The sequence below is a fragment of the Paroedura picta genome, chromosome 2, assembly GCF_049243985.1.
Source record: "Paroedura picta isolate Pp20150507F chromosome 2, Ppicta_v3.0, whole genome shotgun sequence".
In the NCBI taxonomy this organism is placed as follows: domain Eukaryota; kingdom Metazoa; phylum Chordata; class Lepidosauria; order Squamata; family Gekkonidae; genus Paroedura; species Paroedura picta.
Window position 1 is genome coordinate 167,504,932 of NC_135370.1, and position 141,328 is coordinate 167,646,259.

At 46.7% G+C, this 141,328-nt stretch overlaps 5 protein-coding genes across 15 annotated transcripts in view; 2 read left to right on the forward strand and 3 right to left on the reverse strand.

Annotated features, from left to right (window-relative positions):
- Positions 1–1,255: 1,255 nt before the first annotated feature.
- Positions 1,256–21,860, reverse strand: MOK (MOK protein kinase). 8 transcript variants are annotated; one of them, XM_077323727.1, is made up of 13 exons: positions 21,708–21,860; positions 14,344–14,458; positions 12,537–12,626; positions 10,677–10,747; positions 9,007–9,085; positions 8,653–8,701; positions 7,410–7,585; positions 7,205–7,306; positions 5,369–5,542; positions 4,968–5,079; positions 2,120–2,323; positions 1,917–2,033; positions 1,256–1,562 (listed from the first exon to the last, which is right to left on the reverse strand). In XM_077323727.1, exons 1-12 carry the CDS (start codon positions 21,778–21,780, stop codon positions 1,953–1,955), a joined length of 1,326 nt encoding a protein of 441 aa, XP_077179842.1. In that variant the 5' UTR covers positions 21,781–21,860; the 3' UTR covers positions 1,256–1,562; positions 1,917–1,952. The 8 variants fall into 8 exon arrangements, 6 of the variants coding, with proteins under 6 accessions (XP_077179842.1, XP_077179841.1, XP_077179840.1 ...); XM_077323726.1 differs by having other exon boundaries at positions 1,256–1,356; positions 7,410–7,588; positions 21,708–21,859; XM_077323725.1 differs by having other exon boundaries at positions 7,410–7,588; positions 21,708–21,859.
- A 1,367-nt stretch (positions 21,861–23,227) lies between these two features.
- Positions 23,228–37,870, forward strand: ZNF839 (zinc finger protein 839). 2 transcript variants are annotated; one of them, XM_077323736.1, is made up of 8 exons: positions 23,228–23,693; positions 24,845–25,699; positions 26,401–26,634; positions 30,625–30,717; positions 33,020–33,163; positions 33,613–33,747; positions 34,801–34,915; positions 36,574–37,870. In XM_077323736.1, the coding sequence occupies exons 1-8, from the start codon at positions 23,241–23,243 to the stop codon at positions 37,056–37,058; spliced, it is 2,514 nt and encodes an 837-aa protein (XP_077179851.1). In that variant the 5' UTR covers positions 23,228–23,240; the 3' UTR covers positions 37,059–37,870. The 2 variants fall into 2 exon arrangements, with proteins under 2 accessions (XP_077179851.1, XP_077179852.1); XM_077323737.1 differs by lacking the exon at positions 26,401–26,634.
- Positions 36,511–44,544, reverse strand: CINP (cyclin dependent kinase 2 interacting protein). The gene is made up of 5 exons (XM_077323739.1): positions 44,370–44,544; positions 42,429–42,588; positions 41,058–41,181; positions 40,227–40,350; positions 36,511–39,823 (listed from the first exon to the last, which is right to left on the reverse strand). The coding sequence occupies exons 1-5, from the start codon at positions 44,542–44,544 to the stop codon at positions 39,618–39,620; spliced, it is 789 nt and encodes a 262-aa protein (XP_077179854.1). The 3' UTR covers positions 36,511–39,617.
- Positions 44,445–115,415, forward strand: TECPR2 (tectonin beta-propeller repeat containing 2). 2 transcript variants are annotated; one of them, XM_077323734.1, is made up of 20 exons: positions 44,445–44,585; positions 49,702–49,949; positions 52,536–52,664; positions 52,994–53,125; positions 56,482–56,639; positions 57,379–57,691; positions 60,755–60,887; positions 62,315–62,788; positions 64,387–65,357; positions 67,499–67,682; positions 68,690–68,863; positions 72,289–72,469; positions 73,596–73,737; positions 75,065–75,305; positions 81,358–81,447; positions 83,205–83,438; positions 93,611–93,759; positions 108,309–108,450; positions 109,661–109,810; positions 113,096–115,415. In XM_077323734.1, exons 2-20 carry the CDS (start codon positions 49,731–49,733, stop codon positions 113,251–113,253), a joined length of 4,374 nt encoding a protein of 1,457 aa, XP_077179849.1. In that variant the 5' UTR covers positions 44,445–44,585; positions 49,702–49,730; the 3' UTR covers positions 113,254–115,415. The 2 variants fall into 2 exon arrangements, with proteins under 2 accessions (XP_077179849.1, XP_077179850.1); XM_077323735.1 differs by having other exon boundaries at positions 44,469–44,585; positions 49,709–49,949.
- A 21,089-nt stretch (positions 115,416–136,504) lies between these two features.
- The window catches only part of ANKRD9 (ankyrin repeat domain 9), a 7,751-nt gene continuing 2,927 nt past the window's right edge, over positions 136,505–141,328 (reverse strand). For both annotated transcript variants that reach the window (XM_077323731.1, XM_077323732.1), the window contains exon 2: positions 136,505–137,647. In XM_077323731.1, coding sequence (XP_077179846.1) covers positions 136,680–137,567 — 888 coding nt within the window. In that variant the 5' untranslated portion in view covers positions 137,568–137,647 and the 3' untranslated portion in view covers positions 136,505–136,679. The remainder of the gene's footprint in view (positions 137,648–141,328) is intronic.

Sequence of the window (141,328 nt, forward strand, 5' to 3'; positions counted from 1 at the left end):
ACAGTCAAAGTTGTGGAAGGCAGCCAGTGTTTAATATTCAGTGTCCTTCTGGCTCTCACAGAAAGTCAGAGATGCTTTGGCCCCCTGGGTTTTCCCCCCTCGTGTATTTTGCTGTGTGCCCCCCACCCCCACCCCTGTCCAAACAGCCGGGGTTAGCTCCCAAGAGGTAAATGGAAAGAGGTAAGCAGCCTACTGCCGGCTGCCCCAGGATGATTCCAAGGCTGGCCCCTGAAGCTTAACTCTGGCTTGTGTGTAGGGGAAGAGACTCGGAAATGGTCAGAACCTGGACGCTTTTCACAGGGGAAATACAACATCGTCAAGCTCTTAAGGACGGCGGTCCTCAAGGATTTAAACTTCAGCTGGAGGTGACTTTCCTCCCAAAGCTCAGCATGCAAGGGTGAGGCTAGTGAAAATGTCTAGGACCTTCTCCTTTTGCCGTTTCATTGGGATTCTCTTTTTGGTGGGATGTGTGTATGTGTGCTTGGCTTAGACACTTCTGTCCAGAACAAAATCAAAGTTTGTAAAAAATACGAATAGTCCCAAGGTTATCGATTCCCCCGCAGCCTAAGAATATTTTTCACGCTACGAAATTTGGGCATTTTACACGAATGCCTCTGACAGCGATTTCACCCCAGTGGAAAATGTACAGTGCTTCAGAGGCAGATGCACCCGGGCACCTTTGCTTTACGCCCTCTGGAGCCTGGCTTTTCTGGACAGGCACCACAGCAGCCTCGCGGCCAGGCTCTAAAAGGTAAGGCAGCAGCTAATCTGCCCGGCTGGTAATTATCCGCGTGGCGTTATTGATTTCCGGAATTAATTTTTTGCCGGTGTCTGTGATTCCTCCTGGTTCTGTGAAAGGTTTTAACTTATTTCATTGGGGAGGTCAGCGCGCGTGTCGATGGGTATTGACGTGGACGCACTACGAGGCTGGTGGATCACGACTGACGGCAAGAGCCATTAATGCTCGATGAAGAGAGAGTAGTGCCCGTAAAAGAGACCATTTCCCCTGCTTACAGAACGACTCTGGATGGAAGCAGAGTTCTCCCCCCCCTTTCAAAAAGGGACAACCGTGACAACATTTGATCAAACACCATTTTCATGGTCATGAACGGATCGTGTTTTAAAAAAAACAGAATCTGTTTACGTGGAGTGATTCCGAAGTGCTAACGGTTATGTCGACGGAGAAGGAGAAAAAAAATCCCCCAATAGTACTACTCAATACAACTGTCTCCTCTAGCACAGACAGACAAAAGACTCTTTGAAATTAGTCTGTATTGAACTATGTTGATAAGATACATCGCAGTCCACCTGACACGGCTGGTTTAGACGATTCATGCTTTCCGACGGCAGGATAACCTTTTGGAAGACAGCGACGTTTAAAACGGACGATCCTCTCATGAACATTTTCATGCAGTAAACACCTGCCTATTATATAGTTATTTTCGGGAGGCAGGCTGACTGCATTCGAATCAGGTGTCGTGACATAATCCAGAAGGTACTTTTAACAAGACTCAAGTCCTGAAACTACCGAACGACTGTCGGAGAGGTTGACTGAGATCTCTCTAGAGAGCACATGTACAAAAATACACAGATTCGGTCTTAACATCATAAATTAACATGTTTGAGCATTTTAATATAAAACTTGTTAACAATTTCGTTCCTACCAGTCCAGCACAGTTGAACAAGTATATGATCCACTTAAGGAGGGAAAGGAGGGTGTTTTTTTGTTTGTTTGTTTGTGGTGGTTGTTTATAAAGAACTTAAAAAAAAACATAAAGTGCATTCTGAGCTACGAAAATGGCGCTTACGGAGACAACCAAGTTTTTCTTAAAAAAAAAAAAGTACCAAAAGAACCGCTTGTTGTAACATCTTGCTGCAGCATTTGCAAAGATAAGGCACTACTGCTGATGTTGTACCTTTGAGAGCACGGAGCGCGCGGGGGATCCGGCCCGTCAGTAGCCGCCGCCTCTTCTCTCCAGAGCAGGCAAGTGGAACTGTTTCATGGGAGATTTAAACTCCTTCTGCTTTTCAGACTGTTGACGAGACAACAGAAGTTACAACCGGCTGTAATCTAGCTGCGTGCAATTGTAGCGTTAAGATAAGCAAGGCAGCGTTTTACCTTGCTGTCCGTCCCGAAACAGGTGATGGGCTGCAACACCTGGACAGGTCTGTTGGTTGCTGGTAAGGTAAAAATGGGCTGAAATGGAGGACTAGGGTAAGAAGCCAAGTGGTTTACTGCAGGAACGGTCAGTTTTGGCAACTCTACTGCAAAGGGAGGTCCGTGATGTCCCAGCGGATTCTCCTGAGCATTCCTCAGAAAATTCTTTTAAAACGAAAAAATAGAAAATTCAGCGTCTCAAAGTCGTATCTTTCGGTAGGTTAAATGTAGGTTTATGAAACGAAAAAAACCATCTGGCCCTGATCTGTGTTGATCTGGATATTCCCACATCTGCACTCCTGCGCTGACTCTCAAGACTTCTGCCTAATAGCGCTTTCGTATCGGTGGCCTTCGTAAGTGAGCGTGCCATGCGGAAGAACCATCCTGGCGGAAGTCATTAGACCAGTCCAGACACAACCGCAGAGGTGAGGAAAACTCTGCCCTAACTGGCATGTGGTGGAAAAGGGGGGGGGCTCTCAGTGCAAAGCAGTTGAGAATGATTGGCTGGCCTTAAAAAATGGGGTGCGTGATGGTAAGGTGGACACTTCTTGAGAAAATAGACTTGTATTCTTTTGTTTTGCTAACTGGAAAATGAATCCACTATTTCATCTAAGGCTTAGAGGTCCATCTAATTTTCTTAATGTGCTCCATTGCTGGGAGGGAATTACAAAGAAGCTAAGAGCTAAAGGGCCTTCCTGCAGCTGTCATTGAAACAGCATGAAGGAACAAAGAGTGCAGGTATATTACAAGCAGAACGGGGCAAACTGAAGGAGTGGACTGTCGGAGTGCCAAGAGGGAAATTTAAGTGCCAAGAGGGAAATTTCACTTTCCTCTCAGTTTGGGAAGTTTTAGCTAATCCTGGAGAGGTTACAATGTGTGCAGCTTGGGACATACTAAGGCTCAGATCCACTAGAACAGCGTTTTTCAACCCTCCTGCTGTTGTGACCCCTGCCATTGCGGTGGTGACCCAAAGAGGGTCATAGGATTGCATGCTGGCATGCCAGCCAGCACCCCTCCCTGCCACTGGCTGCCTCAGCTTTCCAAGATTTCCAGCGCATGCGCAACTCTATGACCCCCTTTGGGTTGCTGCCACCCTTTGGGTTGCCACCGCCAGCGGTTCTCAACCCCTTCCGCTTTGGGTCACCGAGGCCACCACCACCCCTCTGAAAGGGTGGATCCGACCGCCCTGGGAGTCGTAACCCCAGGTTGAGAACCATTGCACTAGAAGATTTCCGCATGTGCTAGGGTCCTTGTGCAAGCAAAAGTGTGGCGCAGCCCTGACATTGGCCCTGCGTGCTAAGGTCAACACAGTGTATCCTGATCTGTCTTCCCACTTGCAAGTACCAACTTTCTAGGCACTCTTGAGATTCAGGAAGGAAAACATTGGGTGCTGCACAAGATCTTGCGGAAGCAGAATTGCACCAAGTCCACTTCCCCTGATCCATCTCTGGATTCAAGGCTGTTCTGAATGGCATGGAGTCCTCTGACAGTAAAGAAGAGCCATGCCTAGTGCAGTGGCCTCTAATCTGGAGAACTGGGCTTGATTCCCTACTCCTCCACATGCAGTCAGGTGGGTGACCTCAGGGCTCTCTCAGCCTCACTTCACAGGGTGTCTGTTGTGGGGATAGGAAAGGGAAGGACATGGGAAGCTACTTTGAGACTCCTTTGGGTAGAGAAAAGCGACATATAGAGACCAGCTCTTCTTCTTCAGTAATATCAGGGCTCTCTCAGCCTCACCCACCCCACAGGGTGTCTGTTGTGGGGAGAGGAAGGGAAGGTGACTGTAAGCCGCTTTGAGACTCCTTCGGGTAGTGAAAAGCAGGGTCCAAAAATCAGCTTCTCTAAACAGATGCTGAATGGAAGCTGTTGCCAGTGTTGTTTCTGCAGCTGGGTCAGATGGCATTTGCTCTTCCTAACATGCCAACACTAGAATCCATTTAGCCCCGCCTGACCTGCCTGGCCCAGTCTCCTGGGGTCTTGGAAGCTAAGCAGGGTTGACCCTTCTTCTGTGAAGATTCAAGGGGTGGCAGGTCCCAGTGGCTGAGCGATAGGGTTGTGAGTGTCCTGCATAGTGCAGGGGGTTGGACTAGATGACCCAGGAGGTCCCGTCCAACTCTACGATTCTATGACTCTGGCTAGTATTTGGAAGGGGGACCTCCAAGGACTACCAGGGTCATGATGTGGAGGCAGGCAGTGCAAACCGCTTCCAAACCTTGCCTTGAAATCCCTACGGTGTTGCCATAAATCTGCCATGACTTGACAGCAGAAAAGAGATCCATGTAAATGGTCTGGAAAGGACGCTTTCTGGAGAAGCCTCCATGCTTGTTGGATCCCGTACCCAGAATCATTCTCCAGAAGTTACAAGAACAACCTGTTCACCTGAGCCCCAGACATTGTGCCTAAAGCTGGCCCAACGTCCTCTTGTGCAGGGGTAGTCAACCTGTGGTCCTGCAGATGTCAATGGACTACAATTCCCATGAGCCCCTGCTAGCTAATGCTGACGGGCTCATGGGAATTGTAGTCCATGGACATCTGGAGGACCACAGGTTGACTCCCCCTGCTCTTGTGTACTGCTCCCGTCTGTGTCATAATATGCCGAATACATGCAAAGCCTATCAGAACTGACAGCATCTGGATACAGCACAAATCCACCCCTGACACTCCCTCCCCCCAAAAAATGCCAAAGCCTTTGCAGCACATCCAGGCCGCTGATCAGATCACCCAGCTCAACAGACAAATGTTTTCCCAGTAAGGCAGAATGACACTGTTTTAAATAAGCTTATTAGTTATTCTTTGATTTAAAAATTACCTGCCTTTGATCCTCCTTTGAAATACGCCGCAAGCCGATGCAATCCCTTTCTAAGGGGCTTTCTGCTAATCTCATTTTTCTGTGCAAAGTCAGAGCTTGCTTCTCTGCAATCCTGTTTGGGGCAAAGCCAGACAGACCCCCACGTTTCAGTTTGACCGGCACAGACCGGAGAGTCGACTGTCACAGAGGTGTGATTGTTCCGTTATGCTAAGCGGCGATTAAAAAATGAAACGGTTAGCGGCCTTAATCCTTGTCAGGTAAGAGTCCGGGTTTTGATTGGCACCCCAGAGATTTAACAGGTTAAATACGGCCACGGGGCAGACAGCCTGCGGACGAACCCCGATCTCTGCATCTGCTGTGCGGCTCTGAGCCCGCCTGCGTGGAGAGTCTGCTCTGCTTACCTCAGTTCTCTGAAGTAAGGATGCTGCAGCGCTTCGCGGGCATCGATTCTGTCCTCGGGATCATACTGGATCATGGCATACATGAGCGCCAGGCTCCTCCTGGACAAGTTAGGCATAAGTGGAGAGATTCCTTTCCCTTTTCTGATGGGGAAGTCAAAGCTCATCACTCTTGACCTGCATTAAACCCAGGGAAATAGAGGGCAGTTCTGTCAAGTGACTCTCAGTATCATTGGGGGTCGGTGGGGGAAAGAACCTATGAAAGAGGGCTAACAAAACACAGACGTTAAAGTTCCCTTCTTGCTGAGCTCAGCTAAGCCCTGATTGATCATTGACTTGGTCCGACTGTGCTGCAACCTCTGCAAAATAGCCACATCTGCATGCCTGGTATGGTGGGCCATATTCTTCTAGGGAAGAGAGGGGAGGACCCAGGTCTCATGAGAGTCCTGCTCTTCCCTCCACATGGTCTCTGACCACTCTAGGAGCCAATCTGGCTGGCTGCCCAGGTTCATAACAGCCTGCCCTCATCAAGGAGGTCTCCTGAGGCTACCTGTCTTCATCTTGCCTCGAGGTTCTCAAAAATGCTGCCAAGGGCTGCTGGGCCAGCTACTATGCCAGGGTAGAGTGTTCAAAGCAGTCTGCCTCTTTTATTCTCTTTATATCTTTACAACAGCCCTGTCAATATTGTGGGTGAAGAGAATTGAGGCTGAGAGAAGCTCGCTGAAGGCTCCCCAGTGAGTTCATGGGAGAGAGGAGGTCTGAATTTCTCGGCTTCACAATTTGAATAAGTGTATCTAGCGCACAAGGTATTTCTAGAACGCCTACAGCTGCCTTATTTTGAGTTGGGCTACTGGTCTATTAAGGTGAGCATTGTCTATCCTGACTGACGGCAGCTCTCGGGTGCCTCATGTCCCGGGCTTTCACATCACCCACTGCCTGATTCTTTTAGCTGGAGATGGCAGGGATTGAACCTGGGACCCTCAACATGCAGAGCAGATGTTCTCTCACTGAGCCATGGTCCCTCCCTTAGCCACTCTCTACCACAGCTGGTGCATCATCTGTGCTCACCGGGGTGCTGTCTGATCAACTTTTAATACAAACAAAACAGAAAGGAAAAGGTGAATGTGACTTGCGGCTTGTCTTGGACCGTTTATGCACTGGAGGTTTCATGCCAGGCTGCAGGCTGGAGTTTTAGTCATGGCAGGTTGCCCCACCTCTTCCTGCGCCCACATGGGGGATCACTTGGCCTGGTGCACCTCATCCGCCCTCTATCTGTGCTCCTGATAGGGGGGTGGGGCAGTGAAGTTCCCAGTGCATAAATGGTCTTGGTGGGGGCTGGGAATCAAGCGGAGAGAAAAGGTGCGAAAACTCTGAAAACCTGTCAGGCACCTAGGAGCCATTTCTTGACCCTCTCCAGTCTTGCAGCCTTTAGACGATGCTTCTGCCATGCTTTGCCCTTCTGCACCAAGAATAACGCTTGGTTTTTTGAAAGCAAAAGTAGATGCTGAACAATCTGATGATGAGTTCAAGAGCTGCCATGATTTGTAAAGAAATCAGTGGAGTGATCATAGCTCAGGTCACGGTTCATGCCTACAGAAGCCCATGCCATGACAAATGAATTAGCTCAGCTATTCTAAATCAGGGCTGGCCAAACAGCGGCTCTCCAGATGTCCATGCACTACAATCACCGTGTGCTGGAAGGGGCTCATGGGAATTGTAGTCCATGGACACCTGGAGAGCGACAGTTTGCCCCCCTGACTTTGCTCTAAAAACTATAATTTTGTTACTAGCTTAAGAAAGATCTGGGCAAGTTTTAATTACAGCTGGTGCATTACTTACTGTTTGAACTTATTAAGAGTTTTCTTGGGAGGAGTACCTATAATTTCATGGATTTTTGAGATCTGGTCCAGTTCATTTGATCCAGGAAAGAGCGGGTGGAAACTGTAAACAAAAGGGAGGAACAGAACTGGCAGTGCTGATGAAAATGAAACTTTCTCCGTGGTCAGGAAGCCGGGCCTCTGACCCTCTCTGATTCAAGACGTACCTTGCAATTTCGTAGAACACGCAGCCAGCGCTCCACATGTCCATTTTGTAGCCATAGTAGCCGTCGGTGAGAAGGCATTCTGGTGCTCTGTACCAACGCGTAGAGATGTATTCTGTAAAGGGCTGTTTGGAATGTATGCTCCTGCAGGATCCAAAATCCCCTAATTTCAGAAGATCCTGCTGCAATGAAACAGTTGTGCATTTCAAATGAGAAGGATTATTTTTTTTTTAAGGAGGGTTTCTTGTTAGCCGGGACATCCGTCTGCTTAGGCAGTCTCCAGGGTTGGGTGTACAAATGAGTCTGTGACCCAGGAATGGGGGGGGGGGGAGGGAGCAAGCTTGGTCATTGCTTCGGGGATGGTGGGGATTTTTAAGTCTTTTATTAGGTTTTGTATGAGGATTTTAGAATGTGACCCGCCACAAGTCACTTTGTGAGAGTGGTGGGATATACATTGAAACAGGAAGGAAGGAAGGAAGGAAGGAAGGAAGGAAGGAAGGAAGGAAGGAAGGAAGGAAGGAAGGAAGGAAGGAAGGAAGGAAGGAAGGAAGGAAGGAAGGAAGGAAGGAAGGAAGGAAGGAAGGAAGGAAGGAAGGAAGGAAGGAAGGAAGGAAGATTTTGAGCCTAAGTTCTTATTAGTGTCCCTTACAGGAAATGGTACCCATCCCCCATTTTAATTAATATTGTGGGCTAGTAGTAGCTTGTTGAGGTCTGCAGTAATTGTGTACAATATATGGGCCCAGGGGAGATATGTGAAAATGTACAGCCTTGAGTGTTAACATTTCAGGGACCCTTGCAGAAGATGCAACAGAAACCAGATTGGCTGCTCTGAAATGAGAAAATTCCGTAACAAAAAAATAGACTGGCTATTTTTATCAACCGTGACAGAAAATACATGGCCTGTCAAAAACTGGAAAAGGAGTGGGGACAATACTATCGGGTTTCTAAAAGGAACCTCAAACATGACTGCTGGGACAGCGTGGTCCTATGCAGAGTTACACCCTTATGAGTCTCCTGAAGTTAGTGGGTTTAGAAAGGGTGTGTCTACTTAGGATGGCACTGCATGTTCCCTTAGGAGTGCCTTTTTCTCCACACTGGAGCATGATACATTTTGAAATCCCAGCTCTGGAGCAAGAACACATCGTTCCAACGATTTTGGTGAAGATTCAATGCAACTATTCATAAGAGAGGTTTTGGCCGGAAGCCATATCTTGTTTATACTAAAACATTACCCAGCACGACCTACCTTTATTAATATGTTTTCTGGTTTCACGTCTCTGTGGAATATTCCGTTCCTATATCAAGAGAAGAACTGAGAGACAGCTAAGCAAGTACTCGTACACCAAAGCCAGTCCAAATAGACACCCCACCCCCCTGATTTTCAGGATACGTGCACCCCCCTACCCCCATCTAACCTCTTGTACCTCTTCTGGAAAACTGGAGCAGTGCCCAGGGTGGTGCAAGAGCAGCAAAAGGCTGCAGCGAGGACAAATCAACAACCCTATGCGCATGCACAGAAATGCACCTTAGGAACGCAGATCCCAGCCCACTTCAGTAGGCAGACAGTACTTTTTGCAACAACAAAAAAATGCAAGCCTACCTATGCATGTGATCAAGAGACTTGCATAGCTGATACATGTAACTCATGATTCTTCGTTCAGGCAATGGCTTTTTCCTCCCTAGATTTTGAATGAGTGAAATTAAAGAGTGGACGCTTCATAGTTTTACACAAAGATCACTTTCAGCTGTTACAGTTTACTATCATTTTAAGTTACGCTGGTGGTGTTAAGCTGCACTTTCCTATGATCTGCAACATTTTAAACCCACTTCTTCTCCAAGAAGGCTTGCGGTGGCCTATGCAATACTTGCACCATCCACTGAATGATCCTTATGATGATCCTATGAGGAGATCATTTTCTCATCCCTGCCAATTTGAATGGAAAAGCCCTGTTTGGATTTTGCTTCTCCCCTGTGAGACTTGAACACAATGCTGGAGAAAACCCTGCGGACCACACAGGACTTTACCTCCTAGTCATTCTGTCTTGATGAGAAGGAGATTGTAAAGGAGGAGTCTATGGCTTCCTATGTAGACAGAGGGAAGGCAAGCCACACTGTCATGTTTCTCTTTCCACAGCTTCCTTATTACAGAACAAGAAAGCATCGTAGCCTTGAAAACAGAACAGGTGCTCACTACCAGAAGGGCCCTGGCAGGGATACCATATATTTGTCACTATGATTCCTGTTCCCTGTTTGCTGCCTCTTTCTCATTGCTACCTGCCCCCTACTTTCCAGCACGCAACCTCTGCAGTTGGATCGGAGGTGTTTGCTCCGTATTGCAGAACTCTTTGCTGTCGCATACTGGGAAGGAAACACCATGTATGGTGTAGGCAAAGGGTTGGATCCAAAGGTCATTTTCCTACCAGCAGAAAGCAAAGGCAATTTTTACCAAATCCCCTTCCCAATTTGCTCCTTGCACTGTTCCTGATCGTCCCCCTGTCTCTTCCCTGCCAAGAGCAATTTGTTTGCAAGGTAAGTGGGCTACAGTAGAAGAGGAAGATGAATGACAATCCCTCCCCATCACCACCACCCCTGGCAAAAATGTCATATGCTGGAGAAAGTGACCTTTGGATCCAACCCAAAGCAGGTGCCTCCATAAAGTTTTTAAAAGAGTACAGTTGATGACCAGCGTTTTAATAATGTTGAGTTGGCTTCAACCAGCTTTTTCGCTGATGAAAAATGTGTGTGTGTGTGTGTGTGGTGGGGTGGGGCGGTCCTTGAGTAACTACCAAAACAGGGATCTTCACTTACAAAAGCCACAGGAGATGGAAGATGTTGTAGAAGAAGAGCTGATTCTTATATGCCGCTTTTCTCTACCTGAGGGAGCCTCAAAGTGGCTTACAGTCACCTTCCCTTTCCTCCCCCCCACAATAGACACCCTGTGAGGGTGGTGAGGCTGAGAGAGCCCTGATATTCCTGCTCGGTCAGAACAGCTTTATCAGGTCTGCATGTGGAGGAAGAGCAGGGAATCAAACCCGGCTGCCAGATTAGAAATCTGCACTCCTAACCAAGGTCACCCAGCTGGCTGCATGTGGAGGAAGAGCAGGGAATCAAACCCGGCTGCCAGATTAGAAATCTGCACTCCTAACCACTACACCAAGGTGGATGGGAATTAGGTAAGACTGAAAGGGAAAGCTGGTTGAATCCCATCCATCCTGCTCATTTAACTAAATGCGAACAATATTTTTAGCTGTCATAGCGCAGCCCACCTACCTTTTATCAGTTCATATATGTTCATGTCCATAAGTTCACAGATTAATGCAACAGCACCAGCTTTCTTGTCACTAAAAGGGGGAAAAAAACAGTTTTAATGTTAACGACATGAAAACAGGAGGTTTCTCTTACTTCTTTGGGTTTGCTTTTTTTCCCCTCCTTTGCAAAAAGGCCAGCCTTGCCACCATGGCATTTATTGGTGGCAAGAGAGGGAAAGCGGCATGGCATAGCCTGGTCTTGTTAGATCTCGGAAGCTAAGCAGAGTCGATACTTGGAAGGGACACCTCAGCTTAATCACTCGCCTTGAAAGCTCCTTGCAGGGACGTCATACACACATTTATTTATGGCAGGGCTTCTTAATGGCCCTGGAAGTTTCCTGCATGGATGGGAGTTAAGGAACTTTCTAAAATTTGTTAAACATTTCTTGGGTGATATGACCGTAGATGGTCATGTTGACCCCCACAATGGTTAATGATGGGCTTGAAAGGGGCGGGGAGGGGAAGGGTCCCAGGTAGGCGTGTACACAGCTATGCTTCCCAACCCTATTCTGCACTATCATACCACTTCTGAGGTTTCTTGAAAAGGTGAGAAAGGCTGATTTATGGTGATGATTTTCGGCTTAATTTTTAAACATCTGCCTGAATATCCAGTAACAGGTTCTGTCCTGCTAGAGCAGGGATGGCTAAACTGTGGCTCTCCAGGTGTCCGTGGACTACAATTCTACATGCTGGCAGGGGCTCATGGGACTTGTAGTCCATGGCCATCTGGAGAGCTACTTTGGCCACCCCTGTACTAGAGTCCCTTGGCCCCAGATCATCCTTGTTGCTCTCCTCTGTACCCTTTCAATTTTATCTACGTCCTTCTTGAAGTGAGGCCTCCAGAACTGCACACAGTACTCCAGGTGTGGTCTGACCAGTGCCGTATACAATGGGACTATGACATCTTGTGATTTTGATGTGATGCCCCTGTTGATACAGCCCAAAATGGCATTCGCCTTTTTTACCGCTGCATCACACTGCCTGCTCATGTTTAGTTTACAATCCACAAGTACTCCAAGGTCTCGTTCACACACAGTGTTACCTAGAAGCATATCCCCCATCCAGTAGGCATGCTTTTCATTTTTCTGACCCAGATGCAGAACTTTACACTTATCTTTATTAAATTGCACTTAAGAATCAGGGTAGTTGCCTCAAATATTAATCGGATTGGTGTTGCTGAAATGAACATCTGGAAGACTTTCCTGACAGTTAGAGCGGTTTCTCAGTGGAACAGGCTTCCTTGGGAGGTGGTGGGTTCTCCATCTTTGGAAATTTTAAAACAGAGGCTTGATAGCCATCTGACAGAGAGGCTGATACTGTGAATGTTCAAGGGGGTGGCAGATGACAGTAGATGAGGGAGAGGGTTGTGAGTGTCCTCCATAGTGCAGGGGTTGGACTAGATGAGGTCCCTTCCAACTCTATTATTCTATGATTCTATGAACACAGGAAGCTGCCTGATCCTGAATCAGATCCTTGGCCCATCAAAGCCAGAATTATCTATTCAAGTCACCAGCAGCTCTCCAAGGTCTGAGGCTGAGGTCTTTCACATCACCTCCTTCCTCATCCTTTAAAAATAATTGGAATTACTGGGGATTGAACCTGGGACCTTCTGTATGCCAAGCAGATGCTCTGCCAGTGAACCACAGCTCCTCATTAAGTAATGATCAAGCCCCCTCCACAATTTATTTTAAAGGCAGTCCTGAGCCTCTGGGGGAAGGGCGGGGTATAAATGTAAAAATAAATCCATTTCTTTAAAAGCAAAATCACCAGTGAAGCATAAACAAGATATAGGAAGGGGTAAAAAAACACATACAGTACTTACAATATCACTTCATGCAACGTTAGAATGTTTTGATGTGGATTCAGTCGTCTCAGCGCTTGTATTTCTCTCAGGTTGTTCACATGTTCGAGACTAAATACAGTTTAAAATCAGAAAATCGGGCTAGACAGTCCTCTTGTACGAAAGAATAATACTGTTTTCTTTATGGTAGTCTCTGCATTTCTTGGGTCAGATCATGTAGATATAAGCTCAAGATGGGTAGCTGTGCTAGTATGTCTGTGATAGGGAGGCCCAAGGGAGGTGTGTCTGGCCTCGACCAGGGCCAGGGCCTTTATGGTCCTGGACCTGACCTAGTAGAATGAGCTCCTGGAAGAGCTGAGGGCCCTGCAGGAACTTTCCCAGTTCTGCAGGGCCTGCAAGACGGAGCTCTTCCACCAGGTATTTGGTTGAGCGATTATGATCTAAGGGCCCTCATAGCTGTAACATCTATCTCCCGATTTATCTGCTCAAGGCACAAGGGGTCTCTTGAATTTGGATAGTGGGTGGGGGGTCTGGGGGGACTGGATTGCTGCCACTATTGTTTTAAGGGCTGGGTTTTTTTATGTTTTATTGTGGGGATCTTTTATTGTAATCCACCATGAGCTGGTTAGTCCAGGAATAGTAGTAAGTAAGTAAGTAAATAAAGAGCACCTTAAAAACTAACAAAATCTGTGGCAGGGTATTGAGCAAAGAAATGCTTCTGAATCATAAGAACATAAGAGAAGAGATCCATGTTGGATCAGGCCAATGGCCCATCTAGTCCAACTCTCTGTGTCAAACATTGGTCAAAACCTAGGTGCCATTAGAAAGTTCACCAGCAGGGTCAGAATTCCAGAAGCCCTCCCAGTGTTGCCCCAAACACCAAGAATACAGAGCACCACTGCCCCAGACATAGAGTTCCATCCATACTTTGTGGCATATAGCCACTGATGGACCTCTGCTCCGTATAGTGGTCCAATCCCCTATTGAATGCTTATAGCCACCACCACTTCCTGTAGCAGTCAGTGAGTCATTTAGACCAGGGGTAGTCAACCTGTGGTCCTCCAGATGTCCATGGACTACAATTCCGCAAACGCTGGCAGGGGCTCATGGGAATTGTAGTTCATGGACATCTGGAGGACCACAGGTTGACTACCCGATTTAGACCGTTTACGCACTGGGAACTTCACTGCCCCAGCTCCCATGTAGGAGCACAAATCAGGGCGGATGCAGCCCAGCATGAAACCTCCAGTGTGCAGCGGACTCACAAAATTCTGATAGTCTTTAAGGTGCTCTTGGGCTCTTGCTCTTTTCTACTAGATATAAGCAGAATTAAACAAAAAAACACACACACAACGCAATGTTGGCTGCACACAATTGTTGGCCTGTGCTGGGATTTGATGGTTTGTTTTTTTATCCTGGCAACAGCTTGCATCAGAACCCCCTTGAGATGTTCCCCTGCAGTCCGAAAGCCACTGATGTTGATCTCTGGAAGACAGGCTGTGCAATCTGAGCTCTATAGATGGTCCTCTTATTCTGTTTCCATCAGGCATATTTTACACGCAGGGTGAGCCCTGTCCTGCTGGCACATTTAGACCGCCTCTGCAACTACCCTGATTTCTCAACCACGTGAAGAGGGAGAAGTCTGGATATTCATATTGATAACCCTTGAAGCAAGTAAGATGACAGCGTTACTCACCCACAGGGATTTTGTGCTGCATTTTTAAATATTCAGAATCCACTTTAAAACCATTTTTATAAGGATGGTGAAAGGAATTTTATGAAATTTGAGGCTAATATTTAAAAAATTGAAAATACTGTTTGTGCTTACCTTTCAAAATGCTGTTTCATTTGCTTACAAGCGTAATATTTTCCATCTCTCAGACACTGTATCTTCAGAACATCGGAAAAAGTTCCCTCACCAATTTTACCAATTGTTTTGTATTCTAAAAAGAGCAGCAAGACTAGGTTTTAGTGCAGACTGCGAGCTTATTGCCTTTAAAATAGCTTAAGAACATTCTGCTTTAGAAAACAATTGCTGCTGTGGTTTACTGATGGGATACTCATTTTCGGTCTAGAGATTCAGCAAAGTGAGTCCTTTGAACCCAACTCTCCATGATTGCTATCACTGTCAAAAGCTAAAGTTACATCTTTCATTAATGCATAACAATTCTGAGAAGTACAGCACTCACTACGGTATGTGACGTGGAAATATCATGTCCAGTGATGAATTAATTCCCCGGATCCTAAGTGCACCTTAAATTCCTATTAAGCCAAGCATGGATAGTCATTTTCTTCCACAGTAGTTCACAGAATTAAAATGCTAATCAGATACGTGCCTAGTTGGTATTCAGAAGTTCAGATTCGATGTGAATTCATGCCAGAGACAAGTTACAGACCTGCAAAAAACTTGACAATTATAGGGTTTTATTAAGTGGGCATTTATTGGGCTGATTTTGTCCTCTTGGGAATTTCTATAACATCTGTATCAGTTCACAGCTTGAGTAAGATTTTGTGATCTCCCACTGAACTAAAATAATTTTTTCTTACCTCTTATGTTTGGCTAGCCCAGGGGCAGTCAAACTGTGGCCCTCCAGATGTCCATGGACTACAATTCCCATGAGCCCCTGCCAGGCTCACGGGAATTGTAGTCCATGGACATCTGGAGGGCCACAGTTTGACTGCCCCTGAGCTAGACTCTAGTTTATTTTATCACTATTCTTTATCCATTTTACAATAAGTACTTGCAGAGCCATACTTTCTGCCCAATGATCTTCTGAATTAGAAAGCAGAAGGGAATCTCTAGTGTTCTTCTGTGCATCGGTTCTACAGCAACTGCTTCTAAAACAATAGTAGTCACTCCATGGCTCACAAGTACCCTCAACCTGAAGAGCCATGTGACTACTATTGCAGGTCAGACTTGTGAAACGGAACAGAGTGCAAGCATTTGAGTTCTCCACAACTCTTTATAAGGCTGGATGTTAAATCCTTCCTCATGTTGAGGCTACCCTTCCAGTTGGACTCTAGCATTCCAAGGAACAGGATGGCTAGGACCTCTCTCTAAGAAGGAAGTCACTAGCCAGCCACTACCCTCACCAGGCAAAGGTCTGGCCCATTTCCCTGAAGCATGGAGCAGATGCCTGTTGGGGAATGGTGCTCAGAAGAGCTGGGTGATGTTGGGCTTGCCACAGCACTGATAAAGCTTGTTCTGACTGAGCAGGAATATCAGGGCTCTCTCAGCCTCACCTCCCTCACATGGTGTCTGTTGTGGGGAGAAAAAGGGAAAACAAAATGCCTGTATATTTGTACTATACCACAGCAACACAATTTGCATAGTTGCGCTAAATGAAACTCAAATACTTTGGCCACCTCATGAGAAGGAAGGACTCCCTGGAGAAGAGCCTAATGCTGGGAGCGATTGAGGGCAAAAGAAGAAGGGGATGACAGAGAATGAGGTGGCTGGATGGAGTCACCGAAGCAGTCGATGCGAGCTTAAATGGACTCCGGGGAATGGTAGAGGACTGGAAGGCCTGGAGGATCATTGTCCATGGGGTCGCAATGGGTCAGACACGACTTTGCACCTAACAACAACAGTTGCGCTAATGTACAACGAACATCCCTGTCCTTTGCATTCAAGTACTGGCGAAACTTCCTTTGCTATCTATTTTTTGTGCTACTAGTTGGTCTTAAAGGTGCTGCTGGACTCTAAATTAGTCCCTGGAACATTTCTATACAACCTCCACTACTTTCTCTTTGGGCATTGGTCAGTTTAAGCCTTGTGTAGGCACACAGAAAGAGCCTCTTGTGGTGCAGGGTGGTAAGGCAGCTGACATGCTGTCTGAAGCTCTGCCCATGAGGCTGGGAGTTCGATCCCAGCAGCCGGCTCAAGGTTGACTCAGCCTTCCATCCTTCCGAGGTTGGTAAAATGAATACCCAGTTTGCTGGGGGGTAAAACGGTAATGACTGGGGAAGGCACTGGCAAACCACCCCCTATTGAGTCTGCCATGAAAACGCTGGAGGGCATCACCCCAAGGGTCAGACATGACCCGGTGCATGCACAGGGGATACCTTTACCTTTAGGCACACAGACCAGGAAGGGATCCCAAGGGTCATCTAGTCCAAATCCCAGCATAATGCAGGAAATTCACAGCTACCCCTCCCCCCAGTGACTCCTTGTTTAATGCCTAGAGGAAGGCAAACTATCTCCAAGATCCCTGAGCCAATATGACCTGGAGTAAAATTCCTTCCCTGCCCCAAAATGACAATTGGCATTACCATGGACATATCAGAAAGGGCCACGTGAGTTGAGCACCGGCTCAATCCCTTCGTGACCTCCTTCTCATGATCTGCCTAAATTCAAAGTGAGTCATAAAATCAGCATTGTTGTAAGAGGGCCGTTCCGCCTCTGCATAAAAACCTCCAAAGGAGGGCCCAACACCTCCCAAGGAAGCCTTTTCCACTGGCAAACTGCTCTAATTAGCTTTTGAAAAACACTGTATCCCTTCAAGCTATCTTGTGTGTTCATAGCTCACCAGCCATCCTTCAGTCCAGGCAGAATGGACGTAGGATGGTGAGGAAAAGGTCACGGAAGGCATAAAGGGAGAAAAGCTCATCCGCATACAACAGCCAGGCTGGGTGACTTGTGACTTAATGGGATTAGGTAGGACATCAGTCACAAGCGATGTGAGATCTCGTAAAACACCAGACAGCCACATTAGCCAGGTATATCAGGTCACCCGTTTAAGGCAGACTGTCTGGCCACACCCCTTTCATTCTGAGGCACTGTAATTCCGGGTTTGTGGGCACTGCAACATCTGAAATGTGTGAGCTCCTACCTCACTCTTTTGAGAGCACTGCTTGGAAAGGCCTGGGGCCACCCTACAAAATCTGGGTCCCTTCCACTTTGCTTCCAAAACTGTGGCCCCCAAGGGAGATTACCTTTGCACTGCAGCCCTTCCTAAATACATTTCCTAAAAGCTAACCCTGTATGTATACGTGTGCTCAGAATTTTGCGGGTCTTACTCTCATATAAGAGAGATTCAAGTGGGTAGCCATGTTGGTCTGTCTGAAGCAGCACAACAAAATCAGAGTCCAGTGGCACCTTTGAGACTAGGAAGAGTCCTTGCACTCAAAAGCTCACGCCTGGAATAGATCTTTGTTGGTCTTAAAGGTGCCACTGGACTCGCATATAGGAGCTGAGCTTTATTTGAATGGCTTTCATTGAAATAAACAGGACAGTCAACAAAAAGCTGATGTACCTAGACGGCTATTGCAATTCTAAACAAAGGATCAGGGGAAGCGTGTTTGTAGCGGCTATAATTCAGTCATACACCATATGGTTCATAAACTTTGTAACTTCAAGCAAAGATTTTCAGGTAGCATAGCAAGAAAATATCCACCTCAGTCCCTGGAGAGCAGACAATGCCTTGCTGGGAGGACTAATGTTGTTTTTCTTATCAGAAAGACTGTGAAAAAGACACCAAGTATTATGGGTGTGTGTGCAACAGTTGTAGTTTCAGACTGTGCATTGTGCAGTGATCTTGATCGGATCAGTTGCATTAGCTGAGCTCAGTAGGGAGAACTGTTGTGGTCACAATGTGCTGCTGGGGAATACCTGACACTTAATAACATTCTGTTTAGATATCAGAGCAGATCAGGCCTTTCGTTTAATTAAAAGCACATCTAACCTGCCCTTCCACCTTTACAGATCCCCAGGGTGGTTCACAGGTTCCAAACAGTGTAAGAACCTGTCCAGAAAACACCACACAGGGTTTTTTATGTGAAAAACAGACCTAGAAGCCAGTTGAGAGATGAAACGGATAAAGAAAATGCCAATGAATCCAAATAGAGTGGTGTGTAATTAGCCCACAGTCTAAGCAGAATTTACAGGTTTGAAGGCTCTCTCAAAGATGATGATGATGATCATCATCATAATTATTATGTTTAATTTTATAGGCTGGCCCTCTCCGCGAGCAGGCTTGGTGCAGCTTACAGTAAATTTAACAGTGACATGAGTAATACTAAAACATTACAGTTTAAAATTATCTGTCACTATTCCTTTCCCATAGCTCCCATGGCATTCTATATCAGTTTTTCAAGCCTATGGTGGGAGGTCTTTCTGTGCAGGGGATAGTCCAGTTATGCTTGGAGCGGCTGAAATAAGAGAGACTAGGTGGAGGGAGACCCATAGTTGTTCTCGTTTTGTCCTGGGCTTCAACCATTGGCCCAGTGGAAGAGCACTGTTTTATAGACTGCAGAACTTTGGTAGCTCCATCAGGCCCTGGATCTCCACTGGTATCTCATTCTACCACATAGATCCAGTGCTGATTAAGCCCTGGCTCCAGTTGAGTCAAATTTGTTTGTGGCCAGGGATCACCAGCAAATATGTATTTGCAGATTGTGGTGTTCTCTGGCGAACATACTGGGAGAGGTGGTCCTGTAGATACACAAGGTCCAGACCACATAAGATTAAAGATGACAATCTCCAGTACATGGCAGGAGGCCAAGATGAGATGGGATCAGGTAGCTGTCTTCTAGAAGGGCATTCTAGAATCTTGTCGCTCCTGTGATAGACTTTTCCCTTGTAGCCACTCACAGTATTTCAGGTGATGGAAGCACATAAAGTAAGGTATCCAAAGGGAATCATGGAGTCCAGATAGGTAGAACTATACCGGGAAAGGCAATCTTTGTGCTACAATAGCTCCAGACTTGTCTAGGATGTTAAAGACCACCGTTAGTTCTCTGGGCTCAGAAACAAACAGAAGATGGGACAGTAGTCATTTGCTCCCAGCATTACAGCAGCAACATTTTGATTGAGCAGCATTTTCCAGACATTCTTCTGAGTATAGTACATAGACCCTATCTAGTCTATGTGTCACAAAGGCATGTGTATGAAGAAGGGTTGGTTCTTATACACCGCTTTTCTCTACCCAAAGAAGGCTCAAAGCGGCTTACAGTTCCCTTTCCTCTTCCCACAACAGACACCCTGTGAGATGGGTGAGGCTGAGAGAGCCCTGATATTGCTGCTCAGTCAGAACAGCTTTATCAGTGCTGTGGTGAGCCCAAGCTGGCTGCATGTGGGGGAGTGTAGAATCGAACCCGGCATGCCAGATTAGAAGTCCGCACTCCTAACCACTACACCAAACTGGCTCACCAAACTGGTATCCATGGCTCAAGCCCTCCATTCTTGAAAGGAATGCAGCTGGCCAATGAACAATCCTAAAACAGCATATTCAAGACTCAGGTTTTTTAAACAGGAGTCTTCATAGACCGTATGGCCACCAAGTGCATTGGACTGAAAACATGGTAAGTATAGGTTTACTCATTTGGAACTGAGAGAAATTGGCTGGTGGAGCAATAAGAATTAAAGGGGCAACACATTGCATTTCAATCCATGCCCAGCTAAATGTAAGAGGATTTTATTTTATTTTAGCCATATAAGATGTGTCCTTAATCTTTATTCAGTTCTTAAGAATCAGGTTTATAAACGAAGCCAAGTTAATTAAGTTCTAGTTCATTAGGATCAAGGTACTGTGCTTTTCCTGAGTGGCATGGAATGGAAATCTTTTAAATAACTATTCCGTTGCTTCACATTTCATCACATTGAAAAGCTTAATGCCGTGTGACTGATTTCTTTTCAAGTTCACATGAGTTTCTTTAATCTTTCCTATTTCTGCCTACATGTCCTCTCACACATACGTTTCCCCCCAAATGCTCACATCCTCCATTGCTAGCACCACAAACTCATTATTAGAGCTAGTGTTACATACCAAACTAATTTGGGACAGAGAAAAATGGGGGAAAAGAAAGAGGACAAGGTGTTAACGTTGTATTCATTTATTTACAAGATTTATACCCCTATACTAAGATGACTAAGCATGTCTCAGTTGGTCTACTCAGAATCCTACTCAGCTGTATGCAGTGGGACTTAAGAATTCTTAGGCTTGCAGTGTAAGTTGTCTCTTTCTACTAGGGTACACTGTGCAACAAAAGGGTACACTGTGCAATTGTTACACAAAAAGAAAATCCCATGTAGTGGACCAGAGTCAATATAAAACAATCTATGTATAATTTCAATTTTTCTAATTTGCTCGAAGAATCCCATGTGGATTATTTAATATTTGATGTCCGTATATTCAGTTTTAGAAGAATAATTACACTGAAGATCAGCTGATCGAAACATCAGCAATTCATTTTCCAATATACCCAAAGATTCTCCAAGCAAACAGTCCTGAACAATTTGAGTCCAATAGCACGTTTAAGTCCAAGAAAGATTGATTCAAGGCGTGAGCTTTCGAGTGCATGCACTCGAAAGGTCACGCCTTGAATCAATCTTTCTTGGTCTTAAACATGCTATTGGACTCAAATTGTGTTGTGCTGCTTTGGACCAACACGGCTACATACTTGAACATCAGTTTTTATGCATAGACTTTATTATATTGACTCTAGTCCATCACGTGGGATTCTTTCTACTAGGGGCCAGTGACTGATTGTCACATTTGGGCAGAGTGGGTCCCCAAAAGAAACCCTTGTTTTTCCTTTTACCCAGAAAGGGTGTGTGTGTGTGTGTGTGTGTGTGAACACGGTGGGACCATGTCCCCAAATGCACAACTTTTGCATAGCCATTGGGGGAGGTGCAGGGGCACATCCACGCCCCCTTCCCCCCCCCCCATTCCTGCCCTTCCACATAGGCCTGCCTCTCTTCACCGTCCAACGCGGGTCCAAAGCTAAGGACTCATCCAGGGCCCCCCGTCCAGGGGCAGGCCTCTGGATCCCCGCTGCACGAGCCGACCAGGCCCACGCCCCCTCCCCACTCTCCCCCTGGCCGAGGTCCTGCAGCTCTTGCCCTTCCTTACTTTGCATCCTCCGCTCGCTTTTCCCTGGGCGCCCGCCGGGTGGGGCCGGGCCGGGCGGTGGGGAGGGGGTGGGTGGCGAGGACGCGGTCCCCTCTGCGGCTCCAAACCCCCTCCCCACGGCGGAGCTGTCAGCACGCCATGTTGTCTCCCCGTCACCCTGGCAACCCCAGAGCGTCGCGCTCTCCCTCAGCCCGGGGGCGCGACCGTGTCAGCCCCGCCCCCTTGCCCGCCCGCCCGCCCGCGGGGCGGCGCAAACGCAGTGGGCGCCGTCCTCCGAACCTCTGCACACACCTCCTCTCACCTCTCCCGCCCCTAGGGTGACGCAAGCGCAGTGGCTCACCTCCGCCCTCTCCTATTAACTGCGGGAAACACAAGGTGGTCTTCATGATCGCGGGGCTTCGGCGTTCGCGCATGCGCGCTGGCGGGCTCGAGCCTCGCCCCGACGCCTCCCGGCTTTCTCCTTGCGCTGAGGACGCTCGCTGTGCGCAGTCGCCGTCGCCGTCGCCGCTCCCCAGTGCCCTTAGAGATTCACCCTCGCCGGCTAGCCTTTGTGCACATGCGCAGTGTCTCATGTCTGCGTCTATAATAGTGTTTCTAGCTGGGTGGAGGATTGAGGGCGGTTTTGCTCTGGTAGAATTCCTCACTTTTTAGGTTGCCAACTCTGGGTTAGCAAATACCTGTAGGTTTTGGAGCGGGATGAGGGTGGGGCTGGAGGGAAGGAACCTCGACAGGGTACAATAGTATAGAATCCGCACTCCAAAACAGCCATTTTTTCCAGGGGAACTGATATTTGTAGAACAACTGTAATCTCCAGGCTCCACCTGGAGGTTGGCAATCACAACCTGGGATATCAATCTCCTCCTCCTCACCCACCCCGGTCTCATGAAGCTAAGTGTGTGTATATATAAACATTTATTGTCTGCCTTTCTCACTTGGACCCAAGACGGATTACACAGTGTGAATCCATGCCAATTGACAGGATGGGACATTCAGTAAACAAGGAGGGTGGTAGAACCAGTCCGAAATCTAAAAACAACTGATCTCATACCAGTTATTGCCTTACAGACCAGCCAGGTATATAAGCTTTCGTGAACCAAAGCTTCTTTCCTCCGCTGTACCTTTCTGACCAAGAGAGATTATACTGAGGAAAGTTTAAACGCTGGGAAATTCTGTTCGCCTCTGAGACTGGTTTAAGGTCACTTCGTAAACGTCACGGCAGAGGCGGGATCTGAACCCAAGCCTTCAAGACCCTAGTCCAGAGGTGGCCAAACAGTGGTTCTCCGGAAGCCCTCCCCACCCACCCACCCCAAAGCATCCATCCCCTCCCTGTCGCCTAGACTGAGGCCAATTGTCATTCCAGGAGATCGCCAGGCACCAACTGGCAGCCCTACAAGTTCCGCTTGCACCCGAACTCCTTTCCCTGCTCTCCCACGCCAGATGACGCTTTCAGTACTGTTCAATTTATCATGTTATCTGTACTGTTTTTATTCCAGCTCCATGTAAACCGCCCTGAGCCTCAGGGGAGGGCGGTATATAAATGTAATAAATAAATACATCTTTTGAAAGGTGGCGATATAGAAATTAAACAAACAAACAAACAAATAAATAAATAAAACAAATAAAAAAATACACGGTCGCGAGGCGGGACGCAAGCCCTGCCCCCACACGACCCCTCCCCGTTTCATTTCAACGCAACGCCCCGCCGGAATCATTCCAGCGCCATAGAAAGGGGCGAGGCGGGAAGGATAGAGCGACGCCTCTCCCGCCGCCAATCGCGGCTTCCCGCTTTCAAACCGGAAGTCCACTCCCGAGCCGTTTCCGGTCTCTATGGTTGGCCGCCCCTTCAAACCCTGCCCCGCAGAGCCGCGTCAAGATGGCGGCTGGTGAGGAGAGCGGAGGGGAGGTCGGCTCGGCGCTCTCTGACGGGGACGATCGGGCCGCTCCTCCTGGGGCATCTTTGCCCCTGCAGCTTTTCCAGACCCTGCCAGTCCTGGTGGCTGAGCAGCGGGCGGCGGCCGAGGAAGGGCGGCCGGGGGAGGCGCCTCCTGGAGAAAAGGCCGCATCGGGGCTGGGGTTGTCCTTCGGCCTCCTGCAGCCGCAGGCTCCGAGGAACGCGGGCCCTTGGTTGGCGGCTCCCGCTCCTCTCTCCGCCACGCGGCCTTTCGGCGGCTCGGCCGACCCTTCCACGGAGCCTCTGCTGGTGCCCAGGGCCCCGCGCAACGCGGCGCAGCAGCTGCAGGACGTGGCCCGGCGGATCGCCCTCCAGCAGGGCAGGTCGGAAGCGGCCTCATCTGCTCTTCCTCCCGCCAGGCTGCTTCCACCCCAGGCACGTCTGTGGAATGACTGGAGGAGGGCGGGCTGGGAATGGCTTTCTGCGGTGTGTTTTGCTCATGCAAGGCTGTGCCGACCTCTTGGTGGGGCCCGGAGGCCTCTCCGGAATTATAACTGATCTCCAGTTCCTCTGGAGGAAATGACAGCCTTGCCGTGTAGTCTTTGGTATTATACCTCGTGGAGTTCCCTCTTGGGACTCCACTCTTCAGCAATTTTCCTGACCTGGCAATCCTTTCAGGAGGGAGGGGATCAAATGGACTGCAGTGGTAAAGATTGTGGCTTGTGGTTCACCACAAGATTGGGGAGGGGGGTTGAGTATCTCTGCTTTAGTTACACTACAAAGTGACATCTTGTGATCGGCAAAAAGAACCCAGTGAGACAAGTCTGCCTCACTTGCATTGCAGATAGCCATCTTCCTTTAACTGTAAATGGAACAGTGGAGCCAGTGAAATGTGAAAGTCTTCTTTTGACTATTCTTCCTTGACTCTGATTCCTACTAGGGTTGTGCGTGGTGGTGTCCGAATCGGCCGTTCCTGGCTAACGCAGCCAGCGCCATGGGGGGAGGGGCCTGCGCCGGTGCATAACTCAGCGCACACACGCTCCATGCCTGCATGTGTGTGCTGAGTTATGCACCGGTGCCCACACCTCCCCTCCCTCCCCCTGCAGCGTGGCGCTGGCTGTGTCGGCCTGGAACGGCAAATTTGGACTTAGCTGTGCACAACCCTAATTCCTACTATGTCAAGATGCCATGCTAGTCTGTCTGTGGCCATAAAAAAGAGCAAGACCCCAGTAGCACCTTCAAGGCTACAAAATAGGCATTTGAAGAATTGAGCAGAGACTCACGAAAGCTTGCATCCTGCCACAAATGTTGTTAGTTTTTTAAGGTGCTACTGAACTCTTCCTCTTTTCCAATTCCTGCTGGAAGAAGAAAATATTTTACATTAATAGCAAACAGCTCTTCTAATCCATAATGTTACTGTGGATATTGCCTGTCTGTATGCAGGAGATCTAGTTTAAACTTAAAAGGATCAACTTAAATACTAGTTCAGAACTGCTTGGAAAGCAATGTGATGTTCAAGATCATTCAAGAGTTTGAGGGACATCTATGTAATCTTATGCTTAAATAATCTTCTCTATTTCTTAAAGCAATTGGAAACCATCTGTGTCCAAGTACAGCCAGATCAGGCAAAAGAAAATGAAAGGCCAGCACTATCTTTTGCCACAAATCAATCCCGGAATATGACCACAGCTCAGTCAGTTGAGAAGAATGCAAAAGTTTTGGGTCTCAATGTTATTAATCCTCAGATCATTCGAATAGAGCCTCTTACAGGGACTGGATCACGTCAGTTCTTCTTACACAACTCTTCTGGACCAACAATTCAGCTGCTCCTGCAGAGACCTTTACATCCCCATGGACAAGTATCTGCAAACAAGCCAACAGCACACCAAATATTAAATGTGCAGAGAAACAAATCCTCTGCAGAAACTCCAAGTGGTACTTTGGTTTCAAAAAATCCAGTAAACCCTATTGTAAACTCTCAGAAGAAACAAAGAGATCAAAAACTTAAAAAGAACCTGAAGGTGAAAACCCGATCAGGGCGGATTTCACGTCCTCCCAAATATAAAGCTAAGGATTACAAATTCATTAAAACTGAAGACCTGGCAGACTGTCACCAGTCTGATTCTGATGACTATTCTGAGCTCAGTGTAGAAGAGGATGAAGAGGGCAAAGAGAAAGAAATGCCCTTGACCTACGACTTGAGGCCAAAATTGTTTAAATGTCAGACTTGTGAAAAATCCTACATAGGAAAAGGGGGCTTAGCACGACATTATAAATTGAACCCTGACCATGGGCCACAGGAATCTTCCCCAGTGAATCAACTTTGTAGTGTGACATTGCTGGAAGACACTGGGAAAGCAAATGATGAAAGTAGTCTCCAACCACCACCACAGGTTACTGTAACGAATGAAAAGGCAGAGGCCTTGGAAAATGGGCAACAGGTAAAAAAGTTTATTTTGTTCCCTTAGTGCGGTGGTTTTCAACCTGTGGGTTGTGGCCCTTTGAGGGGTCGTTTGGCCTTTCCCCAGGGGCATGGTAGCAGTGGCATGGCGCTGGCCTCCTCTGTGCTGCCTCATAGCTCACCGAGGCAGCGTGGAGAAGGCTAGTGCCACAGGAGTGGTGGCTAGAAGTATAGATAGCTTCACCAAGGCAGTGCGGCTGCCTCCATGCCGCCTTGATGCGGGGACGCATGTGCATGTGTGCTGCCCCTGCTGTAGGGGTCATAGAGCTATGGCGGTTTAGAACCGCTGCCTTCGTGGATTTGAGGAGAGAGATGTAATCCTAGTATTACCAATTATTCATGGAGTGAGATTCTAGGCCAGTAGCCTCTTAAGAGTCCAGTAAGATTGCCAGGGTATAAGCTTTCAAGAGTTAAAGCTCTTTTCCTAGGATACCTGTACACGGGACTCAAGCCATACCCATGATGCAGTGGTGTAGTAATGGCATAAGGGTAGACCATTGTCAGTCTGGCATTGTATGGCTTCAGAAAAGGAGTTTTCTTGGTTGACTTGACAAGTGTGTACCCATCACTTTGAGGTACATACTCTAAGGTTATTGCTGCCATCATTTCAGACTGAAAAATGAATGCATAAAGGCCAACAAGTTGAAAAGGCTGTTCTAATGTTAAGTTTTCTTTTAAAAGTCTGATACAGGTGGAGGAAAGAGAATGTTTGCAGCACAACAAAAGGACATCCATTTGTTACGCCTGGGTACAGGGAGATCTAGACATCCAAGGCGTCATGGCCGCCGCAGGAATGCTGTAAGATCAAAGTATTCCGGAAGATTTAACAGACCTAGAGAGATCCCTACCCAGTCTCTTACCCATACGCCAGCTGAGCATCATAGTGGATTTAGAAGGAAAGCTAGGCTAAAAGAGGTATGTATAACTTGTTTTTGTAATTAAGGAATTTTATTTGTTCTGTTGACAAAATTTATACTCTGCCTTTCTGTTCTATCAGGGTGCAATTTTTACGGCTGCAATTTTAGTTAATTTAGACATTATGGTCAAGTAGATAGCTCAATGAAAACATTGACCCTGTGTGCTGCAGCAGTGAAAAAGGAAAGCTCTGTTGCGGATTATTAGGAAAAGGACTGAAAATAAAACACCTCATATTATAATGGCCCTGTATAGATCTACGGCAAGGGTGGCCTCACTGTGACTCTCCAGATGTCCATGAACTGCAATTACCATGTTATTTATTTATTTTATTATTATTTATTTGATTTGTATGACCGCCGCTCTCGGAAACCGGCTCGCGGCGGTTCACAACATTTTAATACAAATACAATATATTAACCATTAAAATTCCCATTAAAACCCCATTAAAACAATGACTAAATCACAATGATGGCGATTAAAAACTATTCCCGTACAGGCCCACTGGATGAGCAGAAGGGAACGGAGGATAATTGGGCATAGGATGGAACACTCTGGGGAACCAGGTCAGTCTAGTACTGGCCTCCCCCCTCCGGGGAGAGGGGTCCGATCTTAGCCCCGGGCCATCACCCGGCCTTAGACAAACGCCTGGCGGAAGAGCTCCGTTTTGCAGGCTCTGCGGAACTCAGAGAGCTCCGACAGGGCCCGCAGCTCTTCAGGGAGCTCATTCCACCAGGTAGGGGCCAGGACCGAAAAGGCCCTGGCCCTTGTCGAGGCCAGGCGTGCCTCCCGGGGTCCTGGGATCATCAGCAGATTCTTACCCGCAGAGCGAAGTGCCCTGCGGGGGGCATAAGGAGATAGGCGGTCCCTCAAGTATGCAGGACCCAAGCCGCGTATAGTCTTAAAGGTTAATACCAAAACCTTGAACCTGATCCGGAAACAAACTGGCAACCAGTGCAGCTGCTTCAGCAGAGGCTGAACATGGGACCTCCAAGATGATTTAGTGAGGACCCGTGCAGCTGCATTCTGTACCAGCTGTAACTTCCGGGTTAGAGACAAGGGTAGGCCTGCGTAGAGCGAGTTACAGAAGTCTAATCTAGAAGTAACCGTTGCATGGATCACAGTGGCCAGGTGTTCCGGGGGCAGGTAGGGTGCTAGTAGCCGAGCTTGGCGTAGATGGAGAAACGCCGTCCGGGCTACCTTAGTGACCTGGGCCTCCATGGAAAGTGAGGCATCCAGAATCACTCCCAAATTCCTGGCTTGGGGCACAGATGACAATTGTACCCCGTCCAGGCAGGGAAGACGCGCTTCCTGTTCCTGCTCCCTTCGGCCTAGCCAAAGGACCTCCGTCTTAGAGGGGTTGAGTCTCAGGCGGCTCTTCCTGATCCATCCAGCCACTGCTTCCAAACAACTGGCGAATTTTTCTGGGGGGAGATCTGGCCGGCCATCCATCAAGAGATAGAGCTGGGTATCATCAGCGTACTGGTGACACCCAAGCCCATAACTCCGTACCAGCTGAGCCAGGGGACGCATATAGATGTTAAATAACGTGGGGGAGAGCACCGCTCTCCCCCACGTTATTTAACATCTATATGTTAAATGTTGGCAGGGGCTCATCTGGAGAGCCACAGTTTGGCCACCCCTGATCTATGGTGTGATCTTTTTAGGAATTCTGTGTTCAGTTCTGGTCACTGCATCTTTGGAGGACATCGCAGAGCTGCAGAAAGCACAGAAGCTAGCAACCAAGATGACTAGGGAACTGGCACACTTTCCCTGTAGTGAAAGGATGAAGATTCTGATACATTTTACTGTAGAAAAATGACTAAGATTTGACATAATAGAGGTTTACAAAGCTATGTACAGGGTAGAGACAGTTGCCAAAGAACTTGTCTCCCTCAATACTAGAACTTGCAGGCGTTCAGTGAAGCTAATGGGCAGTAGATTCAGGACAGGCAAAATACTTCTTTACACAGCAGATGATTAAAATGTGGAATTCATTGGCAAAGGATATAATGACAGCTGCAGGCTTAGACCAGTGGTCCCCAACCTTTTTATCACTGGGGACCAGTCAACGTTGATAATTTTACTGAGGGCCGGGGGGGGGGGTCTTTTGCTGAGGGATGTTGCCGCCGCCTGAGCCCCTGCTCCCCTTGCTTTCCCGCCGGTGCCCCCGACTTCCCGTCGCCCACTGGGGGGGGGCGCTGCCAGCAGCAGCTGCGCAGTGCCATGCTGAGGGGGAGCCCCAGCAATGGCGGCCGCTGGAAAGCACCAAAAGTGAGCCGGCGGCAGAGTGGCAGGGCAGTGCCCGAGGCAGCAGCCGGGGAGGAGGACGAGGAGGAGCCGCAGCCCGGTAGCGACTGATCCACGGATCAGCCCTGGTCCCGGTCTCCAGACCAGGAGTTGGGGACCACTGGCTTAGACAGTTTAAAAAGGAGATTAGACAGATTGATGGCGATCAAGGGGATCTGTCAGCGGATACTAGCCATGATGACTAGAAAGAGCCTCCATGTTCAGAGGAAGTAAGCCTCTGAATACCAGTGCCAGGAGACATCAAGGAAAGCCTCTGTGTCCTGTCAAATCTCCAGGTGACCTGGTTGGCTACTATTTTTTTGTTTTTCTATTTATGCCCCATCCTCTAGAGCTGCGGTCCGCAACCTTTTTTGGGTTGCGGACCAGTGGGGGAGAGGGCGATCCATGCCCCGCGCATATGCGGCAGCCCCCGCATAAACGCTCATGCGTGCCACATCCGTGTGTGTTTGCGCCCGGTGGGGCCACAAATGTGCACGTGTGGCAGTTGTGTGCATGCACGCATGCATGAAACTCCCCGTGCGTGCGTGTTTGCGGCCCCACTGGGTGCAAACGCACATGTGAGGACCTGCCACGCATATGCGTTTGCAGCTGCACTCACCCCCCCCTGCCGATTTGCTGGCCGATTTGCTCGCGGCCTGGTGAGTTTCTGGCTGTGGGGGGGGGGGCAGGGAGAGGGAGCCGTGGCTCAGTGCCGGACTGCTGCCTGGTGTTTGGGGACCACTGCTCTAGAGGCTCAGGGCAGCTGAGATGGGATGCAGGATTCAATGGATTCAATCTCTGATCTGATCTAGCTGGGCTCTTCTTGTGTTCTCAAATAAATGGTTAAGTAGTCTATTCAAAGCCTTTTGATCATCTTTGATCAGTGACTGTGGCTCAGAGGGAAACATGGATATTTTTAAAGAACATATTAATGAAAATGCAGGTATGAGCTTGGAGGCATTTCCCCTCTTAAGATACTGCCTATTGCAAAGCTTCCCTACACTATCTACAAGCATTTAGATTGGCTCTAGTCTCCCCCTCCCCACTTTGCAGTGGGCAGCCTGCCACTGGCACAAGGGGGTAGTTGCTGTGGATTCCCACTGCAGCCTCCCCTGCCGCATCTTGTCTTGTTCCAGACGGTCCTCTGACCCTCAGGAAAAGCATTTGGAAGGGGTGCAGAGCAGCAGCAAGAGGGGGAATGTGGCCAAGATCTGTATTTACTTGCAGGTCTCTGAAATGGAATGTGTATGCTTTTGTCAAAATCATTAGATTAGTAAGTACCTTGATGCCACTTTAACAAACTAAAATGTATGAATCTAATTGACACATTTCATAAAGGGTAGTGTGTAAAATGAAACTGGTCAGGTTTGCTCATGCTGGATCTGTTCACCACTGAAAAAGTTTGCCGTAAGTGGTTAATGCCATGTATATGACTTGTGCATCTGTGTCCTATTCAGAGTGGTGGTATAAAGTAGCTTTTGGTGTTGCCATTTGAGATTTCTTTAAATGCACCTTAAACAGCTTTTGTTTGGGTAATGAAGATAGGAGCTAACTCCTAACATTGATGTTACTTGCTGATTTGACTTGCGTTCCATGATTTCATATATCCTTCTTTCTCTCTTAATCCTCATATGTTTAGAGTTGGCGTTTTAGCATTGTGATTTATGGCTTCTCTAAAGAAATCCTTGTGGTCTTTAACAGCTGATTCAGCAATGCACCAATGAAGATTTCATGGAGTTGGTGGTTCCACATCTTACAGCATTTGTTACTGTGTTTGAATTCCTACTTACAAAGGCAAGTTTATAATGTTAAGTCTTACAATTTCATAGTCTAAAGTGGCTGCAGTTTCCTTAACTGGGTGAAAGCTTACCTCTGGCTAAGAACGTGCTGACTAAGCCATTGTGTTCTTATTTATTTGTAGTCTGTCTCTCTCACTTGATTTTAATACATTTGACAGGATGGGACATTCAGTGAACAGTGTGATGGGAATTAGTCTTGCAGAGCCAACCAGAAGTCTAAAAACAGACCTGGAGCCAAGCAAAAGTATCAACAGGACACATTAAATGATTCGAGCCACTCTTGTGAATAAGGAAATAGAGCCTGTGGAAGTCTTTATAATTATAATTATTTATTGAATTTCTATATTGCCCTCCCAATAGGGCTCAGTGAGTTCTTGCTATATCTGCTCATGGGGAAATAGTTCACTATTGTCAGGCAGTTTTCTTAAGCCAATCTCTTGATATGGAGCTGAGAATGAAGCCAAAACAAAAGTAAATTTGGGCATGGCCAAGAGCGAGTCTGAAGGTGAGGTTACTTTTAAAATATTAGCAGAAACAGGCTTAGGTTTGGATCTACTGGCTTGGCTCCATTAATATTGGAGCCTTTCTCCTGTGGAGCATGCCTCTTATGCTAAAAGGAGGTTTCACCATTGGTGAACCAGAACCTGTGAATCCAGCTTTTACTGTTACTTCAATAATAGATTTTTCTCCTAAGAAGTGCCATTTGTCAGAGCCTGGTAGCTCTCTTCCAAAGACGCAAATTGCCCAACCTGTTTGTATTGTCATGTTCTCAGCATGATGTGTGCAGTACTTTGATAAAAGGCACACCAAATATTTGTAACCTTTGGGAATCAACCTCTGCAATTACTAGTAGTTGTTAAAACTAAGGGGTTTACCTTCCATTGTAGCTTTGCAAAAGCAACACTATGATTCTGGTTTGCAACTCCTCACTGTTTTGTAGGAGGCGAGCAGCCAGAGTTAGCAGGAGAGATAGCAATAGACTTGAGTGGGATACATTGATTCCTAGATATAAACTATATAACAAAGAGAGGGAGGGAAAGATCAGAGGTGGAGTAGCTCTGTATGTCAGAGAGAGCATGCAGTCCAGTAATAAAAATGAGAAGAGAAACAGATCTCCTTACAGAAACACTATGGTGAAAATAGGAAGGAAGCTTAAGTGAGGGAGTTTATCACCCACCGTATCAAAACTTAGAGGATGATTTAGAAAAAACAGCAAAAGAATTATAGAAAGTAGGTAGAAGATGAAATAAGTATCAAAGTAGGTGATTTTAACTCCTTACACATTGATTGGGTTCATGAAAGCAATTGAGGGCAACTAAAATTATTAATTTTAATGATGGGACACTTTCCCTACGAAGAAAAGTTGAAGTTAGGGCTGTTTAGGCTGAAGAGTCCATGATTGAGGGATGGCGTGATAGCTGGTTTCCAAAGTTATACATGGGATAGAGAAGTTAGAGAGAAGTATTTTTATTCCTTTTTCACAGTACAAGAACTTGTGGTCACCCAATGAAATCAATGAGCAGTAGGCTTAGAACAGATAAAAAGTACTTATTTGCCTAATGAGTGATTAATATGTGGAATTCACTGCCACAGGAAGTGGTGGCAGAAGTATAGAGAGTTTCAAGATGGGATTGGAGAAACAAATGGAGCAGAGGTCCATCTGCGGTTACTAGTCAAAAGGTATAGATGGAACACTATATCTGGGGCAGTGATGCTCTGTATTCTTGGGGTGGTGGGTGGGGGGGGCACAGTGGGAGGGCTTCTGGAGTTCTGGCCCCACTGGTGAACCTCCTGATGGCACCTCGGTTTCAGCCACTGTGTGACTCAAAAGTAATTCAAAAGAAATTCCATCTAAACATCCGGAAGAACCTCCTGACAGTTAGAGCGGTTTCTCAGTGGAATAGGCTTCCTTGGGAAGTGGTGGGTTCTCCATCTTTGGAGATTTTTAAACAGAGGTTGGATAGCCATCTGGATGAGCGATAGGGTTGTGAGTGTCTTGCATTGTGTGAGGGGTTGGACTAAATGACCCAGGAGGTGTCTTACAATTCTGTTATTCTATGATTCTTTGACTCCCTGTTAGACTGGATGGGTTATTGGCCTGATCCAGCATGACCTCCTATGTTCCTATGAGAAAAAAGTGTTGGACTTTGTGACTCTCTTTCAACAGTCCTTTCTACAGTTAATCTCTGGAAGTAGCCTGTGCATCATCAGAGTATTTCTTGTTGCTGTAAGGTGGATATGAATGTTGTTTATAGCCAGCCCACTCAACATGCTGCTTTTTATTTTTTTTTAACAAGGTGAAAAAAGAAGAACCAACAAAAATGCTCTTTCCTGATGTATACAGGGAATTTGAAGAACTGCATGCTATGGTGATGAAAATGTACCAAGAGTATATCAGTAATCCTGAGATAAAGGAGCCTCTGGAAATTAAAAATCCCAAGGTAACTGAGGGTTGGTAAATTTGAACATTCATTGCTAGCCAGCAACTACTAGTCGCATACAGGTTAAATCTGTCAGAACTTGCTGAAAAAGAAGAGAAATGGTGAATTTAGATACGAGCCTGTGATCTTAAATAAAACTGACGTTGCTTGTTGCTATATCTCATGCTACAAAAAGTGTGCTTTCCCAAAATGCTGTAAAGGTATTTGGGTCATTCTGTGAAGACTAAACTGAAACTCGAAGGAGGCATTTAGTTATTTAGTTAACATTGAAGGACCCGAGATGTTGTCCATACCTGTGTTAAATTACAAGCGAAAATTTAGAATACAAGTAAAATAGACATGTAAAATAGACATGTAGGCAACATGTCCCAATATTGCAAGTACTTTAATGTTTTGGTGATTACTGTAATGGTCATTTCCATCTGATGAGACCGACCCTTCTTTTGTAGGTTGCTGAATCATTAGGAATGGATTGCAATTTATTTGTAGTGCAGAATATTCAAGTCGGCTCTTCCTCTGAACACAGTAAAATTTTTGGTGACCATGTCTTTACAGAGGCTTCAGGACAGAAACGAGCAGCTGAGGTACTACTATGGATTTTGTCCTATTAATTTAAATATCAAAACAGCATATGGGGCTTTCTGATTGTTTTAGCACATGTTCTTCATGTCAGAAGATGCCATCTTTGCACCACAGATTGGTTGAAAATAATGTTCTTTTGCCATCATAGCTTTACGTTGGGCCACATCTTACTGTCGCTTATTACTGTTCCACATTGATGAATGACAGTATAATTTATTTATGGTATTTATATACCACTTTCCCTTGCGGCTCAGGATGGTTTACATATAACATAGGAATAATACGGTTTAGTTCAATAACTCAAACACAACAGTAACAGTGGTTTCAATAACAGCTTGGTAATCTTTCTATAATGATTCCAACACTAACTATAATAATGTCAGCCTGTTGATTGTGGTCCTGTAGGTTGGTCGATTCAAGTCTGTTCATGGGGAGGGGTTTAGAATCATAGAATCATAGAGTTGGAAGGGGCCACACAGGCCATCTAGTCCAACCCCCTGCTCTATGCAGGATCAGCCCTAAGCATCCTAAAGCATCCAAGAAAAGTGTGTATCCAACCTTTGCTTGAAGACTGCCAGTGAGGGGGAGCTCACCACCTCCTTAGGCAGCCTATTCCACTGCTGAACTACTCTGACTGTGAAAAATGTCTGGGGGGCCCAGAAGATGATGTTGGTTCGCTTGACCTCAACCAAATGCCTGGCGGAAGAGCTCCATTTTACAGACCCTGCGGAACTGCGATCGCTCTGGCAGGGCCCTAATCTCTTTGGGAAGCTCATTCCACCAACAAAGAAAATTGCAATGTTTTTAATATAGTATCTAATATAGTATTTAATATTACTTAATATTATATTAATTAATATTATATTAATATAGTATTTAATATAGTATCTAATATAGATACTTAAGTGTCATTCTGATTATATGCCAATGGGTGGTTCTTTTTGATATGCTGCAGCTTCGAAATGTTAAGAGGTATTTCTGCCTTTGTGATGATCCTTTGGTGGATAAATATGTGGCTTGACAGCAGCCATTTTATCTAAATTTTATATTAACAGAATTCTGATGAAACTTTGCCACTTGCAAAAAGGAATAGAGAGCAATGCCTGCTGGAGAACACGAAGGATTACTTGAGTCATCATGGAATGGAAGAAATAAGTGCTACATATGAAGGTGGTACTTGAACTGTATAAATTGTCTTTGGCTTAAAAGATACTTATTTCAAAGGGTACTGTAGCCCTTAAAGTAGAAAGATGCTGAGGGGGAAAATAGAAGAGCTGGTTTTTTATAGCGTGCTTTTCACTACCCGAAGTAGTCCCAAAGTGGCTTACAATCACCTTCCTTTCCTCTTCCCACAACAGATACCCTGTGAGGGAGGTGGGTCTGAGAGAGCTCTGACAGGACTGTTCTTTGAGAACAGCTGTAAGAGATATGTGACTAGCCAAAGTCACCCAGCTGGCTGCATGTGGAGTAGTGGGAATCAAGCCCAGTTCTCCAGATTAGAGTTTGTAGTTCTTAACTACTACAACCATGTTGGCTTTTGCTAGATGGGAATTGGGCAATTCAGAGAATTTTTTATAGCTTTTGCTAATATTACTTTGTAGTTGTATCACAACCTGTGGCCACTCTGGTACTTAGCAGCACACACAATGCATCGATGGGAACTGCTAGGGAGGACAGGTGACAGCTGAAGCTGCAGGCTGTCACCCAGCCCACACCTGGTCCGTGCTCAGTGCCTGCCTCTTCTGAATATAAGAACAACCCTTTGGGATCAGCCATTTGGCCCAGCATCCTGTCTTTTACAGCAGCCAGCAACAAGCTCATCCTTGGTGGCAGAGAGGAATAGGTAGGTGTGGGAAGTAGGGTGGTGTGATTCGGCCGCTTAAGCGGCCATTCCCGTCTGTCGCAGCCAGCACCGTGCCGTGGGGAGGGAGGCGTGCGTTGACTGGCTGTGACGGGCGGGAAGCCACTTTGGTGGCTAAATCACACAACCCAAGCGGGAAGGTAACCAAGGAAAGGGAAAAGTGGACAGGCTTAAGGTTGGAGAAAGATGGTGAGGAAGGAAAGGGATGCGAGAAAGATACAGTGGGCGATACAGAAAGTTAGAAGGGCATCAAGCTCGAGGAGAAGTCCCTCTTCACTATCAGGAATTGTTTTTATGCTTTGTGGGGTGAGGAAGATAAACTTGGATCATGCCCTTGCAAACCAGGTCAGTTTTCTACTTTAAGGACTGAGAATCAAGTCTGGGATGTTCCCAAAGGTCCTTTGAGGGCACTCTCAGATCCCAGGCAAGGGCTGACACTAGATTGCTAATCCTGTTTCTGCCATTGGTTTGGCTACAGTGAACCTACCTGAAATAATAAATGTTGCACCGGTAGGCAAAATATGTTCATTCATAGCTGCTCGGTGGCCAATCTAGATGTTAAATTCTACAATCCGGTTCCGTAATTATGATTCTGAATAAACTGCCTTAAAACCAACATCTCCCCTGCCTTGGATGGCCCAGACTAGCGTGATCTTCTCAGAATGCAGTCGCCAAGCAGGGTCAGCCCAGGTTAGTGCTTAGATGGGAGACCGCCTAGGAAGTTCAGGATCACTAAACAGAAGCAGGCCATGGCAAGCCATCGCTGAATGTCCCTTGCCTTGAAAATCTTACAAGGTTGCCATAAGTCAGCTGTGACTTGACTGTGCTTTACACACGCACACTGTTTATAGGTAACTAGATGACATGCCCAAGTATGACAATTAAAAAGATTTTCCACTCCGCCTTTTAAGTAGAAGTCTGTATGTAAAGTTTTTATTTTTGGAATTGACTTCGTATTTCTTTCCAGAAGAGAGATCTGCAGCGAATAGCTGCTGCAGAAGCACACTGGCAAAGGAACATGAATCACTTGAACTGGAAGCTGCAATGGATTGTGGAAATCCTGGTCTGCCCTGCGAAGCAATGAATGCAGGGCTTGAGAACTTACAGCTTTCTAGAACCTTGGGACTACTAGACCATTGCCCAGCCTGCCTGTTCTCCTGTGATGAAATACAACCATCTGTCAGTGCAGGAAATTTGCAAGAGGAACACGCGGATGTTTCTTGGAACACAGCAAGCAGGCCAAGGGGTCCTGAATCCGGTAACGCTGAAGTATCTAGTCAGAACTCTGACCTGTCAGCGCTTGAAGAAAACAGTCATAATGAAAAATACCAATTTCAGCAAGAAAATGAAGACACTCCTATTCGCCAAAAGGTGGAACAACCTGAAAACCCTGACAGTGTTGAGCTTGGGAAATACCTTCCCAATAGTCATGACAGCAGTTCATCCATTTGAGAATCCAGCAGAGAGCTGGCTGCTGTATAAAGGGCTTCATGATTCAGCAATGCTACTGATCTTATTTCTGGGATGCATCAGTGTGCTGGTTAGAGAGGCCTGGCAAATGTATAACCAAGGAAAAGAGAATATTTCTTATGAATGAAATCCCTGGGTTTTTTTCTCCCTTGGTGAGGCTTGTGCTGGCCTGGTCCTGCTTTGTCCTAGAGCAGGGGTAGTCAACCTGTGGTCCTCCAGATGTCAATGGACTACAATTCCCATGAGCCTCTGCCAGCATTTGCTGGCAGGGGCTAATGGGAATTATAGTCCATTGACATCTGGAGGACCACAGGTTGACTACCCGTGTCCTAGAGGTTCTGCTGTTTCAATACAACAGTACTGTTACCACTGTGCTCCTTTGCACAGCTAAAACTTGTTTGAAAATGCTGGAGGTGTTTAATAGCAGGAACGAAGGATGGAAGCAAAGATCTTGTTTCTGAAATTGCTTTGTTTCCTTCCCAGAGCATACTGTCTTGGGGGAATAAAATTATTTAACATGTATTTTTCTAATTTAAATGTTGAAATACTATGCATTATATATTTTGCTAGGTTGAATGAGTTTAGAGTAGTAATCAAAAACGTCTGAGGACTAAACTGCTTGATAACGGAGAGATGCTCCTTATAGGTTGCATTGCCTACTTGTTTGATACAATCTTCCCAGAATGAATTAAGCAGATATGTTGCACTGTTTCTTGACAATGTTCTGATAAAGTAAAGGATGTTCTGAGATCGAACTGCTAAGAAATATTAAAAACAAAGATACTTGAAATCTATGTAGTCTCATATTCTATAACAGATTTAGTGGTTCTATATCATGGCCCCCTCAACTTGAAAAAATCAGCTCTGGAAACTATGGTATTTCATTACCTTTGCACAAGCTTGCTTAAATTCATTGTTAGGTGCATGATTTGAAACAGTAATTCAATTCTATGCATGAGGCATCAGCACATGGCTTGACCAATGTAAGTTCACCTTTCTGGCCTATTACTCAACAGATATGTAAAGTATGGTCTTAATAGCTCCTGCTAACACTGGCATCACATCAGTGGTGCAGTCTTACATTCTTGAGTAGAAAGCCCTGCAGTAGATTGTAATATATAGCTAACATGGATATTGCTTTGATTCAGATAGGGTGAAGTCAAAATTTACTTAACTAAGGACAATCCCCTAACCCAGGCTTTAACAATCAGGGTTTCGTGAAACCCTGGGGTTTCTTGACAGCCCTGGAAAAGTTTCCTGAATGGGCAGGAGTTAATTAATTTTGCATTTATTTGTTATATGATCTCATGGTCATGCCGTCCCATTCCCCCCTTCCTAAAAGGGCCAATTATGGGCCTGGAGGGGGTGGGGACAGACTCTGGTTGGGCACGTACACAACTATGCTTCCCAACCATATTCTGCTCAATTGTGCCACATTTGGGACTTCTTAAAGCCTGAAGTATGTTTCAAGGCTTTCTCAATGGTAAAAAGGGTAAGGAAGGTTTCCCTAACCAGAGTTTAATTAAACAATTATTTTTAATTCTGTCTGAATAGGCTCTTTGTCTGCCTAATGTCATTAAGCAGATGTACAGTTAAGCGAAACAAGGTAAAAATCCACATGCTCTTGGCGGGTGAATGATTTGTTGCTGAAGGAAATTTAGAATCTTTTTATTGGTTGGCTGAAGGCCATTCATTGAAGGGCAAGTGATACCTCTCTGGCTTCAGAGGAGAATTAAGTCACGTGGAACTGCTTTACCTGTTCCCCATTCAGGTTTTGGAATACATCCTTTGTTTTAAATGCCATCTTGATTATGGCTACTATAATCACAATAAGTCCTACAATTTGTCACAGTTATCCTCTAGCGTTCTGTGGTGCACAGTAAGATAGATTTGATCGTACTAACTCTACAGGTATGCCAGTATACATTCTATTAGCTGGATTCTTTTTTTCGTTATTTTTTTCGTTACTACTTCATCTGGAAATCCTCGTGCCTCATATGGCAGTTGACTTTTTCCACAAACAGCTTCTCACTTCCTCCATTCAGATTTTTTGGGTCTGATCTTTGTGGAAGTTAGAACCCTTTTGGTGTAGACTGTCAAATTACTGGCTTTAGGTGCCTGTTTTTCGGGTACCTTTGTACATGCAGTCACAACAACTACAAGCAATTGCTACAAACTGAATCAGCTAGAACTGATCTGCTAAGGAAACTGCATCTTGGTGCTTGACTCAGGATTCAAATCTTCTAAACTGAGGGTTGTGGGGAGAACAGATGCTGAAATACCTTGAAACAAAATGAATATCGCCGGCCAAATATTGCTCTAAAATGTCACATATTTTACTTTTTAGTCAGGTATACCTATAAAAGTCATAATAAAATCATTAATTCAGTAAAAATAAAACCCTTTTCCAGGATAGGATTATATAAACATACCAAAATATATTAAATATTATTATGAACATATTAAATTATGAACATATTAAAGGATTCTGCAGTTCAGCTTTCATCCAAGGATTTTCAGGGTAGGAGGTTTTTCCAGTACCTACTGGAGAGATCTGTGTCCCGTTTCCAATAACATACTTTCTAACAGAACTCTGCTGCTGTGTTCAATATAAGGCTGATATAACCATGATGACAGGTAGACCATTAAGAGATCTTGGTTAGCAGTATGTGCAATCTCTTGCACAATAGTTTGCTTCAATTTCAATTCCATTGAGTACATTTCTAGGAGTTTGACAGAAGCTTCATCTGAAATAAAAAGCAAAATCAAGAAGTTGTTCTACAGTGACATCTTTTGGTTTTTATAATACCAAACACTACAATATTTGATTTTTTAAAAATGTTTATGCCACCCTCCATTTATCATTTTAGGAGATTAAAATACCGCAACTTTTAAGTACCCCAAAGGAGATTTTCTACCCTAGCCCTGCTGAAAAAAAAAATCTAATTTAACTTTATGCAATACAGGGAATTGTTAAGTACAAAAATACAGTATAATCCTGGAAATCCATAATCCACTTGATAGAACTGCAGTCCAGTCAGCATGAGCTACACTGAACTAACTGAATGTATTTTGGCTATTGTTTTCAACTAACAGCCATCTTTTTGAACTAGAAAGGGACAATCCATTTCAAAAGAAGAATTGACTTACAGAAATAGGGTGTGGGCCATGTGTGGAATAATGATGTCTTATGGTCTCCATGGTGGTATTTTTCCAAGTCACAGACTCCTTTAGTTGTTGAACAGAGCTTCTCCATTTTCTGATGTATTTTTATCTTAAGGGATTTGAGAACAAACGCATAGGTAAGGTGTTTAATGTAAGAACTGGGCTGCAGCTCATTTTAACAGTAAGCATATCTCACACCAGGTTCTTTGATTCTTCCATTTTACTTGCTTAGAGGATTTCAGTGTTGGGAAAAGACTTCTCCCCGTAAGCCTAAATAACTAAAATGGAGGCACACTGCTAGTCAAGGTGCCTGGTCAGGACTATAAATTCTCAGTGTTTTTTTCAAGTGATAAAATGCTTTCTGCACTTCTGAATGGCTTCAATAAAGGTAGAAGAAGAAGAGTTGGTTCTTATATGCCGCTTTTCCCTACCTGAAGGAGGCTCAAAGCGCCTTCCCTTTCCTTCTCCACAACAAACACCCTGTGGGGTGGGTGAGGCTGAGAGAGCCCTGATATCACTGCTCGGTCAGAACAGTTTTATCAGTGCCGTGATGAGCCCAAGGTCACCCAGCTGGTTGCATGTGGGGGAGCGCAGAATCGAACCTGGCATGCCAGATTAGAAGTCCGCACTCCTAACCACTACACCCAACTGATAGACATATTCATTCCTTGAAGCCCCGTTTAGGTCTCTATGAATGGATGTGGACTTAACAGACAGGTCAATACAGTTACTAGGGAAGAAAAATGAGCAGATTTACTATTTCACAGTGTGGCCTTAGTTTAAAAAGAGGAGTGTAATTATGGTGAAGAAGAGTACCATATTTTCAAGGGTCCCAAGTAGTTCTGCACAGTTCTCTTCCAACTCAACATTGTAATCGGGTGGCAGGCTTCTGTCATTGGAGGCAACATTTTCACATTCTATCTCCAACTTGTCTTTAAACCTAAAAAAATTGTTTTTCCATTATTGAACCTGGTTATTCTTTCTACCCTCTCTAGCTGTCAACAGCATTGTTGCCCAGAAGAAATACTCTCTTCCCCCACCATACACACCAGGGAGAAGGTGCCTCACCCCTGGATTCTTATGCCTCTGATGTATCAGTCAAGGGAGAGTCCCTCTCACATTTTGGAAAATATATTCTCTGCCATTAAAGAGCATTCTAAAACACAAGTTTTAATAAAATAAATGCCAACTAAGCCCCCAAGTCACCAACTGTCAAGAGCCTGTCTTGGATACCTGGCGATTACTTTACCTCTACTAGGCTGATACTTATGATTCACTCTACTCCTAGTGTGGTCAACTAATGAACTGTACTCAGCAGGCTTCTGAAGGCAGAGGCAGAACATTAACTAGGCCAATTTCTATTACTGCCTAAACTGGTCTCTTCTGCCTTTTAATTTTAAGTCAGTCAAGTTCCCTATGCTTTACCAGTCTCTCTGTGGCCCCTTTTAGTGCCTCCCAAAGCTGGACTTTTCCTGTGCAAGTTCAAGCTCCAACAGATAAATAGTTGTTGTTTTTTTTAAAACAGGGCTATTTTTGCAAAGCAATTTGTATTCAGCCACCTTTGGAACTTTGAGATAAACTTGGAACCAGGCCAACACTCTCTGACCCTCAAGGACTGTCTCCCCCTTCCCCTTGATATTCAAGGGATCCATCCAAATGAGAAGGAGTCTGCTTAGCTTCTGAGCCTGGACTAGTTTGGGCCATCCAGGTCAGGGATACCATGTACACCACCTGAACGTCCCAAAAGAAACACAAGACTGCTTTAGGTGCACTTAAGAAAAGCTTATCTATCTACAGGGGAATTGTTTGTGTGACAGCATGCAGAATCATGAATCCCTGGAGAAGAGCCTAATGCTGGGAGCGATCGAGGGCAAAAGAAGAAGGGGACGACAGAGAATGAGGTGGATGGATGGAGTCACTGAAGCAGTAGGTGCAAACTTAAATGGACTCCGGGGAATGGTAGAGGACAGGAAGACCTGGAGGATCATTGTCCATGGGGTCCCGATGGGTTGGACACGACTTTGCACATAACAACAACAACAAATGCAGAATCATTGTTTTTTCTTGGTGGGTAACAGTAATTTCTTAATATAAATATTGCATGGTGTGAATGTTTAAAAGACCACCAGCTAACTGAATTGTAACAACAGAGATGACCTTTGTAAGGGTAGTGCGGACATTTATTACCCTGTAGCAATTTTGATATTCACGATTTTGGTAGCACTGGTCATTCCATTTTCATTCAACTTCTCCCATTTCATTATCAAATTGTGCCAGTCTGCTGCATTATCTTTAATTTTTCTTGCACTGACTGATAACCCCGGTGTTTTAGGAGTAAGGCTTCTTCCTGTTCAGAAAACACAAAATCAAAAGTGCTCTAAATCAGGAAAATTAAAGGTAGCTGCAAGATCCCGTTCTTCAAGTTGCCTTCTGGGTTTTTACATCATGCTTCCAATTTACATTTCCCTCATTTCCCTATGCTTTTTATAACCCCCCCCCCTACCTACAGCCCTGACCTGGATGGCTCAGCCAGCCCAACCTCCTCAGATTTTGAAAGCCCAGCAAGATTGTACCTGGTTATTAGCAGGGTCACTATGCAGTACCAGAAAATGACAAACTATCTCCAATTGGAATAATTGATTTGAACAAGTAGAATGTAGTGTTACTATGACTAGCATAATGTAATGTAACTTGGAATAATATATATATGCTATTCTCTGGTCTGTGAACAGAGAAAGCCAAATGTTCTGCTTCAAAGAAGATCATGTCCCAAGATGCTTCTGTGCCTGAGAGGACAGGCAGGGTACAGAAGGGCAAGGTCTCAGCTAATTGCTGTCAACAACTGATTATCTATTTGCCCATTATTTTCTTAATGTGGACACATTTGTTGTATACCAAATGTCTCCCATGCAGTTCTATCTCAAGTGGATGCAAACCAATCCAAATTTCTTTTTCCCTATTTCTCTCTGGAATCTATTAACCATTTTCATTATGCTGTATGTGAATTTACTCTCACACTCTACCTGTAAGTTTGAACTGATTCTTTCCATGACATTGTATCTGAGGAAGTGTGCTTGCACACGAAAGTTCATACCTTGAATCAAACTCCTGGTCTTAAAGGTGCCCCTGGACTCAAACTTTGTTATCCTACTGGGCCGTCATGAACTGGCTGTTATTTGAGGGCGTTTTCTGCCACGCAGCTAGAACTTGATGTTTAACGTGTATCAACCTGCTACTCACTGGTTATATCGGCCTTTGCAAATGTTATTAGTGAATCTATCCCCCTTATCCTTTTTACAATCCCCTACCTACAGCCCTAACCTGGATGGCTCGGACCAGCCCAACCTCCTTAGATCTTGGAAGCCCAGCAGAATTAACCCTGGTTACTTTGAGTTCAGTGGCACCTTGAAGATGCACAAAATGTAATTATGGATGCATGCACATGAAAGCTTCTGACCTGAATTTGATGTGGGTCTTCAAGACTGCTCCAGACAGACACTGCTTCCTCTCCCCGCCCACCCCCAAACTGCAAGTTTAGAATAGAGCTGGGGTAGTCAAACTGCGGCTCTCCAGATGTCCATGGACTACAATTCCCATAAGCCCCTGCCAGCAAATGGGAATTGTAGTCCATGGACATCTGGAGGGCCGCAGTTTGACAACCCCTGGACTAGAGACACATCAAGCCAGCAATGTCTGGTGACGTTCTGTTATTTGGGTAAAAACCCTATTTTAACAAGCTTCAGCTTATGTTGAGTAGAATCCCGTGGTCAGGAAAACGTAAGGAGATGGAAGTCCAAGAATCATAGAACCATAGAGTTGGAAGGAACGTCCAGGGTCATTTAGTCCAACCATGCATGAACTCACAACTACCTGCTCACCCCTATTGACCCCAATTCCATGCCCAAGTGATCCCCCCAAATCAAAAGAGAAAAATCTGCAGAATCCAGCCTGGCCTGGAGGAAATTCACCCACCATCCCACAGTGGCGATCAGCCATTCCCTGGGTATGCAAGGAAGGGCCACGAGAGACAAACCCTGGCACATCCCTTCCTGCCCACCCACTCACCATCTGCTGGGGAAGCAACCTCGACTCCCGCCCCTTCCCTGCCAAGCCCCCCAGCAGCCTTACCCGCCATCCTCGCCCGGCCCGGCCCAGCCCACCCGGCGTTCCGGCGGAGGCCGCTCCCCGCGGAAGTGCGCTCACGTCCGGCTCCGCCCCTCAGGTCCGTCCCGCCGCTGCCGCCTGGAGGCCGCGGTCGCGCTGGGCTTTCCCTTCCCGGCGCGGCTGGGGGCTGGCGAGCCATGCCCGCCCCAAGAACCACGGAGGGCCCCGGGCCCTGCTGAGGTGAGGCGGCGGGACGCGGCCTAGTCTGGCGGGGCCGTTGCCATCGCGACGGGCGGCGGGGGTCCCAGGGGTGCCCGGGCAGGAGGAGCCTGCCCTGCTTTGGAAACACGGGCTCCTGCCCGCCCAGTCCCTTTAGGGGCGGCTCGGCTTCTGCGAGCCCTTTGCAGAGAATCCTTTAGCCCCTTAAATACGGAATCATTTGTTTTGGTAGCGGCTGTCTGTGGGCAAGCGGCTGCTTGAGATTTGTCACCCTGGCAGGGTTGTTGTAGGTGGCTGCGGGCGCCCTGCGCAAACCCGGGAGTGCTCCTTTGGCGAGGTCCTGTTGAGCGTATTTCTTAAAGGAAAGAGTTGTTGGTTTTCCTACCCCGCTTTTCACTCCCCGAAGGAGTCTCAAAGCGGCTCCCAGTCGCCTTCCCTTCCTCTCCCCCAAACAAGCAGCCCGTGAGGAAGGGGGACCCGGGAGAGCTCCGACAGGACTGCTCTGTGAGAACAGCTCTAGCAGGACTGTGACAGGCTGCACGGGGAGGAGCAGGGAATCAAACCCAGCTCGCCAGCTTAGAAGCCACTACACCACGCTGGCTCGCAGATGAACTTGAGGGGAATAGAAATCTACTGTGCAATTTTGGAGTTTGCTAAATGTATGTGTATGTAGTTAGTATTACAGAGGAATGTATTTGGATTTACTCAGCAAGGATTAGTTGCCTCCTTTCTATACTTTGGACATCCGTTTATACTTGACTGCAGAGGTGTTTTTTTTTTTTTTTTGGCTTATAGGTGGTCTTGGGCTGCCTAATGAAGTTAGTGGCTGGGAGCATGGAGATGGGAGTGGCTAGCTAGCTACTCCCAAGTGTTAGTTACTCCTGATGTATATCTGGGGGTATTGCAATAGTTTAGTTACATTTGACTTTTTCATCATTGGTGGTGGTGGGGAGAGTCATTGCTCTGTGTTGAACAGGGAAGAATCTGTTCTTTTCCCCTTGTAGTCCTGGGTTTTATTTCCCCTGCCCTTTAACAAAGCACAAATATCTCTTTTGCTTCCTTCTCCATCCAGCAGACATTAGAGTGGGGAAATGCACACTTCTTAGGCAGCTTCTCATCCTACAAAATGCTTTATTGAAGATTGCATTGTGTGTAGTCATCAGCTGCTGAGACAAAAAGCAGACCTCTGGGAGTCTTCCCCTAGCGAATGCGCTTATATAGTTCCTATCTATGGCAGATGCTGCAGTGATTGGAGGAAATTGGGTGGAGTCCCCTTCTGGTGATAGACTCCCAGTTCTTAGCAACCCTTTGCCCCTTAGTGGTTTACCTTGCTCACCTTGCTGCGTGGTGCTTGTTGAATTTTCCTTCAGAGATATTCTGTGTATGTTGCTAATGTTGGTTGCAGACTTTGTGGGGAAAGACATATCTCATGGCCCACTTTGTTTGCTTTTTAACAAATGGGTGAAGGTTTGGCAAAGCGGCAATTAATGCTGCCTTTCAAAATATACCTTCGCTTTGCTTCCTCATTTAAGCTACAAGAGGAGAGACTGTCCTTTGTCCATTCCTGCTCCTACAGAAGAATAACACCCTAATTTGTTTGGTCAGCTAGAGAAATGCGTCTTAGCCTAGAACAAGGGGTTGAATATGCTGAACTTTAGGGTCTGTTAAAGCTGAAGGATTCTTTGATGGGACATAGTTGGCAGAGTGAGTGTGAATCCATATTTATTCAGGCTTGAGACTAATGTTCATAGGAGGAAGCATATAAATATGATGTAATTTTGGCTCTCCGCAGGTGTTGTTGTTATACTCTCATACATCTTTTTGGAATTATAAGAAGACAACCTAGTTTTTGTACCCTGCTTTTTACTACCCAAAGGAGTCTCAAAGCAGCTTACAATCACCTACTCTTCCTCTTCTCACAGCGGACACCCTGTGAGGTAGGTGAGGCCAAGGGAGCTCAGAGAGAACTGTGACTGGCCCAAGGTCACCCAGCTGGCTGCATGTGAAAGAGTAGGGAATCAAACCCGATTCTCCAGATTAGAGGAGGCTGCTCTTAACCATTACACCATGCTGGCTCCCAGAGGAAGTTACATATATTAGCTTTTCAGCACGATCACAATCGCACTGCATCCCTTTTTTTAATGTCGCTGTAATTCTGACACTTTACATTGACATAGTGCTGTAGTTTGAGAGCTGTACCATAGGATTTTCTCATATCACTGGTGGGCAAAATTACGGCTCACTTTCTTTGGCCATATCACGCGATCCAACTCAGTGGAGAAAGCAATTATGCTAGGATTGGTCAGTGGAAGAAGGAAAGCAGCCTGACAGAGAGCACAGTGGTTGGATACGATCGGGGTGGCCACTGGCCAGAACATTGCATGGCTGAGGGAGGTGGTGTGGGATTGGGGATCATGGTGAAAGCTGAGCCATGGGATTGCCAAGAGTCGTTGTCAGTTGAATGGCTGACAAGTGCTGTAGTATGCTCAAAGCATTTCACGTGCGTTATTTGTAATACTTATCAGCCTTGGTAAGGTAGGCCAATAACGGTGCAGATTCTGTTCAGTTCTCAGAAGTCTCAGTTTATTCAGTCAGAGCTGACTCCCATGTAAGCATAAATAGGACTGTAGCCTTTAGCCAGTTTGGTGTAGTGGTTAGGAGTGTGGACTTCTAATCTGGTGAGCCGGATTCGATTCTGCACTTCCCAAATGCAGCCAGCTGGGTGACCTTGGGCTCCCACGGCACTGATAAAGGTCTTCTGACCGAGCAGTAATATCAGGGCTCCCTCAGCCTCACCTTCCACACAGGGTGTCTGTTGTGGGGGAGAGGAAAGGGAAGGCAAGCTGCTTTGAGACTCCTTCGGGTAGAGAAAAGCGGCATATAAGAACCAACTCTTCTTCTTAATTAGTTACAGTGGAATTTTTAGTATTTCAGAATATCACAGAGTTGGAAGAGACCACAAATGGCCCTCCAGTCCAGGCCCACCCCCACCCCACTCTTCTTGGGGACTTAAAAATCACACACTCCTGACAGGTGCTCTCCAAAAAGCTTGGAGCTCTTGAAATAAAAATAAAGCCCTATAAAGGGCACTTTATAATAAAGCACGGGACTCTCTGGTTACCCAACACAGCTTTCATGTGGAAACTGAGAAATGAAACCAGGTAGCTGACATTGACCTTAACTGACATCACCCTTAACTTTTGATGCTGGCCTCACTCCGGCTTTGAACTTGACATGTTTCATGTACTGGTAGAAGATGGCAGCTGAACCTTCCCTGTTGGTAGTCATTATGGCGAACAGTATATGGGGATGCCTTGTGTTCTATGGGCATCGTAATTTTATATTGTATGAGGGGCTGGAAGTCTGGGTGGCCCAGGCTAGGCCAATCTCCTCAGATCTCAGAAGCTGAGCAGGGTGAATCTTGGCTAGTACCTGGATGGGAAGGAAGCCCAGGCTTGCTATGCAGAGGTAGGCAATGGCAAACCGCCTCTGTGTGCCTTACGAGTTGTCTCAGAAGCAACTTGACAAGACTCTCTGACAGTGTGATTGTCCCCTTGGGGGACAATCCTGGATGTGCTAAGGAAGTATTAACTTGCTTCTGGTTGCCCAATAAACATGTGCCTGTGTTAGAGATTGAACCAGGAATTTCGAGGCTATCCCCTGTGGACGTGAGGAAAGGTGCAAGAGAAGACTCGGCCGCTCAGGGATTTCTACGGAGACCTGCAGGAAGTGAAGCACAGCCCTGGCCTGATCCCAGTTCCTCTGTGACTTCCAGAGCACCAGGATGGGCAGGAGTGGGTCTCAGTTATTTTTGACAGGAGGAAGGAGCTAAATGTGCCAGCACAAAGGAAGGCATGCCCTTTTCCTTTTTCATGTCCTTTGCTAGTCACAAAAGCCAGGAAAGGGACTCGCAGTTGGTGAGCTAGACAAGAGTGTTTGTGGAGCCCGGGTGTCCGTGAAGGAAAGCAATTATGTATTGTGCTAAATTTGTCACAAGCATCACAAGTCACTTTTATGGCTTGCGAGCAGCTTCTCTTTGCAGGAGAACCTCTGTCCATTCTGTGAGATTATGAACAAAATCCAGGAGAAGAGCAGGTTTGAAGTTCAGTAGCACCTTAAAGACCAGCAAGATTTATATGGTATAAATGGAACGTTGACTCTTGAAAGCTTACATAGCCTGGATACCTTGCTGGACTTTAGGGTGCTACTGGACTCAAATTTTGGTTTTCTGCTGCACACCAACATGGCTACCCACCTGGAAAAAATTTAAAGAACTCCTTATTTTTTTCTGCAAAAGTGCCAGAACTGTCATGATTTTAAATTCGAAAAATGTAAGAGCGATTTGTGCTCCCCTTCCCATTTCTGTGAAAATGTTGGAAAATTGGAACTCAATGGAATGTTACGTCTTGTCTGCCTTAAATCACAGAGGAATTGCACAGTAAGTTGATTTTTGGTTTAGAATAACCAATCTTCTCATGTCCCTAATCCGCAGTCAGTGATATTGTAGATCTGAAACAGCTTCTTTATCAGGAGATAGCCAGTGTGGTAATAGTGGTTAAAGTGCTGGACTAGGACCTGGCAAACCCAGGTGCAAATCTTCATTCTGCTTTGAAAGTCACCGTAACCATCCTCACAAGGTTGTTGTGATGATAAAAACGGAGGAAAAGAGAACAGTGTAAATTGCTTTGGGTCCAGACCGGGGAGAGCGGCAAGGTATAAATGAAATAAATTATAACAAATAGGAGAGAGAATTATATTTTGGTCTTTCGTAGCATAGTGATTAAGAGCAGCAGCCTTTCATCTGGAGAACCGGGTATGATTCTCCACTCTTCAGCATTCAGCCAGGTGGGTGACTTTGGGCCAGTCACAGTTCTCTTCAGTCTGTTCTCATAGAGCAGTTCTGTTACAGCTCTCAGCTCCACCTACCTCACAGGGTATCTGTTGGGAGGAGAGGAAAAGGTGTTTGCAAGCCGCTTTGAGACTCCTTCAGGTAGTGAAAAGCGGGGAATAAAAAAAAACAACAGCAAATCATCTTCCTTTTAACCCGTCCTGTATTTAATTTATTTAGATTCTAAGGGCGATGCTTAACGAAAATTGTCTCTGTTGCGGGGAATAGATTAAAGTGCCTCTTTCCCAGCTCACAGGTAACCCGTACAGCAGTTGACCATGGCCTCGGTGACGCCGTCCTTGACTTTCAAGGAGTTCTGCCCTTTGTATTACCTCCTGAATGCCATTCCTACGAAGATCCAGAAGGGATTCCGTTCCATCGTGGTGTACCTCACCGCCCTCGACACCAATGGAGACTACATCGCTGTGGGCAGCAGTATCGGGATGCTGTACCTGTACTGCAGGCACCTAAACCAGATGAAAAAATACAATTTTGAGGTAAGAGTAAGGTGACCAGATTGTCCCACTTTTGGAGGGATATCTGGGAGTAACTGGCAAATTGTACTTATGTTGCAATTAAAAAAAAATATATTACAATATTCTTCATAGATAGGATATTCTTCATAGGCTGTTAAATCCTATATACCTCAGATTTTGAATATTCAAACAGGCCATCCAGATCAGGAAATTTGACCCATTCCCTGGGTCAGATCATCCCCCTCCCATCTTCACAGCCGTCTCTCGTCCCCAAACCGCCTCCAGACACCAGTTTCTGTTTCCACAGCCTTCCTGGAACCTACATGGAAGCACACATTAGAGCTAGGAGTTGCAGACAAATTGGAAGCAACTCAGGTCCAAATCTAATCGTTCTAGAGGGTGCCTCAAAGATAAGGTGACCAGATTGTCCCACTTTTGGAGGGATATCTGGGGGTACCTTGCAAATTGTACTTATGTTGCAATTAAAAATATATATATTACAATACTATTTTTGCGTTCTATGAAACTTTTTGTTGCTCCATATAAACCAAATTTTTAATCAAGGACCCCCCCCCCCCCCGGTCAATGGTGTCCCGCTTTACCAATGTTAAAATCTGGTCACCTTAGGTAAGAGTGAACACGTGTCAATTAAAACTGTGGGGCTTCAGTTTCCCAGAATGGACCTGAAGTTACTGCCCTCAGCTTTAACATCTGTTAGCTGTCCGCAAGCAAAAGGTGAAGAGGTCCCTTTCAGAAACAAATGAGAACACGTGGGGGTTTAGGAAATTTATTCCAGCATAAGCTTGGATTGGAACAGAGTTTCTCAGACATGTGAGGAAGTAGGCTGTAGTCCAGGAAAGCTTATTCCGCAGTAAAAAAAAAAAGTATTTGAACTGTAAGATGCCTCTTTGTTTTCACTGTGGAAGATGAATTCTTCTGTTCCTCAACTTTATGTAAGTTTATCTTTACATCACTGACACTGAATTCTATTGAACTCTCTACCTAGTTGCTTATAAACCTATTACTGTATTTGGGAGGTATTATAGGTTGGCTTGAAGATGCATCTACTTGTTGTGTGTATTTGCTTTTGTTTGGGTGACTTTGGGCTGTTGTGAGGATAAAATGGAGGAGAGGAGAATGATGTAAACTGCTTTGGGTCCCGATGGAGGGACAAGTGGAATATAAATGTTTTAAAAAATATTTATTCATTTATTCTTTGGATTTTTACCCCACCACTTCTGGCAGAGAAGTAAAATAATAAGCAGTATCCTGAGACCAGCATGTAAACACATAAATTAAGAGTGGTTACATTAGCAACACAAATCCTGAAGTTCGGCAATCAAATTTGAGTCCAGTGGCACCTTTAAGACCAACAAGGTGTTAGCTTTCGTGTCCATGCACACTTCCTCAGACATGAAAGCTCACACCTTGAATAAATCTTTGTTAGTCTTAAATGTGCCATTGGACTCAAACTTTGTTGTGCTACTCCGGACCAACATGGCTATCCGCTTGATTCTATCTTTATGGGAGGTTCAACAATTATTTATTTGTTTTAGTAGTTTAATGCTCTGTTATAAAGTGGCTCACAAAAACATCCAATTTAAACAATAATTGCACCAAAAAAGCGCAAAACCCAAGTGTGGTGTCAGTTTAAAGTTCACTGATCAGTTCATTCGGTGTTCGCTGGCAGTGAGCCATGGACTAATTTCTGTTGCTAAAGGCTTGTGCCTCTGGCCCCATCCGAACCTTATACACGTAGGCAGGAAAGAGACAGACAGGTGAAATGTTGTGCAGCTGCCAAGATGTTCTCCAACAGTTCCTCTCCTTGTACCCAAACAAATCACAGAAGGAGCCAGTTCAGTTTCCAGCCTCCATTCATACATTCATGTACACAAACTTTCCGGCTAAAAACTTGGTTGGAATGAAGTTGGAGGAAGCACAATGGAGGAGGTTCTGCTCCATGTTTATTTATTCAGTAGATCTCCCCCCACCCCACCGTAATGAGTTCAGGGCAGTGTACATAGTTTTCTCTTCCATTTAACCCTCACAACAACCTTGTGAGGTAGGGTAGCTTGAGAGCAAATAACTGGCCCAAGTAAATTTTATGGCAACTGGGAGTTTGAAGATGGGTCTCGCTGGGGCTTGTGCGCCATGCCAGACCCTATGCCACACTGGTGTTCTTACATTATCGGAGCACAGACTCTGAAGCAACATCTTGGAGAATTTTAGAATCAGAATCATAGAGTTGGAAGGGGCCATACAGGCCATCTAGTCCAACCCCCTGCTCAACGCAGGATTAGCCCTAAGCATCCTAAAGCATCCAAGAAAAGTGTGTATCCAACCTTTGCTTGAAGACTGCCAGTGAGGGGGAGCTCACCACCTCCTTAGGCAGCCTATTCCACTGCTGAACTACTCTGACTGTGAATTTTTTTTCCCTGATATCCAGCCTGTATGGCAGTTATGGGAATGAGGATCAGGGGGAAGACTGGTACAGAGGAAGCACTCCTTCGGGCATCCCAGTTCCAGCCAGCCCAAAATAAAATAGTTTTGATTCTGGAAACTTGCTGCCTTTATTTCATACTTCTCTTTTTGCTCTTGTTTGCTCAGGGGAAAAGTGAGTCTATTACAGTTGTGAAGCTCTTGAGCTGCTTTGATGATCTCGTTGCGGTTGGAACAGCTTCTGGCAAGATTGCTGTTTTTCAGCTGGTCTCTTTGTTGCCTGGGAGAAACAAGCAAGTAAGACCCAAACTTGATTAAAACTTGGGGTGTTCAGGGCATCTTCCAATCAATTCTGCAGTTTCCTGGCAGTCGGCTTAAGGACGTGTGCTTAACACAGTATTTAGCAAGTATGTTGTAGCTTCAAGGTACAAGTAGGGTTTTTTTGAAATCCCTAATTACACAGGCCATCTTTGGAAACACGCTTCTGTGAAATGCCTGATGCATGTTAAAATTAAATACCTTGTCTAAACAGAGAAAAGCACCAGTATGTTAATTGGACCATAGAATAGGCTTCCTGCCCTTTACTCAGTTTCTTTGCTATGTTCACGTGGAAATCTTTTTTGCAGCTTCGAAGATTTGATGTGTCTGGAATCCACAAAAGTAGCATCACAGCTTTGGCATGGAGTCCGAATGGAATGAAGTTATTCTCTGGAGATGACAAAGGGAAAATCGTTTACTCTGCTCTGGATTTCGATCAGGTAAAGAATTGCTCCAGATCAGGGGGGCAGTGTTTCCTGAATCACAATTGGAGATGAGGAAGGCCGGGCCTTTATTTTCAGTTAACACTTTTTAATATGAGCAGTCATCTAATGTTCTCACCTGTTGGCATCTCATCTTTTTGCTCTCTCTGGCCTGTACAATAACAGTTAGGAGCCCTCCTTCTGGTGCAGGTTATGCAGTTTTAATATAATTATTTTAATTGCTTTAACGTTATGTTCACCACCTGGTTGACCCTGATCGGGTGGAAAGGCAGTATAAAAAAGTTTTAAATAAATAAATAAAAAGAGTTATATTCCAGAAATGGTAACTAGGCAGTGCTGGGGGAATTCTGAGAAGCCAGCCTGCTCTATATCTAGGAATGCTTCATCCTGTAGGAATCACCTTCATCCTGTAGGGACCACCTGGCTTGCACCAGGGACAGGGCATTCTTCGTGGTGGTGCCCTCATTATGGAATCCTTCCCTAGAATATGCCATGGAGTTAAGCAGACCTGCTGTGTTTTGAGTTGGGAGCTTGGAAGACGGCATTATTCTGGCAAATGTGGAAAAAAGAGAATTTGTATTGTCGATTGAACACATATTTTATTGGAACTTGCTGCTATTAATGGATTTGCAATTATTCTTTTGGCAGTTCTTACTAAAAATTGTGTTGAGCTTATTGATTGAATACCACGATTTTCAGCTGCTGTTGGCTGGTCTGCTGATGTTTGCAGCATCTGGTAGGATAGACATTGGAGAATAAAAAAATATGACATGGAGTTGCCTTACCCTACCATTGCAAATTTTGGGGGGGGGATGATTCTTTGATTAAAGTTAGTAGGATTATTGGAGCCCAGTTTCTTGAGGACTTGGAGTTATGACAGCTTAATGTAGTTGATACAAAGGCACAGTGTTCCATTCATAAAGACTTTGTGCTCGTAATAACAAAACATTCAAAAACAGCAGATCTTGCTCTAAAAGTCAGAGAGCCGGCACTGACTGGTATATTTGGTGGTGGCAGAACTTGTCTGCCAAGCGAGCCTGAATAATTTCTTAATGGTTTGATCTCCTTTCTTGAAATATTCTTAACTTTGCAATATGCTTCATTCCTGAACAGCTGAAAATGATTTAATTTATTTGGTGTTATGGTTACTTCAGCTTAGGGTTAGTCCTATATGATTTAACTGCAGAAGGGTGGAAAAGGCTTAGGTAGTGTTTGTGTCTATTATTGCTTGGTTAAGGATACATCTGTATGTTTATTTCCACAAAAATAGAGTCCAGTAGCACCTTTTAAGACCCACAAAGGTTTATTCAAGGTGGGAGCTTCCAAGTGCATGCACTCTTCCCCAGGCTAAATGAGCAACCATCATAACCACAGCAATGCAGCATAGAATCATGGAATCATAGAGTTGGAAGGGGCCATACAGGCCATCTAGTCCAACCCCCTGCTCAACGCAGGATCAGCCCTAACTTAAAGGTGCTATTGGACTCTATTTTTGTTGTGCTACTTCAGACCAATATGGTTACCCACTTGAATCTATCCTTATTTCTTTCGTTCTCCTTTCTTTATTTTCCTGCTGTATTTGCTGATTCCCCGTTCCCTACTTTATTTCATTCTCTCTCATTTTCAGAGGGGTTTTATAGTAGCAACAGAACTGAGAAAATGCATGCATCTCTTTTTAAGTGTCAAGTCAATTAGTTTCCATTCCAGCATTCCTCCCCTGCCCCCAAATAGTGGGTCTGTGTGATTTTTTCCAGCATTCCACACTTCCTTTTGCCTGATGTTTTCTTGGCAATGACAGTTCTTTTGGCCTTTTCGTCTGTACCTGTCTTCTGCATCAAGGAATTGTGTCAAGGCATCTGAATGAAAGCCCCTTAACTTAGAGGTGTTGTGTACTGCTCAGTGGAGGTCAGTATAGCATGGAGACTCTGCATACTTTTGGGGATGGAGCAGTGGATGCATCCAACCAGGTGATTTAATTTTCTAAGATGCATCATCCCCACTCTGCCCCTCAGTTTGGGGTCTGTGATATAGAGATCCTGCATTGTGCAGGGGTTTGGACTAGATGACCCTTCCAACAGAGATCCCTTCCAACTCGATGATTCTATGAATGTGTGCTGTATTTAGCTTTAAAAGCCACATGCATAATAAATTATATAATATGGTGAGCTCTCCTGAATTTCTCTGGTGGATTGTTGATTGTAGCTGCCATGGTCATTAGAAGAGGCTTTTTAGAATATATTAGAATTGCATTAAAGAAGGCCTCATGAGTGGCTTCTACTCAATGGATCCTCTTTCAGGGATCTATAGATCTCTTCTTCCTGCTGGTTTTGTTTGAAGTATACTACAGTTTGCAATTTGTGTTACGGTCTGTTCAAATTGCTGCATTTCCTCTCAAAAAGCGAATAGAATTTATTCCAGCATAAGTTTTTGTGAGCCTTGAGTCTTCCCCAAAGCATTTGTGTACTCATTTCCCAGATCATTCCTTCCTTCCTTCCTTCCTTCCTTCCTTCCTTCCTTCCTTCCTTCCTTCCTTCCTTCCTTCCTTCCTTCCTTCCTTCCTTCCTTCCTTCCTTCCTTCCTTCCTTCCTTCCTTCCTTCCTTCCTTCCTTCCTTCCTTCCTTCCTTCCTTCCTTCCTCCCTCCCTCCCTCCCTCCCTCCCTCCCTCCCTCCCTCCCTCCCCAGGGCGGTTAACATACAACATCATGGGGGGGATACATGTTGGATCATCACTAGATTCACAATCTGTGCTCAGATGTAGGATTATTGAACCTTGGCTATCTTCAGGCTTGTTCAAGGAGATATCCCAGCCAAGTATCGGGGAGGGGGGATCTCTTACTCCTGCTTGAATGGTCCAGCATGGACTAAATTCCAGTGGTGCCTATCAACTTCTGAGTCAGTCTTCTTTAACCTGACCCAACATGGTTAAAAGCAGTGGTCTCCAACCCCCGGTCTGGGGACCGGTACCGGGCTGTGGCTCCTCCTTGTCCTCCTCCCTGGCTGCTGCCTTGGGGGCTGCTCTGCTGCCGGCTCACCTTTGGTACTCTCCAGTGGCTACCATGGCTGGGGCTCCCCCTTGGTGTGGCACTGCGCAGCTGCTGCTGGTAGTGCCTCCCAGCAGGCGGCAGGAAGTCAGAGGCACCAGTGGGAAAGCAAGTGGAGCAGGGGCTCAGGTGGCGGAGGTGACATCCCTCAGCAAAAGCCTCCCCGCCCCTCCCCCCCCCGGGCGTCTGTAAAATTTTCAAGCGTTGACCGGTCCCCGGTGATAAAAAGGTTGGGGACCACTGGTTAAAAGCACAGTCACATTCTTGGCTTGGCAAACGAAAGTGTTCTGTGTCCGTGTTATGCCTCTCCAGGGTCGTTGCAATTCCAGTTTGGTCTTGGAAGAGCCATCTTCAATCGTGCAGCTAGATTACAGCCAGAAAGTGTTGCTGGTCTCCACTCTTCAGCGAAGTCTACTGTTTTACACAGAAGAAAAATCCGTCCAGCAAGTTGGAACCCAGCCCAGGAAAAAGTAACTCCATTACACTTTGATGCAAACCAATAACCATTTAGTTTCAGATTTGTAGAGCTGGGACTTGGATAACGAATGTAATTCAACGTAATTCTATGCATGCAGTATTTTTTTTTTTGTTCATCAGTCTTTCACTGAAGCTGTTAAGTATGATGATTTTATGGCTTTAGTTTTTCTGACGAGCGATAGCTGTGCTTATCTGAAATTCTCCAAGTTCTGCTTCTCATGAGCAGGACATTAATATCCCCTTCATCTTGGCTACTATCCATAATCCCTGAGTGTAATTCACACTTCCGTGTCCATTCACGTACTTTCCTCTCTGTGCTGCTTGCCAAAAGAGCCCTCTCTATTTGTTTGCAGAGCAAAAAAAAAAAAAAAAAAGGCAGCAGCAGTTTTTGCCAAACTTGCAAATTCATTGCCTGCTTTTGACATATCCTTACAATATCAGGATTGAAAATAGTTATCCATCCTCCTTTTATGGGAGAGGGAAGATAAAAGATCAGGGTTCAAGCAAAAATAATAACAATGGTTGTTTATTCATAGCAAGAGGCCCCTTATTTTGTTCAGCAAAGCACGTTCCAGTTTGTAGTGTTCAGGAACTTTATGCACTGCCTTTCCAAAACTTTGCTAGGACACAAAAGTGGTTGGCGTTGGTGGCCTCTTTTCCTCCTCCCCACCCCACCCCACTCTCTGGTGAAACGATACGGTTTGCCAATACTTTTTTGCTTTTCCATTTTAGCACTGGGAAAATCGGAGCGTGTTTTATACCCGGGCTGTGCAAGCAAAGCGACCTGACGCTGTTTGCTGCAAGGCCCGGGATTCGCCTTTGGAGATCGGACGTCCGCGGGACCGTGCAGGCCACGTACATTTTGAAAGACGTCTTCGCCGCTGGAATGAAACCTTTTGAATTGTATCCCCGGATGGAGCCTGCTGACAAGGGCAGTTACAGTTTCCCTGAGAGGCAACTCGGCCTCCTTTGCTGCTTCTTCCAGGAAGGGTGGGTGCTGAGCTGGAACGAATACAGCATCTATTTATTAGACACTGTCAACCAGGTGAGTGCAACCAGTAAAGCTGTGTTATAGCGAGTGCATTTTTAGACTGAGGCGGTGGAGTCTGCTGAAGGGTTCCATCAAGGTCCCCAACGTGGTGTCCTTGAATGCCGTGCTGCCTGTTGACACCTTCCCGCATGCCTACCAAATGTTTGTGTACTTGTATGGCCTGTAGTGGGTATTGTAAGGCAGTGGCACTGCACTCCCATCAGCAGCCAGTCATTCAGGCACTTGTTGGGAGGAGAGCATGAGGCCCTCTTCATTGGCCAACCTGGCCCCAATGCTCTCCATGTCCTTTATCAGTCCTTTATCAGTAGACCAGCCATTCTGAAGGAGGGGTAAAGAGCAGGGCCCTTTCCATTGGTCTTCACTGTGACCCATTTATATTTCTTGGGTTTAACCATCTTGAGTTGCCTTTGCTGAGTCCTCATCGAATTGGAAGTTGCGTGTTTCTTTGGTGTTGGAAAGCGTCTTCCAGCTGACTTATGGCGCCCCACTTTAGGGATTTAAAGGCAAGAGACATTCAGAGGTGGTTGGCCATTAATTTTCTCCCCATTTTGACTCTGGATCTCCTTGGATGTCTCCCATTCAAATACTCACCATGGTCAACCCTGCTTAGCTTCCGAGACCTGACAAGATCAGGCAGGCCTGGGCTATCAGTTCAGGGAGTTGGTATTTGCCTCTTTGTAAATCTATAAAATCACAATTGTAATGCAGAAACCTTCAGCCTGTGCGTTATGGTTTTGCTGCATCTATGACTAGCACAAGCCACCTGCTTTGTTGTTAACTACAGCAACCATCTAGGGACAGGGCGGGGGCAGTAGGAAATTGCACGCAGGGAAAACAGTTTGGAAATCACCCCCTCCAGAATTGTATATATCAGTCAATTTGAGCAGGTTGATCTCCTCCCCCTTTTCTCTCTTTTTCTCACTTGGTTTCAACATTCTACACCTCCCAGAGCATATTCCGTCCTCATCAGTCAATTTCTATTTTTAAAAATCCTTGTGAGTGTAGCGCACAGTCTGTCTATCAGTCAGAACCTTTAATTGGCATAAAAAGGTTAGTAGACAAAGTTGGGTTTTTCTGCTCAAATGGGAGGACTTCCACCCTCAAGAATGACAGGACCCCATACAATCTGTGGATGGCCTTGCTCATTCTCTAGAGCAGGGGTAGTCAACCTGTAGTCCTCCAGATGTCCATGGACTACAATTCCCATGAGCTGGCAGGGGCTCATGGGAATTATATTTCATGGACATCTGGAGGGTGACAGGTTGACTACCCCTGCTCTAGAGTAGCGATCCCCAACCTGTGGGCCGCAGACCACATGTGGTCCTTCGACTAATTGGAGGTGGGCCCCGAAGGACGCCTTCTCCCCCCCCCCCAGCCCTTTTCTTCATCACCCCTCAGCCCTTTACAACACACTTCATTGTTGTGGCATGTCTGTATCTTATTTTGAAGGGATGTTTAAACATTACCATAGTGATCAGAGAGCGTTAGGGCAGTGGTTGAGAGTAGAGGAGTAAACTACCCCCCCCCACTGGGCCTCAGTAAAAGGCGTTGAGTGGTCCCCGGTGATAAAAAGTTTGGGGACCACTGCTCTAGAGGACAAGCCACACTGCAGTCTTTGGGCACACCTGATTTTAAGGTAGCCTTTGCCCCTGATCATGCTGGTAGGAAGCTGAAGAAGTGTGACCATCTGCCTAGTCCAGGCTTTCTCAGCCAGGGGGCCATGAAACCCTGGGGTTTCTTGATGGCCCTGGAAGGGTTTCCTGAATGGGTGGGGTTAATTAATTTTTAATATATTTTTAAAGTGTGTTCAACATTTATCAGGTGATATGACCATATATGCTCACATTGACCCTACTATCCCATCCTAAAATGGCCAATGATGGGCCTGGAGGGGGCGGGAAGAAGAAGAAGAAGAAGAAGAGTTGGTTCTTATATGCCGCTTTTCCCTACCCGAAGGAGGCTCAAAGCGGCTTACAGTCGCCTTCCCATTCCTCTCCCCACAACAAACACCCTGTGGGGTGGGTGAGGCTGAGAGAGCCCTGATATCATTGCCCGGTCAGTACAATTTTATCAGTCCTGTGGCGAGCCCAAGGTCACCCAGATGGTTGCATGTGGAGGAGTGCAGAATCGAACCTGGCATGCCAGATTAGAAGTCCGCACTCCTAACCACTACACCAAACTGGAAGGACAGGGGCCCTGGAGGATGGGCATTTACACGGCTCTGCTTGCCAACCGTATTCTGCCCAATCGTGCCTCTTCTGGGGTTTCTCAAAGCCTGAAGAATGTTTCACGGATTCCTCAATGGTAAAGAAGTTGAGAAAGGTTAGCCTTGTCCCTCGTTCTATGGTTAAGTAGGATTTGGATGAGGGTTGCCCAGGCTCAGTCATCTGCTCCCTACAGGCTAGATTTATTAGTGACTTTCTATTATGTTAATAAACAGTGCTGGTATTACAGAGCGTGTTAAATCACTCTAGCTTAAGCCATAGTGGAGACTGCAAAAAACAATAAAGAATGCATGAAAGGTATGTGTTTTTGTGCAAAGATTCCTGTCCCCGAGGGCTGAGTACGTGCTATGGCGTTGTCTAGTCAGGTTTCCCAGAAATGGATTTTTGGGTGCCCTGTTTGTGTGACAAAGCTGTAAGGCTGAGGACTGTTTCCAGATTAATGATCAGCTGTCAGCATAGCTATATTTTTCCTTCCTTCATCATAACAGATTTCTGAAAGCTCTTTCCAGCCGGCTTGGCGATGCTTTGAGCTTTGAAAGCATTGACAAACGTAATCTGAGATGATGCTTTCTGGCCTAATAACGCTGAATATGCCATGACAGAGCTAAACTTATAAAACATGTATGACCCATTTCTGTTCCACGCTCTCTGCCAAGCTTAATGAGAACTGCCCTCACCCCAAATCCCTCTTTCCTTTCAATGGTGCTCTTTGTTGTAGTCGAATACTGTTCCCAGCCAAGACGACAATGCAAACTTTCAAGTGTTGTCTGCATTCTAGAGAGATTCTCAGCACTTTCAAAAGCTCCTCTTCCTCTCTCCTTGTTTTTCACAGGCTCTGATTGGCAGCTTGGAAGGATCTGGTGATATCGTGTCTGTGTCTTGTACTGAAAATGAGATTTTCCTTTTAAGGGGAGACCGAGATATCATAAGGCTCTCGAGCAGACCTGAAGGGTTGGCATCAATAGGTTTGCACGCTTTAACGTATTAAATGTATAGCATATGTAAAATGACTGATGTGTGGTGAGCGTTTCTATCCAGAGGCAGCAAACCTCTGAATCCCATCTCTGGCAGGCAACAGTGGGGAAAGGCCTTGGCCCCTGTGCCCTGCTTGTTTGCCCCTCCAGAGCAAGTGTTGGTTGCTGTATGAAACAGTACACTGGGCTAGATGGACCACAGGTCTGCTTCAACAGGGTCTCCGTATGCCCTTATTCTTTGAATGGATTCAGATAATCAGTTTGACTGTCCACTTTAGGATTCTTGCAATTTATGCACATGATCTTGGATCCAAAAAAACAATGGCTGAAGGTCTTTTTTTTTCACATTGGGGCTTTCATACCCTGATTCTTCATCTGTAATTCTTTATGTTCCCCAGAAGGCTGCGCTTGAAGTTCAGTTGACTTTCTTGAGAAAAAAACAACAGTTCAGTTGACTTTCCATAATTTATTGCCTTTGCCTTGAAGACTTAGATGTCTCTCAACACGGACATATCCACTAAAACAAAGCAACAGAACAAGTCTTGAACTTTATTGGCCTCTGTCACCTTTGTAATGCTGACAAGAAGATAAAGAGCTGTATCCGTCATAGGAGATTAAAAAAAAAAGACCAAGGCAGAATTTGGTACAGATATTTTATTACTCAGGTTTAATTTCCAAAAATTACCTCTATTAAATAATGAGAGAGAGATTATGTCATCTGGATGCCAGAATATAGTAAAGTTCTTCAAGTGACAATTAGCTACTGATCTTTTACTCTTTTTGAAGAACAACAGCAAGATGAACAGATTCCACTGTTGGAGCCTGTTGCCAAAATTAGTAGGGAATTCTGGGAAATTTAACAAAGTAATAAAACATTTTTGTCTTTTGAATGCCATCTTTCCTCTGAGGAGTTTGGGATACCATGTATTCTCCATCTCCTTTTTTAAACCATTGCAACAAACTTGTGAAATAGGTTTGATTGTGTGTGTGTGTGTGTGTGTGTGTGTGAGAGAGAGAGAGAGATTCAAGCATGTGCACTGGCAGACTTCAAGCAGTGGCTGGACAGATACTTATCCTGGATGTTTGAGGCTGATCCTTCATTGAGCAAGGAGTGGGATTAGATTGCCTGGATGGCCCCTTCCGATTCTAGGATTCTATGAGTCTAGTTCAGCAGTGGAAGGGGCTGCCTAAGGAGGTGGGGAGCTCCCCCTCACTGGCGGTTTTCAAGCAGCAGCTGGACAGATCCTTCTCCTGGATGCTTGAGGCTGATCTTGCATTGAGCAGGGGGCTGGACTGGGTGACTTGTGTGGCTCTTTCCAATTCTGTGGTTCTATAAGCTCACCCTCTCTGTACTTCCAGCTCCCTGTCGTTTATAAATTTTCATGTGCCATTAAAATGTAAACGTTTTGTGTGTTCAGTTTCAGATGTGAATTCAAAGCTGGCGTGTCCGTTATCCGATCTGAGCCCAAAACTACAGAGCCCTCTCTCTGTAGTTGCATCCGTGTCACCTGATCCGTTTGCACCAGCAAATCAAAAGTGCAGTGGCTTCCCTTCACCCCAAACTCCTGGCGATAAAAATTATTCCCTGACAAAAGCTGATCTGGAAGCAGCACAGGTAATGGAGAAAATCCGCTCTCAGAGCTTTGACGGACTAGGGGAGTTGACCAGCGACCCGAGGAGAAGAGGCTACTCCGTAGCTGGAGAGTCAAGAAGTAGGAGCAGCTCCATGAATTCTGTGGACAGCGGCTCCAGTTTCATGACCACTGGAGATCAAACCTCCCTGGAAGGTCCGCTTTCTTCTCAGAGATTCAGTGTGATCAGCTCTGAAGACTTCAACCAGGAGCTCGTTGTCAAACCAATCAAAGTGAAAAAGAGGAAAAAGAAAAGACCTGGTAAATAACTAGTTATGCAAAGACTTCTTCTAACATTTTCAGTTCCACTGCCAGCTTTTGAGCTGAACATGAACTAAATCAATTGGCAAGAAGCGACCCCTTTACTGAAGAGCTATTGCCTATGTGAGATGCCTTATTTTTGCAATTGATGGTTGCTTGCTTATACGTTCAATAAATTTGAAGAAGATACCGCTTCTTGACAATTGATTTCATTCACGTTTGGACGTTATTTCTTTGTGAAATCAAAGCTTTTGATCTGAAACATGCCACACTGTACAGTTCCTTCTCATTACAACGTTTTGTAGGGATGTCATTGAAGTTCGGTATGGTGAGGCTCAGGAGCCGCTGTCCTGGCATGAGTAGGCTGGACTTCTTGAATTCAAGCCTATTTAGACCAAGGGACTGAATCGGCATAAATCCAAAATATCTGGTTTAACAGTGAAAAATCTAACCCTTGGTGGTGGTAGGAAACACGACATAGTTAACCAGTTTTCTACACATCTTGACACATGGGGTCAGCACCCCCTCGCCATCTATGGCTTGTTCATTGAATCTGGAGCCTGTTTTCACTGTTTGGCTTGGAGATAATCTACCATAAGATTCAGATTCTGAGAATATGGGCGCCAGTTTGGTGTAGTGGTTAAGAGCAGCAGCTTCTAATCTGACGAACCGGGTTTGATTGCCTGCTCTTCCTCCACATGCAGCCAGGTGGGTGACCTTGGGCCAGTCACAGTTTTCTCAAAGCGCTCTCAACCACACCTACCTCACAGGGTGTCTGCAATGGGGGAGAGGAAGGGAAAGCGATTGTAAACCACTTTGAGACTCCTTTGGGTAGAGAAAAGCAGGGGGTAAAAACCAACTCTTCTTCCTTGCAGTGAGGCTGAAAGTGGGAGGAGCCACCTCTGTGTATATAAAATACTCCAGATTTCCTCCCTGGCAATTTCAGGGATTTTTTAAAAGAAAAACAAAACCAGCTTAAACCTTAAGAAGGAGGGATGACACTTGGACCATGGAAAGCAGCTCCAGTTGAGATGTGTTTCCTGTTATAATAAAAATTGAATTGTCAGGGGCTTTCACGGACAGAGTCCGGACGGTGTAGCTGTGGTCTGGTAGTTTTAGTCTCAGTTGTCCTCCTTACTCCAGAGGATAAGGGCCCTCTATGATAAATGACCAGTGGTCATTCTCCAGTAACTGTGGCTGGCATCTTCAGAGGTTGGACACCGCAAGATGGAGATCTCACTGGTACTTTGGCACGGAGAGCTTCCCATCTTGCCATGTCCTGCCTCTGAAGATGCCAGCCGGTGAAAGTTGAGAGTCCAAGACTACCAGACCGTGGCTGCGTAGCCCGGAAAACCCACAACTGCCAGTGGAGTATAATATTTTCAGCTGCTGCTGTTTAAATCATGGAGACACACTGTAGCTTACTAATATAGGTCAAAGTCAGGATTGGCCATGGCCTTCAAAATATAGTTGTTGCCTATATGTTGTTTTTAAACAGCATGCCCTCAGTTGATTGACAGTGTTCTTTCTGCTTTCTCCCTTTCCGCACCTCCCCCCACCCCCTGGACCTTTAATCTCCCGCCTATACACGAGCTTAGAAAACGGGCCCAGGAGAAACCCCAGTTCTCTGGAGAGCACGCCATGCTCGGAATATCAGGGTTCTATTGACAGTCCCCAGTCCACAAATGCGGACTCCCTCTCCATTGCTTCCAGCCTGGTGGGCGGCGTTGTAGACCGCTCGGGGATCGAGTCTCCAGACCAGGAAAGTCTGGAATCGCAGAGTGTGCTGTGGGAGGAAAACGGCTCTGAAATGTTCAGCGTCCTTCATTCTCCAGAGCTGACCGCTGCTTGGACCCTGGAGGGGAGCGCCGAAGCTCCCGAGCTGCTGAAACTTCCTAACGGGGAGAACAAAGCAGGTGCGTTGCCTGCCACGGACTTCTCCGATTCCAGCGCCCCGTCGCTGCTTGCTGGTGATCACGGGGGTAGTGATGAGAGTGAACTCAACGGGGGCCTCCCGCCTGAACTTGCTGAAGCCGACTCCAAGCAGCCATCCCAAATTGCAGAGGGTTATTCCGCTCTGTGTGAAACAGAGCAGATAGTAGATCAGCCGGGCCAGCAAAGGATCGGAGATCTTCTCAAAGGGGCAGAGCCCGTGAATGGAATGCTGGGAAATGCCTGTAGTGCTGAGGAACCTTTGGCCTGGGAAACTGGGGCTGAACCCATCTTGCAGAAATCCCAGCAACCTCTCACGGACACAGTGCCCCCAGGCCCCCTTGATGACCTTCCTGCTGTTTCTAGGGATGAGGCATGTCACCAAGAGGATGCCTTGCCTGGGCAGGACTTCAGGGAGGCATCCAGCCCTGAATGCAAGGTGAACACTGCCAGCGAATGGGTAAGCAATGATGCCGGAGCTGAGAAGTCGGCCTCGAGCGATGAAGAGGACATCTACAGGCACGGCTTGCCGTGTTCGTCTTCGGAGATGAGTGTGGCAGATGCAGGGGGTTGCCTTGCTGCCCCGGAGAAAGCCCAAGCGAGCATAGAGGAAGGGATGCTTTTGAAATCCGATCAGGTAGGTCCTTGAGCAAGCAGCCGCGGCACAGCATACAGAAATAGGCTTTGTTATATACCTTTGAAATGAAGCGTTTTGCTTTGAGCTAGGCTTCACTTCCGGGCTGACAGCTAGGAAGTCCCCGATCGTCCCAGTTGAGCGCTGACTCACCAGGTTGTTTATTAACAAGCATGTCCACCACCAGATGGTCCCATACAGCCACTGATTTTTTAAAAAACAAAAATGGAAAGATATCACGGAGGAGGAAGAGGGATATGGGAGGTTGTGATTTTGAAGGAGAGGTACCGTGCTGTGAAGAGGAATTCACCTGTTTTCTTAGCTGTTTGAAGTACAGCACTGAGCCCTTCTAGCTTAGTAGCACTTCCGGATAACCCAGCTTGGTTCTTTTTGTTTAAATGGGCAGCTGAGGGTTTGTGAAAGCTGATGGAATGGTGAAAGGGCATTCTAGAACACCTAATTCTGTAATTGGCGGTAGGGGATGATGGGGGTAGAAAGCACTGTCAAGTCATAGCCAACTTCTGGCTACTCTGTAGTGCAGGGGTGGCCAAATTGTGGCTCTCCAGATGTCCATGGACTGCAATTCCCATGAGTCCCTGCCAGCACATTGTAGTCCATGGATATCTGGAGAACCATAGTTTTGGCCACCCCTGACGTACTGTTTTCCAGGCAAGGTATGTTCAGAGGTGTCTCGCCTTTGTGTAGCAACCCGGGACTTCCTTGGTGGTCTCCCATCCAAATTTTAAGCAGGGACAACGCTGCTTAGCTTCCAGGATCTGACAAGATTGGGCTAGCCTGGGCCATCCAGGTGGGGGTGGGCGTCCTAGCCTTGAGTTTTTCTTTAAATCCTGCTCATGGCTGGGAAAGCAAGTGCTGGGGGGTTGGTGATGGAAAAGGGAGAAGAAGAATTTTAATATGATATAAATGCAGCTCCCCCCTCCCATACACACACTGTTACATTAACAGATGAAGTTCTCTGGCAGCCATCAAACAGGCATTGATATAAAATAAAAGCTTTAGGCTAAGGGTGTACAGTGAATCAGCCTTTGGGTTGCCTGAGATGCCCCCCCCACCAACAGTACTTGTGTCTTAGCAGACATTGCTAGACTCTTTGCTTGGTGGTGTTGGGCCAGCTGGGTGCCAGTGAAGCTGATTGGCAGAAAATGTTAGGCAAATTGTTGAAAGGTGCCAGCATCTCGAGTTGGGTTTCAAGTGGTGAAACCAAGTGGAAGTTGAAGGGTTAAGCCTTTCCCTGCACAAACTTGAGGCTGGCCAAGCCTGCCCTTTGCTCTGCAGAAGGAGGTGGTGATATGCCTCCTGTCCATTTGAGCTGTAGGCACTGTTACTCCCAGCATCTTCAAACCCTGGAATTCAGAGGGGCAAGGCCTTATGATGACATCATAGAATCACAGAATCATAGAGTTGGAAGGGGCCATACAGGCCATCTAGTCCAACCCCCTGCTCAACGCAGGATCAGCCCTAAGCATCCTAAAGCATCCAAGAAAAGTGTGTATCCAACCTTTGCTTGAAGACTGCCAGTGAGGGGGAGCTCACCACCTCCTTAGGCAGCCTATTCCATTGCTGAACTACTCTGAATGTGAAAATTTTTTTCCTGGTATCTAGCCTATATCGTTGTACTTGAAGTTTAAACCCATTACTGCGTGTCCTCTCCTCTGCAGCCATTGGGAACAGCATCCTGCCCTCCTCCAAGTGACAACCTTTCAAATACTTAAAGAGGGCTGTCATGTCCCCTCTCAACCTCCTTTTCTCCAGGCTGAACATTCCCAAGTCCCTCAACCTATCTTCATAGGGCTTGGTCCCTTGGCCCCAGATATCGGGGTGGGTGGGGGGAGTGTCTGGTGATACCTTCATATACTAGAGGGGGCCGAACTGTGGCTCCCCAAGATGTCCATGGACTACATTTACCATGAGCCCCTGCCAGCATCGGTAGTAATTGTAGCTCATATGCATCTGGAGAGCCACAGTTTGGCCACCCCTCCTTCACCTATCAGGGTTGATTCTGGCCGTTGTTATTGTCTTGAGTTAAGCACCCTTCTTTAGCTAGATGCCATGTCAGCTCCTCCTGTATGCTTTCTTAAGCCAATGAAGATGCTTCACTACCCTCTAACTCCCCAGTCTTTTAGTTTGCAGAAAGCTGGATGGGTTATGCGGGCCCCGGCTACGGGATACTGAGCCTGGTGGTCTCCGACAAATACATTTGGTGCTTGGATTACAAAGGTGGCCTCTACTGTAGCGTTTTACCCAACGCCGGTCTGCGCTGGCAGAAGTTTGAGGAAAATGTCCAGCAGGTGGCAGTCTCCCCTTCAGGTTGGTCGGCTTCGCCTTTCCGCTTTGGGTACCTGGCTGGAAGATCGAATTTGCGTGAGAGCTTCGTCGCCGTCCCTTTGATACCGCTGCCTCTTGGCTCTGTTCTTCCTTTTTCTGTCCCAGAACACACAAGGTTAGAGGCGCCTGAGCCTTGACACGATCGTGAGCTGTTTCCGAAACTCAGTGGCAAAACAAATGTCACTTTGTCAAGATGTTATTAAGATTTCCCATGTTAGAAGTGATTTCCCTTTGAGCTGGGGCCGTATAAAAAAGAACAACGGGAGATAGTGCAGCCTAAGTTGCCTTTTAAGGGGAAAATGCTGTATGTTTGGGGTACGGGGAAGGTCACACCATGTATTTTGTTTTTGGAGCCAGAAAAAAAGCAGTAAAGCTTGTCTGGATCATGCCAGCCCTACAGATGGGTTGGGATGATTGGAACTTTTCAGAGCTCTGCTAGAGACCCTTTTCCTGGTTAGCACCTGCAGGCTTAACAGAGCCGGTCTAATGGTTAAAAGCGTTGGACTAATATTTGGAAGATCCAGGTTTGAATTCTCATCTGTGCCATGGAGGTTTGCTGGGGGACTTTGTGCCAGTCACACTTTCCCAGCCTGTCCTACCTCACAGGGCTGTTGTGAGGATAGAATGGAGAAGAGGAGAATGATGGAAGTGACTTTGGGTCCCTACGGGGGTTGGGGGGGGGGAGGCAGGGCATAAATGAACGAGATAGATCAGCGCACATACTCCAAGCAGGAGAAGAGGTTTATCTTGCTTGCCTGCTTGTGCTTACGTTGATTGAGACTCTTCTGTAGGGAAGTGTTCAGACCCACAATCATATATTTTTTTTTAGAAAAAGAAGAGCAGGGTTTTTCTGTACCCTGCTTTTTACTACCCAAAGGAAAGGGCTTACTATCGCCTTTGCATGCAACTAAAGAGCCAAGCATGAAAGGAGAGACCAGGGAGGGCCACAAAATGGGCTTCGTCCTGTTTATGCTCGTGTTCCTCCTCAGGGACTCTTCTCTGGAAGATTGAACAAAAAACCAATAAAGCCTTTGCCTGTGGTAAAGTCACCATAAAAGGGAAGCGTCACTGGTACGAAGCGTTACCCCAAGCGGCGTTTGTGTCTTTGAGCGACGACACGGCCTGGATCATCAGAACAAACGGGGACTTGTATCTGCAAACAGGTACCCAGCTGAGTGGCTGCTCTTTTCTTTGACCTGTGTGCTGGTGTTTGTTTTCCCCAGACTGCTTTTCAGGTAGTGCTGGGGTTCCTTGGCACAGGGTGGTGGGGCTTCTTCAGGTAAGGTTGGTGATGGAAAGCGCCATCAAGTCACAACCACCTTACAGTGACCTGTAAGGTTTGGAAGGTAAGAGATTTGTAAACAGAGGCTGGATAGCCCTCTGATGGAGAGGCTGATTCCGTGAAGGCTCAAGGGGGTGGCAGGTGACAGTGGATGAGCGATAGGGATGTGAGTGTCCTGCATAGCGCAGGGGGTTGGACTAGATGACCCATGAGGTCCCTTCCAACTCCATGATTCTATGAGGCTAGAGAGAGGCATCTGAGAGGCATCTGAGAGAGAGGCTGATTCTGTGAAGGCTGATTCTGACGGAGAGGCTGATTCCGTGAAGGCTCAAGGGGGTGGCAGGTGACAGTGGATGAGCGAGAGGGTTGTGAGTGTCCTGCATAGTGTGGGGGCTTAGACTAGATGACTCAGGAGGTCCCTTCCAACTATGATTCTAGATGGACAGAGGTGGGTTGCCTTTGCCTGCCTCTGCATGGCAACATGGGGCTTGCTTGGTGGTCTGCATCCAAGTACTAACCAGGGAGGACCCTGCTTAGCTTTTGAGATTTGATGAGATCAAGCTAGCCTGGGCCATCCAGGTTGAGGCAAGGTAAGGCTAGTTTCGGGAAAGGCAAGCTTACCACTCATACCAATCCTCTGCTTATTAGAACAGTGGCACCTTGCAGACCATGTGCTGGCAGGGGCTCATGGGAATTGCAGCTCATGGACATCTGAAGAGCCACAGTTTGGCCACGCCGGTATAAGGTTTCATGTGCAGATACCAAAGAACGGTGCATGCACACAAAAGCTTCTATCCAGAATAAAACTTGGTTGTTCTTCAGGGTGCCACTGAACTCAAACTTATTTCTGTGGCTTCAGACCAACATAGCTGCCCACCTGATTCTACTTATTGGGTTATCCTAGAGTGAATTCAGAGATCATGCAGACAGGCGGTGGGGTCAAGGAGGGACTGGCTAACCCACACAAAGTATATATGTGAACTAAGCGTCCAGAGACTCTTACAGGTTGAGTTCAGGGGTGCCTCAGCAGGTTACTTTCAAACAAAAACAGTTTCTTGATCAGAGAAGGTTTGGGAGGAAAGGCATTTACAATTCTCAGGGTTAAGGAGAGCTGCTCGATTCTCCTGTTTTGATGCCTTCCCGGTTTGTGAAAATACACCTTGTTTTGTTTGTGAAACTCAGAAGGGAATGACTGCTGCAAGCCTACCCATATCCTCTTCTCATGCCACTTCTTAGAAGGAGAAAACATTTTTACCCTGAGCAGACTGCCCTTCTGTACACCCTGTGGGCTCTGTCGCGCTTAGCCTGCAAGATCAGAAGGCTTGTGTCATCTCATGCACATTTCTTGGCTGTATTTGTGGAGTCCATCCTGAGACCAAATGCAATTCCTCCACATGCAAACCAATTAGCTGATACCTGAAAGGTTTGCCAAAGAGGTGGTGAACTGTCCACCTGAAGTTTTTCTTTCTATTTTATTGAGTTCCGTTGTGCCTCGCCATGCACAAGCAGACGTGTTTCATAACTGGTCAGCCCTTCGTGCCTGAAGACTTAGCAAGGAGCTTAGTTTGTGTAACGAAGCCCAGGTCTTGACCGCGGATCATTTCTTAGAGAACTGAACTGCCGCCAGAAGCTGTTGATCCCTCGTATGTGATCTTGCTGATGGAAGCAATAGTGACCTGCCGTGTGGAGTTACACACTGCTGCATTACTCAAAGTCTTCTATATTTAGGCAGCTTGTGTTTATGAATTTCTGCTGTGTCCTCATCAAGTAGGGGAAAACTCAAGAGGATTCCTCATTTATTTTATGCCAAAAGGCAGGCGCCATGTTTTAAATCCAGGGCCGAGCTGAAATAGATGGTTCCCTCGCATTCCACGTTTCCGATGGTGATTCGTCAAGGCTTCACTTGTATCAGGTGGGATTTCGATGAATTGCCTTGACCTGGATAGCGTGGCTAGTCTGATCTAGGAAGCTACGAAAAGAGGACGGTTCGAAATGAGTATAATAACAGAAGAAAGAACCTACCCTAAGCTATAATATACATTTAAACAATTTAACAATAAATAGAAATAGAAATGTCTTATCTCTTCTTTTAATTGTCATAGAACAACCAAAGCGGCCTCCAGATTTAAACCGTTTTCAAAGGTATTTTCATCAGTGGTTGTTATCAGTGGTTGTTTTTCCAACTTAGTATTTGCTGGTGAAGTCCTTCACTAGGATCTATTCTTCTTCACAGAGTTTAAACAATATATATATATATATTGGCCTTTGGCTCACAGGTATGGGGAAATTTTAGAGGAGGAGGAGGAGCCGCGGCCCAGTGCCAACTGATCCATGGACCGGTCCCGGACCCCGGACCAGGGGTTGGGGACCACTGGTCTAAGGCAACCTTTCTCCACTTTTTGACCATTGAGAAACTACTGAAACATTTTTCAGGCTTCAAGAAACTCCAGAAGTGTGGTGATTGTGCAGAATACAGTTGGAAAGCATAGCAGTGGACACGCCCATCCACAGCTCCTCCCCTCCCTTCCAGGCCCATCATTGGTCATTTTGGGAGGGAGGAGCAGGTTGACTTGACCATATGTGGTCGTATCGCACGATCAATGTTTAACAAATTTAAAAAATATATTTAAAATTAATTAACTCCCACCCATTCAGGAAACCTTCCAGGGCTGTCAAGAAACCCTAGGGTTTCACAAAAGTTCAAGGGATCATATTGTGAAAGTACCAATTGCTTTTTTTTTCTCAGTGAAATGTCAGATAATGTGGGCTTATGACAAAAAGGAATCTGAAATCGAAAATTTCAGATCGTAAATTTATAAAAAATCTTTGATGATGCAGTGAATTGCAATTGGTCGAACTTGCAACTTTCTGTTTCACCATGTTGAATTTTCATCAGTGGTTGTTTCCTCCTATGATTGTGAAACTTATCCTAGCAAGTTTCTGCTCTCCCATACCTGTGAGCTGAAGTCCGTTGTTATATCAGTAGAGTTTATGCTACAACTTTGAGTTGGATGAATATTGAAATATTGGACACTTGCTAGGATAAGTTTCACAGTGATAGGAGGAAACAACCACTGATGAAAATTCAACATTGAAAATGGCACAAATTGGTGGCTTCATTACTCATTAAAATAGAGACAAGACACATTTTGACATTGGATTCAATACCTTATTAAGGAGTATTGTATAATTATTATACTGTATCCAGGTTTTGATAGCCTGGGACAGGTTCTCTCTTTTTTCTGTTAGTACGTTTATTCAGAACCGCCTGTTTTTTTCGTGTTGTGCTTTCTGTTTTACTTCAAGGCCTGAGTGTCGATCGCCCCTGTGCCAGAGCCGTTAAGGTGGACTGTCCATACCCGCTCTCGCAGGTTACTGCCCGGAACAGTGTCGTGTGGGCGTTGACTGAGCAGCGGGCGCTTCTGTACCGGGAGGGTGTGAGCAGCTTCTGCCCAGAAGGGGAGCAGTGGAAGTGCGATATCATCAGGTGAGCCACGTTCAATCAGAAGGCACGTTCTGTGACGGCCCTCTGGTTTTGCAATGCTTGGGTTTTTCATCATCCTGGCTCATACTTGCACTTGTTTAGACTATAGCCTTTTGCAGTGTACAAGAAGGCCGGGTTCCCAGTCAGGGCACTGTGTAGCTTTTGACCTTTGGTTCGGTAGCAGCAAAAGCATTCCTGTTTGAAGCTGTTTGCGGCAGTTGAAAGTATGCAGTTTTTGAGGAACAGTGGCTGAATTAGCACAGAGATATGCCAATTGGCACTGAGGCTTTTTGGGTCTTGGAACATGTTTAATGCTACTGCCTTACAACATTAAAGGTACTTAATAAATGCTGCTTCAGCCTCCATTTTTGTCTTCCCCTCCTTAAAGTTCTTTACATTGTTTTGCAAATTCCGTGATTTCTCCTGTGTTCTGCCTTTCTGGTTTTCTTAGCCATGGAGTATATTGATGAGTTATGCGGGGCACAAAATCCCCATCTCCTGACAGTCTTTTTTTCAGCTTCTGAGTTCATTCATTTACCCCTATTATGTTCTGCATCTTTTTTAGAGCCCTTTTCTTTGGAAATGATGGAAGGCAAAAAAGTTGAATTCTGAGACTAATATAGCATTCTAGACAGACAGACAGACAGACAGACAGACAGACAGACAGACAGACAGACAGACAGACAGACAGACAGACAGACAGACAGACAGACAGACAGACAGACAGACAGACAGACAGACAGACAGACAGACAGACTTCCTTCCTTCCTTCCTTCCTTCCTTCCTTCCTTCCTTCCTTCCTTCCTTCCTTCCTTCCTTCCTTCCTTCCTTCCTTCCTTCCTTCCTTCCTTCCTTCCACCTCCCCAGTAATGAAAACCTGGAGCCTGTTTCAATGGGCTGGGCTTTTGTTGGTGATGGCAGAAGGTCCTCCTCCGTTGCCTCTAACATATATTATTGCAGCTAGCTTTTGCCAAATGCCCGTAACAATAAAACTGAGTTGAAGAGCTCTCGCTCCTGTCCATCCAGCTGTTAAGTAGATTGTGAAAGTCAGGCAGTTGGGCTCAGCATGGGCCACATCTGCCCAAGAAACTCCTGTGTATAAAGAACTGCATTCTGTTTACTTTGGCAGTGAAAGGCAGGCCCTCGAACCGGTCTGCATTACTCTTGGAGATCAGCAGACCATATGGGTCTTGGACATCTACGGGAATCTGTGGTTCAGAACTGGCATCACCTCAAAGAAACCTCAAGGGGATGATAACCACTGGTGGCAAGTAGGCATTCCTTATTCTTCCTTCAGCGCATGTGGAAGGGCCCTTAGCTCAGTGACAGAGCACAACTTTCCTCACAAGGGCCCAGATGCCATCCCGGATCATTAGTTTGTGGGAGGGGAACATTGAGTCTTCAGAAGTCCTCATTCCCAAGATGGTGGAGGGTCAATTCCTATCAGAGTAGACAATACTGACCTGACTTGGAATCGGGGACTTTCCTGTGTGCAGAAACCCAAAGATGTATCACTGAGAAGGAATCCTTTTTTGGTGTACGAATCCTAAGGGGAAGTTGCCGCATATGTAGCTTTGAAGGTGACCATTTAACAAATGGCCCCCAGCGAAGGGCTTTATAATTGGCTCACAAAGTCCCTTCCTTCTTCCTCATCACCAGAGCTTCCAAAACAAAACAGAGATTGATGCTCTGTGGGAATTCATAGATGGCTGAAGTCCTCAGCTTCTTCAGCTTCTAGCATCGGGAATGCCCACATCTCCAGCTGAAGAATGAAGTGGGTGTTTCACGTCTGATGCAGAACAGCAGTCATGTCAGCTGTTTTTTCTTGTGGGTGGTTCTTTGCCCCTCACATATTCTGCATATTCCTTTTCAAAGGAAACCACTAGGTGTACTTTAAATGTGACATCCTGTCCTGCCAGAGGAACTACAGTGCTTCCTTAATTTGTTAATCTGTCCTCATTTTTCCGGGATATCCTGGAGCCCCTGAGTTTAGTACTAATGTATGAAATTGCTCATTGTGGTGCTCTGGCCATTGCCTTTTCCAAAGTTCACAAAGCATGAACAATTTATTATTGCGGGAATTGCCCGAAAAAGTGGGGAAGGGTTGTAACTCAATGGAAGAGGCTCTACTTTTGCATGGACAAGGTCTCAGGTACAATCCTCGGCCTCTGCAGGTAAAAGAATCTGGTAGCAGGTGGTCTGAAGGACCCTCTGCCTGAGAGCCTGGAGAGCTGCTGCCCATCTGAGTAGACAATACTGACTTTGATGGACAATGAGTCTGATTCTGCATAAGGCAACTTGATGTGTGTTCAAGTCTCCTGCGTTTCATTAAGTTGCCCGAGTATAGCACCACACAGCCCAAAGGAAGCTCTCCGTTCCTGTTAATTTCAGCTGGAGAGTTAGACTTTGTGACCAGCTAATTGAAAACCGATAAATCTGTAAATCAGGCCTGTGCTTTATGTTTTCTGGTTTCTAGCAGGTGGGAAAGGGCTGTTGCCTCTAACAGAGAGCCGGACTTTAAAGGGCCTGATTCCACCAGTTAGTTCTCGTGGTTTCCTGGGATTAAACTGGTCATCTTGTATTCTTTTCCCCTACTAGGTAAGCATTACAGATTATGTAGTGTTTGACCAGAGCAGCCTTTTCCAGACCATAATCCAGGCGACGCAAACGGTAGCCACGGCCGCTCAGGCTCCTGTGGAGAAGGTAGCCGACAAACTCCGCACAGCTTTCTGGTCGCAGCAGCTGCAGTGTCAGCCAAGCCTGCTCGCAGTCAACGCCAGCGGTGTCTGGATCTCCTCGGGGAAGAATGAGTTTCATGTAGCTAAGGGAAGCCTGATAGGTACGTGCATTTGAGTTGCTTAGAACCGTGGTTCCCAACCCCAGGTCCGGGGACCGGGACCGGTCCGCAGCTCCTCCTCGTCCTCCAACTCTGCTGCCGGCTTACCTTTGGTGCTCTCCGGCGGCCGCCATGGCTGGGGCTCCCCCTAGGTGTGGCATTGCACAGCTGCTGCTGGCAGCGCCCCCCAGTGGGCGGTGGGACGTCAAGGGCGCCGACGGGAAAGCAGGCGGAGCAGGGGCTCAGGCAACGGTGACAACGTCCCTTGGCAAAAGACTACCCCCCCCCCCCGGGCCTCAGTAAAATTGTCAAGTGTTGACCAGTCCCCGGTGATAAAAAGGTTGGGGACCACTGGCTTAGAATATTTGCAGTGCTGAAGCCGTTTCCTTTGAGCCCTTTAAACAGCATGGCAGTGCCTCTGTTCACTCCCATTTTAACGTGTATTTGGAGTGTTAGGACGGTACGCTGGACACCATTTAGGTATGTGTGCCCCAAGTCCAATATCATGTGATGTTACAAAGCTTGAGTCCAGTGGTGCCTATAAGGCCAACAAAGTTCAATTCTGGGTCTTCGGAAAGTTGATGGAGTTCCATTCCATGCCGGTTAATGTGGTGCCTTCCAAGAAGGTTAATTCCGGTGGGTAGCCATGTTGGCCTGAAGCAGCAGAAGAAAGTTTGAGTCCAGCGGCACCTGTAACACTGGCAAAATGTAATTCTGGGTCTTTGTAAAGTTGATAGAGTTCCATTCCACGTGGCTCAATGTGATGCCTTCCACGAAGATCGTGCCATTTCTGGGCTCAGCATTCTGCAGGAGCATTCTGTGCTTCAGTGAGGTTTTCTTTGAAGCCTATAGATGCAGCAGGGTTTCAGGCAGGAATGTAGGACCCTGCTCAAACCGCAGCCCCTCTTCCTGCTGTCTTAGGCCTCTGTCACTTGTGGGTCTTGTACTGCAGAGTGTCTGCATGTGTGTTAAGTACCATCATATTGCTTTCAATTTAAAGCCGCACTATGAGTTAACGACCTTCAAAATATCCTATTGTTAACCTCCAGTCCCAGTCACGTGGAAGTTGCTTTGTATTGAGATGGGCCATTTGTTACTCCAAGAGTATTGCCCATTCTGACTGGCAGGGGTTCTCCAGGGGGAGGTCTTTCACATTGCCTGCTGCCTGATCCTTCTCACTGGAGATGCCAGGGATGCAACTGGGGACCTTGCAAAGTCCTGGAGCCATGGTCCTGCACATCTTGTGACCAGCTTGGTGAAGTGGTTAGGAGTACCGACTTCTAATCTGGCAAGCCGGGTTCGATTTCCTGCTTCTCCACATGCAGCCAGCTGGGTGACCTTGGGCTCACCACAGCACTGATAAAGCTGTTCTAAATGAGCAGTAATATCTGTGCTCTCTCAGCCTCAACCACCTAACAGGGTGTCAGTTGTAGGAAGAGGAAAGGGAAGGCGAATGTAAGCCGCTTTGAGACTCTTACAGGCGGAGAAAAGCGGCATATAAGAGCCAACTTTTCTTCTTCTTCAGTAATATCAGGGCTCTCTCAGCCTCACCTCCCTTACAGGTCATCTGTTGTGAGGAGAGGAAAGGGAAGGTAAATGTAAGCCGCTTTGAGAATCCTCCGGGTAGAGAAAAGCAGCATATAAGAACCAACTCTTCTTCTTCTTCTTCAATCTGTCCTACTGGGAATCAGCTTTTATTGTTAGGAAGTTTGCCTAAAAACTACTCCCATGTCATTTCCGCCTAGCAGTTCTTGTCCTGCTCCCTGGAGCCAGAAAGAATGTAAAGGGCACTATGGAGAATGTAAGACCACAGAAAAAACTAGAGGGAGCCTATCATTCATTAACTGAATGGCACTTCCATCCACTCTTGTGTCTCTGCAGAGCTCTGTGTTGACATAGTGAGCTCTTCCAGAAATAACTAGTTTTTTAGGGTCTTTAAAAAATTCTCATGAATTCCCTGGTGGCATTCTTGGATCTCTCTCTTTCTCTGAATTTCATTCACTCTCTTGAAGCGTCTCATTTTCCACTCTACTTGCCAGTTTGGTGTAGTGGTTAGGAGTGAGGACTTCTAATCTGGCATGCCGGGTTCGATTCTGCACTCCCCCACATGCAGCCAGCTGGGTGACCTTGGCAGTGATATCAGCACTCTCTCAGCCTCACCCACCCCACAGGGCGTCTGTTGTGAGCAGAGGAAAAGGAAAGCGATTGTAAGTCGCTTTGAGACTCCTTTGGGTAGAGAAAAGCAGCATATAAGAACCAACTCTTCTTCTTCTTCAGTAATATCAGGGCTCTCTCAGCCTCACCTCCCTCACAGGGTGTCTGTTGTGGGGAGAGGAAAAGGAAGGCGATTGTAAGTCGCTTTGAGACTCCTTTGGGTAGAGAAAAGCGGCATATAAGAACCAACTCTTCTTCTTCAGTAATATCAGGGCTCTCTCAGCCTCACCTCCCTCACAGGGTGTCTGTTGTGGGGAGAGGAAAAGGAAGGCGATTGTAAGCCGCTTTGAGCCTCCTTCAGGTAGGGAAAAGCGGCATATAAGAACCAACTCTTCTTCTTCTTCTTGCTGTTTAGCTGCTGAGCTGCTTAGTGACGGCTTATTTGAGGCGCAGCTTTACCTGCGCTTGCCATGTTCAAGCTTCCCTAAAACAAAGCGCTTTGTCTGAGGGCCCTGCTCACAAGCCACATTAGTTTCTTCTTCGTTCTGCTGTTCACGAGTTGGACAAACATTTGCTTTGGCAGCGTCCTGCCTGCCATTACTCAGCAGCCCTTCAACTCTGTGAGGCCTGGACGGGACAGGTTTCCAGGAGATTTCATCACTAAGAAATAATCTTTCCCCCCAATAAAGGAGTCCCGAATTCTACTCAAGCAGAAGCTGAATTCATTTCCCAGAGTCTCTGTGCCTTGTCTCAATGGAGAGGGGCCTCGACTGTATCAATAAACCTGAAAATACAAATGGAGGATTAATCTACTGTGGAAAGGAAGACTTCGTGGGGGGCAGCCATTGACAGGACATGAGGTGGAGATTTATCAGTGAATCACAACAATTGGGATATATTTCTTGAGGACCTAAGAGGGGGGAACCCTTGAGAAGATTTAGGCCAGAATTTGCACGACAAAGTGCAGATCTCTGTGGCATCACACTTGAAGCTACCTTTGATCCATCAAGGCAGATGGTGTCTGCTCAAAGTGGCAGCAATTCTCAAGGGTCTCAGGTAGAGGCCTTTCATCTTACCTGGTTTCTAATCCTTTTAACTAGAGAGACCAGGGTTTAAATCTAGGGTCTTCCGCAGGAGGCTCTTCCACTGAGCCACAGCCCCTGCCTGAATGATCTCCTGTTTGTGCGTTTACTTGAGTCTTTGTGCGTCTCTACTTTAGTAGAGACACAAGGGTGGTGTGAAATAACCATAAGAAGAGACTTGAGAATCTTTCTAAGTTGCTGCTGTCTCATTCCAAGGCAAGCCCAGGAAATTGTTCAAGAATGTGCACGTTTCCTTTGAGAAGAGGGCTGCAATAGTCTATATCGAAAACCCCTGCATGGAGGCTTCATTTGGCCAGATACTGGTTATCTAAAGCAGCTGTTTTCAAGGCCACAGCCCTTTTAGGAGCTCTTCTTAGGCTCTAGTAGGCTACTGTAGACTAGCTACTTGTGTATTGATCAAAGCCGACACAGGGATGACCATGAGCCAACTAAAGGAGGTAGTAATTAACAGAGATGCATGGCAAAGACTTCCCTATAGAATCGCCAAGGGTCAGACACGACTGAACAGATAGCATCATCATCAATGAGCTAAGCTAAAAAAGGCCTAAACTAAGAGTGAACTAATTAAACGCAATATACGTTGTCTCATATGTAAGTGAGACAGATTTCTAGAACATTTGACCAAGAGAAGCATGCATGCTCATTAATTCAAGCACACACAAAGGAATAGATGACATTATTTCTTTTTCTCTCCTTTGAAAAAGGTTGAACTTCCTAGCAATTAATGATGTCATGCATGACGAAAATAGTATTTCATTGGTTCAGTTACCCCCCCCCCCATAAACCCTTTGTGTTTCCCTTCTCATGTTTTTTTTCAGACTGTGGCCCCTTCAAGTGTGCCACAGCCCCTGTTGAGAATGACTGATCTGAAGAACCTTTATTGAAGTCCTTTTGATTTAATCAGATGGAATATATCAGCTGAATCACCCGCCCAGTGCTGCTAAGCATGAAATTTTCTAATATGGCAAGAAATGTACATTGCCGGAGGCAGTTATTCAGCTGTAAATGTTTTAAGTGTGGGATGTCTGTTCTCCAAATTGCTTATTTGAAGTCCAGTTTAGATTAGATCTTCAGCCAAATTTCCTTCATAATGCAGAAGCAAATAGAAACCTGACATAACCTAGGGGCTTTCGGGGACTGTTTATCTTTGGAAAGCTATATGGAAAACAAAATTTTAAAAATGCTGAGTATAGTTTTTCAGATCATTTGGGAGCACATTTGAGAAAGCAATGCTGGGAATGTAGCCAGTGCAAGGTTTTGAAATTTGTTTTAGAATATCACTAATGATCTGTGGGAAAAATGCTGACTTCAGTTTGAACTGATCTTGTTCCCTTTGGTATTGGAGAACAAAGATACCGAATCTTTGGTGCAATCAACGGTAGCATTCATTTAGGTTTATGCTAAATTTCTGCTACTTTGGTGAACATTTTATCAGTAGTGATAACGCTGAACCTCAGTATTCTGCCTCAGTGTTTTGTGTGTAAAATTGGACTACTGTTCAGTGACTCACATGACACTTCCCAGCAGTCATTTGTGCATTAGGCTTATCTGCAAGATGTCCATTGTCAGACCCCTTCCACAGCCAAGAAAGTTGACTAAAGTTTGTAGGAGTTTATGTTAAACTGGGCTGGAACCTGTCCTTCGAAAAGGGTGCAGCCAAAAAACCGATAAAATGCCACAAAAGTCTCTTTGGTGTGTGGGATTACAAAAAAACAAAATGTTCAACATTCATTTTAAGTGACATTAGGAGAAAGGGCATGTGAAAGCACAAGCATCATCAGTAGTTTGGGGAAAGAGCTGTGGATCACCGGAGAAGGCTCTTGCTTGGCATGCAGAAGGTCCCAGGTTCAAACCCTGGCATCTCCAGTTTAAAGAACTTGATAGTAAGTGGATGTGAAAGACCTCGAGACCTTGGAGAACTCCTGCCAGACAGCTCTTATCTTGATGGACAGAAGCTCAGGTTCAGTATAAGGCAGCTTCATGTTTGTGTATCCAAACCCAGAACAAAATGTGAGTCCAATGGCATCTTTAAGACCAACCAAGTTTTATTCAGGGCATGGGCTTTCGTGTGCACACACACTTCCTCCAGACAATGGAACAAAAGTCATAAGAGTACAGATATAAGGCAAGAGTAAATTAGTAGTAAATTAGTAACCTGCATCATGACAAATGTGCAGCATGGTGATGAAGATTGGATAGTTCCTTGCTAGAATAACAAAATCTGGCTTTTGGGTTCAGTTGTCGTTCCCAAAAACAAAGGGGATTTAAAGATGTCTAGGTTAGTGATTAATGGCAGATGCTTTCCCAGTTGTCGAAAGAAGTACTTAAAAGAGACTGTTGCTAGTCCCATCTGTCTCTATCCTTATAGCTGTACTCCTGTGATTTTTGTTTCTCTGTCTGGAAGTGCGTGTGTACACAAAAGCTCACTCCTTGAATAAAACTTCGTTGGCCTTAAAGGTGCCACTGGACTCAAATTTTGTTCTGCTGCTTCAGACCAACCCACCTGATTTCATCCAAATCCAGATTAATTTTCATTATTTAAACCAGGGGTAGTCAACCGGTGGTCCTCCAGATGTTCATGGACTACAATTCCCATGAGCCCCTGCCAGCGTTTGCTGGCAGGGGCTCATGGGAATTGTAGTCCATGAACATCTGGAGGACCACAGGTTGACTATCCCTGAACGAATGAAAGATTGACATACAGCAAATATAGTGGGAGCTCTAAGAGGGGGTTGCATCTAAGCTGGTTACGCTGGGGCTGTTTCTGTGCTTGACGCTATTCTGATTTCTTTCTCCAGGTACCTACTGGAATAGCGTCGTGCCTCGTGGCACCGCTTCAGCCACCAAGTGGGCTTTTGTGATGGCTTCTGCGGCTCCGTCAAGAGAAGGTAAAAGCGCGAATGCCTTTGTGTGTCTCAGGTAACTTTATAACCTGACATTTGGGCTGTGCCTTTTGTGGACGTGGATTTTACTCATCCAGTCATTATGCAAACCGAAAGGAATCCTTTCAAGAGGGGAATTTGGGCAGAAGCTTGGGAAATTATACATAACCGAAATACTATCAAGCAGTTTGCACACAGCCTTCACTCTGCTTTGTGACACCAGGACCAATTCTACACACGTGGAAAAAGGCCGTGCCAACACTCGTATTGACGTGGGGCTGATACCCGTGTCCCCCCTCTTGGCCCTGGTCCACTTTAGGACCTCTGTTGCCCTACCAGAAGGGACCATGGATATTTCTGCTTTCCCTTTTTTCCTGCAGGCACCAATGGGGCCTATCCAGGTGCAGGCCCGTGTGTCCCAGTAGGGACAAGAAATGCCCTATTCAGCTCTGTGTCGCTGCGGTGCTGAATGGGGCTTTTAAAAAAATTTGCACAAAGGTGGAATTGTGTTGTTATGAAATCCCACCTTTGTGCAAATAACCCCACCACCACCTCCACCCCCTGCGCGGTGGAACCTTTCAGCTGCACTGTGTGGGGACATAGTAGTCCAGGGGGGACAGGGTCCACTACAGTAAATGGTCCCCTTTCGGGACACAGGAAGTGGCGGAGCATGGTGCTCTGCTACAATGCAGCAGCGCCGCTGGTTCAGAATCAGAACAGGTAATAAAAAATATTGTAACTGGGCCTTCAACCATTCATTAACTTAGAAATCGTGTTGAAAGTTCCTAAATTCCTAACTTAAATTCTTCCCCTTTGCCTCCATGACCGACACTGATTTTAGCCAAGCCTTCTTGATTTCCAGAGTTTTCCTGTTTCTTTAGCAGTTGGGGTAGTATTCACTCAACGGCAAAGCAATTGGGTGTTTCTGTTGTTCTGATTTTCGTTGGGGTGTCAAATTTTATTTTAAAGCAATGCCTGCCGTTTGGATATCCTGGCTGGCTGTTTGTTGCCTTGCTGTGGCCTGTGGCTCAGGATTCCTCCCATAGGAAGGGGGGAATCAACAGAAAGTGCTCTCTCTCATGGACATGCACAGCACTCATGCATGTCCAGGCAAAAGTGCCCTTCTCACTTGCAAAAACCAGTTCAGAGCCAAGCCTTAGTCAGGTAATTCGAGCTTGTCCTTTTATTAGAATTCCTTGGCGTCACAAAGAGCTGTATTGTCTTCTGACCTGCTGTCCGTCCCTTGTCCAAGAACTATTTCTGTCTTATTTGAGCTGCAGCTGCTTGATGCTTAGATAGCAAATTGAATTTTTGAAGAATTACGCCTGGTTATAGAACCGGGTGCCTAAAACAGTTCGCATCTCACCTGAGGCACAAACTCTCTGTCTTTCAGCCTCTCTATCTGTAAAATGGCCATAATAATGGTCTGCCTTGCAAGGGCTGCTCTGTGGTTTACTGAGATACTGTGAGTGAATGCTTTAGGATGCTTTGGGCTGATCCTGTGTTGAGCAGGGGGTTGATGGCCTGTATGGCCCCTTCCAACTCTATGATTCTATGAATGCATTTGAGCATCCTTTGTAAGCAGTAACATTATAGGTGACGTTAGATAAGGACTTTAAAAAAATTGAATGGTCAAATGGACTCAGAATATTGGTTTTGATTTTTTAAAAGAATAAATGCACGAGTCTTAAAAGTTTCTTTGCAAGATTCTGATCTCTTAAGAAAATCCACATTTGACAGCTGAAGCTTCGCTCTTCTTACAGGAAGCTTCCTGTGGCTGCGTCAGAGTAACAAGGACCTGTTTTGCGTCAGCGACCAGAACCCACAGTTCCACCCTTCCACTCTTCAGCTCCCCCTCGATGCCGAGATGGTCCATTATTCTGCTTGTCAGGATGCCATTTGGGGCTTGGATACTCTGGGACAGGTCTCCATAAGGACGCTTTCGCCCACTTGCCCGACTGGGATGCACTGGACCAAGCTGGACCTTTCTCAGCTAGGTAGGATTTCTTGCGCGATGCATTCAGAAACCCCAGATCCAAGGGCAGGTAGGATGGGTGTCTTCTGAATGCTTCAGGAAAGAACTTGTTTCTGTGCCTTTGGTACGTGGCCTTCAAAGCTCATGCTGCTGCCAGAAATGCAGGGTGAGCATCCAGATTTATACACTTCATAATCAGTGGCAGTGTTTAGGGGAAACTCTTCTGTTTAGTACAGCTGTTTGGGAGGGTCCTCTTGTGGCGCAGAGTGGCAAGGCAGCAGACATGCAGTCTGAAAGCTTTGCCAATGAGGCTGGGAGTTCAATCCCAGCAGCCGGCTCAAGGTTAACTCAGCCTTCCATCCTTCCGAGGTCGGTAAAATGAGTACCCAGCTTGCTGGGGTGTAAAAGGTCATGACTGGGGAAGGCACTGGCAAACCACCCCGTATTGAGTCTGCCATGAAAACGCTAGAGGGTATCACCCCAAAGGTCAGACAGGATCCAGTGCTTGCACAGGGGATACCTTTACCTTGGGAGGGTAGCAAAGACGTTATGTGCATTTCTCCATCACAGTTTGGAAGGAAAGCATGCTTCCTGGGCCATTTCCAGCCTCTAGATCTGTTTACCCGATCAAAGTGCTGGAGTTGTGAGCAAGTCATGGGCATTAAATGGGAAAGGATAGGAAAGGTGAGTCCTAATGGCTTGTATCGTGATATAAAGAAAAAAGTCCCTGAAATGTTCCCTGCCTCTCATTGAGGAAGTATTGGAACTGGTGTTCTTGTACCCCACTTTTTGCTACCTGAAGGCCCAAAGCAGTTTACAAAATGCCTTTCCTTTCCTCTTGCCACAACGGACATCCTGTGGGGTACGTGAGGCTGAGACCGCTCCAACAGAACTGCTCTGTAAGAGCAACCCTAAGAGAACTGTGACTAGCCCAAGATCACCCAGTGGGGCTGCATATGGAGGAATGGGGAATCAAACCCGGCTCTCCAGAGTAGAGGCTGCCACTCTTGACCACGACCCTGCACTGGCTTTATGCTCGTGCTTGATTCTGTGCTGACCTGTGTGAGGAAGTGTCTCCTTGACAGCTGATAGGTAGGCCTCAGCTTCTCAGAATCGCCATTCATTGCCAGTATAAGATGCAGTAACTTAGGAAAACAAAGTATTATTTCATTTGAAACACATTAGCATGCAGCAAAGAGAGGAGAGTGAGGTGATGCTCAGAAAGGGGGTCCAGAGTCCTTCGTATCACCTTGCCTTAATGCAGAGGGGCCGTAAGTGAGATCTCACTTAGAACTAGGGTTGTGCGCTTCAGCCGCCAAGCTGTACCAGCACCAGCGCCGCCCCCCTCCCCCCCACGCTGCAGCGCTGGTTGTTTCTGGCAGAGCAGCTGAAGCAAAGAGCACAACCCTAGAACTGCTCTAGATTATGATACCTTGGCACTTGGATTGTGTTCATTACTCTGCCCCTTCAGAGTCCAGCCCTGATGAGCCAGCTGTCTGAGGTAACCAGTTACCCCCTTGGCCACAGCCCTGCCCACTGCCACTTTCCCCTTTGTGTCCTGGTCATTGAATTGGCGGTGAGAAATGCTTACGGCGTTTTCAAGGCAAGAGAAGTTCAGAGGTGGTTTCCCATGGCTTGCCTCTGCATACCAACCAGGATGTTGGCCCTTTTTAGATTCCGAGATCTGGTGAGATCAGGTTAGGCTGGGCTCTGGCAGGTCAGGACAAGGTTTATGGAATCCTAGAGTGCAAAGGGGTCATCCAGGACTTCTAGTCCAACCCCTTCCTCAACGCAGGATCAGCCTCAAGCATCCAGGATAAGTGCCTGTCCAGCCTCTGCTTGATGACTGCCAATGAGGGGGGAGCTCACTACCTCTTTAGAAGAAGAAGAAGAAGAGTTGGTTCTTATATGCCGCTTTTCCCTACCCAAAGGAGGCTCAAAGCGGCTTACAGTCGCCTTCCCATTCCTCTCCCCACAACAGACACCCTGTGGGGTGGGTGAGGCTGAGAGAGCCCTGATATCACTGCCCGGTCAGAACAGGGTTATCAGTGCCGTGGCAAGCCCAAGGTCACCCAGCTGGTTGCATATGGGGGAGTGCAGAATTGAACCTGGCATGCCAGATTAGAAGTCCGCACTCCTAACCACTACACCAAACTGGCTCTCTTAGGCAGCCCCTTCCCCTGCTGAACTAGACTCATAGAATCCTAGAGTGGAAAGGGTCCATGTAGGCCATCCAGTCCTGTCCCCTGCTCAATGCAGGATCAGCCTCAAGCATCCAGGAGAAGGATCTGTCCAGCCACTGCCTGAAGACCGCCAGTGAGGGGGAGCTCACTACCTCCTTAGGCAGCCCCTTCCACTGGTGAACTACTCCGACTGTGGAATTTGCTCCGCCCTCTCGCCCCCCCTCCCCCGATATCTAGCCGGTATCATTTTCCACATGGTTTCAAACCCGTTACATGAACGGGAATGAGATTTTCTTCGTTTGCCTTAAAACCTAAACGTCAATTTCCCACCAGGAAAAAAAATGAGAAGGCAGTAAACTGTTGATAAAATATATGGAAGGTCTGGAGGAGTAACATATTAGGCCGATAAATATTGAATTTTCAGTTCTGCTTGTGCTTCCAAGGAGTCCTGGAGGGGTCCTTGATGAGGTGCCAGCAATCATAAAAGCTTATTTTGCTAGATGAATTTATTCGGTCAAGTTAAAACAAAATGGCTTGAAAATGTTACATAAGGAGGGCATCTTTGGGGATCAGATTGTGCCACTGGTATAAATAAACACCCAGCAATGCAGAGTGGCCTGTTATTTGACTCCTTGTTGAGAAAGGCCTGATGTTTATTTAGATACAGGCTAACAGCTGAGCCATCAAGCCATCAAGCTCCAAAGCCCCTTTGGTCCTGGGTGCTTTGTACCTAGAGGAGCAATAAGACTTTATTTAAAATAGCACGGCTGAATGTCAAATCCGGAGGCGCAACTGAATTATGCTGATGGTTGTTTTCCTCCACGCCCCCCCACCCCCCCCGCTCCTCATGGCTATTTTGAGCTGGGCAGAAGGCCTTATGTAACCAGGCTAGAATAAAGGCAGAATTTTAGACATCATAACGGATTAAACCCCTCGTGGGAATTGTAGTCCATGGACATCTGGAGGACCACAGGTTGACTACCCCTGGTTTTAGTGCATTTGTGTCCTACTCTTCCATTGAGGAGCTCAAGACCGCTTAGGTGTGGGGATGTTCCTGTGTCATGGGCCCCATGCGAGGCCCCCACATAGAGTTTTGCCCCTGTGGAGAAATGCAATTCATTTATTGGATTTTATTTATTATATATTCATACTAGAGGCCAAGCCCGTTGCATTCAGGAATATAATGGGCGCTAGATAGATTCGGGGGGGGGGGGTGGAAGAATGCTGCGGATGGCCTCTCCCTCCCCCCAGGACCTGAAAGAGCTGCAGGCTGGAGGCCCCAGGAATGGGAACTCACTGGCAGGGGCAGCTTTCATGCATCAGGGATCTGCAGCCTCCAAGCCTCAGAGGGAAGTGGAAGGAGGAGGGGGTGGTCAGGGGTGGGGGACAGAAGGTGATTGGCTGGCTGCTGGACAGCCAGGCAAGCTGGTTGGAGAAGGAGCCACTCAGGGGCGGGACAGGCACTCTGAGTGGGTGTTAAGTGCTGAGTGGCACTTAAGCCATGAGACATGCTCCTCCTCCAAGGCTTTACCAGATAATCCTGACTCAAGCCCAGTTGCACTCCATACCCTTCCCTCAGCTGGGAGGATTTTGCTGCTGGGGTTCCTCCGGCCCAGGAATTCCCAACAAGGGGTCCATGGACCTCCAGGCATCTGCAGGAGCTCCAGAGGAGGTCTGTGGCCTTTATCCTCCTGCCTTAAAAGAGCCACAAGCTAGGTAACTGGCTGCTTTCACTGCTCCCCCGTTCCTGAGCATCAGTGACTTATCTCATGGTTTCCACACCTGGGAGGGGTGGAGCTTGCATGCCTACTCTCACTTTAAGCTACCTCCTGCCTCTCCCACTTCAGTCCTCTTCAGGCCCACCTGTCAAAGCATGCAGTGATGTCACTTCTGGGGGCGTGGCAAGAAGACATAACCAGCTGACACCACTTCTGGGGCTCCTTGAAGCCTGAAAAATTATTTCAGAAGCTCCTCCACAGTCAAAAGGTTGAAAAAGGCTGCTCTAGCCCATCAGGTGATAATTGGATCTCTCCAACAACAAAAGAGAAGGCGTCATGGAAACAATGTTATCTCCATGCCTCTGCAAGCTAATTTGTCCAGACCCTCCCCCCCTCCCAAAGCTTATTCAATGCCTTGTATGGAATCTGTTTTCTCCTACGTCAGTTCAGCAGAGTATCAAAGCCGTTCCTGGGGCATATTTTACAGCATCTGCCCATGCTGTTTCTTTGAATGTAGAATCTGCAGATTTCTCTTCTAAAAGAGAGCCTAAAGTGGGAACCTACCCTTATTTGTCTGATGTGCCTCATTACATATTAGACCTCTTCAGAGATGGGCTACCTCAACCTTCCATCCCACCACAGCTGTCAGTCCAGGTTTCTTTCCACCTTTCAGCCAGTATCACCCTCCCTTCTGTGAATGCCTCTTGTGGCTCTCTGTCCAGTCAGCAACCTGCCCTCCATGCGCACTGTAGCTGTCTCTTTGAGAAAGTTAAGGGGGAAAGTCACTGGGTTCTCTCTCCCAGTTAGAGCCTTTCCTCGAGAACTTGCACAGTGTCATGAGCAACAGCCTCTAATCTGGAGGTTTGATTCTCCACTCTTCCACATGCAGCTTGGGGGACCTTGGGGATCGTCACAGTTCTCTCAGATCTGTCTCAGCCTCACCTACCTCCCAGGATGTCTGTTGCAGGGGAGAGGAAGGGTAGGCGATTATAGGCCGCTTTGAGACTCCTTTGGGCAGTGAGTGAACAGTGGGGTACAAAAACCCTATTCGGAGGAAAACCCATCCATGGTGGCTTATAGGGCTTGACCCCTCTCCAAAGTGAGCTTAGCCTAGGCAGGAAGACTACTGTGTAGGGTGGCACAGATGACCGCTTGAAGAACATCCACTGTAGGAAGCAAGGAACAGGACCAGCCCCAAGCAATTCAGGAAGCATCTCGACTGCACAGTGATTTGAAGCCTCTGCAGTAGCTTGGATCTGGCCAGAGAAGACCTCTGATCATAGAATCATAGAGTTGGAAGGGACCTCATGGGTCATCCAATCCAACCCCCTGCACTATGCAGGACATAGTTCATATGATGACCAAAACATTTACACCTTAACAAGGAGTGGCTGTCTTCATATTTATCAGGAAGTGCTGTCTTCACTGGCAGTCTTCAAGCAAAGGTTGGATACACACTTCTATTGGATGCTTTAGGATGCTTTGGGCTGATCCTGCGTTGAGCAGGGGGTTGGACTAGATGGCCTGTATGGCCCCTTCCAACTCTATGATTCTATGCCAAATGGTCCCTTGCTGTTCCCCATTTTGCTCTGCCCTTATTCTCTGCTGGTGCAGAGGCGGTTATTGCATCTACAGCCCTTCTCCATTAGCAGGCAAGTGATTCAGGCTGGTCCTGCACTGAGCAGGGGGGTCAGACTAGTTGGCCTATATGGCCCCTTCCAACTCTGTGCTTCTATGATTCCTTTGAGCCACTGTGGGACTGTGATGTAGTGTTCAGTTCTCTTTGAGGCATCCCATGGATTCCCGCCCAGGGTATCCTGTATTAAGAAGTCATTTGGTGAGAAGAACCACAACACTTTGTCACTCTTGCCTAGGATGGGCTATCGCTTGTGCAGCAACTTATCTTGTTGTTGTTAGGTGCGAAGTCGTGTCCGACGCATCGCGACCCCATGGACAATGATCCTCCAGGCCTTCCTGTCCTCTACCATTTAAGTTTGCACCGACTGCTTCAGTGACTCCATCCAGCCACCTCATTCTCTGTCGTCCCCTTCTTCTTTTGCCCTCAAGTGCTCCCAGCATTAGCCTCTTCTCCAGGGAGTCCTTCCTTCTCATGAGGTGGCCAAAGTATTTGAGTTTCATCTTCAGGATCTGGCCTTCTAAAGAGCAGTCAGGGCTGATCTCCCCTAGGACTGACTGGTTTGTTCGCCTTGCAGTCCAAGGGACTTGCGAGAGTCTTCTCCAGCAACTTGTCTACATCCACCCAAATCCAGGCTGCCTGCCAGCCTACTGTAACTTCCAAAAAGGTTCTTCTTAAGCAGCGTTCTTTGTGGGTTTCTGAAAACACATTGTCTGCCCTAACCCAATGCATCCATCCTTCAGGGTTTTTCATCTCATGGGTTGCCATCCCTTACCCGGAGACGGTGCTGTTATCTGGACTCCTGATCATAGGACAGAACAATCTGTTGTTCAGTAGGCTTGGTCCAATTTGGCATTTGATTAGCATTCTGTACATGCTGTTACCCGTGCTACTGGTGTGTTTTCCAAGTACATGTCATAAAGGGTATGGGGAGGCTCTAAACTAGCTAACGCATCAGTTCTGGCTATGACCCTCTGTGCCTTCTTTCAGACCGTCTTCTGTGTAAATAAAGTTTGAATTTCCAGGGATATGCATCCCATTGGATGATTGACCAAAGGTTTGAGAGAGAGATTTCACAGCTTCGTGCTGTCTGTCTCCATCCTAAGGAGAGCAGCAAAGTTTCGAAGCTGTCACTTGGAAATAAAAAGATCATAGAATCATACAGTTGGAAGGGACCTCCAGGGTCATCTAGTACAACCCCCTGCACAATGCAGCAGCTCACAACTACCTGCCCACTCACAGTGACCCCAATTTCATGCCCAAATGAATCCCCACCGCCAAAAAAAACTCCAGAGTCCAGCCTGGCCTGGAGGGAATTCATCTCCCATCCCACAGTGGTGATCAGCAATTCCCTGGGTATGCAAGGAAGGGCCACAAGAGACCAACACTGGCACATCCCTTCCTGCCCACCCACTCCCAATCTTCCTAAGTTCATAAAATCAGCATTTCTGAGGTTACAGCCCCTTTGGAAAAGGGCTCCCTGTTTGCATTGCACATCGATGACGCAAGCAAGCTAATCTTGAAATGTTATCCCATGCACCCATCCGGCTACTCATATTTGCTTGTTACATTTGGAATGTTAAGCGCAAACGTGTATTTATAGACCTCCTCAGCAAGCATGATCAGTGCCCGGAATAGAGTTCACTTGAGGTCATGTGAAAAACTGGCATCTCTAGTTATGTACAAACCTGCTGTTCAGTGACACTGTCTGGTGACATTCTTTCTCCTTGGAAGTAATGTCTTGTGGCTTTGGGAGATACCGTGCCTTTCATCCTAAGATGTGTGAGTAAAAAGAAGAAATTGCATAAAGAAGGCCAATTAAAAAAAAAAGAAAGAGGAAACCAACAAATTGGACTTTCCTTTGTTCGTCTTAATCCTTATTTCATATTGTGGTCTGTGGTCAGCGTGTGCTCATCTTCTGCGAGTGGTTTGGCCCAGATGATCTTCGCACTGAATGCAGGGACGCCCCCTTGGATCCAGGCTAACATTTTGACTGATGCAAGGACTTCCACCTACAGAGGGTGATTTTTCTACCTCCCTCCACTTCTGGCTTGGTGTAGTGGTTAAAAGTGACGGCCTTGAATCTGGCGAACTGGGTTTGATTCCGCACTCCTTCTCCACATGCAGCCAGCTGGGTGACCTCGAGCTAATCACAGTTGTCTTAAAGCTCTCTCAATCCCATCTAAGTCACAGCCAGTCTGTTGTAGGGAGAAAAAGGGAAGGCGATTGGAAGCTACCTTCAGACTCCTTCGGACAGGAAAAAGCAGGATACAAAAACCCAGCTCTTCTTTTTCCAGCAGCCTGAAATGCTCCCCACTGCTCCAAACCCTAGGAGAAAGATTTGGGAGAGGGTGTATTTCACACTGCTGTGGGAAAATAGGACTAGCAATGCCCTGTGAGTAGGAATCCTCACACCCATGGGAATGTTAGTCTGGATCCAACCCTGCTTGTGGTGGGGAGAGCAAGATCACACCTGAAGTAAAAGCATGTCTCCTGCCTTTGGACAGGGTTGCTTCATTTATGGAGGGCCTGCATGCGTAAAATTCAACAGACGCTGGTCCAAATCAAGCAGCCTTTCCTTGAATCCTTGGCTGCCTTAATCCATGAGGGAAGTTGGGATAAAGATGTTTAAATAAATAACTGTGAGAGATGCCAGTCAGGCCCACATATGTTGTATCTTTAGGATGCTTAGGGCTGATCCTGCGTTGAGCAGGGGGTTGGACTAGATGGCCTGTATGGCCCCTTCCAACTCTATGATTCTATGATTCTATGGCCTGTATGGCCCCTTCCAACTCTGTGATTCTATGATCTTATATGCATGGACCTCATGCAACTGTCACATGATGTGTGGACATGTGGAGGTGGAAGTACTTCAGCAGTGGGATCGTCTGCCTATGGAGGTGGTGAGCTCCCCTTCACTGGCAGTCTTCAAGCAGCTGGCAGCTCATCAAGGACCCCTCCAGGGCTCCATGGAAGCACAAGCAGAACTGAAAATTCAATATTTATTGGCCTAATACGCTAATCTTTCAGAACTTCCATATATTTTACTGCCTTCTAATATTTTTTCCGGTGTGAAATTGACATTTAGATTTTAAGGCACTTAAAACAAGGGAACCTCATTCCTGCTCATGTAATGGGCTTGAAACTACGCGTAGAACGATACTGCCTCGATATCGGGGAGGAGGGATTCACAGAGTAGCCCAGCAGTGAAAGGGGCTGCCTAAGGAGGTGGTGAGCTCCCTCCCCCCCTCCCCAACAGTTTTCTGGACAGATACTTATCCTGGATGCTTTAGGCGGATCCTGCATTGAGCAGGGGGTTGAGCTTAGATGGCCAGGATGGCCCCTTCCAACTCTGTGGTTCTATGAGAACTGAGATGTATGATTTCCTACCCCTACCCCGAGTATGCATCATAAACCTGCCTGTTGGTTTCTGCCAAGTATCAATTTGTGTGAGAGTTCTCCTGTTTGCATGGGCTTGCCCTGGCGACTGAAGCCAAGGGGAGGAACTTGTAAACGGAAGACAGACGTGCACCTACTCGAAGTTGCTGGAAGCAGGAGCAGAGCGCAGTCCAGACAACGGTCCTTGTATGGCAGGGGATGCCTCTGGCTTTCTTCAGATCCAGAAGGGAGGTTTATTCTAGCAGAGAACACTTATGGATTGTTACACCACAGCTAACAGCATTTACGGTTTAGGAGCAGACTGTTTCTGTGATGTGGACATACCTTAAGTTTGTTTAAGCTACTGGAATAGCTTGGCTTGGATCCTAAGCAGCGCAAGCGGAGTCGTACTAGATGGAGGCTTCTTTTCCTGTGGCTTGTTTTCTTTCTCCCCTGTCTGCTTTCCTTCTCTCCCTGTGGATTTTGTTTCCCTTCTTAGATTGCGTGCCTTTCAGTCAGTAAGACTCCAAGGAATGGTGTGGGGGCAGATTGGGGACCTGCAGCCACGGGGAGGGCGGGCGGCAGAATCTAATTTCCCTACAGTGCAAATGGAAAAGTCGTCGTGTGGGAGGAGCTACAAGCATGCCTACAGGATGGCGTCATAGGATCCAAGCCAATTTTTTCTCCCTCCTTGAAGTTATGTGGTGGGTTTTCTAAGAACCACGCTCAGAAAAGATGGTTTAGTTTTCCGTCCCAAACCTTGACCTCTGTCTCCTTCAATGCTGAGCTGCTGTCTTATAACGAACAGAAGATCAGGGGTAGTCAAACTGCGACCCTCCAGATGTCCATGAACAACAATTCCCATGAGCCCCTGCCAACATTCGCGGGCTCATGGGAATTGTAGTCCATGGACATCTGGAGGGCCACGGTTTGACTACCCCTGGAATAGATCTCTATCGACACAAGGCCAGGAATTCATTACCACTACCTTGTTCTGGTTCTTCAACCTTAATCTCAGCTCTTCCAACTTTGTGTCCACTGGCTTGCTAGTCCCTCCCTTCACTTTGGTGGGTTTCAGGGCTCCTAACCTCAGCTAGTAGCTGTATATCTCTTCCTGCTTTCTCAGTTTTTCTTCTTCCCAGCTTTCTTCCCTTCCCGGCTACTGTGGCCGCCGTAGCAGTCAAGCAAGTGCAGCAATAGAATCCTCTTCTTTCTCTCGTTAATTCTAATAAACGAAGTGTGACTGACTGACCAAATATCTTGCTCTTTAAAAAAATAGGTGCTGTGAAACTGACCAGTTTGGCATGTGGAAATCAGCACATCTGGGCCTGTGACACTTGTGGCGGGATCTACTTCCGGGTCGGTACCCAGCCTCTGAACCCAAGTCTGATGCTGCCCGCATGGATCATGATCGAGCCGCCAGTCCAGGTAAAACGATCATTAACTCGGTTGCTCACCTGTATGCCAGAGATGCTAGAGATTATCCCTCCTGTTTGAAGTGATGGCACCTGAGTATTCAGGGCTAGATCTCCAATTCTTGTAGGGGGAGGAAGAAAACAGGTAAAAACTGTGCTGCAGAGAAGTGTTTGTTGTCATCTCTTTCAGGCGTCATATATCTAATTTTAAATCCACACAAAGGGTTCAGGAATAAGAAATATTTGCTGGCTGGGAATTCTGCCTAGTCTCTGTCGCCCAGCAAAATTGGGGACAGGGACAATGGGATCCCCCTTCCATGTATCTTGCAGGTCCTCTGCTTGTATATTTCTGTTTTTTTTTGTTCTTCATAATTTCCCCTTACAGTCCATTGCTAGAAAGGAATTTCATTGGTAACGAAATCTCGAGTCTGCAGGGTTTCCCAACTTGAAACTGCCTGGAAACTCTCCTTGATCTTTCGTGTTTTTATAAGCCGAACAAAGGGTTATCACTGGTTCACTTGGCTTATTTGACATTTTATTCATAAGTATGTTCCGTACAAAAAGTCCCTTGAATGTTAAGATTTCAGAACAAAATGTTAAACACATCTTCAAAGCTTAGTTCTATGAGCTAGATCAGGGGTAGCCAATCTGTGGTCCTCCAGATGTTCATGAACTACAATTCCCATGAGCCCCTGCTAGCAAACACCCCTGCCCCTCCACATGCAACCATCTGGATGACCTTGGGCTAGTCACAGCACTGATAGAGCTGTTCTGACTGAGCAGTAATATCAGGGCTCTCTCAGCCTCACCTCCCTCACAGGGTGTCTGTTGTGAGGAGAGGAAAGGGAAGGCGACTGGAAGCCGCTTTGAGACTCCTTCGGGGAGAGAAAAACGGCACATAAGAACCGACTCTTCTTCTTCTTAAAGCAGCAGAAAGATGTCGCATTCAAAGCGAGAAGGGTCCCCCCCCCCCTGCCGTGTGTGCTGTTTGAATTCCAATTTTGCAGCTGCTTCTTCGAAGACTTCCCTTTTGAAAGCTGGTTCCACAATCACAGCATCACCAACAGCATGGCTGGTTTTCTCCAGCTCCGTCTCCATCACAAAATACCCAAGTACATTCTGTCTGCGGTGGCAATAACTCATTCTCTTATACCACTGTCGTTCACAAAACTCCGTTTATCTCATGACTGGCAGCTGCCACCTGCTGTGCTCTTAAGAGGTCCCAGCAGCAGAAGGCTATTTAATTGTCCCCCTTTCGAAGCTGACTCCGTAGTGGGCTGTAACCTTAACTGTCCTTAGAAAGATTTAGGTGGCGGCAGCAGGGCTATCAGGGGGCTCTGGAGTGAGGAGTTGGATAACTGTGTTGTCCTGCCTGTACCATCCATGGATGCCTTTTTAGAGAGAGGCCATCCGTTTAGGCTTGTAGTCCCAGATTCCTAGTCTATCTTAGAATCTGTGATTAGTTATGTCTTTGCTATTGTTGTTGATAGGTGCAAAGTCGCGTCCGACCTATCGTGACCCCATGGACAATGATCCTCCAGGCCTTCCTGTCCTCTAGCATTCCCCAGAGTCCATTTAAGCTTGCACGAACTGCTTCAGGGACTCCATCCAGCCACCTCATTCTCTGTCGTCCCCTTCTTCTTTTGCCCTCAAGCGCTCCCAGCATTAGGCTCTTCTCCAGGGAGTCCTTCCTTCCCATGATGTGGCCAAAGTATTTGAGTTTCATCTTCAGGATCTGGCCTTCTAAGGAGCAGTCAGGGCTGATCTCCTCTAGGACTGACTGGTTTGTTTGCCTTGCACTTCAAGGGACTCGCAAGAGTCTTTTCCAGCAACTTGTCTACACCCACCCAAATCCAGGCTGCCTGCCATCCTACTGTAACTGTAGGCGCAAGTGTTGGTAGAATGGGAAGACAGCAAATGCTAAGAAGAAGAAGAAGAGTTGGTTCTTATATGCCACTTTTCTCTACCAGAAGGAGTCTTAAAGTGGCTTACATTCGCCTTCCCTTTCCTCTCCCCTCAACAAACACCCTGTGAGGTAGGTGAGGCTGATAGAGCCCTGATATTACTGCTTGGTCAGAAAAACACTACCAGTGCTGTGACTAGCCCAAGGTCACCCAGATGGTTGCATGTGGAGGAAGAGCGGGGAATCAAACCCAGTGTCAGGTGCCCCTTCCCCCCCTTTTCTTTCCCTGTTTTCTCCTTTCTCAGGGTGGCCTCCGCTTGTCCCTACTAGAGGTGTCAAAGAAACATCGTTGCTCAAATCACTGCCTTCCTCTTCCCCTCTCCGGGCGGTGGGATCCGGTGCTCCCCTTTGACTTGTAAAAAGCAGCAGCCTTGCTGGCTCCCACAGCATCACCCCCCCCCCCCGGCTGACTTCAAACTCTCCGGAAAAGGTCACTTCGGGCTCTCCTGTTAAGGGGGAGGGGGTTCACTCCTGTGCCTATAAAACCTGGGTGTGATCTGACAGAGGTGTTGCTGTCAGTTTTCCTGTATACGCATTGCCTTGGCTTTAATGACTGTCTATGCGTCCCATCCTCAATAAAACTAACTTTCTGTGTTGGTAAGTGTTGGTAAGTGTTGGCCAAGTGTTGGTAGCCTCTGGATTTGGAATATTGAGGAGGGGCCCACGGCTTCACTTACCAGCTGGGGGTTGTGACAGTTTGACTGCAACCACCCTTTTCTTTGACGCCTCTAGTAGGGGCAAGCGGAGGCCGCCCTGAGAAAGGAGAAAACAGGGAAAGAAAAGGGGGGGAGGGGCACAGTTGGCGCTCCTAGCCACTTCACCAAGCTGGCTCCAATAAAGAGTTTCAGAGGGTAGCTTTGTTGGTTTGTGGTAGAAGAGCTAGCTTGGAGTCTGGTAGCATTTTGGGGCCCCGACCGGGAAGGCCATGCTACCCTGACTGGATCAGATCTTGGAAGTTAAACAGGGTTGGTCCTAATTAGTACAGGAGAACGCCAAGGAAGACCAAGGTCACTACGCAAAAGCAGGCATTGGAAAAACCACTTCTCTTGCCTTGAAAACACTGCAGCATGGCCTTTTATCGACTGCAACTTGACAGCTAAAACAACAACAACAAAAACAGAAGGTGGTGAGCTCCCGCTCACTGGCAGTCTTCAAGCAAAGGTTGGATATACACTTTTCTTGGATGCTTTAGGATGCTTTGGGCTGATCCTGCGTTGAGCAGGGGGTTGGACTAGATGGCCTCTAAGGCCCCTTCCAACTCTGTGATTCTGTGATCTGTGAACATGAACCCAAGATACCAACAAGAATTTGGGGAAATAAGCTTTCGAGAGTCAAAGCTGCCGAAAGCTTATCAAATGTTTATTTCCCCAAAATCTTGGTCTGCAAGCTTACTGGATTTGATTCTAGGTCTTGAAGAAGCAGACTTTGGGCCAGGGGGTGGGGATGTGTTTGTGTTCTCTGGTTGGTGTTCTCTGTTCTCCCCCCACCCCCATCCCCCATGCTTCTGATCTTCTCTTTTCTTCTCTGTCTCATTCTCTTGTCAATCTGCTACCATCCAAAACTTAATAAGCTGTTCTCAAAAAGCACTGAATTAAGGGAGGGTTCTCCCCCCCCCCCACACACACACACAAAGAGAAAAATAATCTCTGTTACATAATAGTATCTGAGAGGATTCCAGTGCAGGTTGCCACAAAGGGAAATTTGAAAAAGCAACTCCTTTCCCCCCTCCCCCATGCCCGGTCAATTCATATCAAGCTTTTGGCCTGCAGGTATTAGCATGAAAGCATGAAGCAAGCCTTGCGAAGTACAGATTAGCAGTTTGCAGGCGCTTCCATCTTCAAATGACACAGAATATGGTTAGATCAAGGTGGGGAGCCGTGTTAGTCTTTCCGTAGCAGCAGAAAAAGAGCAAGAGTCCAGTAGTGCCTTAAAGACTAACAAAATTTGTGGCACAACAAAACAAAATTTGTGGCAGAGGTCACTGCTCACTATCAAATAGTTGGAGATAACTACTGCAGTGACTCACCAAAGCTCCTCCCCTGCCAGAAATTTTGTTAGTCTTTTTTGTTAGTCTTTAATGCGCTAGGGTAGTGGCCCCCAACCTTTCTGTGGTCAGGAACCGCCTCCAGGGGTGAGGGGAGAGCTGACGGCCTGGGAGCCGCAGATGTGCGCAAACGTGCATGTGCCGTTGCTGCGCATGCGCGTTTTCGCCACCAGGGGCACAAACGCGCATGTACGTTTGCATTGCCGGTGTGCTGCCAGCCGCACCTGCCTCTTCCCCTCCCTCTCACAGCGAGAAGCTCGCCAGGCCTGGCAAGCTTCTCGCTGCGGGGGGGGGGGGGAGGGAGGAGGCAGGCGTGGCGGCCAGCAGCCCGGTACCGGGCCACGGACCGGGGGTTGACGACCCCCACGCCAGGGGACTCCTGCTCTTTTCTGCTGCTGTAGAAAATCGCTGTATTCACAGCAACAGACAAAACAAGAATAAAGAAGCCAAGGGCTTAAGGCTCTTCCCTTCGAAGCCTTGAGTTGCAGAGGTGCTCTATTTATTGTGGTTTATACTTAACATTTCATTAACATTTAATAGGCACGATGTGGTGTATGACATTAATATTGTTTTTGCTGAATTTCATTAGACTCCTACAAATTTGAATATTCTATAACCATTTTGGGATTGAACTCTACAGAGCAAAATATTACCAAACATTAAGTAGGTGATGTTCACCATTCAAGTAGAATTAACCTTTAGTGGCAATTTCTAAGGATTCGTACTATGTATGATTTATCTTTGTAGGTTATTTTCTATAATAATTTCATCACCCAAATGAATGCAATTAGAGAAGCTTGAGTGATTAACAATATTGAAGCATTTCCATTTTCATTCTTGCAATTTTGCTCCTAATATTCAGTTAACGTGTAGCATGGGGACATATTTACACGCGACATATTTATATTTAGGATATCACTGATGGAGATATCGAAAACGGACTGTACCTACGAATCCGTTTTGAACCTTGTTTTCGTTGGAATAAACCATCTTCCCTTCGCCAGCTTGAGGCTTTTTTCTTCGGCTCTTTAGCCAGCGGGGCAGAACGGTCTGAACTTCAAGTCAGACTGAATCATTGCTATCTCAGTGCTCGAGAGTCATATAGCCTGCTCATGAGCGTCTCTGTTCTCTTCTCCAAGAGGGCCAACTTGCACAACACACTTTGCAGCTCTGAGGTCACACTTTGCAGCTCTGAGGCTTCTTGTCAGCACTGACAACGAACGCTAAAACCCTGCAGCTTGAAACGAGATAACCTGGGCTGGAATTTCACCAGCTTTTTAACAGTGCCCTCCTAATGCAAGAAATCTACTCAGGTGTGTTTGGTGATGTTTTTTTTTGGCATTGTCCTGTAAACCAGGGGTAGTCAACCTGTGGTCCTCCAGATGTTCATGGACTACAATTCCCATGAGCCCCTGGCAGGGGCTCATGGGAATTGTAGTCCATGAACATCTGGAGGCCACAGGTTGACTACCCCTGCTTGTAAACCTTGTCCCTGCCACTCAATCTATACCTCAGACGTACTCTGCATTGCTTAAAGAACAGCTAATGACAGTTTACACATCAGAATCCTGGTAGAGGTTAAGCGTGTTCCATTCTTCATCTCCGCCCTGCTGCTTGTCGGGCAGCTCTTGTCTGAAAGCAGAATCCCGTGTTTGTTTCCCATTTGTCTGTTTGCCAAGCAGTGAACCAGCAGTCAGCAACGAGACTGTTCAGGAGTCAAACAGTTGCTTGGGAGAATGTAACTAGCTTTTGTTCTGAGCTTCTCAAAGATACAAACAGTCTCCTTTTTATTCCTTGCTTCAAGGTCGCTCAAGCATTTATTCAAAAGGCTCTTGTCCCCCCCCCCCCCCCGGCATTTGAGAATCTAAAATGTAAATATGCTCTTTATGTTTATTCGGTACAATATTTTGTACGTTACGGTATAAAATGCTTTCGATGACTGCATCCCGATGTTTGATAAACGTTTCTAACTAAATACTCAACAGGGCGCTTTGAAACAATCTACTAATGCCTGTCCTTCGGATACAGCATTGAATGGAATTAATTGCTTTTGTGGATGTTCCTTGGGGGTGTCAAGTGATCTACGGCTGGCCCTGATAGCCGGAGAGAGATTCAGCTGTTTTGCAGTGGGGCTATTATGTTTAGTTCCTCTTTTAATTAGGGTGCTTGATAATTACTGTTGATTCCCTTGTCTGGCCTACCATTGGCTTCCCCTAGGATGGGCTTATCAAATTTATAAAGATACTTCTTAGAGCAGCGGTTCTCAGTCTGTTCTTCGATGCGACCCCAACTTCGGCAGCAGCTGGTACAGCGGTGGTAGAGTGTGCAATTGAGGCGACGTGGAGGCAGCCATTGCCATGGCTCCGCGGGCCTCCGACCACCCGCCCCCACATGCCGCTGCCCGCCATCTGGCAGCGGGCAAACTGGCAACCCCGGGGAAGGGGCGAAGCAACCCCAAATGGGGTCCCGACCCCAAGGTTGAGAACCACTGTCTTAGAGAGTCCCCCCTCCCCATTTTCGTTTCCTGTTTAGACTCTGTCAGAAAACAGAGAGAACACCTGTCTACGGTATACATAAAACAATTAATCTAAGACTCCCTTTTTTCCCAGGGACTTCTTAGGTAGCTTAGATCGTAAGCATTTTTGGTGCCAGAGCATCGAAGTCCAATCAGCACTTTCCATAGTCGTAATAGCAAATGAAAGAATTGACACACTCTTTAAAAGTGCCCCCAGATTCTGCATCCTGACATTCTCCTCCTCCTCCCTTTTTTTTTTTTTTACTGTCAAGTCACAGCTGACTTATGGCATCCCTATATGGGTGTTCAAGGCAAGAGACGTTCATCGGTGGTTTTCTATGCCTGCCTCTGCCTAGCGACCCTGGACCTCCTGTGGTGGTCTCCCATCCAAATCTCACCAGGGCCAACCCACTTAGCTTCTGAGATCTGGGGCGACCAGGTGAGCCCGGGGCATCCAGGCTGACCCTTTAACTCTGCCTAATTTGGGGGCAGTCCTGGCCCTGAACCGCAAGAGTGCTTAGTCAAGCAGGTGTCGCTTTGTTTACGCAGAGGGGGCGGATGCCGCTGCTCTCAGCAGCTTCCTACACAAGAGCTGGAGGCGGGAAAAGCGTTTTGCTTACTCATGTAAGTGAAACCGAAAAAGGAACAGCAGATGCCGCTCAGGAATCCGTGATCTTTATCCGGCAGCCAGGAATTTCGAAACCCCTGTGAATAAACAGCCCTTAATGGTTTGAAACAAAATCCGGCAGGGTTGCATCACTAAAGGGGAGCTTGCGGGCTGACCTGGCGGATTCCGAAGAAGACTTGCCCTTTGCTTCCCCTTGCAGCTGGGGTTTCTTTCTGAAACGTTGATGAGGAAACATCCCACCAACATTTGCTGTGTTAACCGGACTCGCTCCCGACCAGAACAGGGACCTGAGCAAATGGTGGGAAAACACACATCCTTGGTTTTTCAACTTCCGCAGGCCTGAAGTGTTGGGGTGGCCCTGGGATGTGCTTGGCACACAGAAGGTCCCAGGCTCTCAAAGTGGGAAGGATCAGGCAGCAGGTGCCTGAAAGACCCTTGCTTGAGACCCTGGAAAGTCACTGTCCATCTGAGGAGACAATGCAAACTTTGATGGACCAAGGGTTGGAATCCGTATAAGGCAGCTTTATGGGTTCGTGTGACTTAGTCCAGGGAAAAACCTAAGGTCAGCTCCCCAGTTGGATGCAAGACGGACTTCATGTTTTTGTTCTGTTTGCTGTCAGCCTGCGTGTTGTGGTGCTTAAAGCAGAGAACTCTGATCTGGAGAACTGGGTCTGATTCTCCAGTCTTCCAGCTGAAGCCTGCTGGGTGACCTTGGGCCAGTCGCAGTTCTCTCAGAACTCTCTCAGCTCCGCCTGCCTCACAAGGTGCTTCTTGTAGGGAGAGCCAGTGAGGTGGCATGGTTAAGAGTGGTGGACTCTAATCTGGAGAAATTGGTTACTTTCCTCACTCTTCCTCCAAAGGAAGCCTGCTGGGTGACTTTGGGCCAGTCACAGTTCATTCAGAGCTCTTTCAGCCCACCTACTTCTCAAGGTGCCTGTTGTTGGGAGAGGAAGAGAAGGACTTTGTTAGCCACTTTGAGACTCCTTTAGGTAGAGAAAAGTGGGGTATAAAAGCCAACTCCTCTTTTTCCTGTTGTTCTTCAACTCCCTTACCTTTTAGGGCTGTTGTTATCATTCATTGGGTTTATATACCACCCTTCCAGATGGCTCAGGGCGGCGTGCAATACAGTTAAATAGAAAATACAAGAATATAATTTGTACCAAACATTAATCACATTAAAATTTCAACATACTACTCATTAAAAAATTAAACCACAATTAACAGTTGTCCAGTCCTTAACTCCGGCTCATTGCAGCTGTTCCCAGCGGACATTTCTTATGGGGGTTCTGGAGGGCTCAATTGGTTTTATTTATTTATTTTGTGATTTATTTCCTGCCACTCCCTGAAGGCTTGTGGCGGGTTACAAATGTCAGATATAATCTAATAAAACCCCATTAAAACCCCTGACACAAAACCACAAAATACAACAATAATTAACACTATAAAATAAAGATAAAGATATGGCGGAAACATCGTCCCATCCATAACATCCCCAGCAATACCTCGGGGGGGGGGGGGGGGGAGATGTTATCGGGTCATTGACCCTTATGAAAAGCTCAGCGGAAGAGCTCCGTTTTACAGGCCCTGCGGAACTGTGCCAGTTCCAACATCTAGTCTCCCCCTCCCTTTTATTCCAAGTATTCTAACAATTTTGTTCTGGAAGAACAGTGGAACAAATGCTGATAAAGGAAACGTAAGGCTACAGAGAGTCTGGCAGTACAGATTTTCTGAGCCCTCGTACCCAGGACAAACTGTCTTTCTAAAGACATTCCCCCCAGCTTTGGCAGTCTACAATATAAAATATGCTGTCTGTATATCCTGCTTTGCCACAGAACAGTTTAGAACAGGGGTCGTCAACCTGTGGTCCTCCAGATGTCCATGGACTACAATTCCCATGAGCCCCTGCCAGCAAACGCTGGCAGGGGCTCATGGGAATTGTAGTCCATGGACATCTGGAGGGCCGCAGTTTGACTACCCCTGGTTTAGAACACCAAGCCATCGGTGTTCTCAAGTAGCTTCCCAGGCAGCTGTTCGTTAGCCAGGCCCAGGTCTGCATAGCTTTGCACCTTCATCCAGGGCTCTTCCGTGTCCTCTGAGCCTGAGGTCCCTAAAATACGGAGTGCCATGAACTGAGTGCTAATTAAAGTAAGAGAATGACTTTAAGTCAAGGGACACTTTTCTTTGAATGCAGGTTGTTTCAAATGTAACGAAGGAACAGCACCTCTGCGCACCAAAACAAAAGGTGGCCAAGCCCACGGGCTTTTCAGAGAACACGCTCGTGGCTGGCTGATCATATGCTCAGACTTGCCCAGCTAACTTTCCTAAGGCTGCCTGTTTTGAAATGAGATTGCGGGATCGAGTTTGCTGTTAAGGTGCGGCACACCCCTCCTCTCCATCACAGCACTTTCCTTGCTGCCCTGTCCTGCAGTATTGGGGGCAAACAGTTTCTACAGCTGACTTCTCAGTAGGTTCACCCACTTCTGTTTTTTTTCCAAGCCATGTTACATATACTAGAAGGCGCACTAGGGTTTGAATATAAGAACCAACTCTTCCTCTTCTTCCTAGAATCATAGAATCATAGAGTTGGAAGGGGCCATACAGGCCATCTAGTCCAACCCCCTGCTCAACGCAGGATCAGCCCTAAGCATCCTCAAGCATCCAAGAAAAGTGTGTATCCAACCTTTGCTTGAAGACTGCCAGTGAGGGGGAGCTCACCACCTCCTTAGGCAGCCTATCCTAAGGCCCAGAGGCCAGTAATGACCAGTCTAGGGCTCTTATCCAGCCTGCAAACAACTGGTGTGAGGGAGGCTGCTGGGAGGGGGGGGGGAGAGTGAACAGAGCACTCAGATTGTGACTTCAGCGTGGAAGAATGGCCTTGTGCAGATAAAATACTGTATCTTCTCAGAATGAGATCCATGGGCAAATGAGCCTTCTAAAGTAGATGCTGTAATTCCACTTGGGCTGTTGAATGATTTGAACTGTCCTCTCTTAATGAGAAAACCTTTAGACTTGTCAGGACATTGATGGTTAAGCCACATTGGTAAACAGCCATTTTCTGATTAGTCACTGATTAAATAGAGAACTGCAAGGGGGGGGGGAGAAAAAGCGTCTCCTTCACTCCCAGGCACACACGGATGGAATAGCATTCTGTTGAGATTGCCTTCGGAAACATTAAATATTGCCAGCTGGAGTGAGTAGAAGAAGAATTGGTTCTTCTATGCTGCTTTTCTCTACCCAAAGGAGGCTCAAAGCGGCTTACAGTCACCTTCCCTTTCCTCTCCCCACAACAGACACACTGTGAGGTGGGTGAGGCTGAGAGAGCCCTGATATCACTGCTCGGTCAGGACTGCTTTATCAGTACCGTGGGAAGCCCAAGGTCACTCAGCTGGCTGCATGTGGGGGAGCAGGGAATCAAACCCAGCATGCCAGATTAGAAATCTGCATTCCTAACCACTACACCAAGCTGGCTTTGTAAATAAAAGGATCATTAGATAGCCTGTAATTCATAGAATCCTAGAGTTGGAAGGGACCTCCTGGGTCATCTAGTCCAGGGATCCTCAACCTGTGGTCCTCCAGATGTTCATGGACTACGATTCCCATGAGCCCCTGCCAGCATCTGCTGGCAGGGGCTCAGGGGAATCGTAGTCCATGAACATCTGGAGGACCACAGGTTGAGGATCCCTGATCTAGTCCAACCCCCTGCACCCTATCGCTCATCCACTGTAACCTGCCACCCCCTTAAGCCTTCACAAAATCATCCTCTCTGTGGGTTGTTGGTTTTTTTTAAGTAATCTTACATATTTAAAAGTTAACAAGTTAACAAAAATTAATCTTACTTAAAAATTAACAAAGACATGAAAATCAGCTGACATCAAGATTCAGGTGAGCAGCACAAAAGAAGGGGCAAAACCCCCACTCCAAATTGGAATTAGGTACACATGAAGCTCTCTTATAGTAAATCATACCTATGGTCCATCAAAGTCAGTATTGTCTTCTCAGACTGTCAGCTGCTCTCCAGGGTCTCAGGCTTTCCCATTGCCTCCTACCTGACCTATTTAACTGGGGATGCCGGGGATTGAACCTAGGACCATTTGCATGCCTAGCAGATGTTTTGCCTGTCAGCCACAGCCCCTCTGGAAAGGCTGAGGGTGCAAGCCTATGTAAAAAGGATTAAACAAAATATATCTTTCATGCTACTATGTGCTTAAATGTTTATTAAAAGCAAAATAGGCCATGCAGGTCGCCCACTGTGCAGTCGTAGACATTACAAACAGTGCAGTAGATTATTAGCGGCACTAATTAAAAACAATAAACCAATGAAACTGGACCAGACCAGACCTGTTTTAGTTTATTTACTTTTGAGGCTTCTGTAACTCCCTCTCCCAACCCGCCACCATATGCACACTGCATTGTAGTTAACCTTTTAAGGCCATGTGGGTGCACTCCAAAATAATTCCTGTGGCACAAAATAGCTCTATGACCGTTTATGCACTGGGAACTTCACTGCCCCAGCTCCTGTGCAGGAACACAAATCGGGGGTGGATGAGGCACACCAGCCCAAATGCTCCCCCACGTGGGTGCAGGAAGAGGTGGGGCAACCTGCCACGAGTAAAACTCCAGCCTGCAGCCCGGCATGAAATCTCCAGTGCATAAACGGTCTATGAGAGTATCACATCTGTCTACTGATCTTTATAGACCCTCCCAAGGGAACACGAGACAATATTCTCAGACTGAGTGCAGCGGTTCCTTCACCCTCAGTGTGCATGCATATACTGCAGGGGTAAATGAAGGGAACAGTTTTCGCTTGAAACATTCTCTGACTGCCAGCAGATACTACAGATCACATTCCGTGAACCTTCAGCAGGTCCACATTGCCAGAAAAATAGCATGGCTGGCATCACGGTAGAGTGGGCCCCAATCCACTGCATGTTGGAATCAATCCACGCTAGCCCCTTCCTCTTAAGAACAGACTTAGTGTAAATGAATTGATATGAATAACACAAGTTTCTTCTGAAAGTATTTATTTTATCTACTTGTTTGTTTATATTTATATACCGCCCTCTCCTGAGGCTCAGAGCGGTTCACATAAAAAGATACCCACTTTGGTATCTGCCTTCAAGGCAACAACTCCTGGGTAAAGGCCTTCATAAACAAGGGATCAGCACAGGATAGGACCCACAGTAATCGGTTTAAACTACATATAGACCAGTACCAGCTGGATATCAGGGGGGGAAGAATTCATAGTAATTCAGCAGTGGAATCGGCTGCCTAAGGAGGTGGGGAGCTCCCTCTCCCTGGCATTCTTCAAGCAGCAGATAGACAGATACTTATCTGGGATGGTTTAGGCTGGTCCTGCATTGAGCAGGGGGTTGGGCTAGATGGCCTGGATGGCCCCTTTCAACTCTATGATTCTAAGGGGGTAGCATTGCTGAGGTAATGGACTAAGCCTTTGCTAGCAGCTATATGTTGTCCTTCTCTGATTCTGGGTAGCGAAAAAAGCCCTTTTTCCTCACCATTTTACTTTGTTACTTAATACTTAGCCCTTTCAGTTGTGAGGGGATTTCACCATGTAAAATAAGCACAGAATGACCCAAAGGGGGGGGGGGCGGAGACAGTCCAGGTTTACATGAGAATTATTCTCCTTGAACTACCTATGTGTAGAGAGAGAGTTCATAGAATCATAGAATCATAGAGTTGGAAGGGGCCATACAGGCCATCTAGTCCAACCCCCTGCTCAACGCAGGATCAGCCCTAAGCATCCTAAAGCATCCAAGAAAAGTGTGTATCCAACCTTTGCTTGAAGACTGCCAGTGAGGGGGAGCTCCCCACCTCCTTAGGCAGCCTATTCCACTGCTGAACTACTCTGACTGTGAATTTTTTTTCCTGATATCTAGCCTATATCATTGTACTTGAAGTTTAAACCCATTACTGCGTGTCCTCTCCTCTGCAGCCAACAGAAACAGCATCCTGCCCCCCTCCAAATGACAACCTTTCAAATACTTAAAGAGGGCTATCATGTTCTCTCTTGTTCTCTGTTGAGCTAACATGTGGGCCTGCTAGAACCTGATAAGAGGCCATGTGCTTCCGCAGAAGATATTGGCAAGCAGAGTGGAAAAAACCCACCACCACGCTGTCTAACCTTGTGTAGCGAAGGAAAGGCTGAGGGGAATGTTCAGCCTGGAGAAGAGGAGGCTGAGAGGGGACAGGATGGCTCTCTAAGTATCTGAAAGGTTGTCATTTGGAGGAGGGAAGGGAAATATTCCTGTTGGCAGCAAAGAAGACCTGCAGTAATGGCTTTAAATTATGTGTCGAACAATATTGGCTAGATATAGGGGGGTGGGGGGGGAATCATAGTCAGCAATGGAATCAGCTGGCTCAGGAAGTGGTGAGCTCCCCCTCACTGGTGGTCTTCAAGCAGAGGCTGAACAGGTACTTATCATGGAGGCTGATCCTGCATTGAGCAGGGGGTTGGACCTGTCGGTCCCCTTCCAACTCTAGGATTCTCTGTAATATTTCCTTAGCTGTAGCAGTCCCCCCATTTTTAAAGTGAGTGGCATTGGTGGGTATATAGAATCATCGAGTTGGAAGGAGCCATACAGGCCATCTATGCCGCCGCTGAACACTGGCACACAAAAGCTTCCCCCTTTTGCGTATAATCATTTTAGAAGAAGGAAAGTTGGTTTTTATGCCCCCCCCACCCCCATGGCCAATGATAGTTCTGGAGGGGGTGGGAAGGGTTGGGGCCCTGAGTGGGCGTGTCCACGGACATGCTTCCCAACCATGCATGATTGTGCCACTTATGGGGTTTCTCAAAGCCGGAAGACTTTTTCAGGGGTTTCTCGACCATAAAATAGTTGAGAAATCCCGCTCTGGGCCCTTCCTTTTGTCTTTTCACCTTTTCCCCCTTTGCATGGCAGATCTACTTGTCATGTTTGAAAGGACCTTGGACTCTGATTAACAAAGTGGTTCAGGAGAGAAATGGTTGTGCCTTCCAGGAGTTGGCAGAGTGGAATAACGGCCCTTCAGTTGGCGATGTTTGTTCAGAACATTCATTTGCCCGAGGGTCTTTTTTTCTAAATTCTATGGGTTTTTTATTTGTCCTGGTCTCCAACTATCCTTAACTAAGTGGGATGACACCAAAATGCTGCATTGGGCTCTGTGCAAGGCCAGCAGAAAGCAGGGGCCTGTCCTGGACCTCTTCCGTCTTCATTCTGCCCAGTTGCCGTCTGTGAACACAACAAGGCAATGGTAGCAGCTGGGAGACCTTTGTGAACAAAATGGCACACAACGAGGAGGAGGAAACAGTCACAATCGCCCCTCCAGGTGGTTCTCATCGGCAGCATTTGGCGAAAGGCTCCATGGACTACTAGAAAGACGGCCGAGATGTCAACTGATTTGTGTTTCTCTTCTAGCCGGTCGGAGTCAACTTAATCAGCCTCTTCTCCAGTCCCAACGATCAGAGTCTCTGGGCAATTGACAGCAGGTGGAACGTTCATGTCCGCACCGGGATTACCGAGGAGATGCCCGTGGGTCTGGATTGGGAGCACATTCCAGGTAGGGATGTTCCCTTGGTGTTCTCGGTTGCTGTTGGAATCCCATCCTGTCCTCGATCTGTAATAGTTGGCAAGTTCTTTGTCACTGACTATACGTCTTTCTCCTGCATGAGAATGGCCTTTGTGAAGTAAGGGAAGAAATGGAGATAGTCGGACTCTCTCCCTGACCAGTCTCATTTGGGCTCCCAGGCTCAACCCCTCCATGAGGTCATGAGTTGCGTTCCTGTTCACCAGCTTATTGGGTCTCTCCCTTCCCTGCGACCGCCACAATCTCTTGCCAGTAATCTGACTCCTGGATTTTTCTTAAGGTTGATTGGAGTCACAAAAGTAATGCTTCCTTAGGCAGAGGCTGTGAGAATCCTAGTACAAAGGAGTTACATAGAACAGCTGAAACGTTGAAGTGCAGGCAAAAACCTCTCAAGTGATCTGTAAAAAAAGCTGGCAAGGGATAGAATGCTCATGCAGTGACTGTTGTTACCTAGGAGAAAATCCCACTTTATTCAATGGGGTTTGCTCCCTGATAAATATGCACAGGATTACAGCATAAACATGCAATTTCAGAGTGCTGGTTCTTACCTACAAACCTCAAAAATGTCTGGAACCAGGATAACTGAAGGGCGTACCTTATCCGGGCAGACTCGATTGCCAGGTAACTTTGGCATCAGAGACCAGCTGTGTCTTCCTCCATCTTCTCAAGGAACGTGGGTGGCAACCAGAGACTGGGTCCTTCTGTGTGATAGCAACTGAAGCCAGTTTTAATGTTTTAGATGCCGGGTGAAACCCTTTTTATTTTCCCAGATGTTTTATCAATTGCATACTCTGATTAGATACCCCCCCATCCCCCATCTTTCACTGTTTGTTCTTTCTTGCTGATGTTGATATTGTCCTTTTTATGCCGCTGCTGTCATTGGTAGCTGATTTTACTGGTTTTTATAAAGCATTTTTATGTTTTGTTCTACTGTAAGCCATTTGGAGCATTTCTTTATAAACAAGTGTCAACCGCGTTGTAAGTACTCTAGCTAGAAATAGTAATCAGTATTTTTAATCTTAATGTACAGGCATGTTTGCTGTTTTAATATGTGCAATTAAAATATTTTGTTTTTCTTATTTCTGTGTGAAATTCCAGATGGATCAAGGAAAATGTGTGGCAGGCATCTGTCCATTTCTCAGTATCTGAGACAAGCATTTCTTTCTCATGTCTTTGGGTTTAGGGCTACAGGCCTGCCAGTTGGCAATAAGTACAAGAACAGTTTGGGCCCGCTGTCCCAATGGGGATGTGGCACGACGGTATGGCATCACAGATAAGAATCCTGCCGGAGACTATTGGAAGAAGATTCCAGGAAACGTTTCTTGCTTGACAGGTAAGTGGGTCCTTTGACCCCGCCCACTAATCTTATGGGGCTTGAACTAGGCAAGATTTATAGAACTGGAATACAAAGCCAGAGATTCCCTGGAAACCTTAAAAGAGGAAATAGAATGAATACTGTGCATAGGGATTTGCTGTTTCAGTAGCACTATGGAGAGCTGGGTTCAAGGGTTAAAGGTCAACTCAGCCCTGAAGCCCATTGGGTGACTGTGGGTCAGTTGCTGTTTCTTAGCCTAACCTACCTTTTGGCAAGGTTGTGAAGATGGAGAATGGGACAGCCTTTGGCCTGAGCTGTTTAGAAGAACAGCATTCATTCATTCATTCATTCATTCATTCATTCATTCATTCATTCATTCATTCATTCATTCATTCATTCATTCATTCATTCAGCTTATATACCAGCACTCTCAGCCCAGCCGGCTCACGGCGGTTTACAATAAAATACGAACATACATTTTAAAAATAGTCCAGTAATCCAGAATGACAGATAGGGCTTCTATTTACTGATTCCAAAGCTGTCAGGAGAAAGAATCTGTGATAGATAAATAATTAAAAAATGAAAATATGGCAGAATTCTGTTTTATCCCTTCAGTTTGCTTCTATTAAGGGATGGGCATAAACCAAACCATTCTGTGTTTTGCCCTGTTCAGAATCCAGAATAAAGAGATGCAGAGTGGGGAGGTGTTCCCTGCCTATCATCTGTTTTTCTGGATTTCTGCAAACCTCACTTAAAGTAACTGTGGTCCTTTTCAACTGGGCCACAAACGGAATAAACTCATTTCGTTCACGAGTGGGCAGTTCAGTCTTTTGTTTGGCTTGTGGCTCACAACAAACGAAACTGCAATTTTGCATTTTGTAGCCATTAGCCTCCTTATATATTTCAATTATTTACTTCATTTATACCCCCCCTCTTCCCCCAAAGCAGTTTACATCGTCTCCTCTCTTTGAATCTTCACAACAACTTTTAGGCAGAGAGCATTTGACTCGCCCAAGGTCACCCAGGTAGCTTCCGTAGCAGAGCAGAGATTCAAACTTGGGTCTTCCAGCTTCACCATGCTAACTCTTGGTGCTTAATTGCTGTAGTAGTTCCAAGCAGAAGTTTCCTACCCCAGCCAATTACATGTCCAGGCCTGCTTGGCTCCAAGCAGCAAAATTGCATCATGCACCTTTGGCCTTTTTCCATACATTAGCAAAGTCAGATCCAGTCTCTTGCCCAGCCTGTCATCTTGTTTTGTCATCAAAGGATCAACGGAAGATCAAACCAGCCCCCATCATCACATAACGTAAGAATGGCAGAAGAGCTCATTGGTCCATCTATTCCAGCATCCTGTCTCACAAAGTAGCCATCCAGTTCTTCTGGAGGTCCAACAACCAGGCATAGAGTCCAAGGCCTTCATTAGAACATCAGAAGAGCCCTGCTAGATCAGACCAGTGGTCCATCTAGACCAGCATCCTGTCTCACACAGTGGCTAACCAGTTCCTCTGGAGGGCCAATAATAGAGCAGAGAGGCTGAGGCCTTCATTAGAACATCAGAAGAGCCCTGCTAGATCAGACCAGTGGTCCATCTAGACCAGCATCCTGTCTCACACAGTGGCCAACCAGTTCCTCTGGAGGGCCAATAATAGAGCAGAGAGGCTGAGGCCTTCATTAGAACATCAGAAGAGCCCTGCTAGATCAGACCAGTGGTCCATCTAGACCAGCATCCTGTCTCACACACTGACCAACCAGTTCCTCTGGAGGGCCAACAACAGGGCATGGAGGCCAAGACCTTCCCCTGATGTTGCCTTCTGACCCTGGGATTCAGGGGCTTAGTGCCTCTGAATGTGGAAGTTCTCCTCAGTCACCGTTGCTAATAGCCATTGATAGACATCCTCCCTGGATCTATCTAATCCCCTTTTAAGTCTCTCTATGCCTGTGGCCATCATCACGTCCTTTGGTATCTCCTTTGTTCATACTGAATCTGCTTCCTACCAGCTTCATTGGATGCCCTTGCGGTCTAGTATTTTGGGAGGGGGGGGAGTTCTCATTGTCAGTGCTCTCGACTGTGCATAATTGCCACATCCCCTCCTTAGTCAGCTCTTTTAAGGCTAAAGGTAAAAGTATCCCCTGTGCAAGCACCAGGTCATGTCTGACCCTTGGGATGACACCCTCTAGCGTTTTCTTGGCAGACTCAATTCGGGGTGGCCTTGCCAGTGTCTTCCCCAGTCATTACCGTTTACCCCCCAGCAGCAAGCTGGGTACTCATTTTGCCAACCTCGGAAGGATGGAAGGCTGAGTCAACCTTGAGCCAGCTGCTGGGATCGAACTCCCAGCCTCATGGTCAGAGCTTCAGACAGCATGTTGGCTGCTTTACCACCCTGCGCCACAAGAGGCTCTCTTTTAAGGCTACCTGCACACAAAAATGAGAACCAGACCAGAAGAAGTGAGGTAGGCTGGTTCCCATCACTGTTGGCTAATTAGGCCTAGTTCAGACAGTCCATTGGTCAGAGCAGCCTTTTTCAACCTTTTGACCGTGGAAGAGCCCCTGAAATAATTTTTGAGACTCAGGGGTATCTCAATGGAAAAAAAAGCTGAGAAAGGCTGGCCCGGGGTAGCAAAAAAACCTGGGCTGTAAATTTGTACTTGTGGGTTACCATAGCAAAAAAGTTGAAAACTGCTGTTCCAATGGGATCTGGTAACCTCTTTAGAGATAGATCACACGAGTCTGCATGTAGCAGCAGAAAAGAGCAAGAGTCCAGGAGCACCTTAAAGATTTGTGGCAGGGAAGGAGCTTTTGTGAGTCACGATGAAGTTCTTCAGAAAGCTCCTGGACTCTTGCTCTTTTCTAGCTAGGTGTAGTGGTTAGGAGTGTGGACTTCTAATCTGGCGAGCTGGGTTTGATTCCTTGCTCCTCCACATGCAGCTGGCTGAGTGACCTTGGGCTCGCCACAGCACTGATAAAGCTGTTCTGACCAAGCAGGAATATCAGGATTCTCTCAGCCTCACCTCCCTTACAGGGTGTCTGTTGTGGGGAGAGGAAAGGGAATGCAATTGTAAGCTGCTCTGAGACTCCTTCGGGTAGAGAAAAGCAGCATCTAAGAACCAACTCTTCTTCTTCAGTAATATCAGGGCTCTCTCAGCCTCACCTCCCTCACAGGGTGTCTGTTGTGGGGAGAGGAAAGGGAATACAATTATAAGCTGCTCTGAGACTCCTTCGGGTAGAGAAAAGCAGCACAGAAGAACCAACTCTTCTCCTTCTTCTACTTGGTAACTTCTTGGTTTTGTTCCTCGTCTTGTTAGCTACTCCTCCAGACGAACTGTGGGCCACCAGTCCTTCAGGACAGCTCCTTCAGCGTCTCACCAAGAACTTCCACCACTCCCACTCCATGCAGAAACACGGGGACGCGTCCGTATCGTTTCATTCTGACGACTTCGAAGACGAGTGGGAAGTCATATGAGGCCGTTGAAAGAAGCGGGGCTGTAAAATAGCGAGGAAATGCACTCGGAAGTCTTGTTACATGCCAGAATGTCAGGCTTTTAAAGCCGCTCACATTTTGACAATATTTGCACTTTGGTATTAAAAAAAGGAAAGAAAACTGACCTGTCCCAAAATTGTGATGTGAGGTGTCTTGTTTCGATCTTTCTCGGGCGAGATGGACAAACGTGGCTTAAAAAGTGGTCAACTTGTCTTATTGTAGCTGTTCTATTTGGAAGCATAACGTATCAATTAAACCTCATTAACAGCAAAACTATTTTGCTCTAGCATGCACACTCATACGTATTACAATTGGAAGGGCTCCGGGTTACATTTAATGTTTCTCAATAGCAGAACACATTTTCTTCTTCTTCTTCTTGTATTTAAAACTCCTAGCAGAAGTAGCTGGGTACAAAGGGGATGCAGACCACAACGCACCTTGTTGTTTACAAAAACGTAACGAGATGTAGTGACAATGTTTTGTTTTTGTTTTTTTTTGGCAAAAGGTCACATTTGATTTTGTGACTTCATTTGGTACTAAGTGTGCACCATATAATTTCCAGGACTCCAAGAAATTTGGGTTTGTTGCACCATGGGTAAAAACCTTAAGTTCAAACGTTGCTTAAGAGCTTGGACCGTGGTTCTCCCTGAGGAGTACAAGGAATGTGTCTTCCATGGGCACTCAGGAATGGACTAACCCAACTTGGTTAGACTTGTGCAACAAGGGTGCCTCTGTGGGTTGTGTGAATCCCTTGGCCCAACTGAACTGTGCCTCTGACAAGAGTTGACTTCCTTTCTTGTAAAATAATTAAGAATGCGGAACAAGAAGTGGCATAAAGAAATATATATATATATATTCCAGGAGAGAGTCTGTTGTAAGTCACAATACGGTGGATTTTAGCTACATTAGCTAAATCTTGCGCCGTCTTACCCTATTTGAGATGTTTACAACAGAAATGCAGAGCTCGTTGGTTTGTTAATCACGGTAGCTTATAGTTTTAGGAAAGCTGATTTTTCATAAGAACAAAACTGGAGGTCAAAAGAGCTTGTTCAGCGGCTTAGGCAGAAAGGCTGCGGTAGCATTTGGTTTTTGGTTTTTAAAACTCCTAACCAAATTAACCTAAGTGTCTTTTAGGATGTCTAAAGAACTGCTGGAGGATCTGCAAATGAGCCAACTCCCAGTCAGAGGGGGAGGGAGCATGAGACCTTGGTACCAGTTCTGTACCTGCTTTTCCCTCCACCCTTGTTAATACCTGCTTCTGGGGGCAGGGGTTTACATGGGAAAAACAGCATAGGAGGAAAAACCTTGAATCCCCACCATACACACTACCCCGGTCCTTCAGATGTTGGGGCTTGCAAAGGACCCGGAGATGTCACTCTTACCACTTAGTTTTGGCCCTTAGTGCAGAGAAAAAGGCACAAACGTTTCCTCCTTGTTGAGAAAAATAGTGGGAAGCCACAACTCAGAGTATCAAGAATTACCTTTGTGGCTGTGCATACCTGTTTTGGAAGCAGGACTTGCATCGTTAACGCTTGGGTATTGCTCGGTGTCTCAATCTAGTCTTTCAGGAATTCGTTGTGAACTCGGAGGTCATATTTGTCTCCTGCTGAGAGCTGATATGTTTTGCTCAATCTCTTCCTCTCCTATATAAGGAATCAGCCTCTCAAGGGTTTCTTTTTTTAGTCCATCACTGGGTTGTAAGAAGCACTTGGCTAATGATGTTTACTTGGTTCCAATGGGTGGGCTGTTTCAAGGAGCTCCCATAGGAAGTGGATCTCCACAGAAGAATTCTGACCTTGAGGATTTTGGAGGAACAGGGGCGAAACAGTTAACATGCCACCAGGCCAAGAACCTGATGCTCACCTGCAGGGCTGAAAAATGATATTTTCATGGGACTTACACTTTTTTTTGGAGGGGGGGAGCCCTCTTGGTCATGGCTTGAGCTTGCTAGCTGTTCCTTCTCCATGCAGTACATTCACATTGCTTTCTTGATGAATATCAGCCCTTCTAAGCCCATGGGACTTTTTGTATATTCTCATCTAACCATCTGGGGCGTTTTTTCATCCTTCGTTTCACTTCTGTACGCTTGTGTTTCTTTTGTGCTTTCAGACAAGTGCAATAAACTACCCTTTTTCTAAAAATCACCTGAAGTTTGGCTGCTTAATTTCTTAAAATACGAAAGGATGCGGGTCTTAATTAAAAACTCCCACTGGTGTTAAAAGGACTAATTTTGAGATTAGGACTCCAATATTAGGACTCCAAAAGGACTCCAATATTGAGATCTCTAACACCGAGATCATGGTTAGATGTATTGTATTGGTGCCACCCTCTTCTGAACATTATTCTCTCCACCAGGCTGAACTAAGATCAGAATTGTGACCACCGCCGCTATATGTTATGTGATATGTTATATGTAACTTTTAATTGGGGTTTTTATGGGGATTTTATTGTGTTTTAACTATTTATGTTGTAAACCGCCCTGAGACCTATTGGGAGAAGGGCGGGCTAAAAATTAAATAATAATAATAAAAATAATAATAATAATTGAGGACACACACACACACGCCCTGCTGCCACCCCAAAACAGAGATCGGCAACATGGAGCACTTGGTGTGGGCCGGGCACTCTTACCAGTATCTTGGGACCAGGGCTGGCGAAACTGTGGCTCTTCAGATATTCATGGGCTACAATTCCCATGAGCACCTAGCTACTGGCCATGCTGGCAGGGGCTCATGGGAACTGTAGTCCTTGAACTGCAGATTAGCCAACCCAATAACAGTTCCAGAGCCCACATTACCGCAGAGATCCATTTGAAACTGCAGTTTTAAAAGTCCGTCTTGGGGATCCAAGAAGATAGAAAGGAAAACAATCTTATTTACAAATAATTCCTCCCATGCTTTTGAAGTTGAGGGTGTCCCCTCCTGGAGAAGGGGACCGTGTTTTAGAGCAGTGTTTTCCAGCCTGTGGGTCAGGACTGAAAAGTGGGTCACAGAGCCTCAGAAAGTGGATCACGGACTGCCCTTCCCTAAAGGCATCCCCTGGGCTGTGCATCATATTTCGTTCCTCACCAGTATCTCAAATTCTCCCCATCCCACCTCCCTTTGTGACAATTAGAGGTGAAATCTGTCTTGCAACTTGTAACTTCAGGTAGGAGCTGGTGGGAGGGGGAAATAGTGGAAGAAGCATTGTTTTTTATACCCTGCTTTTCACTACTCAAAGGAGTTGCGAAGTGATTTGCAGATGCCTACCCTTCCTCTCCCCACAACAGGCACCCCGGTGAGGTGAGTGGGGCTGAGAGGGCCATGACAGCTCTGCTCTGTGAGAACAGCACTATCAGGGCTGTGATGAGCCCAGGATCACCCAACAGGCTGCATGTGTAGGAGGAGCGGGGAATCAAACCCAGCTTGCCAGATTAGAAGCCACTGCTCTTAACCACTACAGAACGCTCGCTCCCACAATCATCAGGTAGATCTAGAGATGTCACCTTTCTTCTTGTATACGTGTGTATATACGTGATCTTTGTTCAGAAACAAGATCTGACAAGTGGGAAGCATCAAAACCGGTGTCTTCTGGCAATATTACAAATGGGGGGGGGGGGATAGCAAGAGAGTTTAGTAGTGAATTGAACCAGAGAAAGACTAGCTTGGTATCTGAAGTGCCATTAACCTCTTGGATGTGATTAATAATGGCAGCCTGATTAACTTCTAATGAACCCCGTTCGGCCACTACTAAAACTATAATGTGAATTAATAATGATGCAGCCATGTACCATATTCCACCTCAGTTCAGAGGCTGTAGCGAGTTTTTTATTGTAGGCCAAAAGCCAATTCTTAAATACAATACTGTGGGGAGGACTTCACAGGCGGTTTAAAACTCACGGTAGGTTGAGAAGCATTTCAAGAATCAGGAAAAGGGCATTTTTGTTCTTGGTTATAGGGATGCAGCAAAATGGAGTTAATAACTTACCCTTTATTGCATGAAAGAAGACCTCTCATTTAGAGGAAAACTTCAAAAAGCCATCAAAAAACAAGCTATTTTGCTGTTTCTCCATGTTTCAGAAATAAAATCTCCCTCCCTCCCTCCTTCTCTCTCCCTCTCTCTCTCTCCCTCTCTCTCTCTCCCTTCCTTCCTTCCTTCCTTCCTTCCTTCCTTCCTTTCCTTCCTTCCTTCCTTCCTTCCTTCCTTCCTTCCTTCCTTCCTTCTCAGGTACCATGGCTCCTAGCCAGCTAGCTCATGCAGTCTCACAACAAGATTAGACGATAAAATCAAACGATAAACTTCCCTTTCCACCCACCTTCCAAACCCACCCCTTTACCAAGCTGCCAGATTACTGCTGCCAAATACGCAGAGAGATCCCAGGACGGGTGCTGAAGATGGCAGGGGCACCAGAAGGTACCAGAGGAGAGGACAGATTTTCCTCCACCCAGCCTCAACCAAGAGCTCATCATGCAGGCCCTGCAGAACTGAGAAAGCTCTGCAGGGCCCTCCGCTCATCCCACCAGATAGGGGCCAGGACCGAAAAAGCAACAGCCATTCTCACACTTTAGCAACCTGAAGGCATCCCCCCTCCCACGGCAGGGACTGTATGCTAGGTTGACCCTTTACAAATCATATGCAGCAATCTGTCTGAATTCCCAAGTAATACAAGACCCTTTGACTTAGCAAAGCATTGGACTAGATCAGGGGTAGTCAACCTGTGATCCTCCAGATGTTTGCTGGCAGGGGCGCATGGGAATTGTAGTCCATGAACATCTGGAGGATCACAGGTTGACTACCCCTGGACTAGATGACCCAGGAGGTCCCTTCCAACTATGATTCTATGACTTTAAGAGTGAAAGAAAAAGTCATGAAATAAGAGATGTTCCTTGTGAAAGAAATAAGGGAACAGAATTTTTAGCCATAGACTGTCTCAATGAATCACACAGTATCTCAATTAGCAGAGGGCAACGGGCCAGCTCTGACATCATTTGACATCAAAGGCAGTGCTTGGTCCAAAGGAGATAACAGGTAGTTTGTAGCTCGGGGAGGGGGGATTGCCGGTCTATAACGAACGGCCCATTCCAGGAAATTAATTGGGGATCAGGAGTTCAGGGCTAATCTAGGCAAGCATAATAAGGAGGGAACTCAGAAGTTGAGCTGTACAATACAGTAATGTAAAAATGGTAATTATTTATTATAGTGCACAATTAAAAACAGAATAAAAACTATACAGAACTAACAGCACATAAAACCAAAGCTTTTTTTCTGACGCACATAAGATACACTCTCAGCACAGAATTATATAATAGCAAAGAGTGGTGAGCCTAGGCATATGCCATAGGGTAGTGATCCCAAAACCTGTGGGCTGCGGACCACATGTGGTCCTTCGACTAATTGGAGGTGGGCCGCGAAGGACACCTTCCCCCCCCCCGCCCATCCCCCCCGGCCCTTTACAACACACTTCGGGTGTCATTGTCTCCCATCACTCCCAGATGGGACTATCTCGTTGCAGAGAAACAAGCTCAGGGTTCCCATTGATTTGTCATTGTCATGAGTTAAAATTTCCATGAAAATAAAATGTTCCTTATGTTCATTGTTGTGGCGTGTCTGTATCTTATTTTGAAGGAATGTTTAAACATTACCATAGCGATCAGAGAATGTTAGGGCAGTGGTTGAGAGTAGAGGAGTAAACTACCCCCCCCCCACCGGGCCTCAGTAAAAGGCGGTGAGTGGTCCCCGGTGATAAAAAGGTTGGGGACCACTGCCATAGGGGGTGGTCTCCAAAAAGTCTAAAATTTATATATATTGGTTGGAGCCATAATTTACAGATCCCATTCAACCACTCAGCTACACTTTATAATGAGTTTAAACATTTTACATAGAGTGTATTGTTACAATTCTGACCACTGAGGAAGACCCAATAGGGTCGAAACGCGTTTGGTCTTATGTGCTGTTAGTTCTGTATAGTTTTTATGTAGTTTTTATTCTGTTTTTAATTGTGCACTATAATAAATAATTACCATTTTTACATTATTTTATTGTACAGCTCAACTTCTGAGTTCCTACCTGTAAAGCTTGGGTTGTGTTGATTTTTTGGTTTTGGTTTTGCAAAGCACAATAAGGAGTCATTAATACGATTGCACACCTCTAAGTAATTGTCATCTCATTTGAATGCACGTGGGATGGTGTAGATCAGGGGTAGTCAAACTGCATTTGCTGGCAGGGGCTCCTGGGAATTGTAGTCCATGGACATCTGGAGGGCTGCAGTTTGACTACCCCTGCTCTAAAAGTAGACGCTGGACTGGCCAGCCTCTCTTTTTCCCCCAGGAGGGACACTTTCTCCAAATTCATTGCAATAAAAAAAATTTTTTTTTTAATTCTTTCACCAGCTGGTCTGCCTTCTGTCCAGTGCTCTGACTGCAGGCAGAACGTTTTAGAACAAAAGCAAGCTTTAAGAACAAAATCATATTTGCTTACAAAATCAGATAGCGAATTCTACAGGGCTACCAGTCAATAGGACACCAGTCAATAGGACCAGGTCCTTTCCCTGTCTGTAAATAGAAGCCCTGCCTGTCATGCAGTAGCAACTGCGGGTTCCTTCTCCCTCTAAGAGGCAGAGAATGGCAAACCACTTCTGAACGCCTCTTGCCCTGACAACCCCACGGAGTCCGTTGTGGCTTGACGGCCCTTTCCACCACCAGCAAAATGAATTATCATAGCATTCGGCCTGTAGGAAAGTACATGCCGTCCAACCTTTCATCAACCTTATAAGAGATAAGAGCTTTTTGTTATATCCTGCCTTTTACTACCCTAAAGCAGGGGTAGTCAACCTGTGGTCCTCCAGATGTTCATGGACTACAATTCCCATGAGCAGGGGCTCATGGGAATTGTAGTCCATGAACATCTGGAGGGCCACAGGTTGACTACCCTTGGTGTAGAGGATGCAGTTATTTCTAGCCTGGATGCCTGTCCCACACCTGCATACCTGTCTTTCTGATCCAAGCAGACATCTACACACCGTGCTATAACTACCACCACTCTGGGTGTTCAGGACACCAAGATCTAAAAACTAACGAAATTGTCTGTGGAGCCAAACTTGTAAGGGTGAGCAAAAGCTGGGCCTAATAGACAGAATGTGAAAATCTCCAAAAGGACAGTGTTGTTTAAAATGAAATTTATTACAAAGAAGAACGGAATTTGCTTGACAGTAAGAGCTAAACATGTCTAGAAATAATGCAAGCTTTGGAGTGCATGGTGGGTTCTCTACACCGTACAGGTCAAACTGAAGGGCAGCTCTTTTTGTTTAAACAATTGTCTAAGATGAAGAAAGCCACATGGAGTCTCCAAGTAACAGGAAAACACTGCTAAAAGTTGGAATCGGAATTAGAAACCACAGAAAACAGAAGCGACTCCTATTTAGAGCTTCGAAAAAGAGGGTGACTTAGTCAATGCCCGTTGAATGTGTAAATTGTTGCGAAAATCCCGTGGAAAGGTAGAAAGAGATGAGATTGCTTTCACTCATGATTTGGAATGCCCGTTTCACTGCCAGAGTAGCAGGAAGTATGGAGCATACGTATATCTTTATATCTAATTCGGAAGATAGCTCAAAAGTGCAGGCCAAAAAATGCAAACCATGGGTCCGTGTTACAGACAGGAGGGATTTTTCTACAGACCAGGTCTGCAGAAAAATCTCCAAATTTAACAACAACCCCCCCCCCCCCAGGATTGCGTCTCAAAAGAAGTGATATCCATTCAGGTGAAGAAATCATCACTAACATTTCCCAAAGTGTGCACAACCATTTCAATGGAGGGAATGGTGAGAGAATGGAGGGTTGCAGCAAAAAAGCATGACCGGCCTCTTTGCCTAGCTGAGTCAGAGATGCTTCCCCCTCCTGCCCCATTAGCTAATGGATGGTAAGGGGGCAGGGCACACTTCCTGCCTCAAGCCTCTTGGTAGAATTGCCAATCTCCAGGTGGGGTCTCCCAGAATTACAGCTGATCTCTAGATAAGGGGTAGTCAACCTGTGGTCCTCCAGATGTTCATGAACTACAATTCCCATGAGCCCCTGCCAGCATTTGCTGGCAGGGGCTCATGGGAATTGTAGTCCACGAACACTTGGAGGACCACAGGTTGACTACCCCTGCAGATGACTGAGATCTGTTCCCCCTGAGAAAACAGCTGCTTGGAGGTGGGGTGGGGTGAGGTGGGGTGGGCTGGCTCTCTAGCATTATAACCATCTGACTCAGAGTTGCCAGCCAGCTGCAGTGACTACAAGTGGGAAACAGAAAGTAGTAACAGGATAATAGAGGGTGAGCAGGAGGGGAAGAAGCAGGAATGTAGTGCATTTGGAAAGGTCAATAGTTGGCGAGTTTTGTTTCCCATTTAAGTAGTATCGGTTTCGTTTCCCAAGTGAGGACGGTTTGGACAGGGACCCAGCCTATATAAGTCTCGCTGCCCGTTCAGTTCAGTTCAAACTTTATTACAGTCCTTCAGACCAAGTTATATGACGTTAATACATAAAAGACCAAAGAATATGGTCATTTAATATAATACAATTTAAAACAGATCATAAAATAGAACTTAACATTATGCTGCTTTAGAGCTGAGTTGTCACCTGGGGGGTGTCATCACTTAGCAGCCTCTTTGCTCCATCTACATCATGCTGCCAGTTCTGTTGGTGCTGGTTAGTGGGTGGTTGCATTGGAGAGTTTGGCTTTAAAAAAGGAGTTGTTCAGCATCTGCTGCCTTATCCAGTTATTGTAAGGAATCAGCAGGGTGAGATGTCCTCCACCCCACAATTTCTCATGAGCATTAACCAAGAGCCAGCTTAATGTAGTGGTTAGGAGTGCGGACTTCTAATCTGGCGAGCTGGGTTTGATTCCCTGCTCCTCCCCCACATGCAGCCAGCTGGGTGGCCTTGGGCTCACCACGGCACTTATAAAACTGTTCTGACCGAGCAGGAATATCAGGGCTCTCTCAGCCTCACCCGCCTCACAGGGTGTCTGTTGTGGGGAGAGGAAAGGGAAGGCGACTGTAAGCCCCTTTGAGACTCCTTCGGGTAGAGAAAAGCAGCATATAAGAACCAACTCTTCTTCTTCTTCAGTAATATCAGGGCTCTCTCAGCCTCACCCGCCTCACAGGGTGTCTGTTGTGGGGAGAGGAAAGGGAAGGTGAATGTAAGCCGCTTTGAGACTCCTTCGGGTAGAGAAAAGCAGCATATAAGAACCAACTCTTCTTCTTCTTCAGTAATATCAGGGCTCTCTCAGCCTCACCCACCCCACAGGGTGTCTGTTGTGGGGAGAGGAAAGGGAAGGCGACTGTAAGCCGCTTTGAGCCTCCTTTGGGTAGTGAAAAGTGGGATATAAGAACCAACTCTTCTTCTTCATCTATCCCTCCACACACAGATTGCTGGCAAGGAAGACAAAATCTCTTATTTTATTTATTTATTTATTTATTTATTTATTTATTTATTAATTTTCACATTTCTATACTGCCCCTCTCAAAACGTCTCGTGGCGGTTCACAACGACTCAATAAAACACAATACGTGTGACAAACACAAAAGACTTTAGGCATACCCAAGTGTCAGCAAAGGGGCATCCTGTGATCAGGATTTCCTTACTCATAAAAGCTGATCAATTCAGGCAAAATAGGTTTTTATTATGATAATTACCTCCTGATCTGGATAGCCCAGGCTAGTGTGCTCTCCCTGTATCTCAGAAGCTAAGGAGCATTAGCCTTGGTTAACATTTGGATGGCAGACCCCCTCCCCCCCCAAAAAGAATACTTTGGTCACTATGCAGAGGAAGGCAGTGGAAAATCACTTCTGTTCATCTCTTGTCCTGAATATCCTGTAGGCTTGCCATAATTTGGTATAACTCACACTGCTTCCTATGTATTGGGGAACAAGCATTGTTTTAAACTATAAACCTTCCCCTCAGGTACCAGGTATTCTAAAGCAGTGGTAGTCAACCTGTGGTCCTCCAGATGTCCATGGACTACAATTCCCATGAGCCCCTGCCAGCATTGGCAGGGGCTCGTGGGAATTGTAGTCCATGGACATCTGGAGGACCACAGGTTGACTACCCGTGTTCTAAAAGAGCATCTAGGCTTTGGGTTCACTGCTGTAAAGTTAAGTTTTGTGGCTCACCAGCAGGATATGGAAGTCACTGAGGCAGGAATGATATATTAACATAAACAAAAATGTTTGTCTATTTACAAGTAGCTTTCAAGGAACGGATCAGCAGCACAGGTCTCCAGGCAGACAAAAGAGAAACCACCTGGCTGAGGCACGTTCATTTAAGAGAGCAGTTTCCACTTTCTTTACTACTTGAAACTGGCTTTTATCCATTAGCGGCCGGGTTGGATCCTCTCTCATACATGGGATTCCACCCACCCAGTTGTTAAGCCTAACAACTGAGGACTCTACTCTCTGTCAGAAGTAGAGCGAAATCTCTCTGCCACACTCCCAAGCACCAAAGAAGAACCACCTTCTTGGCTTCACACTCACAAGCTCAGCTGCCCTTCATTCTTTCTTCTCTTTTGCAGAATCAGACCGGTTGTCTGCATATTGCCCAAACCTTCAGGCCACCTGGGCAAGAGGGTGCAGAAAGATGTTAAATAATGTTGGGGAAAGGACTGCCCCCTATGGGACACCATAATGATGCGTCCAACAGCAGGATTGGCTCTCCCCAATGGCAACCCTCTGTCTTCAACCCGCTTTAGGACTGCACCCTGAATCCCATCATCATCATCATCATCATCATCATCATCATCATCATCATCATCATCTTCTTCTTCTTCTTCTTCTTCTTCTTCTTCTTCTTCTTCTTCTTCTTCTTCTTCTTCTTCTTCTTCTTCTTCTTCTTCTTCTTCTTGAGGAATACCTGGGTTGAAAGAGAGGCCCCAGGTAATGTGGCCCATCTACTCTGGAACTCATTTCAGGCGGTCCCCAGATCTTCCACACAAGTTTGTCTCTTTCAACCACCTCAGATCTAACCTTCCCTTACTGAGAAACATTTTGGTTTGCTGATTTCGTAGAGTGTTATCTTTGTAGGCCAGGGGCTGTTGCATCAGCCTTCCCTATCACAAAAAGTTTTCCCTGAAACACCAGCCCAAACTATATAAGCCTGCAAACTGCTGAGATCAAGTGGCAGGCATGACACAGAGCCAAGGGAAAACACAATCCTAAAGAGTCAAGGCCAGCATGAACAATTAGGCTGAAGTAGCCCAATTCTTTGCTGGGTTGTGGCGCTCAGCATCTTGAGCAGTGGATTTGTACTTCCCAAAAGAGGCTTAGGGGTACCAGCTCTGGGGATATACTGGAAGCCTGAGGAGGGCAGGGTTGGGGGAGCCTGCTGGACTTCAGGGGAGTAGCCCACCTTCCAAGCGTTCTTTGAGGATCAGTTGTAATTCCAGATCTCCAGCCATCACCTGGAGATTGAGAAGAGGTTTCCCGTACTGTCAAGAGCCTTCTGAAGTTTAAGGTCATTCCCTGCTGGGCTGCCTCTACAAATGAAGTGCCGGCAATTGCACAAGGAAGTAACCAGTTTTCATCATGCCCATTGGTGCAACAGGCCAACCAGCTGGGTGACAGGCAACCTTGATTCTGGAAACACCCCTGCCGTTTTTGTTGACGCAGTCCGTGCTTGCAAACACCCAGGTTTGGAAACCCAACTTGCCCACGGCCCAGAGAAACCCAGCCCATCCTAGAGAAGCACAGACTTATAGTTTGGCTCAGTTCCTGGCACACACTGCTTGTCTAATATCCACGGGATTTCTTTTTCCTAGAACTGAGTGGCAGAACCCAGCCCGTCACTACTGATTTCCTATGAAGCAATAGAGCTTTTTGTTGTTTGTTTCTTGCAAAAGGGGGGTGGCCATTCCAAGCTCTGCAAGAAGAAGCCGAAGAGAAGCAGATGTGTGGCAACGGATCGAGAAGACTCTTGCTCCGCTCTTTCCTCGGCTTGAACCTGCTTAGGAAAACCTCCCTGAAAAACAAGGAACCTCTCCAAGGCAATATTCTTGTTCTAACAATATGTATTCAGCAGAGACAGATAAAAGCACACAGGTAAAAACACACAGAAGGGAAACGGGTTAAAAGATCACAGAATGCAGGAAGTATACAAGGCGGCTTGGCGTAGTGGGTAAGAGTGGCAGTCTCTACTCTGGAGAACCGGGTTTGATTCCCCACACCTCCACGTGCAGCCAGCACATCCAAGAGCAATGGCTTACCACCACACATCTCTTGCCTGGCAGCCAGGAAATCTGGGGATCTCCAGTGTACATTGCACACGTGCCATATGATCCATGATTAAAGAAATAACCTCCTCCAAAATGTCCTATTGTGAAAAGTCTGGCCAGGGGTCTTGCCCGCCGAGGGCCGTCACTCCATCTCCTGCTGGGTCTTCCTCTTTTCCTGCTCTCATCAATTTTTCCAAGCAAGATTGTCTTTTCCCGTGAGAAAAGCTGGGTTTTTCGGTACCCTGCTTTTTACTGGCTGAAGGAGTCCCAGAGCGGCTTATGATCACCTTCCCTTTCCTCTCCACGCAACAGACACCCTGTGAGGTGGTTGGGGCTGAGAGAGCTCTGAGAGAACTGTGACTGGCCCAGGGTCACCCAGCTGGCTGCACGTGGAGGAGGAGTGGGGAATCAGATCTGCCCCAGATTAGAAGCCATCGCTCCTAACCACTACACCAAGCTGATCTCGTCTTCCCATAACACGATCAAAGAATGATAGCCTCATACAAACCAGCTCTAAACTTTTTTCCTTATTTTGATAGTTGTGCCACATTGGATTGGGGAAGGGAAGTTCACTTGCAGTGTGTGTGTGTGTGTGTTTCTTGTTTGCAAGAAGACACCCAGCAGAGCTCCAATAAAGGATTCAGGACTTTTATGCCTCTCCTCTCCAACAAGGGTCCTCCTCCTTCCTCCTTGGCTTGCACAGCACCACGCAGATTTTATTTGAATGCAACTTGGGTTCATGTTGTACAGCTGCCCTGGAAGCGTTGCCACCGCTGGGAGAAATCCTGAGTGTAATCAGCACCCCTTTGTTCTGAAGCCAAAAGACTCCTTTCCCAGCCTCCTCCTTCAGCACAGAAGCTTTAGAAATAGTTGCCCGGATACTGTGTTCAGTTTCCATGCGAGGAGGGTGGGGGCAGGAGGGAAAAGCCTCTATTCAGCTTTAGACTGTGTGGGGTAGCGGTTAAGAGCAGCGGGTTTGATTCCCCGCTCCTCCACATGCAGCAAGCTGGGTGACCTTGGGATGTAGACAAACTGAAGCGTGTCCAGAGGAGGGCAACAAGGTGGTGAGGGGTTTGGAGACCAAGATGTATAAGAAAAGGTTGGGGGAGCTCAGTCTGTTTAGCTGAGAGGGGATCTGATAACCATCTTCAAGTATTTGAAAGGCTGCCATGGAGAGGATGGAGCAGAGTTGTTCTCTCGTGCCCCAGAGGGACGGACCAAAACCAATTGGATGAAATTAATTCAAAAGAAATTCCGTCTAAACATCCGGAAGACGTTCCTGACAGAGCGGTTTCTCAGTGGAACAGGCTTCCTCGGGAGGTGGTGGGTTCTCCATCTTTGGAGATTTGTAAACAGAGGCTGGAGAGCCATCTGATGGAGAGGCTGATTCTGTGAAGGTCCAAGGGGGTGGCAGGTTACAGTGGATGAGCAATAGGGTTGTGAGTGTCCTGCATAGTGCAGGGAGATTAGACTAGATGACACATGAAGTCCCTTCTAACTCTTATTCTATGATTCTACAGTCCTGATAGTGCTGTTCTGACTGAGTAGTTTCTGTAAGAGCTCTCTCAGCCTCACCTACCTTGTAGGGTATCAGTTGTGGGGAGAGGAAGGGAAGGAGATGGTAAGCCGCTTTGAGACTCCTTCAGGCAGGGAAAACTGGGATATAAAAAACAATTTCTTCTTCTCCTCTCCCATAACTTCATTTCAGCTCTGCAGCCAGGGTTCTAAGAAAAAGACTTCCAGACACCCAGTGGGTAATGAATCAGAGGGTTTGCTTCCTTCTGCTGTCAAATGACAGGAAGGCTCCGGGTGAGTGTGGCCTGCTGGTGAGGAATGTTGATATTACAGGAAGCTGGTGTTGTTGCCAAGATTCCCCGACTCCAAACAAAACATTGCCCTGCTTCTCAAGGATGGCTTGGATCACCAACGTGTAGTTTGTCTCCGGTTGCTATGCATTCTGCATCATTTCTTGGATCACTCCCAGCTCGTTGGCGAGACCGAGCCGCCTTCTGGTTTTGTACGAGAGCAAATAAACAAGCACAGTGCAAAACGTCAGCAGGACCACACCTGACTCAACGATTCTAATAGAATAAGAGTTGGTTTTTATACCCTACTTTTCTCCTCTAGAAAGAGTCTCAAAGCGGGTTACAACAGCTTTCCCTTCCTTTCCCCACAAGAGGAACCTTGTTGGGCTGAGAGCGCTCTGTTATTACTGCTCTGTGAGAACAGCACTATCAAGGCTGTGATGAGTCCAAGGTCACCCACCTGGCTGCAGATGGAGGAGTGGGGAATCCTAACCACTGAATCAAGCCGATTGAGGAGCCAGCTTTCAGGTGGGTCCTGGAGACCACCTGGAATTATAAGGGGTCTCCAAGCTACAGAGACCAGTTCCCCTGGAGCAATGGGCAGCTTTGGAGGGTGGGCTGTATGGCATTATGCCCTGTTGAGGTCCTTCCCCAGGGTGCATGGCAACTTCTGCCTTAAACTACCTCCTGTCTCTCCCCCCTCCGTCCTCCTCAAGCCTGCCTATTAATGTGGATGGTGATGTCACTTCCAGTGACATGTCACTTCCTGGAGGTGTGGCAGGGAGGCGTGGCCAGCTCACATCACTTCCAGGGCTCCTTGAAGCCTGAAAACTTATTTCAGGGGCTCCACTATGGTCAAAAGGATGAAGAAGGCTGTAATGAAGCTTTGCAACGTAACCAATCGCTACCCTCTTCTGTGTGCAGCTATGGCCAATGAAAAGCCTCTTGAATGGACCAATCATAGGGCTCCTTTAAAAGCCAATCAGATTGCTTGGTAGGAAGCCTGTATATAAGTTCGTGGGGTTCTTGTGTTTACTGTTCAGTGGTTAGTAAAGAGCTACTGAAGAAATTGCACCTCTATCTACCAAACCCACAGCCTGAATAAAGTGGGAATAGGTTGCCAGACCTGTGCTTGCAAATCCCAGGGCCTTTGGGGGAGGGCAGAGCTTGGCATGGGGAAGGGTAACAGGCAGCTACATGTAAGCTGATCTGAGTCTCCTTCGGGTAATCAAAAGTGGGGTACAAAACCTTCTCTTCTCATCTATACTAAGCCCCAAGACTACTGAGGTCTCAACAGCCACTTGGATTCCTGCCTGGCATATAATTAGTATTGTCAACAAACTGGAGGAAAAAATAAGACCTATCCCAGAGACTTGTTGGTCAGGTGAAGCATTTCCTGGCATGGAGATGAGTAACATCACCTGGTAAATAACATCCTTTAAGCCTTTATTAAAGGGGTAACATGGCATAGTGTACTGGCTAAAGTGGCAGACTAGAATCTGGAAGACTCAGGTTCAAATCCCTGCTCTGCTGGGGAAGCTTGCTGGGTTACTAGCTACACACAAAACCTAACCTACCTCAAAGGGCTGTTGTGAGGATAATATGGAAGAGAGAATAGAATCATAGAATAGAATCATAGAATTGGAAGGGACCTCCCAAGTCATCTAGTCCAACCCCCTGAACTATGCAGGACACTCACAACTCTATCGCTCACCCACTGTCACCTGCCACCCCCTTGAGCCTTCACAGAATCAGCCTCTCCATCAGATGGCTCTCCAGCCTCTGTTTAAAAATTTCCATAGATGGAGAACCCACCACCTCCCGAGGAAGCCTGTTCCGCTAACTGTCAGGAACTTCTTCCGGATGTTGAGATGGAAAGACATGAGCCAATTTGGTTCTCCGTTGCAAAGAAATGTGGGATGTAAACGAGACTGTTTTTCTCTCTCCAGGCCCGTTAGTAACCCCATCATGACCCATGGCCTTGTTCTTTGTCCTCTTTGAATTATTTGTTGCTTGTGTTGATGTTGGAGCTCAGGATCCGCAGCTTTAAAAATCTTTTCTTCTTGTTCTCTGCTCACTCTGCCTGTTCTCTGCCCAGCCTGCTGTTCAGAAGGTCCTGAATAAGGAGTACTTGGTGTCATTTTTGTTGCTTAAGGGTTTGGTAGTCTTCATGTCTTTAGGTGAGGGGTGGCCAACTGTGGCTCTCCAGATACCCATGGACTACAATTACCATGAGCCCCTGCCACCACGCCACAGCAAATTGGTTTGACACGCTTTGCTTTCGGTTGAGGCTGGGGAGGAAGAGGTGTTCCGGGTAATAAATAATCTACGAACTGGAGGTCCCGCCTAGTAGAAGATCGATTTGGTTGTGGCAGAGAACGGATGCAGTTAGGATAGGTGGTCCACGGACTGGTGAACGGGAGGAATGGGACTCCGCCATCTTGAATCTTGCCGCCATTCTTGTCTTAACTTTTGTAATTAATTGTATTATGTTTTATTGTGTTTTTATTGTTTTAGGGGATTGGTTTTATGTGAGCCGCCTCGAGCCTCTGGGGGGAGGCGGGATATAAATAAAATAATAATAATAATAATAATAATAATAATAATAATAATAATAATAATAATAATAATCTGATGGAAATTTTAGATTGCTCTAGTATTTTACTGGGGATTAATTGGGTTTTATGGCAATCGTCGTATTTTATTCTTTTATCTTGGTGTAAGCCGCCCCAGGCTGACTGCATCGGGAGGGACGGGGTATAAATTGAAATATAAATAAATAAATAAACATGAGGACACTTTTAGAAGAGGCTCAAATTGGCACCTGTGCTTAGGTGAGCAGGCCAAGCCCATAGGCCGGATGGCAGAACCAAAATGAGCACAGACCCCTGGGAAAGGGAAAGGTCTCTCTGGTACAACCACGATTCAGGCACACGGTCAAGACCAGGGGTAGTCAAACTGCGGCCCTCCAGATGTCCATGGACTACAATTCCCAGGAGCCCCTGCCAGCATTCGCCGCAGTTTGACTACCCCTGGTCAAGACAGAGCAAGGAAACCCAATGGTTGCTTGTGGGGTAATGCCGTTTAATGAACAGAATGCTTCTTGTCCGGAGAGCTTGGCAGCCCGGCTTTTCCCACAAGCCGGTGAAGGAAGGGAAATAGCATCAGTTCTCTCCTATTTGCTTTTTGCTTCTGACTCAGTTGTGATTCCAGGCAATTAGGGTGCTGGTGCGTCACTTTTTACCAAAAGAGTGCGGCAGGAAAACACCGAGGAAGAAAAAATTCCAGAGTGGAAAAACAGCTTGTTTTTATTTTAATACAGCCTTCTGTGTTTTGAGCTTTACAGCTCTTTCACAAGAGGTCCCTCCTTTTCCACAGAGAAAGGGCTTCTTCCTCCCCCCCCCATTACAGGTTTTTCACAGATGTTTTGATGATGCATGTACTTGTGAGTTTTAGCTGAGCAGATAAGGCCCCTGTTACCTAGATCACAGACATTTGGACAGCCTCCCCTCACCCACACAAAAGGCTGCATCCCACAGATCTATTTTGCTGGCAGACAAGCTTTGCTTATTTATTTATTTATATTTATTTGCCGCCCTTCCCCTGAGGCTCAGGGCAGTATACATTGAACTTGGCGAACGGGGAACAGAACAGATAATAATTGTAAGCAGTACCAAACAAGCGGCCTTCCCTCGATATAAAGGACTCCAGTCCAGACCTCTCCCATCAGGGACAGCTCCTTGCGCCATAGGAAGAAGCCGCTGCCAGGAGTTCAACTTCGAAAGTGGCCATTTTCTCCCGGTGAACTATTCTCATTTGCCAAAGCAGTAGATCTGGAGGCTGGCAACCCTAGGCACTGCAAGTGAAGGTTTGTGGGATTCAGCCTAGTTGTTTTCAATTCTCTTGCATTCACTGCATCCCAGATGCGGCGGGCCTGCTCTGAGCCCCGCGCTGAAGCCGGGGACTCGGGGCAGAGGTGGGTGAGCGGGGCAGGCTTCAACGCGGGGCTCAGAGCAGTGGCCCTGCTCCGAGCCCTACACTGAAGCCAGGGACTTGGGGTGGCGGCTGAACTCGGGGTGGGGTGGGGCCGGGGGAGGGGGCGCCCAGGCCAGGGGGGCGGGGGGGGCTCCTGCACCCAGCCACTGCCCGCTATCGCCCATTCTATTTTGTCTACAGCGGGCTTAAATGCTAGTTTTTAATTAATTTGTTTAACAGCAGGAGTCCCTGCGTTTTCTGAGCCCGTGGGCACCATTCAAATTTGAATGCAGGACACAATTAGAAAATGGCTGGTACAGGAGGCGAAGCCAGACACAAACTGTCAGGGAGCAAAGTTATAGCTGTATATCTAATAGCAACATATGGCCCCCATCTGTGGATGCTTAAATCCACAGTTCAGGACCACACCAATGCAAAATGTATTTTTTTTGCAAAATGCAGGTACTCTACAAGTTCGCAGCAAAACTCAATACATTCTTTTTTTAATACACTGGGGATTTAAATCCTCCCAATTTGTTTTAAAATGCATTTTCTGCGTGTGGACAACACACTTACTAGTGTTGCTGGTCAACTTCAGGCTCACACAACATTGCAGAGGGTTCCAGCAGTGGCTACAGACCTGGCTGTCACAGCTGTGGATTCTGGAATCAGTGACAGGCCCAGCTGCCATGGAAGCAGACACCAGGAGAGGCTTGGATCCTGGTTGTCACTGTGATAGAGGCCAGGAGGGGCTCTAGGCTTGGCCATATCATACAGCAATTGTAGTTTCCAGGTTGTCTTCAAGGGCAGCCCTTCCCCGAGCACATTGCAGTAATCAATCTGTGAGGTTACAGAAGCAGGGGCCGGCATGGCCAGCTCAGTTGTGTCTAGGTAGTGAGAAAGTTGGGGAATCAGATGCAGCTGACAGAAGGTTCTCATGGCCACCTTGCCAATGTTCTTTTCAAACATCACGGCAGGGTCCATGAGCAACCCCAGGCTCTTAGCCTGCTCTGAAGAAGCCAACGTTACTCAGGTGAGGACAAGTGGATTGATTCTGTCTAGAATACCTCTGTCTTGTCAGGATCCAGCTTCAGCTTGGTCTGCCTTGGCCACCTGACCACAGCCTCAGAGAGCTGGTTTGGAGCCAAGACAAGACTCATCTGGAAGCCTGGATAATGAGACATGGAGCTGGACCTCCTCTGCACCCAGTCCCAAAGCTCTGGACCAGGGGTAGTCAAACTATGGCCCTCCAGATGTCCATGGACTACAATTCCTAGGAGCCCCTGCCAGCAAACGCTGGCAGGGGCTCATGGGAATGTAGCCCATGGACATCTGGAGGGCTGCAGTTTGACTACCCTTGCTCTGGACAATCTCCTTTAGTGGCCTCAAAAAGCGTGGAGGATAGATCTTGGTGGGTCTTCCACAATATACATTCCGCCTAGTTGATCTGACATCGCCAGTGGTGACTCGGTGGAGAGCCAGTTTGGTTTAGGAGTTAAGAGCAGCAGCTTCTAATCTGGTGAGCCAGATTTGATTCCCCATTCCTCCTCCACATGCAGCCAGCTGAGTGATCTTGGGTGAGTCACAGTTCTTTCAGAGCTTTTTCAGCCTCACCTACCACACATGTTGTCTGTTGTGGGGAGAGGGAGAGGCTGCTTTGAGACTGCTTCAGGTAGTGAAAAGTGGGGTTTAAAGACCTTCTTGTGCCTAGTCAGATAAAAAAGGGCTATTCCCTTAATACAATTCCATATTCGAACTGAAAGAGAAGAATGGAGAAGTCAGCTATATCAAAGGCTGCTGGGTAGATCAAGTTAGAGCGTTCATCTGTCTGGAGCAGCGGAAATGAGTGAGATCGGCATGGTGGGACAAGAGGCAGAACTGAACTGAGAAACCCTGGAAAAAACAAATTCATATACAGTCATGAACAATGGGTCTTCACGCCATTGGTCAGTTTTGGGTTAATTTCTGTGAAAGAACCCTTGCATGATTTTATGGTTGGGGGTCACCACAACATGAGGAACTGTATTAAAGGATTGCAGCTTTAGGAAGCTTGAGAACCACTGAAACAGTGGCACCTTTAAGACCAACAAAGATTTGTTCAAGACGTGAGCTTTTGCCTGCATGCCCAAAACGGACTCAAATTTTGTTCTGCCACTTCAGACCAATACGGCTCTCTACCTTGGTTTTGAAGACGTCTTCCTTATAGAGGACTAAGAACAGCTAACAATAAGCAAGCATCTGCAGAATGCATTCCCTCTGTCCCAAGAGCCACATTCCCTTTCCAGTGTCCGCAAGGCAGGCAAAACAAATGCTTTAGAATTATTTTTACAATATTTTGGTTTATGCTTGCATGTGACCCTTTGCATTTCACGTCTTTATTGGACTCGGGTTTGTCATGCAAGAGAGAACTCTTCTTTTGCCACACAGCATCAGCAGAGCCTAGGCTTGCCAACCTCCAGATGGCAGCTGGAGATTGCCTGCGATTACAGCCGATCCCCAGATGGTGTAGATCAGAACCTCCTGGAAAAGATGACCGCTTTGGAGGAGTCTGGGGAATATACCACGCTAGGATCTCTTCCTTTTCTCAAATGCCTTCCAAGGCTCCACTTCTTAATCTCCAGGGGAGGAACTTGGAGACAACCACTTTAGGAGAGCTTAAAGTACACAGAAGGAACTGTTCTTTCTCATGGTAAAATGTCCCTCCCCCCTGAGTAGGCAGCAAAACCAGGCTTATCCAGGGACAGGGTAGAGTTGTATATAGTATATATAGCTGGGACAGAAAAATAGGACTTTGGCTAATTTACAGGGGGGGACAGGACCCAAAATGGCCTAATAAGAACAATATATGGCTGTGAAAGTTGGACTATAAGGCTGAGCGTTGAAGAATTGAGGCTTTTGAACTCTGGTGCTAGAGAAGACTCTTGCGAGTCCCTTGGACTGGAAGGTGAACAAACCTGTCAGTCCTAGAGGAGATCAGCCCTGCCTGCTCCTTAGAAGGCCAGATCCTGAAGATGAAACTCAAATACTTTGGCCACCTCATGAGAAGGAAGGACTCCGTGGAGAAGAGCCTAATGCTGGGAGCGATCGAGGGCAAAAGAAGAAGGGGACGACAGAGAATGAGGTGGCTGGATGGAGTCACTGAAGCAGTAGGTGAAAACTTGAATGGTAGAGGACAGGAAGGCCTGGAGGATCATTGTCCATGGGGTCGCAATGGGTCGGACACGACTTCGCACCTAACAACAACAATGCTGTAAGAGGCATTAGATATTGAGAGCAAGTGTTAAAGTGGGGAAACTTTGCTTGCTCAACACCTAACAAGCTTTGGATTTAAATGTACACAGAGAATTTCCAAATCATCCTTGTGGGTCTTCAGCTTGTTCCATCCTATTTAAACTAAGCTGGTTTGCCAGCTAAGTCCCATGCAGCAGTGTTATTCCACAGATGGCCCCATTCAGCAGGCTTCTCAATTTCTTCCTAGCTGGCTGATGCTACAGGAAATCATCATAAGTTGACATCAGTTTTTTGCATTCATTTTGTCTGGAAAGGACATCATTCATGCATGCAGTGTTTAGACTTAAACTCCTGACAAACAGTGTTGCCCAGTCATTACATTCCACAGTTTTCCCTGTTGTTTCTCCATATTTTTAAGAGCCAATTTTTGGTGACTTAGTCTCTACCTAAAAAGCAATTGCAGTGCTGGCCCATTCTCTGTGGACCAGAAGGAGCTATTTAGGCTTCCCAGCACCACTGTCCCATTAATTTTCATGCAAGAGAAGAGAAAGAAGCTATCTAAAAAGGCAAGAAACAGAAAGGGGTCAGGCAGAAAATGAAACAAAAGGGACAGGCAAAAATCATAGTTGAATGAGGCAGTTATGAGTAAACTTCTAGCAGGATCTCGCCCATGGAGACAGGCAGAGGGAGCATATTGCGCTATATTCGGTGTTGCATAGAACCACAATTTTATTTCCATTTCCAGATTGTTACAGAAAAGGAAAGCTTCGGCAGCACCGACAGCCCAGTTTCTGTTTGGTCTGTTTAGCCTGGAGAGAAGATGAGAGGGGATATGATAACCATCTTCAAATACCTGAAGTGCTGTCATAGAGAAGATGGAACAGAGTTGTTTTCGTTGCCTCAGAGGGTCGGACCAGAACCAATGGGTTGAAATTAATTCAAAAGAATGTTTGGCTAAACACCCGGAAGAGGTTCCTGACATTTAGAGCGGTTCCTCAGTGGAACAGACTTCCTCAGGAGGTGGTGGGTTCTCCTTCCTTGGAAGTTTTTAAGCAGAGGCTAGATAGCCATCTGACAGAAATGTTGATTTTATGAACTTAGGAAGATTGTGAGTGGGTGGGCAGGCAGTTGTGAGTGTCCTGCATTGGACTAGATGACCCTGGAGATCCCTTCCAACGCTATGATTCCGCTATGGAAGCAACTAAGTTTTAAATGAAATCAGCTTTTCTATTTAAAGCATGTAGGGATAGCACCTAAACTGCAAAAGTATCAGGGCTGGTTCAAGGCATGTTGAGGCCCCCGGCAATGGACTAGTCCAACACTAAAATATAGTAATGAAAAATATGAGGCCTCTTATCTGAGGCCTTAGAACCTCTTGTGGCACAGAGTGGTAAGGCAGCAGACATGCAGTCTGTCCATGAGGCTGGGAGCAGAGGTAGTTTGCCATTCCCTTCCTCTGCATAGCAACACCCATCCTTCATGATGGTCTCCCATCAAAGTCCTAACCACAACCAGCCCTGCTTAGTTTCCAAGCTCTTGACAAGATCCCCTTAGTCAGAGTTATTCAAACTGCTGCGGCACACCTAGGACAACCTGCATGTTGGCTACTTTATACCAGGGGTGGGCAAACTGTGGCCCTCCAGATGTCCATGGACTACAATTCCCATGAGCCTGCATGCTGGCTACTTTATACCAGGGGTGGGCAAACTGTGTCCCTCCAGATGTCCACAGACTACAATTCCCATGGGGTTTAAGAACCAATTCCCATGGGAATTGTAGTCCACGGACATCTGGAGGGCCACAGTTTGCCCACCCCTGCTTCATACTTCTGGACGTCATCTTCTGTTTAGAAGCCAGTTTATAATTCTGCTCGCCCAAAGGAAGCGGTTAAGATACATATTTCACAGAACAACTCTCCCCCTCCCCCTCCCCCTTCAAAATGCAGAGTAGGTATTCCTCTCTTGTCTCCATGACTCCACCAATAAAACACAAGGCCAGAGTCTATTTATATAGATGTATATATAAAAAGGTTCTAATTAAAACAAAGGCTTCCCCCTCTCCCACACAGTTTTTGCAATAAAGTTCGCCACACAAACGGGCCCAAACCCCCCAGTTTCTATCACACAAGCAGGGCCGTGAGGGCACAGGGAAGAGAGGAGAGGCTCCAAAGTTTTCCTAACTTTTCAGTTTCAGGTCCAAAGGCTTCAGAAAGTGAGGTAAAGGCAGGGTGTCCAGAGCCTCTGGCAACTGCTCCGGCGCTATGGTGCCGATTAAGACTTGCATGGATTTGACAAAGAGAGAAGCTGGGGCGAGGCCTGCCAGCCACTGGAACCTGTTCTCGCCTAAAAGGTCCTGCCACTGCTGCTGGTCCTCCAGCAGCCGCTGCCGCATCGAGAAACGGAAGCCCTGAGGCAGGAAGAGGAAGAGGGAGTCGAGGAGGAGGAGCTTGACACGCTGACTCGCCGCGGGGCTCTCCCAGATCTGCTGCAGGAGGAGGTCCAAGGGGGTGTGGCCAGCACAGTCGTTCAGGCCAGGGGAGGCCCCGTGGCCTAGCAACAGAAGCAGACATTCGGGCCTGGCCAGTTCACAGGCCACGTGAAGGACCGTTTTGCCGCCTTCCACGCGGCTGCACCCTCTGCGGTCCAAGTACCCAGCCCGCTCGCTGGCCGGGAAGTCTCTGATGGCCTTGAGGATCTCTAGCAGGATGTGGACGCGGTTGTAGCGGACGGCCATGGCCAGGTGGGGCGCAGAGGAGTGGCAGCAGCTGAAGTGGAGGCTGGGGACGGCCAGGGCGCTCTTGGGAAACTTCCGGAGGAGATGCCGGGCGTAAGGCTGGTGGTCGTGCACCAGGGCGTAGAGGAGGGCCTCCGAGGGGGAGTAGGAGCTGACTTTGCCGCCCTCTTGCCAGTGGAAGGCCTCCATGAGCCTCATGTCCTCCAGGAGCCACACGGGCAGCTGGTCCCTCACGGCCTGGTAGAAGGCGAAGGAGGACTTCTTGCATTGCTTCTGAGAGGCGGAGTCATGGCTGCGGTAGCCGTTCAGCCATTTGACGTTCCAGGGCATCGCTAGGCCGGGCTTCGAGGGGGAGTGCTTCCTCCTGGGCCGCAGAAGTGCTTCTTCATGGAGACCGAAGGACTACGGGACTGACAGAAAAAAAGCAGAAATAAAACACACAGACAAACATTACTGGCCAGTCCCGGAGTAAGGTCTTGACTGCAACTTTGGTCTGACTATCCTGAACCTTTCCCTCCTCCCCCGAAAAGCACTGTCTGTCTTGATCAACCAGCACTTACTGAGACAAAGGCACTAGTTGCACAATCTGTGGAAATTAGTTGCCACAAGAGAGGAAGGACTACATTACTATTCCGGATCTGAAGTATGAATTGGCCTAAAACAGTGGGGGTTGGGACCCCTGGGGGTTGGGACCCCTTTAGGAGTCGAACGACACTTTCACAGGGGGTCGTGGCAGGGCAATGTCAGGCAAGCAGCTTGGCCGGGGGGGGGCACCATCCACAGAACAGCCTTGCGGGGTAGATAGAGATCGAGATAGAGTGTTTGTCTGTCTGGAGCAGCGGAAAAGAGTGACATTGGCATGGTGGGACAAGCGGCAGAACTGAACTGAGACACCCCGGAAAAAAGCAATTCATATACAATCATGAACAATGGATCTTCACGCCATTGGTCAAGTTTCGGTTTAATTTCTGTGAAAGAACAATTACATAATTTGATGGTTGGGGGTCACCACAACATGAGGAACTGTATTAAACGGTTGCAGCATTAGGAAGGTTGAAAACCACTGGCCTAGAACATAATGCTCACACATGTTTACAGGGCCAACATCCTGTCCTTAAGCATGTATAAACTGGTTCATGACATAAACTGAGATTCTGCAGACTGGCGGTGGAAACTGTCGCAGAGTCATAGCCAACTTACTGGCAACCCCAGAGGGTTTTCAAGGTGAGAGATGTGCAGAGGGGGTGTTTGCCCTTGCCTTCCTCGGTGTAGGAGCCCTGGACTCTCTTGGTGATCTCCCCAGTCACTGCACTTCTGAGATCTCATGAAATCAAGATAGCCTGAACAGCCAGGTCAGGTTATGTTTGCTTAGGTCTATTTCACATCTTAATGGGAATGAATTAAAAGTTCTGTGCCAATAACCCCAATGGGTGATTTTCTAAGGGGCCGGGGAACAAGGAAGCTGTGGGGCTTCAGCAAAGGTGCTGGGAAGTTCTTGAGCTCATCCAACAAGCTTGGGCCCATGCTAATTTCCTCATTGTTCTATTTTTTAGAATATGTGCAAAGATGTGCAAATGATCAAATTTGGGGGGGGGGGTAGGTTAATCCTTTCTGACCTACTTCATGCCTCAGCCAACATCCTAGATATGCAAGCACGGACGCTGCTTTGACTGACCACTCCGTAATCTTGCAGTCAAAATCAGACTTGTGGTATAAAACAATTTTTTGGCTACTGCATATTGAGCAATCACTTTTGGGAGATCTTCCCCACTATGGTTTGGCCCGTTCCTTGTACTTGAGACAAATTCCTTCCCAAGGTTAACATCCAGTTCATCTCTCCTTTCAGATTCTGACAAATTAACTTCTCTGTAATCTGATAACGACTTCTTTATCTCACCCAGAATGGAAGTTTTTGCTCTGGCTGCCAAGAAGATCTGAGCTAAAGCACTTTTAATGAGCGCCACCCATCTGAATTTTTTATTTAATTTGTTTATTAGATTAAGCAGTTAATAACAGAAAATGACTTCAGGTTAAAGATCTGGTGTTGGCTATTTGAAAATTGAATTTTTAGAAGAAGGTTGATTTTTATATGCTGCTTTTCTCGACCCGAAGGAGTCTCAAACTGGCTTACAGTCGCCTTCCCTTTCCTCTCCCCACAACAGACACCCTGTGAGGGAGGTGAGGCTGAGAGAGCCCTGATATTATTGAAGAAGAAGAAGAGTTGGTTCTTATATGCTACTTTTCTCCACCAGAAGGAGCCTCAAAGTGGCTTACAATCTCCTTCCCTTTCCTCTTCTCTCCCCACAACAGACACCCTGTGGGGTGGGTGAGGCTGAGAGAGCCCTGATATCACTGCTTGGTCAGAACAGCTTTATCAGTGTTCTGGTGTGGCCAGGGTCACCCAGCTGGCTGCATGTGGAGGAGGAAGTAGGGGAATCACATCCGGCTCACCAGATTAGAAGTCTGCCTAATAGAAGTTAGATGTTCATTTTCATCATCCCCAAACAAAGGCTTGGTGGAGGAGCTCTGTCTTACTTTGCTAGCTCCGTCAGGGCCTGGACAGAAAATGTCCTGGCCCTGGTTAAGGTCAGATGTACTTCCTTGGGGCCAGGGACCATCAGAAGATCTTATATGTCCTACTCCAACGCATTCTGTTTTATCCCACTGATACTGACAAGCTTGGGGAATTTTGTCAGTCCAACATCTTATTTAAACACTTTCTGTACATTTTCTGCTGTAGAGATTATTATGTCCGTATACAGTAACTACCGTCCTCAGGCAGACCTCTGTTGGTTATCCCGTAAGTTTGGGGGACCTGTCCCACACTGACCAGAACCCAGCCCTTTCCCATCTTTCTCCCACTCTGCAGAATGGGTTTCTTGAAGAGGTGGGAGGGGTCCCCGCCTTGGCGATCAGGGTCGGGGGAGTTTAAACGACTGACATCTTTTCAACGGGGGTGATTTGGGTTTTGCGGTTTTATATTTTTGTTGTAACTGGAAATGTTTTTAGCTGCTGTTGTAAGTTGCATTGAACCAGAAGGGAAGGTGGGAGATACATGTTTTAATTAATAAATTGGACAAATATTAACAATGCATTCCTGGCTCCCTACAAAATCCTGTCTTTTCTTGCTCGTTTTAGTTTCTGCCGGGCAAAAATACCCGCCCCCCCCAAAGGCCTCAGTGTGACACGCATTTGCACAGAGGAGCTCAATGCCTCTCCAGTCCCAAGGCAGCTGCTCTGACAAATTCAGAAATCCCCCCCCCCTACACACACTGTTGTTGCTTGTAATACCATTAAAGAATCAGAAGATCCATTTGGAAAATCTCCTACATCACATGTGATTTTCCTATAAGGAATGACTAACAAAAGTCCCCAGTAGTTTTACTGCTCCGTCCTCAAGAGTTAACTTTTTCCGCAGTAACCCAGATCTCCTGCTCAACATGCAACTCTTTCTGCAGTGCAGATGCAACATTTCCAGATGAGCTGTTCACACAGTGTGGAGAGGAGCAAGTGGGTCACACCTCCCCACAAGCCATTGTGCGCCTCTTCTCGAGAAGGTCTCTTAAAGGGAAACCTCCTCAAGTCCGCTGACTCGTTCTTACCCTCCCATGCAAAAGACCTTGCATAGTAGAAGAGTTTGTTCTTATATGCCGCTTTTCTCTACCTGAAGGAGTCTCAAAGCGATTTACAATTGCCTTCCCTTTCCTCTCCCCACAACAGACACCCTGTGAGGGAGGTGAGGCTGAGAGTGCTGTGGCGAGCCCAAGGTCACCCAGCTGGCTGCGTGTGGGGGAGCGCGGAATCGCACCAGCTGGCCAGATTAGAGGTCCGCACTCTTAACCACTACACTGAAGTGGCCAAGCCAGTCTCTTTCCTCAACCAATTCCTCAACATTCTACATTTTCCCCCTTTACCAATTCCTCAACATTCCTCAAAACGCAATGGGGCACTGGGGAGACTCTGTAAATCAGCCCCTTCTGTCTCCCAAAGTAGTTGACTCTCATTCTCCCACAGCAAAACTTGTGGATTTATTTCCACCCACCCTAAACACATGAAACTGCCTTCTACTGGAGGAGATGTTTAGGTCACTC

Bases quoted from the DNA above. Each gene is read 5' to 3' on its own strand.
- MOK (XM_077323726.1), bottom strand. From the start codon at position 21,780: ATGCGCGAACGCCGAAGCCCCGCGATCATGAAGACCACCTTGTGTTTC. The intron at 7,589-8,652 runs GTAGGTCGTGCT...GTTTCATTGCAG, and splicing joins CAGAAAACATATTAATAAAG to CAGGATCTTCTGAAATTAGG. The intron at 7,307-7,409 runs GTACGTCTTGAA...TTTTGTTTACAG, and splicing joins GTGTTCTACGAAATTGCAAG to TTTCCACCCGCTCTTTCCTG.
- ZNF839 (XM_077323736.1), top strand. From the start codon at position 23,241: ATGGCGGCTGGTGAGGAGAGCGGAGGGGAGGTCGGCTCGGCGCTCTCT. The intron at 26,635-30,624 runs GTATGTATAACT...GGTCTTTAACAG, and splicing joins GGAAAGCTAGGCTAAAAGAG to CTGATTCAGCAATGCACCAA. The intron at 33,748-34,800 runs GTACTACTATGG...TTATATTAACAG, and splicing joins GACAGAAACGAGCAGCTGAG to AATTCTGATGAAACTTTGCC.
- CINP (XM_077323739.1), bottom strand. From the start codon at position 44,544: ATGGCTCGCCAGCCCCCAGCCGCGCCGGGAAGGGAAAGCCCAGCGCGA. The intron at 41,182-42,428 runs GTAATAAATGTC...CAATTTTTTTAG, and splicing joins AATATCAAAATTGCTACAGG to GTTTAAAGACAAGTTGGAGA. The intron at 40,351-41,057 runs GTACTCTTCTTC...AAATCCCTTAAG, and splicing joins TTGGGACCCTTGAAAATATG to ATAAAAATACATCAGAAAAT.
- TECPR2 (XM_077323734.1), top strand. From the start codon at position 49,731: ATGGCCTCGGTGACGCCGTCCTTGACTTTCAAGGAGTTCTGCCCTTTG. The intron at 53,126-56,481 runs GTAAAGAATTGC...ATGCCTCTCCAG, and splicing joins CTGCTCTGGATTTCGATCAG to GGTCGTTGCAATTCCAGTTT. The intron at 108,451-109,660 runs GTAGGGATGTTC...CTTTGGGTTTAG, and splicing joins GGATTGGGAGCACATTCCAG to GGCTACAGGCCTGCCAGTTG.